Consider the following 139,786-nt stretch of genomic DNA (forward strand, 5'->3'; position numbering starts at 1 on the left):
CTGCTCCAACAGGCACGTTAGCTGTCAATTTGGTGGGTGAGTGTCTGCAGAAGGGAGAAACTGGGATTTCTTATCTGGCCAGGTTCACAGGTGATATCCAAAATGCTTAAGACTTACAGAGGGAGTTTTTATGACAGCTATTAGTAAGAACAATTTCCCAGTTCACTTCAAATTATTAGTCACCAATTGAGTCACAACCAGGGTCAGTAAAACAATAAGTTGTGCAGGATGCCCAGGGCTAGGGAGGATGGCTTACATGGTCTCTATTGTCCCAAACTCTTAGCAATAGCTGTTAAATACTGGTGCCAAAAATTATTTGTTTAATTGAGGTGGGAAAATTGTGCCATGATGTAAGATGAGAAACAGAAACTCCTCATGCCTTGCACGAGACGCTTGCACTGCTCTCTGTGCTCCCCCACTGCTGTCCCAGAGGTCACCAGTGTCACTGCTCAGAGCAGTCAGGCTCAGGCTGAGCTTTCAGAGGGCACATCACTGCTGGCCCTCAGTTCCTTACCAAGCCTGGGATCTGGCATGACAGCAGGAATGCAGCAGCATCCTTCAGCAGCTGCTTCTGATCCTGCACCTCCTCTTTGCTTGACTCAGGGAAACGAACACCTGGGGGAGGAAAAGAGAAAAAACATCAACCACAGCAACTCACAGAAACAAATCCTCTACATAAAGTGTATAGGAAGAGCAGGTAGAAAGTTAAAGTAATTCTGTCTCCCTGGAATTAAAGATGCTTCAAAAACTCATCTCAAACTCTACAACATGTTCTGATGGGAAGAGCAGTGGCTGCTGTGCTGTGGTAGCAGCTGGGCTGTCTGAGCTCAGCAGTATGACCATTCCCCTGCAGTGTGCCTGCCCACCGCCCTGATATTCACCCCCAGAAACACTCTGGAATCTTTATTTCCAAATAAAAAATATGCTCCTAGCCGTGGAAAGCCACTTTGCCCAATTGTGCATGTGAAAGGGCACAATTTTGCCTGCTTACCAAAATGTTACTAAAACAAACCCTGCCCTTCACTGAGGGCCCAACATCAGTTGTTCAACTGCAACTGTTTTTTGTGTAAACTACTACATTGGGATCAAATTTTATTTTTTTCCCTGCCTCTGCTTCTCTTCAAGTGGTCTAGCAGCTGGGATGCTGGAGAATCACAGGAAGATTCTTGGCAACAAGCTGCAGCCCTCCCCCGAGTGCAGTGGTGGGAGACACTCACTGCCTGCACTTGGCAGCTCCAGCACTGCAATCCATTACACTGCTCTCTCTCTTCTCTTTGTGCTTCACAGAGAGCCCTGCACCGTGCCCAGCGAGCCAAAAGCCAGCAATATTCTTGGCTACAGAACACAATTTTTGTCTGCAGCTGGCGGGACACAGTGTCCCTCTGAAGGAGGACTGAACCCAGCTCCGGGTACACATACCTGGTGAGAAAATATCTGGGTTAAACCGGATGTCAAACGACGTGTCACTAATGGAGCCCACAGCCTTGCAAGCATTCCGAATCACTTCTCTGCTTTTGGGATCCACTGGAGCAGGGAGAAAAACAGACTACAAATGAGTGTGGAGTTCAGAAATTACAAACCTAGCTATAAAGATAAGATTAAAAGTTTTGCTACTAGAAACACCAATGATGGTCCATTCTGCAGAAATCCATTATAAAAACAATCAATTGTAAGGTATTTGGAAAGGAGAATGGCTGCAAAGTCTGAACAAGAGCATGTAAAATAACCCAAAAAAACCCCATGGACCTCTCCACCTCCAAGCACAGACACTCAGAACTCCAAGCTCGGGTTCCCAAAGGTGCCCATCTGCTGCTTGCCTCCTGCCTGGCCCAGCACTCTCCTGCAGCCCCACAGGCCAGCCTGGCCAGGCTTTTTCTCTGGGGCAGAGCTGAGGGGCTGATGGGCTTGCTGGGTTCACTCACCCAGCCCCCTGGGGCCAGTCATCCATCAGGGTGCGAGCAGATCTAACAAAGAGTTCAGGCACTACTGACAGGCAGCCAGTGCTTGTCCTGTTTAACAATCATCAATCACCCCAACCACCCCCCGCCTGGCGCTGCTCCCACCAGTGACAGCCCACCAGCCAGGGCAGGAGGCCTGGGCTGAGCTGGTGCTGAGGATGAAATACCTGTTCCATCGTCAGACGCGATGGTCTCAGCGAGCTCCTTCACCTGATCGAGTCCCGTCACGTTATCGTCTATTTTGCCGTCCTCTGACTCAGACCTCTCGCTGTTTGCGGCACCGTTCTCTGGAGAGGCACCATTTTCCAGTGCACCTGAGCTCTCCTGCTTGTTGGCTTTCTGCTGCATCAGCTGCAGTGCAGCCAGCTTCATAAATAAGAGATACCTGCAGCAAAGGGAAAGAGAAATTCAGCTCAGCAGAAGAATCCCCGAGGATCACCACTGCTCTGCAGGGAAAAACCTCACCAAGTTAGCATTACAGACCACACAGTTTCCCTGTGGAAAGGCAGGGTATACACCCTCTTCCCATCAGCTTTCCAAAAATCTAAGGAATGCACATTATCAGAAGAAGCGCAAAACTGGCTTTTCGTTCCCCACCCGAATGGGAAGTGATCTCCTTGCTGTGTCCATAGGCAGCACTCGCAGCCAGCTCAGGAAGACTCACTGCCAGATGCACGGGACCAGTCACACACAAACCAGCAGCAGTTTGGCCAGGAGAGCTCAGCAGAGAGAGGTCCAGGCTCTGCCAGCCACAGAGCAGCAACAGTGCCCTACAGCCACAGTCCTGCAGGCTGCTGGTCTGGAGGCTGTCCTGGGACCAGCAGAGCTGGCCTGCGGGCACAGGGCAGAGCTGGGGCAGGCACTGGATGCGGAACCAGCCGCTCAGTGGACACGGCTCCTCTGCCAGCAGTGGGAGGGCTCATCTTCCCGGCAGGCAGAGCACAGGCTCTGGTCACCTGTGACAGCAGAGCACCCACAGCCCTTCCCATCAGGAGCAGGAGCGTCGACATCGCAGCAGCCCAGGGCTGCACCACGTGACTGCAACGTGTCCCACTCCCCAGGCTCCCACTGCCTCGCCAGCACGGAGCAACCCACACATCCCACCACAAACGTGCCTACAGCACTTCCCACGGGATTTTTTTCAGCCTCTAGGAGACAAAGGTAACATTCAGGACATCTGGAGAGCCTTACAAAAAGTATAAATCCTTCCCATTCCCTAGCAGTCAGGTGCACAGGATACCTGCAGGGAAAGCAGAACTACTGAATGTTTGGAGAGAGACCAAAAAAATAGATCTGGAGACTAAAACACAAACCCTGGTTCCCTGGACCCCTGTCCAAATCCCTACTGTTCTCACCTCTCGTTAATTAAGTTTCTAGAATTGCACTTGCACGGCCAAGCAATGGGGCAATTAGCTGCCCACTTCTGGGAGCTCTGCTGGGATGTTCCCGGGACAGTGCAGCATGGTCCTGACTTGGACCGTGACCAGTGGCAGGTGGAGGAAGGGGGAGCTCTGCTCACCTGTGTTCTACAAAGGCATCAACAAGCTCTTGCCGGAGACAGCAAAGCTTGTGTCTGTGCTGCTTGGGGAACCCCATTTTCTTACATTCCTCTGGCATCTCCTCCCCTTCAACAGGCAAGAAGTTTAGATCTGGAGGGAAAGTGCGGAGCAGGTCCAGGATGTAGTGACGCCCGTCGTTGCCAATAATGCCTTTGCACTCCACCGAGGAGCACAGCTCCACCTCCTCGTTCTTGTCGTTGAGAACTTTGTGCTTCTGGATCTTCAGCGGCCTGCTGGTCTTCTCCAGCAGCTCCAGGTACTTGGGGTGTGAGACAACTGTCTTGCCAAAGTCTATTGACCCATAGATGACACTCTGTTCCTGCTCCCGCTCCAAGATGCCCGGAATAATTGACTGAGCTGTCACCCTGTACCCTCTGTAATCCACCACGACAGTCCCCAGCGTGTACAGCCCTTCCACATCCACAGCATTGTAGGTCCGCACACCATTGAGGTCATTGGTAGGAGCCACGTAAGCAGCCACATCTCCTCCGAAGTCCTTGTAGTGGTCACGGACGTCAAAGCCCAGGCTGAAGAAAATGTTGTTCCAGATGAACATCTGCATCTTGGTCTCCTCGCTAGGGTTGATGGCCATGACATTGCCATCGATGACGGCCATAGCACCTCGTGTTGCTGCTGCAGTGAAGTCACTGTGAACCTGGAGGCAGGTAGAGAGAAAGATGGATCAGGATGGGCTCCCACCACCCTGCTCTCAAAGATCCTTGCAAATTTTTCCTTTGCTCCTCTGCTCCTGATAGCCTTCCAGCAGGCAGGCAGGTCCACTGGCTTTTACTTCTGAGCCTTGTTAGTGGCTTGGATACAAGCCCCAGGAGCCAGCACACAGGCAGGAGAGATGGGGATGTGTGAGGAGCTGTCTGCACATCTCAAAGTTACCTTGAAAATAGCTCGTTCTCTCAGCAGCCTCTCAGGCAGGTTCTTGCGTGGCAGCTCCCGTGTGGTCTGCAGCTCCTCGTTCCAGTCTCTGGTCTGAAAAAGGGAAGAAAAGCCTTTGGGGAAGCAATGCATTGTGTGGGAAGGGGCTGGCAAGGCAGCATTCTCGCTTCACGAGGCATTTTGGGAGAGAAAGGGGCAAGAATTCAGGCTGCAGTGGAGCTCAGAGGAAGTGAATTAGCAGCAGGAACGAACACACCTCCACAGTGCACTTTATTCAACAGCAGTCTAGGACAGACCTTTCATCGGCCCAGCTAATGCAGGGCAGTACCACTGAAGGAGCAGCACGTGCCACTGTCACCAGCACTGCGCTCACGCTGCAGGCACACACCTGCCACAGGCAGCCCTGCACCATTTTGTGATACAAAGCTGCAACTGGAGCATTTGGAATGGTCTCTCAGAGACACAAGAGCCGTTCCACGCCTGGCTGGCACGGAGGAGTGCTCTGCCTCTTGTGCAGTGACCCCCATCGGAGCAGGGACGGGCAATTTATAAACACCCAAGACGAAGCTGCTCCTCTCAGACCCTTCCATGCTCAAGGAGCTGCAGCCCGAGCAGCACAGCCCCTATAGTCAAGGGCCCTGTGAATAAGTTTCCCCTTGATGAGCAAGACCATTCCACAAATACCAGAGGTTACTTGTTGAAAGTTAACTGGTTCCCAGCACAGCTGGCAGCAAAACTCTTGCCAGCATTGTCAGGTAAAGCAAGACCAATACCTGCCCAGGTATGTGCTCCTCATAGCCCAGTCTAGAAGTGTAAGCGTCCTCGGCCCGGACACAGTCCATGGCGTGCTCTGCTTGTGGAGCCGTCCAGCTGTACACTTGGAAAGGAGTGGCTATCCTCTCAAAAGGGTGTCTCTGAACCCTAGTTTGGGAGGGAAAACAATTAGACATTTTTCAAAGAAAGATTTCTTTCTATTCTAAGAGAATTTTCCCTGTGCTTTCACACTAGTCCAAACGGGTCACGGTGTAACAGCAGCCCACAGTGGAAACTCAAGCGTTGCCGAAAGGCCTCTTGTGTAATCTGCCTGCTCTCAGCAGGGGCTGGGGGCTCATCTGTAGTTACTTCTGGCCCAAGAAGCAATACAGTATAATCATTTTTAAATGGCCAGATAGTGGCAGTGGTGGCTGGAGGCCACTGCTAATTTCAGCCCTCGTCTGGTGTCACTTTCATCTCCTTAATGAAGCAGGAGCAGAGCTCCCAGAGCCACACAATGTGCCTGTCAATCCACACCCTGCTGAGCTGAGGCAGTTCATTAAGTGACTCTGAAGAATGACAGGCTTTTGCACAGGACCCACTGTCCTGGAGCAGAACAAATGGTCCCCGCAGCAAGGACGGGAGAATCAAACAATGCCTTATTGTTGGTTTATTATTATAGGAGCTAGAGGAAATTAAGAGAAAATTAACATGCACAGGCATGTTTAAAATAACCATTCTCTTTCTACCATAAGCCTACACAAAGCCCTCGTGTGTTACTTTCACTGATATTTATGCTTCAGTCTCTTTTTTGGACCAGAGAAGAAGTACCTACTGATCAGGTTACCAGTGCTGCTGCAGCCCATGGCCATGCTCCACACTAACACTCTGCTGCCTGGGTAACTGGGCAGCCACCAAGCCTCCCACCTCCCACAGGGCACGTGGCCAACAGAGCCTTGGGGAGGAGACCCACACCTCAGGAGCTGGTCAACGCACCCCTGTGTCCATTGTATGAACACTGCAGTCACTCCAGGCTCGTTCTCCCACTGTGCAAATTGTCCTGTGTGTTCAGTTTCCCAGCAGGGACAGAGCACCTGAATTCCAGATAAGCCCCACAAGTGATATTCCCATGGCAACAGAATGCTGTCATACCCCCACCCTTTGCTTCAGGCAGAACTGAAATAGTAAATCAACATGCTGGAAGCAAGAGTCACTGGAGAGCTACAGCAGAGAGGAACATCCAGTGCACAGGGATGGGGACTCTGGGCTGAACACCACAGACAGGCCCATCAGCTCTGACAGCTCGTGTTTCAAGTGAGGGAAAGCAGCTACCTCAGGGTGCTGCCATGACATTCGGTCAGGTGCTCTGTGGTCCTTGCAGCTTACAGTCATGTGTCCCAACCACCCACCACTCCGTGAGCTCAGAGCAGCAGGCACTGCAAATCCTGCTGCACCAGTGGCATCCAGCTCCCCAGGACCAGCCACACAGCTGAGCCTCCCCAACTTCACACCAGACTGCTCAAGGAACTAGAGAGGAAAAAGCACTGCTACCGTTTCTTCTGCAGGGCAGAGAAGTTTTTTTTGAAGGTAGGGCTGATCTGGTTAAGTAGTTCCACCAAGGAATGACTGAGAAAGCTGGGGTTTGCAGGTTTGGGATTGAAGCTGTATGCAGTAGACCTGCAAGAAAAAAAAGAAACAGTCACAAGCCACTGTCATACCTGATAGTTCCCATACCCTGGAATGTGGAACATGACCAAGAGCTCTCCATACATGCACAGTATCAAAGGCTGCCCCATGTGCCCTTGCCTGCAAGAAGGAGACCACGGGGCACACACGGGTAGGTGGGCTGCAAGGGCCCTCTCCAGTCTCCCCAGATGAGACACAGCCAGTAACCCTGTACCTGGCCCTGATGGGTTATTTAATTTAGACTGTCTTCAGCCACCCTCAGGCTCAAGAGAGGCTTCTATTTTTATAGCTGGGAAGGACTGATTCCATAGAGCTTCTCAAACACACCAAAAGAGCCTTTGCTTAAGCAAGAACCCCCTCAGCACAGCCACTCCAACAGGCACAGCCACAACAGTCTCTCACAGTCATCATTAAAAAAATAATAATTTCTAGTCAAATTTGTGCCCAGCTCAGGGAGTTTTGACAGCCTGTGCTTTTGCTTTAGGGCAAAATGAGATAGTTGCAATGGTCGGGAAGGAATTTCCTCCCGACTCAAAATGCTCTAATTAGTTGATGACATTATGGGATGTTTAAACTTTCCCTAAAGCACCAGGCACTTAGCCACTGTGGAGAAGTGGTACCAGGCATAACTGAACAGCCCAATCCAGTACAGCAACTCCCACAAACCCATGTGAGCAGCAAATTAAAATAGGCTGCTTCCCGCCAAAGAAAAAAAAAAAAAAGAAGCAGCAACTGTTTGTTTGTGGGTTCTTTTCCAGCTGGCTGCTGCAGGGCAGGACAGGAAGAATCTCAGTTACTCACTGATTCAAGTAAAACCCCCGGGTGGACGCAGTGATGCTGACGTGCCGATCCTCCACCGTGATGACGTACAAATACATGAGGTCCCCGTGCATCTTGCGGTTACCGGGCGGAGGGTTCCAGCCACTCATTGTCAATACCTTTAGGCACTGCAAAGGCTACAGAAGAACACAACAGAAGCGACTCCTGTCAGCGGGAATTAATGTCTTTGAGTTCGAGTCATTCAATGTACAAGACAGATCCCTTTTACCTGCTTGATTCCAGAAGCGGAGCTTACAAACCCACCTGGGCTCCAGAGCACAGCCTTCCTGAGCCCTCTGCAGTCCACCAGTTTGCCTTTCACACCGCAAGACACGGGTGAAAACAGACACCCTGGGCCTCTGGGCTGCACAGGGCATGGATTTCTTGCTGTACTGGTTTTCAAATGGCAGCTTCTAAACTGGAATCCAAGTGGGAGGGGATGGGAAAGCTAAGGGCAATCTGTGGTGATCTGCAGATCCTGTCTCCAGGACTTTGCAGAGAATTCTACCTTCCCTGCCACCCCTCCCAGCAAGCCTGGCCCTTCCACACTGCACATTTGTCCAGACTCCATGTCCAAGGTGTCGCACACCAGCTCGTGGACTTTATTCTTTTAGCTAAGCAGTGCTATCCCAGCATTTGTTAAGCACGAAGCAGAGCAAATCCCAAAGTCCACTTCAGCTCAGCTTTCAATCCCTAACCACCAGTTTGCTGCGAGGAACGTGCCAACAGCTGTTTCAATGACACAGGAGAACTCTACCTTCCAGTCTCTGTTCTGGGGCTGAAGGGCACACAGGGGCCTCTCTTTGCTACCTGGCAGGATATGTTCAGGAGGGGTGCAGTCAATTTGTTCCATTTCAGTACCTTTCTTCTTCCGTTTTCCACTGTCTGGAATGGACAGAGACAGAAAGTCAGTTCTGGAAAGTGCAGCATTCCCTCCTCCAGTCATCATTCAAGGAGGGATGCAGAAGTGCTCCGAGTGTTCCTCTGCATCCCCAAATGACACGGGACAGGTGACTGTCACTCACTGTGTGTTTAACTAAGCAAGGAGTCAGGGAATGAAAGCCCAGACCACACCAGAGAAGCCTTTTTGCCCCATACCTCCCAGGTCTCCTTCAGTGAAGACACTCAGGAAGGACAGTGAGTTACAGTCCACACCATTGAAAGCATCTGATGGGTCAAGACTCTTCAGAAGGTCCCGAATGTGACGCACGTGTATCCTGGCTTCTCGCACTGTGTATGGCTCTGACGAGCAAAAAGTGAGGAAAAAAACTGGAATTACACATTTGCTTAATCCTTCGGCACACAGGTCTCAAAACGCAACCACGGGAAAGGGCTGCTGGGTGGCCAAAACCACTCCCTATAAAACCCCTCATTCATTCCCTCACAAGTCTGAAGGAACTTGCCTTCCACCACTTTCAGCAGCGAGCCCTCCTGCAGTCCTTCAATAGTTTTCAGCTCAGCAAAGTTATCGAGGACATTGCCGTCCAGCTGCAGGGAGAAGCAAGTCCGATGGCAAGTATCCTCCCGGTCCATCAAAACTTGGTGGATCTCTTGCACCATCTCTTGAGGAGAAACCTTAAGAAGGGAAGAACCCTGTTATTTTTTAACCTCACACATGCTCTTGCCAAACTTTGTCCCTCTACTGCAGAATCAAACAACTCTTGACCTGTCCAAGCTCAGAAAAGCAGACTCTACCTCCCTTCCAGAAGATCACTTCTGCCCCTGCTGGGAGGGCCCTGCCACCTCTGGCAGGGTCAGCCACCCCAGCTCCATCCCACAAGCACTAGACATGGGACAGAGGTGACAGAGGGCAGTGCAAAAATAGAAGGTGGTGTGGGAAACTGGGGGTTCTTCCCTTATCCCTTCACACTGTACATTTGTGGTGAGGTCTCGTATGATGCACGTGGCAAACATGCCCTTTCCTCCTCTCCATCGGCTGCGGTGCCCACGGGAGGTGTGGTGTGTCTGTGCCAGTGCCACACCTCCACACGGCTCTGGGATGCCACACACTGCTCAGGCTGGTGCACCGGGGCTGCTCTCCCACCTCCTTGCTTTGTTCCAGCACCCTAACACTGCTCACAAGCTCAGAAGACTCAGGGTAGTTTACATAAGTTGCTGTAAAAAAGGCAGCCTGCTATTATTAGCCTATTAAAACTAATAGCCAAGGGGATTTAAAGGAGAAAAAAAGCCAGGCTGAGACACAGCTACTTCCACAGGGGATGGGATTTCACTGCAACCTCTGCAGGTCTTGGGGAGATAAGACTTCCCACTTGGTTTAGATTCCAGATGCCTCTTCCCAAGAGATATTTCACTCAAATAGTTTTTGGTGAGGTATCAAGCTAAATGGGACTATCAGCCAGGCATGTCAGAGACCATCCTGATCTGGCAGCACGTGCCACTGTCCACATGACACAGGCAGAGCTCTCTGTGCAGAACAAAGGGGAGATTGCATTGTTCCCTTGGTCTTCAGGCCGGTGCTTGAGCTCCCTGAGCTGTGCTACCACCTGCCACTGCACCAAACCCAGGCTGGCCCAAAGCAGCATCATGCCAAAACTGCTGAGCAAGAAAGGGATTTTCCCTTCCTGAGAGCCAGGCCCAGAAATCATGTTTTCACAACCCTTCTTTAGAAAAGCCCAGAAGTAGGAAGGTCATTTTCCCTGTGCTCAGCTCCACATCCAAGCCCCTCTGCAATGGACAAGGAGCTCCACCTCAGCGACTTCTCCTCCCCTTGCTCCACACCTGGGATCCAGAACAAAACACCTCCCTGTCCTTGCAATGTCCAGGCAGGCCTGGGCCAGACAGCCTCTTGCTCACATCATCTCTTCCTTCCTTTTTCTCTCAAAGGCACTGGCCAGGCAGCCTCTCTCCTGCACCTTCCATTCTTTGCTGCCTTCTTTCCCACTTAGTCCCATCAGGTCAGGGAGCTGTGAGCAGACTGAAGGTACTGCCAGACTGTGGGGGCTACCAGGGGCCTTCCTGGGCACACTCCTCCGCCCCCTTCCCTGCCTGCCTGGCTGAAATGCTTCCCACTGCCTCATTCCCCTTCCCAGCTAGCAAGGGCAGGTACCTGCAGGGAAAAGGGCTCTATCCCTGGTGCACAGATCTTGACAGTAAATCCCGTGTCCTGGATGACGATGACCTCCTGGTCATTCCCATCTTCTCCCGGGTCAGCCTCCTCGTGGCCATTCTGCCTGGCATCCTTCTCGCCCTTGAGGCTGTCGTGCAGGCCGCTGCCATTCATCAGTGCCACACCAGATGGGTGCTCTGGATGAGAAGAGAGGGATTTAGACAAGGTCTGAGCTAAGGGACAGTCCTCTCTGAGTGGCTGCAGAGACTGGCTTGGACACCACCACTGTCCTCTGTCCAGCCTGAGCAAACCAGGGGTTAAAAGGCAGGAAGGGTTTTATTCTGCACTTGCTGTTTACTAGACATAGGTGTGCCAGGCCCTTCCCTCCCTTCCCCTCACAGCATAATTAACGTGCTGTCACTTGCCTGTGGGGTTTGCATCTTCCACAAACTGTGTGAAGAGAGGAGGGAAGGAGGGCAGGAAGGATGGGTCAGTGTACACCACACTGAGCTGTCTTAAGAAGCCTCTTAATTAAAAGAAATGGGTGTGTGGTGCTTTGCGGCCCGGAGGCAGCTGTAACCTGTGCACCAACATGTTAAACAGCTCCCCACAGCCCTGCTGGGACTCGGCAGGGAGAGGGAGGCAGGAGCTGCAGTGGCACCACTCCGCTGCACCTCACGTGGGAGCCTGGTTACTCCACCACCACACAAACAGCTCCCACACCCCTGCCCGCATCTGGCCACTCTCTGCATTGCCAGAATACTTCACAGAGATCCCATGGTGCCAGGGTGAGGCTTTGTCTAAGCAATTTTATTCAAGAAAAAGGTGACGACATTTAAAGTGCCCGCTTAGGTGGATGCATCACAGGGCTGGGGAGCTCTCTGCACCTACCTCACCGCTCTGCAATGGTTTGTTTTCCTTTCCAATAAGGTGGAGAGTGTCATAGAGCTGATAAGATCTAGGAGGCTGCCAGTCTCCTAGAGCTGCCTACACCCTGTGAACCAGGCTGGGGACCACACTGAAGAGGACCTAGGTGCTGCCAGGAGAAGCTGAAAGAGTGGAAAGAGCCACTGACAGCAACTTTGGGATAGGGCAGAGTGCCCCTGGTGCTCCAGAGCACCACACCTGCCCTCAGTGGAGGGGAGCAGGCATTGTGCCCTTCATGGTGTGTTCCCAGCAGGGCTGTCCTGGCACACTCAGCTGGACCCCCAAGGTCACACATGGCCGTTCCAGCTTGGTGCTCCCAGACACCCACTTGCAGGCAGCACAGATGGAGCAGGGGGAGGTCTTTTCCAGGCAGCAGAAACAGCCTTTCTGAAAGGCTGCACAGGGTCAGGGCAGCTCCAAGCCAGGCTAACGCCCCGAGGCTGCAGCCCCCCAGCCAGCTCCATCTGGCAGATCTCTCCTCCTCCTCCTCCTCACCTCCCAGCAAGGCACCCATCTCCAGGGGAGATGGCAGCTCAGCCTCCCTCACCTCAGACTGGCACTGTGGCTTGACACCCACAGGTGTCACAGACAGTTCTTCCCCATCAGCCCTAAGTGCTCCTGCAGCCCAGAGAAGTCATCCAGCCTTCACCATGACCCAGAACAGGAATGGAAATGCCACAGCTCCCTGTGCACCCCTGGAGCACAACACGAGGCTGCAGCAACAGGCCCTGCTGAAGTGTCCCCAGAGGGTCACACCCCCACTTCACACTGCAGAAAACCCTCAGAGACAACTGTCAGGGCTGAATAAGGACATGGTGAAAGGGCAAGAAATGCAACGAGAGCATATCCTTTCCAAAAGGCAGCAGGTAGCAGAGCTACCTCAGGCAGCCTCTGCTGCCTTCAGCAGCTTGGCAGCTGCTGCTCATGTTCCCTGTCACCATGCGTATGTCCCCAGCACAAGCTGCTCATTTCTTTGACAGATGAAGCCAAGGGGGAGCCAAACAAGAGGCCTGGCTCTGGCTCCAGCAAGCTGCAGTCATGCTAGAAAGGAGGAAGAAAAGCTCCACACACGAGTGCCTCAAGAGATGTGGTTTCAGAAAAACCACACTATGCCCAGAGGGCTGGGGAGAGCCCCTTGTCACACCCTACAGCCAGCACAGCCATGCTCCTGGACTGCCTCAACACGTGGGGACCTGGAGAGAGCACAGAAAAGCCATCACAGAAATGCTGCACCTGGGGCTACCAGTACTGCAGGGAGGGTGACCCGCCAGGCACCCGAGCCAGACTGGCCCAGCCCCTGCCCACCCAAGCAGGGCAGGACCACTGAACTTCTGCTCCTGCTGTGGCAGCCAGGAAGGGGAGGCAGAATGTGGCTAAGAGGAAGGCTGGCATTACAACCATGCATATGCTGGTGTGGAGCACAACAAATACCTTCAGTGGCAAAGCAAAGTGAGACAGAGAATTCTGCATGCAGCAAGAGAAGGTCACCAGCCAGGACCATGCTTGTGCTTTTCACTGTTCAGTGGTGTCAGATCCCCAAACTACCGAGTGTTTCAGAAATCAGAAGATTGTTTATTGACTACAGAAATACAAGATATTTGGCCTTTCCATCCCTATTTCCCTACTCAAGTGAAGACAGGGCCAGCACAGCTCTGCACTTTGTGACAAGAAACATGTATAGGCAACACCTTCACGTCTCCTTACGCCAGAGGATCCAGCTCCAGCCAGTACTGTCTTAAGTTTAGAAACAAAAGTTAAGCCTGGACTGAGAAAGACCTGCTGTGCAGCAGGTTAACCCTTGGATGTGAGCCAGCCAGGGCTTTCCAGTGGGGTCTGTTCACAGTGGGTATGTTTAAACAAAGCACAAGCTGGCCTGGAGGCCGTGCTGTCTCCTGGGTGCTGACTCACCACATGTGCTCCCCAAGGGAAGCAGAGCTGCACCCACCTGCCTTAAAGTGGGTCACTGCTTCCTCCCACCCGCTGCAGCACTGCCGTGGCACAGCCTCCGCAGCACCAGCGCCGAGAGGGAGGCAGATCTCGGGGCACTGGATTTCAGCCTACGTGAGATAGCAGGAGGAGCAACAGGGACACCTGAAAGACACCTGCAGAGACCTCTCTCCTGTTCCTCACTCACTTCGAGCCCCAAACTGGCCAGCAGCTGTTTGGCTGGAAGCGGAACCACCCGCTCCAGGGGCAAACCCAGCCGCTCCTCCCGCTCACCGCCCTGCTCGCTGCTGGAGACAGAGCAAGGAGACCCCCTCTCCAGATCACACTGGCCTCAAGACACAGGTCTGTGGTCTTGACTGTGACCTCTGATATCCTCTGTCATTCCAAGGGATGTGCCAGTGTCCCAGCAAGGACCCCCCTCCTCCTCTCGGCCCACAGTTTGTACCCACGGGCGCGGTGGAGGCTGCTGAGCTGTGGCTGGCGCTGGCTGGTGGCCAAGCCGTGACAGGATGTTCTCATTGCTGCGAGCACGAATGAGCCTCGCACACGGAGCGCCAGGACAGCAGCAGGAGGCAGGACAGCGGGCAGGAGGCACCGGGCACCACCTCACGGGGAATCGACCCGCGCTCGCCCGTCTGCGGTCACGCCTGGCAGACAGGATCAGACTGAGGATTAGGTTTCATCTCTGCACCTGGACAAGGAGTTCACACGCCAAGGTGACAGGCCCTGCTGTAATCCCGCCTCCTGTTTACAGCCAGGCTGCAGCTGTGGCGGGCACCTGGCAAACCCAAGCAGACAGGATCCTGGCCTGATGGAAGGTGCACACCTGAGCCTGAATATTGCTGGCTGCACACAGCCATTGACAGCACAGATCCTGGGAAGTGTTAGTTAATAACTAATTATTGTTCAAGCAAATCTTCTAAACCAAAGGTAGTCACTAATCCTTTTCTAAGATTATCAGATCAAAAAGTCAGTGACACTACACTTCTGTGAGCTAGCCTGGTCTGCACAGACTGCTCTGTTGGTGAGGAGTTTCCTTCCCTACATTTAGTAACCACAGAGATTGTCAGAGGCACAAACCCATAAATTAAACCCCTACCTTTTCCAGCACTGAGTTTTGGAATGCATTCCTTACCAGCTCCAGTGCCATTCTGAGGGGCCAAATTCTGCCTTCCCCTCCTCAAAGGTATTTCAAATTCCAAGCAACGTAACACAGTTTCTGCAGTTTCCCAAGAAGCTGCAGCCTCAACACCTGCCACCGGCATGCCAGTGGGCACAGGGAAACCCAAACCACAGACTAAGCTACCAGCTCAGGTCAATCACACTACACATCCCCTCATGCCAGTGGGTGCACCACAAGACAGCACTTGAGACCAAAATTCAGTCACTGCACAGGGCCCGAACAAAAAATAAAATGATAGGCAAAATTTGACCTTGAGACTTAAAAATCTGTTTCTCATATCCTAGAAGTCCTGGCAAGGACAAAAGCCTGAGTTACCACTTGGTGCCACACTGGACTCCAACTGTGCTGTGCCAGTTTGTGGAAAAGTGGGAAAGGAGGAGAGCCAGATGTGGCCAAGTGGGTGGCTGCTCCCCTCCCATGCTGCAACAACTGGTTGGAGCCTGCTGTCCCCACAGCACTGGAATGATGCACCAGGTGAAGGAGGAGAAGGAACATCCCCTCCTCAGCACAGCTGCAGAGCTGCTCCATCCCTGCAGGTCAGGCCACTCCTCTACCCACATGCACCTCAGGGGAGCCAAAGTCCCCTAGTGCTGGTCCCTTGTGGTCCCGCACTCCCATCTGTGCTGCTGCAGGCTGGGCCAGAGAGATCCACTCCCATCCTTCACAAGGACCATGTTTGCAGGCACAAACAAAAGAGGGATTTGCCTTATGAATTAAAAAGATAAGCAAAATGCTTTTATGTTTGCTTTGCTCACACGGACAAGGCACAGACAGGTCCCTCCATGGTACACACCCAGGTGGGATATCTCGCCACCTTCCTCCTCCACCTTCTGCTGTGAAGTTAAAATGTCACCTCTGCTTCCCTCCCCTCTTCTTTGTGCTACCCCATCTCAAAGGCACAGGCAGCCACCCACCCCCATTAGGGGCATATAGTGTTTTGGCTCCACACAGCATGACAGAGCCCCTGGGACAGAGCTGAGCACCTGGGAGAGGGAGCTTCTTTTTCTTCCTCTTCTTCTTCTGCTGGTTTGAGGGCAGAACCTGTCCCTGCGAGTCAGGATCACAGCTTGACCTGCCACCAGGGTAGGCAGTGAGCTCTGTCACTACAAAACCAGCACTTGTGTCCCAAGCCTCAGGTGACACCTTGCCAGGGGGTACAGGCAGCACAACTGTGCTTTGGGCCCGTGGAGTTTTCCCCACACTTGCTGGCAGAGCAGAGGACGCTGTCCCAGGGCTCCCCCGGGAGGGAGCAGGACCTCTGTGCTTCAGCCTGGAGTCCAGACCCGCCACGGCTGTGTCCGAACGCACGGCTGCTTGTCCCTCACTGTGGCTCTGGCCGGCGGGATGTGCTCCAGGGCCTGCATCCCCCCCCTCAGCTGCTGCCACGTGCTCCTCCCGGCGGCAGGATCTGTGGGCTAAGCCGCTGTCCTCAAGTTTCACAGAGCTCTGGCAGGCCCCGAGCGACTGAGCATGATCAACCAGCCCTGCCGGCCCGGCCCCAAGGTCGGCTGGAAGGACAGTCACCTCGGGGGATGCCTCTGCCCACTGGAGCAGGCCGGCAGTGCCAACACCGGGTCTCAAACCCCTCCTATCACAAACTGTCACCGTTCCTTCTTCGTCCTCGGTCTCGGATGGGTCTTGGATGTATTCAGTGCCCTTCTGCAGGTCTCCAGTCACTGCTTCACTGGGGATGATGTCTGGATATAGCCCAGCACACTGGGCAGCTTCTGGCATCTCTGGGCAGACAGCACAGCTTGTGGGAGACTTTGGCAAGAGAGGAGACCTCTCATCCGGCGAGTCAGAGCCCCGTGGCTGGAAGAGGAGATCGGTGACTTGCCTGCAGCAGTTTGCAAAAAGGCCGTTCCCCATGATCAGTGGCAGTGTGGCTCATGCAGCACCAGATCACAGCAGTCAGCTGTGTTTCACACGTACACTGAAGTCAAGTCCCCACAAGGCACACGTCCAGGTGCAGCCCGTGCCCTCTGCTGCCTTCTCACACAGTCAGCCGCTTCTCCAAAGAGGATTCCTACTTGGCCCCCGGGTAGCAGGATGCAGAGGACCAGCAGCCAACCCCGCACAGGATCCCACGTGCTTGTGGAATTGGATGTTGGACTCGCAGCGGTTCTCCCGAAGCGCTGCCCAGCGACCTTCATCCACGGGCACCGGCACGCCCTCGCCCCTCTCCCCGCCTGCCGCGCTCACACCACGATACCAGCAGGCCCGGAGCAGCTCCCGCGGCGGCGGCTCCCCTTTCCTTTCCTCTCCTTTCCGTTCCTCTCCTCTCCCCGCCGAGCTGCAGCACAGCTGGGCTCTGACAGGTTCTCCAGGCACTCCCAGGGGGATGCCGGCCCGATCAGCCTGGCCCGGAGAGGTTATAAATAGCCCGATCGAGTGCACACCAGTGCAGCATGGGATGAGTGCTTGTGCCCCGGCGCTGCCAAACCTGAGCGAGTGAGATGCATTGAATTACAAGGCGAGGGCAGTTACTATGGCACACCCGGGCCCAGCACAGCCATCCATACTAAGCAGGCGAGCACAAAGCAGCCAGGCAGTGAACCAGTAAGTAGTTTCCAGACAAGTTTTCTCTCCTCTCACCCTGCTCTGCCATATCAAACACAAACAAACCACAAAACCACACACACAACCCCCTAACACCTCTCCTCTCTCCATGGTACGTTAAGAAAATCACAGGAACTGAAGCAGGGATTATGGAGCTGGAGACTTCTCCAAGCACCAGGTGCCCTGGGGAGGCTGTGGCCAAGCAGGCCACCACACACTGCCAGTGAGGCCACGCTGCAAACGCCTGCTCCTCACCCTCCCTCCACAGCATCTGCCGGGCATCACAGCCCCTCTGCACACATCCTGTGCTGGCAGGCACGCTGCCCCACGCTCAGCTACGTGGCTCCCTTCAGTGGTCCAGGTTTCCTGCGACGTGCAAGAGCTGCAGCCTAAACCTTGGAGCTGCCTGGGAAAGCTTTCACAAGCACTGGACATGGCTACACGGACAGGAAGGGACACAACTCTGCACCAAGCAGAAGAAAAATACATGCCACACCTCTAGCACAAAAACATCAGAACTAGAACAAAGCCAGGAGCACAGGTCACGTGGTCCCTGCTCAAGGCCAACACAACACACACAGAGGCAGGGCAATCCCCTCTGCAACAGCGGCCCTGGGAAGGGCAGGAGCAGCCCCTCTGTGCCAGCCAGCCAGCTGCCAGGAGAAAGGGGCTGAAAAACACACCAGCAGCTCTCCACAAAAGACCCAGCCAGTTTCTGTTGTCCCTTTAAAAGGAAGAGGAATCAGAAGAGAAGTCTCTCCAATCCAACTTGTTTCAGCTCCTGTAAGCAGTAAGCAAGGAGCCCTCAGGACCTCCACAGCTGCTCCTTCAGTGCAGGAGCTGATGGGCCTTGGAGCCCCAGGACTGGGTACCCCTCATCCTCGTGAGCCAGCACCAACTTTCAGATCCCATCAGTATTGCTAACTCATGTTTTTCTGATAATTTTTGAAGGAGTTAAGATGTACTGACAGCTTCAACTCTTCTTCCTTACCGAGAGACCTTTGGGAAGAAAAATCTCCCCCCTGGAGAAGTACCTGGTCAGGTCCCACAAAGCTGGAGCCACATTTCTTTGACTCCAGCCAAAGCAAGCTCAAGAGCAGCATGATGTGTCAGCTTTAACATACGAAGGCTGGTGTCAGTACAGCAAATGCAAATTAAATTTTAGCTGAATAAGTAATTAAACTAAATAAATAGTTTAATGAATCCAAATAAATTGACTAAATGAACAGGCATTAGCTCCAGAGATGGCCCTAATGGAAATGTGACTGCAGGACATCCCATCAGGGGAGGTAGGAGACATGCAGAGGTGCCTCCATCTGCCTCCCCTGCGGAAACCACAGCTTCCCAGGAACTTCCAGCACTTTAGGTGCAACAAGGACTTCTTTTAATAAGAGCCCACAGTAAAACATTAGAGCTGCTCTGTTGCCATCATTAAACTCAAATTGGCTCTCCACATCTGGGAACTACATTTAAACCCATTTGTAAACTTTCCATCTGGCCAAAACTTTGGAAACTTAGCCCTGAAACTGGCTCTTTGGGTGACCCTGCAACAACAATGTGCAATTCAAACATCACAGAAATCAGGAGCAAAGACTAAGGCAAAGTGCAAAGATCAGCACCAACAAAAACATCAACTGTGTCAGGGAGAGCATGTTTCTCAAATTTCAAGAGAGCTGAAGGAAGGAATCGCACTTCAGACAGATACTGAGAAACAGCCGATAATTCTTCAAGTCTCTGTGCTTAACTCTGGCACATGCCTTAGTTTCAGAAAGCTACTGGGACAACAAGAGCCCAAGGCATGGAATGAACCTGCTGGTCTCTGTGTGCAGCGGGACCAGCAGAGCATCAGGCCTGCAGACAAAAGCAGCAGTGCTGGGAGGCAACAGCTACAGCTCCACAGTGTTGCAGGGAGGACTCCAGCTTCAGCCCATGCCACCACCAACAGCTATCACCACAGCCACAGCAGCTCTGGGTAAAACTACATGCAGCACGAGCCTGGAGGGGTCAACTCTGCCAGTCCTGAGAGTCCCACATAAACCTCAATATGGCCAAGAGCCCCCAGGACCCACAGAGGGGATGGCAGGGAGCTCTGGGTAGGGATTGCAGGGGAGATCTGACAGCTGTGCTGTTGTCCTCAGCAGCTCCCACTGCCCTCCTGTGCCCTGTGGCACAGCTGTGCCATGAGCCTGAAGCCTCCCACTCGGCCACCCTGTGCCGGCCACCCGTGGCTGCCCCGGGCCTGCCTGGGCCACACACGGCCCTGGGGACCAGCCAGCAGTGATCTCTTCAGCTGGAGAAAAGAGCCTGCACTTCTGTGAGCACACATCTACTTTCCCACCCAAAGAGGGAAGGTTTGTCCCCTGTGTAAGTGCCTCTATGCCAAACTGTCAGGAAAATGTCCTGGACTCAATAATCTTAGAGAGGCAGAATGCAACAGAAGGCTCCACAAGCAAAGGGGGATGTGTGAGCTCTGCTGCATCAACCAGGTGCTTGCAGGAGGTGAGAACCAGAGGCTAACCCTGGGACAGCCTTGCTACTACGGCAAAAATCTGACCTGCTGCCAAAAGTGACAGCCACTGCCACCACGGCAGGAGCCACATGTTGGTTTTCATCTCTGGCATGCTATCCCAGCACTGCCCCATGGACTGGCTTTGCTTCTCAAACGCAAATAAAAAAATGCATGAACTTGAGACCTGTAAAGCTTCGAGAAATAACAACTTTCCAGCACAACCAACGGAGCACGACGCAGGAAAGCAAAGCGGGTGCTGGGAAGCTGTGCCAGGAGAGGGTTGTGCTGCCAAGTTTAGTCATGTACAGACGACGAAGGCAAACACAGGACTCTGCAACACAGCGCTAGTTTTACTGTGCACGAGGCAGTTCCGTGTCTGCAGGTGGATTTATCTCAGTGCATGCTCCTGACCTACTTATTTCCACTTTTCAGCTGGGAAACCCAGAAGCAAGGCTGCTCAAGCAGTGTAGCAACCTTCTAGTAGGAACTCAGCTCTTATCCCACCGGCAGAACTGCCCTGAACATGATCCCCTCAGGTTCCCATCCCTCACCTCGCCGCACAGATGCTGTGTTACTGTGCTCCTTTCCTCTTCTTATCCTTGTAGTGGTGATCAGATTTCTCTTGCACAACTTTTCTCTGACTCTCCCCCCGAAGTCTGTTAGAGCTGCATATTAAAAAAACCCCGAGTGCCAGCAATTCAGCCCTTTCTGAAACACCAGTGAACCTCCAAGGTCGGGTGACAGACAGCGATAGCAGATCCCAAGATTAAGAATCAGCCTTCTGACCTTGTTGCTAATGCACAGCAACACTTGCTTCCACAGCAGTTTTCGATTAACACCTGCATTCTCTGCTGCTCTAACAGAAGAGGTGGGTGAAGGCATGGGTGGCTGGGACACTGAGAGATGGAGGGACTGAGCTAGAAAAAAACACATCTGGGCAAGGCAAGGTTGAAAGGCATTTTATGGTAGCACTGACAAACTTGCACATGCGAGACTTATTCTAAGGACAGTGAAAACCATAGGCACAAAAATAATCCAAGAAACACTGCAAACAGCAACTGTCTATGACCTCACACTAGCTTATAAGAAAGGTAATTTCACCCAAAACAGGCCCCAACTCCCTGACAAGACCTTCCCCTACTCCTCCCCAGATCCAAGAGGCACCTGAGCAATTGTGCAGTGCTGAAACACGTGGAAGATTTTTCCACCTTCCGTCCTCCCTCAGCAATCGATTGCACCCGAAGAGGCAGGGATTACACCACGTAACTTTTTAACCCAGTTGCTGGCACTGCAGGCGTGATGCCTGCTTCAAAATCTGGCACGTGGGGGAGAGGGGGAGGCTCTCAGCACTGAGCTCCCCACTCTTGAACTGCATCCAACTTGCTCCACCACCAAATGCCAGTGAACTTTGCTTTAGGTGACAAACTTCAAAAATCCACCTCCACACCATAAAATTGGGGGGGGGGGGGGGGCAGGGGAGGGGGGGGGGGGGGGGGGAGAGGGGAAGGGGGGGGGCAAAAGGGGGGGGACGGGGGGGGGGGGGGGGGGGGGGGGGGCAGGGGAAGGAAGTGGCAGGGAGGTCACTCAGGGGATTCATGTGCCTCAGGACGAAGGCCAGCCACAAGCCATGCTTGTATGCCATCTGCTTGTACTTTAGAGATCAGAGAAAAAAGCCAAGCCTGAGATCAGTGCTTAGGGTTGTAAGTTCTTGAAAATATAACACACCAAACCGAGCAAACCCAGGGCAGGGGGAAGCAGGGGCTGTGCCAGCCCTGCAGCTGGCACTGAGGACAGTCAGGACATGGGGCTGCACCTCGTCCCCAGCCTGAGCCACTCAGGCTCCGACACAAATCAAGAACAACCAGCAAATATCTAGTTAAAATCCGCAATTTCCAACTGTCGTCTTGAACAAGCCTCCTCCCAGAAAAATTCTTGCTTCTGAGTGCTTCTGAGCATTTCCTAACGTGTCAGTGGCTCCCGCATCCCGAATTTCCAGGAGGACCCAGCTCTCTCCTGCCCACCACCTCCGGGACACCCATGTCGGTGCGCGGGCAGCCCCACGCGGTCCCGGAGCAAACTCCGCGCCCGCAGCGCCCGGCGGTGCCCCCGGCCCGGGGGAACGGGGCCGCTCCCGGCCGGGCCCCCCCGCGGCCGCGCGGTGGAGCGGCCCCTTGAAGGTGACCTTCACCGGGCCCGGGGCTCCCGCTCCGCCGGGACGGGCCCGTCCGGGCCGGGGGCACCGCCCGCCCCCGGGGCTGCCCCGGGCCCCGGCCCGGCCCCGCCGCGCCACGGGCCGGCTCCGCGAACCGTGCGGCCCGGCCCCGCTGCGGCCTCGGGCCCCGGCAGCCAGCGCGGCCCCGGGGCTGCGCGGAGCCTCCCGAGACACGGCGGGGCCGCCGGGCCCGGCACGGCTTCCCCGCTAAACGGAGCCCCCCGGGCCGGGGGCTGGGGGCGCCCGGGCCGCTCCGCCGGGGTGTCCCCGGGCGGGACGAGCCGCCCGGGTCCGCAGAACCGCCCCGGGTCCCCAGCGCGATCCCGGCCCCCCGCGACCTCCCGGCGGGCCCCGGGAGCCCCGGCGCCGGAGAGGAGATAGTGGGTTCGCACCGCCGGCACGGCACCGCCGGCCCCGCGGGGCCGGCCCGCGCTCCCGCCGCGGGCCCCGGCCCGGGCCCTTACCGGGGCGCTGCTGCGTGTCCGCGGGCCGGCTGGCGCAGGGTGCCGCGTGCTGCTGGTCGGCGCCCTGCGCGGCCGGCACGGCGGCCGGCGGCATCTCGCCCGCTCGGATGACCATGGGCCCGCGAAGGACAGCGCCGTCCGCCCGCCCCACGTGGTGCGGCCCCGCCGCCGCTACGGCGCCCGCCACGGCCCAACCCCCGCGCCCGCAGCGCCTTAAAGGGGCCGCGCGCCCCGCGCCGGGACCGGCCCCGCACGGCTTCGGACAGACCCGCACGGGCCCCGCACAGACCCGCACAGCCCGCGCACGGCCCCGCCTCCTGGCTCCCGGCCAGGGAGGCCCCGCAGGCCTCCCCCAGTGAAGGTCACCGGCTGCCTGCGACCTTCCCGGAGGCCGCAAGGGCGCCGGGGGTCACGGGGGTGACACCGCGCCCGGCCGGGCCCGGGGAGCCGCGGGTGTCCCGGCCTCGTGTGCCCGCAGCTCGGGGCCGGCCCTGTCACTCCAGGCCCTGATAATGATCCCCCCCACTGACTTGCAGGCCCCCTGTAAGGACTGGGGGGCCACTCTAAGTTCTCCCCAGAGCTCTGAAGGGGCTCTAGGTGGTGAGGTAGGAGCCAGGCCTGGGACGGAGGCAGAGATGCTCATGGGTTGTGGCTGGAGGTCCTGGGTGCTGGGGCAGGACAGTACAAACCTCTGCAGATTTCAATCTCTTTATTAAGAAAAAGGCATATTACAACAATTCCTAAAGTACAGCTCCATACTCTAGTTTCTGATGTTAACACATTTTGAAAAGCACTTGGTTAAAAAGCAAAGTCAACATGAACATCATCCTGGCAAATAATGGTGACATGTAGCAAAATGAACATTCAAATAAAGCAGAGCAGTGTCAAACCTTTGGCATCTGTCCCTCCACGGCGCTCCCCAGCATGAGGCACAGGCGTTTATTGTTCTCACTGAGCTTTGCAAACTCAGCCAAGGACAATATTTTTGCTCCAACAAAACTGCAGCTGCTCTGGGACCAGGGGAGCAGGTACCATGGGTGCTGCCCTCCTCCTTCCTCTGCCAGAGCCCTCCCCATGGTCCCAGCACAGCTCTGGCCAGGAAGGGGTGATGTCCCCACACTGTGAGCGTTAGACCCTCTGCACAGACTGGGGTGACAGTGACTCTGAAACATACAGATAGTGCTCGTCCCCACAGGGCTGCAGAAGGAGTCTGCCGCTTCAGACATGCAAAGATTTTGGGTATTTCCATGGCCCAATGGTCTAAGTCCTGCAATAATTGTAATGACGGGAAAGGGGAGCTTTTTTTGGAAGTCACAAAATCAGGGAAATCTATCAGGAAGAGCCAGGAGGCATCATCACACCCTGTCCAGGGAGGACCAGGCACCACTTGGGTGTGGGTTGGGTGCACCTCTCACACACTGGCAGCTTCGTGCTCCTGTTCCTGCCCAAAGGGGCAAGGGGAGGGAGGGTGAGAGGAAGGGATTGGACGTGGTGGCAGTACCGAGTGTGCCCCTCCAGGTGCTTCTGTCCAGTGGCACCGTCCCTTCATGTGGCTGGGACAGCAGCATCCCTGCAGGGCAGGAGGAGAGGAGACAGAGGCAGAAACAGGGCCCTGGGGAGCAAAGGGCACCTCTGACAGCAAGGGGACACGGCGCTTTGATCTTTGTGCTTTTACAGGCCGCAGTGTCTGGCAGCTCCTCCGCGGCCGCTGTGCTCATCGATCCCAGGCTCCTCCTGCTCACCCAGCCTGGCACACTAGCACTCCTGATCTTATCCACAGCATGAGGCAATCCGTGGGCATAAGGGAGTTCTCTCTCCTCCTGTTGCATTCCCTGTAGGACTTGGCAGCCAGGCACTGACAGTGCAGGAGAGTGACAAGAACAGGCGTGCACTGAGGCAGCTGCGGCATCAGTACAGTGAGACTGGCTCGTCACGGCTGCTGGGACATGAGGGCTGCTGTTCTAGGAAAAAGGCAGGTCATGGGGCTTCACTGAGGCAGCAGGAGCCAGTTCACAAGGCTGCACACAAGGACTCAGAAAGGTTCACCTAAGCCCTGTAAATGGAAGTCCCTTGTCATGCTGCTGATTTACCTTCCCAGTGGGGAGAGCTTGAGGAGAACTTGGGAAGTGCTGGCCAGAGCTGCAGTGCTGCTGCTCCTCTGCCTTCTGGGAGCTCGTTTTAGGGAACTTGTGCATGGAGATGCACTGTGCAGAGCAGAGCACTCCCTGCACACCACCAGCTCCAGCCAGTTCATGCTGTGTCACTACCAGCTTTCCTGGGCACCCGGAGAGACCACCCCTCAGCCCCTCCAGAGCACCCATCAGCTGGGCCCTGAACCCAGCTTCACTTGCCATAAGGCGGTTCACAGAAAGCCTTGGGCTCTGCCTTGGGCAAAGCTTCCCCAAGCAGTGGGGCCTGGCCCCAGTGCAGACAGTCTCTGCACAGAGCTATGCAGCAGTGGGAAGGTTAGGAGGCTAGCGGGGATAGGAAGGATGCAGCCGGAAGCACTTAGATTAGTCCCAGCAAACACATTCAGAAAATATGGCTTTTTAGTTAACAGGGTCAAGAGAGAGAACTTCCTGACTAATCTGTACGGGGCTGAAATAAGTCCAGGGGAGTGCACACCCCTCGCCAGAACCACCTCTGCTGCAGCAAGTGTGGCGAGCACATCTCACCCACCCACCACTCACCCCGCACCTGCTGCAAGGTGCATTTGCAACATCACTTTCTCAGACAGCATTAGGAATAGGAATAATAATAATAATAATAATAATAATAATAATAATAATAATAATAATAATGAAAAGAGGTTAGCAAACCCAACACATCAAATCCATGAGCCTTGGCAGAGCTGCAGAATAAAAGGGGGAGCAGAGGAGAGGAGCCCGGCTGTTAGTCAGTAGACGGCTCTCAGCACGTGATGGTTTACACACAAGACGTTTAACAACCGAGCGTTATTGCTATGCTTCCATTTCCAGTCTAATCATTAAGCTTTACAAGTCAACATCAAACACTGCCTGTTCCATACAGAGCACGTAGGTGTTGGCGGTTGCACTCCTTGGTCTGTGCTCTCAGGTGTGTGGTGCAGGTCAAAGCTGTGCACACCCTTTAGATTCCCAAGGAGTCCAGAGCACAGACTAAATGCACCTACAGATGCCTGTTACAGCTTACAGGCTAAGGGCTCACTTACAATGTGAGTGGGGGGTGGGTCTGTTAGAGCCCCCAGCACAAGGAGGGGAGGGCAGGCCCTGCCTGTGCTCTGGCAGCTCCTGGGCTTGCAGTATCTCCAGCAGCCTTCTCAGCAAAAAATAGGAACAGTGTCTTTTTGATCTTTTTTTTTTTTTTCATGATCTCTTTGATCATTTTATATAAATACAAAGATTAAAATAATTTATCTCAACATCATTTCTATTACAATCATACAGTGTATTCCCTTCAAAACAAGTGCCTGTATGTGTGTGTGTATATATATATATATATATATAAGTGTATATATAGTATCTCTAGAGCTATCCTCTCCCCCAGAAAAGCAGCAGTGACTGAAGCAGGTACAGCACGCAAGAGCTGATCCTTCCTGCTCTGAGGCAAATGCATCCAGGGAAAAGCACAGGCCTCACCCTGACAACTCATTTCCAAGCACATTACGTTGGCATGAAGGGGGAACTGGGGTGCTCCCTCTCCATCCCCTTGGGAAACACTCCCCTTGCTGCAGGTGGCTCTGCCTGCCCGGCCATGGGCTCTGGGACTCTGGGCCTCCGGGCCTGCCCAGCTGCCCACCCACACTGGGAGCACTGGGAGGAGGAAGAGGCATTGGGGGACTGGGAATGGGATCAACTCCTTGAGCAAGCTGCTAATTAGTGGTGGAGAGGAAAGGATCCTGCAGCTCAGACAGGGCTGCTTCATTTACATACTAGGCACTATGGATGATGATTGTTAGGAAGGTATTTACATAGAAGAAGGATCATACCTCTCCCTCCCCTTTTCAATGCTCAGGTCAGTCATGAACTCCATGATCTCATCAAGGAGTTTGTAATAAAAATGCATCATATTGTGTCTATCGGGATTGTCTAGGAAGGACGGGAGAAGCAGCTGTGCACACCACAGCTGCAGGAACAGCTGAGCACGCAGGGACACGCATTGCCCTCTTTCACCTTAACAGAGAGACAAATCCTCAGCAGAACCTCTCAGAACCTGAGAGAAACAGCAATTTCCAGAGGCCAAGGGCACCTCATGGAAATGGCATCCCTGGAACCACGACGCTGCAGCCCTGGGGCTGCTCCTGCAATGCCTGACAAACCCCTCTCGCTGCCCCTGTGGGTGGGTGACAGCAGGGCCCCCAGCACAGCCGGCTCACCCCAGAGCTGGGGCATGGCAGAGCCTGCCTTAGATCACTGTGCAAAGGGAAACAGGTGGGAAGCATCCCACAGCCTTGCCAGGAGCCAGGCTCTGGGGTGTTCTCTCTTGTGCAACTGCAGGCAGCGCTCATAGCCCAGCAGGGTGTTACCAGTGCCCCCCTGCTGCCCTGCACCCCGCCAGCCCCAGGCAGGCAGCCTGGGCATGCAGTGCTCTGCCAGGGCCTGTGAGTGCCCTGGCCATCCTCTGTGCAGCCTCCTGCAGGGGTGACAGTCTGGGAGGGCCGGTGGCGGCTGGTGGGGGCTCTGTGCTCCTGAGGCAGCAGTTCCAGACATGTCAGGGGCTTCAAAAATTTCCTGCTAGAGCTTTTGTGCCCCAGAAGCTGCACACCTTGGCCGGCCTTCAGCCAGGGCAACTGCTGCCTGGGTCCTGCAAGGAGGGTCCAGCATGGCTTTGCTGCACTTCTTCCCAAACCCAGGGATGTGTTAGGGACCATGGGAGCAGCTGGGGAGTGCGGGGTCCAAGCCCTCAGGGGTGCCCTGGGGAAGCAAGAGGGGTCTTGCCTTCCAAAGCCTGACTATTCACATCACAGCCAAAGAAAATGTACAAAAGCTGCTAATTTCTGCCCTGCTAGTGCAGCTCACATGCTTCAGGGTTCATTTTTACCAAAGAGCTGGCCTGGGCACTGCTGCTGCAAATCTCATAAAAGCATTTTAATAGAGTATATAAATATTGAACTACAAAAATAGACAGCTCTGACTGTATGGGCACACTGTGGCTGAGCAGGGGCAGGCCAAGCCTCACTAGTCTATGATGGTGATGTCTTTGAAGAGGTTTCAAACCGAACTGGAAGGAAATGGGGTCTGATTGCCCCCTGCAGCTCCCTCCTGCCTGTGCCAGCCGTGGAGGCAGCGAGGGTCCCGGGGGAGGCTGCTGCCCACCACCCAGGCAGGGCACTGGCTGTGGGCAGGGGTCGGGTCCCGGCTGGATGTCACTGCCCCAGCACAGCCAGGCCAGCCAGGGCTGGCAGCCCACGTGCTGGGGTGAAACCTGCCCCTTGGATTGCCCTGAGCAGCACAGGCCCTGAGCAGCGAGACCTTTGCCCTGCCTGGCCACCGGAGCCCTCCCCTCCTAGGGGTGTTTCACAACACCCATGGAATGGATTGTAAAGCTGACAGTTTGGTTGGAGATCGGGCAAGGCTGCCCCAGCAGGGTGAAGGCAGCTGCCTATGGCTGCTCTGCTGGGAGGGATGGGAGGTGGTGAGGGAGGACTGGGGGGCTGCTCAGCCTTTGGTGGCAAACCCAGACCTGGCTGTTAGATGTGACTAAGAACCGAAATGCTGGTGCCGAGAGCCCTGTGCAGGGGGCACTGGGAACAGCCCTGCTCCAGCAGCACATGGAGCCCGGCTGTGGCAGGCAAGGAGCCACAGGGGACTGGTGGGACGGGTGCTTCCAGCTCTTGTGCAGCCACCTTGTCTGAGTCCTGTGTGTGAATGTAATGTGGGGGAAATCCATGTGGAGACATGGTTTGGAGACAGCCAAACTGCTGCACAGGAGAGTGAGGGATGGGACCTGGCCGGCACGGCAGCACTGTCCCTGTGGAAGGGGATCCTTCTGTCACCCACAGGATGGACTGTTGTTCAGCTTCCTGCATCCTGGAGAACCTTCCTGGTGATGTCCTGGGCCCTCTCCAAGCCAGCCCAGTGTCGGTGATGCCCAGGGTTGGAGGCCTGGCTGAGCTCATCCCACTGTGCCAAGCCACACGCTGCACAGCCCCTTGCTGCTACACACACACCTCCTGGCACCCCTGGCTAGAGAAAACACATCTGGTGCCCACTCTGAGGGCAGCAGCAGCAGGAAGATCTCCTCATTACAAAAATGCTTGCTTGCTTCTTTCTTTTTCTTTCTCTTTCTTTCTTTCTTTTCTTTCTTTCTTCTCTCTCTCTCTTTCTCTTTTTCTTTCTCTCTCTCCTTCTTTCCTTGGAAGCTCTGGACAGGTGCTGGACCATGTCCCCTCCACAGCCCAGGTGGTGGGTGCTCCCCTGTCCCGCAGCTCTGCCGGTGCCACCCTCAGCTCAGACCCTTCGGGCAGAGGAGTCCCGCCGGTGTCCTGTGGGTGGGAGGTGCATGCAGGGCGGCCGCTTTCTGCTGCCCCTTACCCCCCTAGGGGATGGGGGAAAAGAACCTTGGCCGGCGCCCGCCCCGGTGCTGCCAGGCTCAGGCCTTCCCGGCCGGTCGGGCCACGCTGTCCCCTATTCCTGGGCCTATTCCTGGGCCTATTCCTGGGCCCGGGGGGCACCGTGGGCACCGGCCCCCTGCCTCTTTCCGGGCTCGCCCTTGGCCGACCTGGCCCTGGCCGCCGGGTCCTGCGGGGGCTGCCGGGGCGGTCTCTGCCCCCGGGCGTTGCCGGCCGGGCCGCGGGGCTGGGCCGGGGGCTCGGGGGGCTCCGGGGACAGGCGCTGCGGGGCGCGGGGCCGCGACGTGTAGAGGAAGAGGGCCGGGTCGGGCATGGCATCGTGCTCCTCCGGCACCGGGTCCCTGGGGCGGCCGCCGTCCCCGGGCAGGCGCCGGGCGGGCGCTCTGTGGCCGCGGCGCCGGGGCCTGCCCTCGGCCGGGGGCTGCTCGGGGGGCGGCCGCCCGCCCGCCCGGGGGCCCGGCAGGCGCTGGGCCGTGGCGTGCAGCTGCAGGGACAGGTAGGCGGCCGCCTCCGTCTGCTTCTGCAGCTCCGTGTCGAGGATGGTGACGCGGTGGCTCCGACGCTTCAGCTCCTCCAGGAACCGGCGCTCCTTGCTGCGGAGGCTGGAGCGCAGCGCAGCCACCAGCGTCTCCTTGTGCTGCAGCTCCTTGCGCAGCTCCAGGTTGTCCTTCTCCTTCTCCTGCAGCTGGGCCTCCATCGCCCGGCACTTCTCCTCCAGCTCTCGGTCCAGGACATCTGCGAGTCAAAGCACAGAGAGGGGTCAGGAGAGGCAGCAGTGGCTCAGTGCACTGCTCCTGCTGGGTGCTCCCAACGTGGATGTGGCTACTGACCACTCCGTGGTACCAGCATGTCCCACCGGTGCCACTGAGGCTGTGCGGGTTCTTCTTGGAGCTGGGGCTCCAAAACTTCCCATGAGCTGCCCGAGCATGGGCTTGCTGCCAGCACAGGCGCAGGAACCCTGTCAGCCCTGAGCCACAGTGCCGCTGGCACAGTGCCACGTGTAACACCCAAATGTGGGGTGACAGCAAAGGCAGTTTCAGTGGAGGACGTCATTGCCGTGGAACCTGCCACCTTTACCTTTAAAACCAGAGTTTTAAAATTTCCCTAAGTAACTAGGTTTTCACCCTAAAAGTGACTTTGAGTGTGTGCAGAGGACATGGGGGAATACATGGACTGGGAGAGAAAAGGAAGTGGTTCAGGGAAACCATCAGCTCAACTTTGGCCTCAAGCCCTGGGACTCCACAGCCTGGTTAACAAGGATGGAGATGTTAATCCAAGATTACAGAGGAGCTGGGCTGTGCTCAGCAGAGAAGGAGCTGATATGCCAGGAGGGAAGACTGGGCTCTGGGCAACCCCATCCTGGCACAGGATGGCCAGGCAGCCAGGGGGATTTCCACCTGGGGTGGAAGGGCTGAGCTCAGCAGGCAGCAGGAGGGCTGGGCTGGGCTCCTGCCCCCAGCAGCCCCAGCCACCCACTCCGACACCCAGCCCTTGGCAGGGCGCTGGCTGGCACCCGCCCACGCTCCCTGGCCTGCCCAGGCCTGCTCCCGTCCTCTGCAATACTCTGCTTTTTACTATACAATTGGCAGTCCCTTACAGCCTCAGCTCCTCAGTGCTGCTGCAGAGGGAAAATGCTTTATAATGAGGTCCCAGGGAGGCAGTTGCAGGCAGTAATTATTCCATGAATGGCATTAGAAAAGCAATCATGGTACTGCCCCATAAATGTGGCAAAATGATTGTGCTCTTTGTCAGCTCTAAAAGGCTAAAGGATGGGCAGGGACCATGGGTGGGACTCGCTAGGTTGTGGCTGATGACACCCTGATGGCACCTGGTGGGCTGGGTGCCAGACCCTTCACCATCAGGGAGCCCACTGGTGCAGGGAGGGGCCCCTGGCTCCACAGGAGGGGCTGGGAGAGTAGAATCCCACTGGAGCCAGCCATGGCACTGTGTGAGGGTGCCAAGGGCAAGGACCCCAACAGCCCCAGCGAAAGCAGCCCCCATCCACCCTGGCACAGGCAGCCCTGGTGCTGAGGACACAGTGCAGGCTGGGGCTTAGTGCCAGGGACTGTGCCCAGGCAGCACCAGGGAGGAGTTTCAGCTTTGTCCCTGGGATGGAGGAGGGAGAGGAACCAGGCTGCTCACAGAGCATCCACTGCCAGCTGTGGGGTTCCTGGGTGACACCAGCATTTACTGGGCTACCAGCAGCCTGTGAACTGCATGCTGCCTTCCCAGCCCTGCCCTCAGCCCCTCTGTCCCCTCAGCCAAGGTCCATGTCCCCTCCCTGGGCAGCCCCAATGGGTCCCCTCTGGCCCAGGCTTTTCAGGTGGCCCCCACACAAGCTCCCCCTTACCTTGTGCCCAAAGCTGTGCTCTTACCTTGCTGGCGAGCCTCCAGCTCTTTCATTTCCAGGTCATGGGTGAGCTCTGGAAGAGAAATGGAACAGGACTGAGGAGGGGCATCCCACCCATGCTGCACTCCCTGTGTCTTCCTCTGCTCCCTGCGGGGCACTGGACATCACTGAGGCTGCAGCGCTGCCTCTGCCGGCCCATGTGGGAGCGTGGCCATCAGGCTGAGCTAAAAATAGACAATTCTGGCAATTTATGTTATTAAGCAGCCTGGTGGTCAAGGCAGCATCCTTGGGTCCTATCCCACAGCAGAGCGGGAGGCTCCATTCCTCTGGCAATGCCTTTCCTTTTTCTAAGAGAGCTGCTAAACCATTTTCAGTGCTTTAAATCAGGGCAAAGAGCAGAGCAATGGACTGAAAATAGATCAAAGTGTAAGTTGCCACCCAAAGCATTTCATAATTTACTGCTCCAGGCCGATCGCTGCCTCTGCGTGTGACGCAAGCGGGACTGCCTCATCCCAGCACAGTGTGCCTGCAGAAGGATGCTGCCCTGCTCCAGTGCAACGTGGAGCTTCCAAATCCCTTCCAAATTCCACCAGCTGCAGCCCCTTCCTGCCTGCTCAGCCCTGACATGCTGCCTGCTTTCTGCTTAGTCCTGGGCTACAATACCAGCTCACAAAGGGCAGCTCAGGGACCTTCTGGAGTTCACTTTACTCTGCACACTCTTGCAGACAATCCCTTTTGAATTAATTATCACAGCCCACCCAACCACCAACAGCCCTGAGCAGAGGAGGAGGGGGGCAGCAGCAGCATTCAGCTGTTTGAGGGCTTTTTTTCCCCCTGAAAATGAGTTCAAATGGTTAATCTTTGCCCTACATTTTTCTTTTAATCTGCTTTCATGTTGACTCTAATCCTCATCACTGCCATCCTCCTGAAATGGAACACTTGGCTCAGGCTGCTCTGCCTGTCTGTCTTGGAAAACAAATCTGTAGTGAGAAGGCAGAACTACCTGAGAACATAATGCAGTTTCTGGAAAGCATTCAGTGCTCCTGACTGCCCCAGTGGGAATCAATGGCCATTGTGCTATTTTTCTGAAGCTAAAATAATAAGTTTGGAATCTCAGATATATTCCAAATGAAAACCAAAGCAGTTGCCTATTTCCAAAGACACCGCCCTGCTGAGCAAGTGTAGGGATGACACACATAGAGCCCGGGGTCTAAGCTTCTGTGCTGGAGCCATGGGGGCTGGTAGGGACCTGCCCCAGTACTGTCCCACAACCCCCGAGGGGCAGATTAGAACGAGCTCTGTGGGAGGGAGAGCCCTTCCCACAGGGATGCCTTGGAGAGACCAAGGGAAGAGTGAAAAAGTCAGAAACAACAGTGCCAGAGCAGCAGACACAGCTCCACAGGGCCCCAGTGAGGAAGAACTGACTGACTGCCTCCACTCTTCTCCTGCAAACAGCCCCCCTAGATAATGGCACTCAAATGTCAGCAAAGTCACCTTAAAACTACCCAGGGGTTGCCCCATCACTCTTGGCAGAACAGGCACTGCAGAACCACACACCTCACCTGTAGGACAGGACCTCTCCAGTCAGACAGGGCTGTCCATGGGTCACACTGGGAAGGGGAGATCACTCATAACCAATTGTGCAGCTGGCTCATTTCATCCCCTGGGGACAGACCCCTCAGCCTGATTTAGGCAGGAAAACCCCACTGTCTTGCTTGTCTGGAGAGGCCATAGATGAAGCCATTGAAACAATGAAACAGAACAGCAAAAGCTCAGAAAGGGTGGGGAAAATAGCCAGTTTTATCAGTGCAGACATGTCTTTGTTTCCCAGGAATCCGTGAGGATGAGAGACTGGAAGACAAGGCGTAATTAACTACGGCTGAATTATTGATGAGAGCAGTGGCACAAGCTGGAATGAGTTTGAGTGGTGGCAGGAGGCCGGGCAGCTGTCACTCCTGTGGGGATGGCTAGAGGGGACAGTGACACTGCTGCAGTGGGGCCGTGGGTAGGGGGCCGGCAGCTGTGCACCCCACAGCCACGGCCAGGCAGAGCCCCGAGCCCCAGGCTGCAGTTTGGTGCTTGCCTTCCCTGCATCCTGCCCAGTGCCTGTGTGAGCACCCTGGGGTGCCAGCAGGAGCTTTCCTGCCCAAGGTGCTCTGTGAGCAGGCAGCTCCCACACACTGTGGCCATCCCAACGCTCACCTGAGCAGTGCTTCTGCAAGCGGAGGATCTCCAGGTGCAGGTCATGAAGCAGCTCCATCTGCTCCTTCTTTAGGAAAGCGATGTGCCGCTGCACGCTCTGGATCTGGTGCTCCAGGGACACTGTCTCCATCGTAACCAAATTCACGGTCCAGGCCTGTGGGGAGTGGAGACGGCTGGTGATGGAACGTGCAGCAGCACACAGGGCTTGTGAGCCCCAGAGCCCTTGTGAGGGCCAGAGCCTGTGGGTGCAGGGTGGTGCCTGCTCTCCTCTACCCTTTCCACAGGGATGTGGCTGTGGGTGAAGCAGCCCTGCTTAGCCAATCCCCAGGGAATGGCCCCAGCCCTCTCATCACCCCGTGCCTGCGGCCAGGTCCCGTCCTGCCTGCTCAGAGACTGCATGGGCAGAAAATGCTGTTGCATGGACCCTGGCATTGCAGCAGCCATTTCTGTTCTGAATTTGGCCCAGGGAATATTTTATCATGGAGCAGGATGCATCTGGGACAGGATTGCTCCCCATCATCCCCAGGTGGGAGTTGCACCAGAGATGAGTTTGGCTCTTACTTGACATGCCACACATTAGGCAGCAGCAACTGCAGCAAGGATCCAGCACATGAAAAATACAACATGCTCCGTCTAACCTGATCAGTGCTGTGTGGCGAGAGGAGTCATGTTGTCTTCCAGGAGAAGAAACGTCTTCCCTGGTAATTTGCCTGGCAGACAAGAGCTGCTGATGTCTGAGCTGGGCTGGGGGTCCAGCACCACGTGTCACCAATGGCTTCGGCAAAGCAGCTGCATGAGCCACCCACCTGTGCTGCTGCACAGAGAGATAAAAATAACCCCCCAAAGAACCCTTAATCCTGGGAAATAACATTTAGTGGTGTGTGGAATCTGTCCTTGCTCCCCACACCCAGCCCAGGAAGGAGGGAAGCTGCAGCAAAGTAAGGTAACCTGGCAGTGCTGGGTGAGTGGCTGGACTCGGAAGACCTGAGAAGTTTTTCCAACCTAAATGATTCTGTGGGGAGCTTGTGCCACAAGCCTGAGGGACAGTGTGCACCATCCTGTCACTGGGAAGCTGGTTCCATTCCCTCCTTCATCCACATCTGACTCCAGTTGTCTTTCTACAGAAACTCCTGAACCAAGTGAGCACTCGGCTCACAGTTCCAGCACACCCGGCATGGTGACATAGGGCATTTTGAGATCATTCCTGCAACCAAAATCAAATCAAACTGCATTTAAGCTCAATCCCACAGTAAGCAATCCTGGCAGTGACCCAAGGTCAAAGCTTTGTTCCTGCCAAAGGCTCTGTAGGTTTTCTCCGTGTTCCTGTATTTGATGAGTTGGGGGGTGTGGGGTGGTTGGAGGCAGCTGCAGCACCCAATTGGCAGGTATAGGAGTAAAAATGATCCAAATTGTGTTCTGCTGGGGTTGTCCCTGCCAGAGGGGTCAGACCCACCTGCACCAAGGGCTGGGGCTGGCCTGGCCCCTTGGAGGGCTGTATGTCCTGGTGCTGGGGCAAAAATTATGAGAGTTAACTGGCATCTGCAGGAGCCCAGGGCTGCAAACCACACCACGGATACACCCTCCTGCCAGCCCTGGCTGCGATGGGCTGGGCTCTGGAGCAGCTTCTTGGTGGGAGTTGTGGTACCTCATCTCGAGAAACATCAGAAAGTAGGTTGGCCGAAGCCCGGGGGACACATAGTGCTATTTTCAAGCACTTTGTTCTGTTTAGTTGAAATGTCTTCAGTAGAATTGGCTGCAAATTTTCCATTGAACTTTCCCTTCTCCCTCTAAGCAGGAAATTACTCTTTTTTTTAACCAATGAAAATGTTTTCCTTTAAAAATAAGTAGTTGATAAATATCAAGCTCTAAAGGAAGAAAAAAATTGTTTTTGAAGAAAACAAATTGAGATCTATTTATCATCTCTGACTTGGAAGTTGAAGAGTCCTCATAATTTACCTGTGTATGGGATCAAAAGAAGTCTGTCTCCAAAATTGCTGTGGGAAATCTTTAGTGGTTTGAATCAGCTTTGCCTGTCTGACATGACTTTCACTGTTGCTCTTGAGAAACAGCTCTCAGTCTGTGGCAGGAACATCTGGTGTCTCATGTTGAGGAGAGAGCACCTTGCTTTGTCTAGCCATGAACCTCCCACCAGCACTAAGGGAGGCAGGGGCGGGACACAGGGGCAGACAGGGCAAGACACAGAGACAGGCAGGGCAGGAGCTGCCTTCATTGGAAATGGGGACAGTGCTGGAAACAGTCATGCTGCTGCCCAAAAGCAGAGATGGGAAGAGCTCTCCTGAGGCTCTGGGGACCTGCTGTTCACCACTTGCAGCCCCCTGGGTGACAGGAGGACTGTGCTGTCCCCTCTGCAGCTCACACAGCTCTGCCTCACAGGTGTTGATGCAAGAGCCAGAGCTGTTAACGAAGCTGCAATCTCATCCTGAGGTTTTGGGAGCATCAGTGAGGCGTTGGAGTGTCCCTGACGTTAACAGGGCAGTGGATAAGCACTTGCCTCACCAAGGCAAGTTATCCCAAAGGGTTTCAGAATCAGACTCTCAACAGCTGGTACCTTCCCTCCATGGCTTCTGAAGTCAAGTGGGCATTGCAGCAGCATCCTGAGCCTTTGGTTTGATGCATGCCTTCAGTCATTTCACACAGCACGATCCTTGGGCAGTGTTGGGAGTTAATAAGGATTAGCTGCTGTTGGCTGATTTAGCGCTCACTGGGCCAGCGCAGCTCCCATCTAGTAATGCCAAAGCTCCCCATGCTGAGGGCTTCAGAGCACCCTCAGGGGTGATGACCATGAGTCTATGCAGTGAACCAAGGCAGGAACCTTCACCCTGTGCCACAGAGGTGAGACCCGAAGCACTAGTGACTAGAGCTGTCCCTCCCACCAGCTCCCCCCGCCCAGCTGGATGAGTTTGGCTCCCAAAAGGATTGTTGTACTGCAGCAGGTAGGGATGAGGTTGGATGCCCCTGCTCTGATCCCTGCCTTGCTGCTTACTTCTCTTTTCCAGACTAGTTCTAACTTGCCAAGGCAACTGGTGGTGGAAGCTCTCAAAGTGACCGTGTACTCTGTGGCTTTGAGGAGTTATATATGAGGTTACAACTCCAGAAAACAACATCATTCATAATAAAAGCCAAGGGTAAGTGATAGTCCTCTTTAACTTGAAGGATACTCTGTGCCCTTGTGCTTCTGAGAGTGGTACACGCATACACACAGAAGGAAAGGAGGCAGCAATCAGTTAAGAGGTGGGGTCTGCCCCTATTCAAAGTTGACACCTACAGCCTGAGCTGGCCCCTGCTCAGCTCTGGATGAACAGCTCTCTCCAGTTTTGGAGACTAGACATCCAGGGGGCTTTGATCCATCACTGAGAGCTTTCCAGTAACAGGGTTCCCCTGCTGACCATCTAAGACTGAGCACAGGACTGCTGAGCCAGTGCTGGGCTCAGCCCCCTGCATTCCCCACACGGGGTGACCATGGGGGCACAGTCTTGACTGCTGAGCCTTCCTATGGGCCTGCCCCTGCCTCTAAACCACATTTTCCCCCCACTCCTTATCCTTTCACCATGCAACCACAACCTTTGGGACAAGCACATTGGGAGTCCTGATCTAGCTGGTTGTTTCAAAGCACTGTTGGAAAACCTCAGCGAGATTTGCAATTTCATCCCAATTTATCAAATTCTTATTTCACAAACCAAAGTGAGTGAAGCAGCCTCTTGAAGTAGATACAATGACTAAATCAGTTGCAAGAGCTGATTTCCTTTGCCCAGGTTGATTTTCTTTGGTTGAGAATTTGCTTCCAGGGCAAAACTCTACCGAAGTCTGTTGATCAATGCAAATCAGAATCCCAAAACTTTGACCAAGAAAAACCCTCCATCTCGATGATGCATCTGAAAGGCAGATGCAGTGTTGCATGTCCATGTACCCCTGCACACACACCATCACAGCAAGGTCTGGCCTTTATCCGTCTGATCATTATTCCCCATAAATGGCAAAGTAGCTGGGAGTCAGAGGGCACAAATGAGGTTTGCAGGAACAGGTCGATAATTTGTCCTGCTGTGCTTGCCAGCAACCCCCTCTCCATCACATTAAAACATATACAGGAATAAACACGGATACATGTTAGAAATACGTAGTGCTTAGTATTTACAGCTCAAAGAATACAAAGAAAAACTTAGCAGCAATGCCATGAAGCCAGTGTATCTTTAATGTAGGGAAATCATTCCCTACATTAGACAGCAGGAAGCTCAGAAACTTGCAGAAGGTCACAGAGGCAGTGGCAATGCCAGGAATAGAAACCAGAGGTGAAATCCCGGCCTTGGAAAAGTCAGTGGGAAACCATCCCTGATCTCAGCAGAGGCAGAATTACACTCGGAGCGCTGTTTGCTATTCATTATCTGTCAGTATCTATTTACAGATAAAATCAATACAGACGTTGATTATAAATTATTGTGTTTTCTCTCAATTCTCTGAGCACAGCTGCCTGAGGAACAGCCCCAGCGAGGCTCGTCAGGGGGCTGCGGATGCTGAAGGCAAGGCCGTGCTTTCTCCTCCCGTCTCCGGGGGAATTCGCTATGGATCGAGCTCTGCGCCGGGAGCCGAACCGGGCCCGTCACCGCCGCTCGGGGCCAATCCTCCTCCCCGGGGCTCCCGCGGTCCGCCCGCCCGCCGCGGTCTGGCAGCGGCGCTGCCGGTGCCGGCGCTGAGCCCGCAGGGGCGGCAGAGCCCGGCGGGGCTCGGGGGGACAGCGGGGACAGCCCGCTGCCGGGGGAGCGACACCGCCGCCGGGGCGGGCACCGGGAGAAGCAACTTCTAGAACCGGCACGGCGGGGCTGCGGGAACTTCTGCGGGGCCGCCGCCGCAGCCCGGGGACCCCGCCGGCTCCGCAGCCCGGCCCCGCGCCCCCAGCCCGGCCCCGCGCCCCCGGCCCCGCGCCCGGTCCTTACCTGGGGGGAGCGGCGGGGCCCGGCGGGGCGCCCGCTGGGCGTCATGGGGCGCCGGGGCCGGGGCCGGGGCCGGGGCCGCGGCGGCTCCCGCGCTGCCCGCGCTGCCTGCGGCGGCCCCGCCTCGCCCGGCCCGGCCCCGCCGCCCGTAAACAGGCGGCAACGTGACCGGAACTGGGGAGCTCCGCCGGGGCGGGCGGCGGGGGGGACCGGGGAGAGACCCCCGCGCCGGGGACACTGCCCCGGACCCGGGCCGGGGGAGCCGCTGGAGGGGGAGCCGCATCGGGAACGGGGCGCCGCTCCCCGGGACCCTCGGGCCCCGCTCCCGCTTCTCAGGACCTTCGGTGGGGCTGGGTCCCGCTCCCCGGGACTCTCGGGACTCTGCTCTCCGGGACCTCTGGTGAGGCTGGGCTGCTCTCCCGGGGACCCTCCTGTCTCCACTCCCGCTCCCCGGGGACTCTTGTCCCCGCTCCCCGAGACCCGGCGGTCGCCGCTCCCCGCCGCTGTCCGCAGTGCTGAAGCCGCGCCGGGTCCCGCGGCCGCCGCCCGCCCAGCCCCGGGCGCGGGGACCCCCCGAGCAGCCCCAGGGGGGCAGAGCGGGGGGCTCGGGGTCTGCGGGGGAGGCAGCGGCGGTGTGTCCCTGGGGGGGCTGCGGTGTTACCGCCACTCGGGGGGATGTGAGTCAAATGTGGGCCGGTACCACCTGCAGCCAGGAAACCAGTGGGCTGAACCAGCAAAGCTGCGGTCATAGAGATAGCGCAAAAACGTTGTTTACTCATGTGGTAACTGATTCTTCACGCCTTTTGTTTGCAGTGCCCAGACCAGCTGGGGCTCCACATTCAAAGATGACTCAATCCTCTGCGCCTCTGCTCTGGCGGGGGAGCTGGGATGCGGTGGCCTGTTCCATCCGCACGGCAGTGACGGTGCAGGGAAATGGTAGCGTCCTCCCCGTCAGCTGACAGTCTGCTGATCCCCGTTCCCTTAAACCCAAATCTGCCACAGGGAGTGCAGTGTTCCTGCTCTGATGCTCAGCTGGGTTGTGCTGCCATCCTCACATTAAAACTACTTCAATTCTGCTTATACCAGCGCACAACCACCACACGGAGGAGTTGTAGGGCAGCCCACGGGGTATGGTCTGTGGTATGATTCTACTATCCCACATCCTTTCCTTCCCTTGGTGCTTCCAGGCTCTGAGTGAGTGCTGTGCTCCACAGAGTGACTGAGGGTGTGCCATGGCAGATAGACTGTGCCGTGCCTGCAGTGAAGCACATGCTCCAGGTCTGATATGGAGCACAGCAGTGTGGTCCAGCCTGGCCTGCTGTGTCTAGTAGCAGAGGAAGGCTGGCTTTGGTGTTAGGGCTCATTGAGAGATTGAGTTTAGTTTGCACAAAGAGAGAAATCATTAAATCAGGAGAAAAGATGAGCAGTGGGGTCTGAGGGTCTACACATGCACACACAAGCTGCTGATTTGTAATGAGTTATTCAGACAGATCTGCTTGCAGCTTCAGCCAGCACAACTGAGAGCTTTGGGGCTTCCCAGTGCTCACCCAGTCATGCCAACTCCTGTGTGGGTCTCCTCTCAACTTGTTTTCTTTGAAAAATGAGTTCTTCTTGCAACAACAAGTTGTTAAGAGGTGGCAGATGCCTGTGTGAAGAAGAGTGCAGCCTTTCTTGTTCAGAGAAGTGCTGTCTCATTAGGAGCCCCTCTCACCCATTTGTGACCATCAGGTCAATGCTTGCCCAGGTGTCACTTGTCCCTCTCAGGGCAGTGTGCCATGTTTAGGGGGTGTGGGTGTTTTTAATGTCACGTTGTGTCTTCCCCTAACTTGTGTGCTAACTTGAGTAGCAGTCAGCTACAGATGGGAGGAGGGGAGAGGGGATATCTGAGTGCATCATGTTTCACGAGGTTTGAACAATTTTCATTGATTTTCCACTGGATAAAACAGTCAAGGTCAGGCACACAGGGATGGAGAGCTGCTCTGTAAATGAGGTCATCGCTCCAGGATGCAGCCTGCCACGCCGGATGGCAGCAGAGCACCACGCATCCTCTGCACCCAGCATGGCACAGGATAATTCCATCACCAGTTCCACAGTGAACTGGTTTCACTGGCAGCTTTTCTGAGCAGGACGTGGCAGTCCCTTTGCTGATGCCTCCAGCCACCATGATGTCCTGCACTGCAGTTACGATGTGACCCTTCCCCACTCCTCCCTTGCTCCAAGAGAAGGGAGCTGCTTCTTGAACAGATCTGAAGTTGTTTGTGATAACATAATGAGGCAAAAACGGCAGGAATGCCATTTCAGGAGGAATTGCGGGGTCCCTGCTTTCAGCCCAGATGCGTGACTGAGGTCTGGAGGCTGTTGGGCAGAGCCAGTCAGCTCCCTGCCCATTGTACACCAGCTGGGAGACATCTCACTGCCATGTGCCTCAGTGAGGGCGCTGACAGCCCCTGCGCACGGTGACCCCGGCGTTCAGCAGTGTGGCAATGTGGGCAGCAGACATGAGGGGACCCACTGTGCACCTCGGCCCCGGGTTCTGCTGCAGCGACGTGGTTTGTCCCCTGGAGCGAGACTGGTGGAGACTGAGGGGATGCAGGATGAGAGGATGTGGGGATGCGGGATGTGGCATGCAGGGATGTGAGGATGCGGGGACGTGTGGATGGGGGGTGCGGGGTGCGGGTGGGGCTGCGGGCGGCAGCTCTGCCGAGAGGGGCTGGGCTCGGCCGTTGCTCCGAGCCGGCACTGACCTCTAGTGGTACCGGCACCGGCGGCGGCGGCACCGGCGCGGGCAGCGGTACCGACAGCGGTACCGACAGCGGTAAGGACAGCGGCAAGGACAGCGGTGCTGGCACCGGCACCAGCACGGGCAGTGCCCGTGCGGCCCTGTCGGTGTGGGTGGCACTGGAGCACGGTCCTGTCGGGCTGCAGCCCCGGTGCTGCCGGGGCTTCCTGCTGCGGCCGAGCTGACAGCCCGCAGCCGGTGCTGGGCAGGCGGGAGGGCGGCTGCGGGAGGGCCGGGGCGGGGGTCGCGGCCGCGCTGCCCTGCGGGGTGAGGTGTGCTGTGTACCCCGGGTAAGGTGTGCTGTGCACCCCGGGTGAGGTGTGCTGTGCACCGCGGCCTCGCTCTGCTTTCAGAGGCCTCTGAGTCTCACTCCGACACTGAGGTCTGATTGATCCCGTCTTAGCCGAGATACCTGTCCCGGGAGGGCAGGTGAGGACGGCAGGGATCCTACACGGCGCCGCAGTCAGTGGGCAGAGACCGCCCCGGGCAGCACCTGGGGCTGCTCCTGCTCACGCATCCCTCCTTCCTGGGCTGCTGGAGGAGCTGAGGGATGGAGCTTCTGCCTGCGAGTCTGGATGTGGCCAAGGTCCTGCACTGGGTGAGCACAGATCCCCTCGGCGGTGACTGGTTCCTGGACCAAACAGCTGATTCCCAACAGGAATCATCCTGTGTGCACTGGAGTTAAACCTGAATCCTGCACCCTTCTATGGACTATGGCTGACTATGGGAGTGCTTTGAGACCAGAGCTTCCCCCTCTCTACCCTGGAGTTAATTATTAGGGGGATTTTTGCATTTAATTTAAAAATGAGTTTAACTTCACCTCAAATACTATTTTTCAGCCTAATTGAAACATAGTGTGTGTGTCTTCTAATTGCTTTGAAGAACCTAATAAGCGGCTCCGTAAAATCTAAAGGCTAAAAGCTGGAGGGTTTTAATAAATTTAACATTAGCTTAACATCTCCACGGGGACTGTAAAATATCTACTCATAAGGATATTTGCTTGAGCTAAGCCATGCAATTTATCCCTGCAGGTTAGCATGTATGTGATATGCGAACACTCCAATTTTTTATTTTTCTCATTATTTTACAACTTTTTCCCGATTTTTCCAATATTTTAAAATAAAAGTTGTTTTTACTTTTAAATCTCTGAGGTCTGCAAAGATCTTTGTGCTGAAGCAGAGGTGGGTCAGCTCCTGGGCTCCAGAGGCAGGAGGGTGTTTCAACCTCCTCTCCTTCCTCCCCCCTGTCCCATCACTGCTCCCCTGCCCATGACCTCCTGAAGTGGGGTACAGGGGCTAGAGAGAGAAGCCAAGGCTGGGGTGAGGGTCAGTGAAGGGTCATCCATGGCTCTACCCTGCTGGGGGGCAGCGCAAGTGGTTGGAGTAGTGAGACCCCCTCAGTCATTCCCCCCTGCACACACATTCCTCTGTGTGTGCAAATGTGAGGCCCAGCACAGCTCTGGGGCTCTGCAGAGCAGGGCCTTGCCAAGCAGTGAGCCCTCTGCTGCCTGGTCACCAAATATGATATACCAGTGATTTCTTGGTTACCATTTCAGCTGACACACCCAGCTGAGGGCCGAGGTGCTGTGCCCCTGTAGCAGAGCAGCTGCCTGCTGCCCATGCAGTGCGTGGACGTGGTCTGTCTGGGCAGGCTGTTCTCTCCAGCCTGGAGCCTGTAACTCATGGGAGGTGAGAGCCCCTCCAGAGGGCAGGTCACTGCCCAGATTCGAAAGACCCCCATCTGATTCCTTTTCTGTGGCCCAGGCAAGGCGCAGCCTCTCCAGCTGGCACAGGGAAGCACCCTCTGCTGCCCAGCTGCGAGGAGGCACCAGTGCTCTTCAGATTCTTTTGGACTCAACAACAGCAGGACTCCAGAATTACCAATAATAGGTATTTATTTGAGTAATTAATGCCATTTGGTTTAAATGAAGTTGTTGGATTATGGATCCTGGGTTTGCTGAGCTGTGAATTAAGTTCTCAAAGACCAGAAAAGTGAGGATTTAGTGCCAGAAAACCACTTTTGAGAAACAGCTTTCAGTGTTATTTGAAGCTCCTTGAAGGAACATTGTGCTCCTGATTTACTTCTTGAGCCCCCCGCAGCACCCAGGGGCTCCCAAGGGGGAACCTCTGGCTCAGGGCTCCTTCTATGAGAGAATGGTTCTGCCCAGTGATTTGGGTGGGTACTCTCACGGTGAGCAAGAACTGTGACAGAACCAGGGGTGGGGTCCAGCCCCCAGATTGTGCAGGTGTGGCCCCCACTCACCCCTGCGCACTGGTTGTGAGAGGTGGAGTGAGTGGGGGGTTTGGGGAGGGCTGGGCTGGCAGGGGCTCGTTTCAGGGTTTCTTTACCCCGGTGGCTGTTCCCGAGGTCCTTTGGGATGCTCGGCGCAGACTTGCTCTAAGCATCTGAAAGGCTGGAAAACGAATGTTTCCCTGGAGCCCTGGATGGGATCCAGCTGGTCGGTGGGAGACTCCGGGGTCCGCAGAGGGGTACCGGGGGCGTTGTGTGCCCCTCCCGCCCCCGCAGCCCTCCCGGCCGTCCGTCGGGGCTGCCCCGGTGGGGGACATTGCATAACGCTTTACATAACCGGGCAGCGAGGGGCGGCCCCCCCGCACCTGCCCGGGGCCGAGGGGCCCCCCCGTCCCGGGTCCCCCCGGGCGCCGGAGGGGGCGGGAGCGCAGGAGCCGCCGCAGCCGCTCAGCCCCGGGGCCGGTGCTGAGGAGCCGCCGCCGGCTCCGAGCGGGGTCTGCAGGTCCCCCCCGCCCGGCGGGACCCCCGGGATGGCCTCTGGCAAAGCGGCAGGAGAGCGGCGGTGGGAGCTGGTGCGCTGGTGAGTGCGGCGGGGGGGCCCGGCACACTCGGAAGGGGGAGAGCGGGAGGGGCTCAGTTCGTGAGGGGGTTTGGGCTTTAGCGTGGGGGGCGCTCCCAGCCCACGCTACGGGAGAGGAGAGGAGCCCTCGCGGGGGAGCCCCGAGTGGGGTTGGAGGGACACGGGAGCTCGTACCGGATCGCGGGCGCTGCAAGGGGCGCCGCGTGGTCCCGGCTGTCGGGGGGTGTCCCGGTGCGGGGGTTCCCGGTGGGGCGGCTGCTCCAGCTGGGGGGGGACACGCTGGGGTGCAGGGAGAGGGCGGATGAGTGCGTGGAGGGGGATTGCTGGCATTTGGGTTCCTGTAGAAGCAGAAGAGTCGGATCCCAAAGACTTCCTGCACCCGGAAAAGTCCCTGCCCGCGCAGAAGGAAGCGTGGGAGCGGCAGCGTGCCGGGGATGCCGGGGTCCCCCCACCCGGGGGGAGTCCCCGGGACACGCGTGGGGTGCTGGGGCTGCTCTGAGCTCTGGCGTGCAGGGATGGGGCTGGGAACAGGGCGCTGGCCGTGCCCGGAGCAACCGGGACGGGCTGACATTGGGAACAAGCTTTCTCTGTGTTCTTTTATGTTGAATTGTGCAGTTTGTGACGTCCGAAGCTTGTGACTTTTGAGCAGGGCGCTGCGGCGATGCCAAGCTGTGGCTGGGTGACTCCGCGGGGACACTGATGGAAGCTCCGGGATGGGGCCCAGGCTGGTCCCAGCAGCTCCCGGGCGGGATCAGAGCCTGAGCCAGGCCGGGGCTGGGTACCGGAGCCCCAGCTGTGGGTGGGAGCCCCGCAATCCCGGGCGAGTAGCCAGAGTGGGAGTCACTGAAGCTTTTTTGTTTTTTCCTCTTCCCCGCCCCCCCCCCCTCTTGCAGACAAGGACACTTTTTTCTTTGCACACTTAGACACAAACTGTTACAGCAGCTGCTTGGGTTGGCTGTTCTGCATCTCCACTGCATCACCCCTCACTTCCCAAAGGACACCCTGGCTTCCCTGACTCTGCTCTGTGCAGGGTTATCGTATATCAGGGCTGCAGGGAGCACTGGGACTGCACCATGCTTGGTTGCTTTTACCAAGAAAATTGGCAGGTCACTCTGTGCTTGGCATGCTCAAGAAGCCCTTCCTTTAGCTGCAGCAGGAGGTCCAGGTTCCTGCACCCCCTGCTCCACAGGACCCTCTAGTGCTGGGCTGGGCAGGGTGGGTTCAGGCGGGTGGCAGAGCCCAGCAGCAGCAAGCGGCTCATCAGGGCTGCGTGGAGCTCATGGCACTGTGGTGCATCCCCTTTGCCCCATCAAAGCAACGTGGCCAGATCCTTGTAGTTAATGTTGGCAATGAACCTCCTGGAGCATCCACACACAGAGGAGAGGACATGAGCTTGCCCCAGCCCTGGCTGAGGTTCATGGGCTCTGCAGCTGTGTGTGTGTGAGTCCTCAGCCAGTACCATAGGTGCTTTAAATTATTAATGGCTTGCTGATGAAATTTCATGTTCAGAGGAGGGTGTGTGAAGTGCATCTGGCTGCTGGGATGGAGGCAGGCAGCAGGATTTTATTCTAAAAGATGAGAACAACTGTGGTTACCAGGCTTTTGCTCACTTGACAGAGAATCCGTACTTCTTTAATTGAATTCATAATCATCGATTCATCACTTGAATATTACTCAATAAGCATCAGTATCTGGCCTGACATTTGAAATGATGCTAGAAATGCATTATCTTGGCCTCAAAGCTAGTGATAGCCTAGGGACAGGGCTGGTGGTGGGGAGGAGGTGGGTGGGTACTGGGGGCAGGCTGTGCCCCAGGGTGACAGTGCTGTACCTCTGCCCCCCGGGCCTTTACAGAGGAGTATCCTATGGTGCTTTGGAAATGTTTGCTCTTTGCTTTTTTGCACGTGGCAATTATGTGTGCTCATAATTGACCTGGCCTGGCCCAGGGGTTCCATGTTGGTTGGGGGCTGTACAGGGGCTACAGCTGGCAGTGGCCCCACAGATGCCCATCTGGAGGGTGTAGGGACCCCCTCTCTGGGGGTCACCCTCAAGGAATGCCCTGTCCCAGCCATGGCCACGTGCCCGTGGGAGGGCTGGCTGATGGGCAGTGGGACACAGGGATGGTGCAGGGATGCAGGCAGAGAGTCTGTAATGTCATTTTCTGCTTCCACTGAAGAACGTGGTGGTGTTGGACTCGCAGCTCCGAGTGGCACTGCCGAGCCAGCCACTCCCTGTGTCCTGCCTCTCCCTCCCCGCAATCCAGCACTAATGAATATTTCAGTCTCTCTGGATGTTATTTTTAGGTACGTGCGAGAAGGCCGCTTTCGCATCGAGGAGAGGACACTGACGGCTTTCCAGTGGCTCTACTCACCCCACCAGCACCGCATCGTCAGCCGGGCAGACCTGAGCTCCCCCAGCAGGTAAGGTGGGCCAGTGGGTGCAGGGCTGGGGGAGCACGGGCACATCACCTGCCAGTGCCGCTTGCTCTGTCACAAGCCCTCGTGGTTTTGACATGGGCCACCTAAGCCCAGCCTGTCTGGGAGCCCTGGGACACCTGAACATCTTGAGCTTTGCTTTAAAATAAAGTTCCAGGTGCAGTAGCTGTACCAGGAGCTGCAAACACCGTGTATGTGCCATTAGGTTTAAAGCAGTGGAAGGGACTTACTGCCTGTCCACTCAAACTTTGCTTTTAAACTCCCCGTGCTTTTGGTCAAGCAAAAACCTGTTGAGGATTCACTTTATGCATGCAGCACACTTAATATTTACTTAAAAACCAGTTGGGAGCCAGGGCCCAGCCATTAGTGATCACTGGAAAATATACGTTCTGATATTCCGATTTTGTTCAGTGCTTAAATTCTCCCCTTGGGAGCTGCATCCCAGGCATATGCCGTGGCTCTCCCTGCTGATGCATATGCATCGCTGTCTGTTCCCATCCTGTGTTTGATGATAAAACACCATTAACATAAAAGCCTCATGGGCCTCCAGACACAGAGAGCGCCGCGTCTGTTCTCTGGCCTGCGAAGAGCTCTGGAACATGCTGAGTCCCTGGGTGGCTGCCGCACTAAAAGCTTTTCCCTCTCCATTTCAACAGCAGTTTTGCTCCAAGAGCCCTTAAAGCCCTGAAGTATTTATCTGCCCAGAATCACATGGACAAGAACAACAGTGGGAAGGTGGCTGCAGAGGGAGGGGGTGCCCAAAAGGCTCAGCTTTCCCAGGGTAGGAAGGGCTGTGGGTGCTCTTCCTGCAGGGCAAGGCGTCTCTGGGGGTGCAGAGACCCTGGAGCAGGGTGGAGAGGGAGGGAGGTGACGTCCACACCTGGAAGAGGCTTCTAGGAGTGTAAGGGCCTGCTGTTCTCGGCAGGAGCCATGGCATACATGCCTGCTGCTGCCAGCTGCTTCCCGTGACGGTAATTCCTCTGTCTGCCGCTGGAGAGGCTTTCTAGAAACTGAGATGACTGTGCTGGTTATTGATTTTAACTAATTTTTCCAAATTGCTGTCAGAGACTGGGTTAACCTCACCCCTGATGCACGTGTATCATTTGGCATGTGCAACTGAAATGCGTGTAACATCATTTATAATTAATGTTAAGTGCTGTTGGGGTTAATTTCACTAGATTAATTTGATTTCCCGAAGGGGTTAATTGTAGTGGATTCTTTTGATTTCCCAGAGAGATGGGAAGTTACCCGGAGCAGTCTGGAGAGTCTGTGGGACACCAGCGGCCAGTTATGAGCAGCATCTGTCTTATGGGGATAAAATGTTTACTCAGACTGGGGCCGTCGCCCAGGGCAGCCCAAAAGCAAACTCTGGCTCGGCAGGTCCCGAGTTTGCCAGGCTGTGCCAGGCTGTGCCTGGCTGTTTGCCAGGCTGTGCCAGCAGGCAGGACAGCGGCCGCGGGGCACTGCTGGCCCTGCTGGGGCACAGAGCTGTTGTGAGCCGAGCCGGGCCGCCTGCGCCAGCTTCTGCTCCTTGGGATGGGAGTGAGGAGGGACCCACGTCGAGGACGCGTTGCTTGCTGCCTTTGAGCCCCTGCAGACAGGGCAGGGCAGGGTGGCAGGAGTCGGCTCTGCCCCCGCAGCCTCAGTGCCCGCGCACGCTGCGGGATCCCGGGGCCGCGGCGGCGGGCGGGGAGCGCGCGCGGCTCCGCCTGGCACGGCCCGGCTCCGCACCGCCCCGCACCGCCCCGCAACTCTCCGCACCGCCCCGCCCGGCCCCGCCCCGCTCTGCACCGCCCTACCCGGCACCGCCCCGCACCGCCCCGCACCGCCCTGCGCGGGGCCGGCTCCGCCACCGCGGCGGGATCCGCAGGCGGGAGCGGCAGGGACGGTGCGGGGCTGCGGCTCCATCCTCCGCGGTACGTACGTGTTCGTGGCGGGGCACGCGGGAGCCCGGGGGTCTCGGCGGAGCGCGGGCAGACCCGCAGCGGAGCTGCCCCACGGCTCTCGGCTTCTCCGGCTGCGTTCGGAGCCGCGATGGCTGTGCGGGGGCTTGGGGTCGGGGACTGGGAGCGGGACCCAGAACCCGGGGGCTGTTCGGGGGCTTGGGGCCGGGGACTGGGAGCGGGACCCGTGTGTGGGGTGACGGCGAGGTGGCTACCGGCGCTGCCCTTAAATATTGACCGTTCAAGGAGGAGTCATCCACCGGTCCGTGCGGGGCTCTGCCCGCTGTCCCCGGGAACAGCACTGGTGGGGCTCGGTGGGGTGCGGGGGGTCGGTCCTGCCCCCCCCGGGCACCTCCTTGGCTGGGGAGCCCCAGGTGTTCACACAGAAAAGGGCCGTCTGAGCCTCTCTGCGCACCCCGCTCCAGTCTACTGGGATGACCCTTCCCGTCGCTGTCCCTGAGCAAGGCTGCAGCTCATCCCTGCCGGGGAAGCAGAGCAATGTCTGCTCACCAGGCTGAGCATTTCCCTTCAACCCGCTCATCCCCGAGGGCAGAGCACCGGTGTTCCTCGTGTGGAGCTCCACAGAGCCTGTGAGGGCTGTGTGAGATGTCGCCTGCATCCCTGGTGAATGCAGGGTGTGAGATGGATCCTGCCAGGTGCTGGTGTCTTCTGCACGCTCCAGGCTCTGCTGTTTTATTTAAGACTGCTTGTTGTTTTAGTAGCAGAAGGGATATAATATCTGTCCACACGGCACGACTTATTGAGGGTTGGAATCACGCCAAAGAGTCTAAATTCAGATCCAACATGCATCGTGATTGCAGGCAGCAGGCTCACGCTCGCACACACCACGTTTCGCAGATACTGCATTCTCCCTCTGTTGCTGGTTCCTCCCACAGGGGATGATAACCACAGCAACAAAACTGCCTTTTTCTTTGCTTGTTTGTTTTATCATTCTTCCCTCCCTTCACCCCTAAGCATATCTGTATGGTGGCAGAGTTCTGGGGGCTGCTTGAAGGGTCCCTGTCCTGCTGCTGCCTGTTGTGTACCTGGTCAGATGCTCTGCGTGTTGTTAGCGGCTGCTGTGGAAACAGGAACAGGACTTCAGCAGCAACAGGAGCAGAGACATTTTTTCCAGGAGCTAAAAACAGCTCATTCTCTCCAGACCTCTTTGCAACCTCATGGGGGTAGACGAATCCCTGCTTCAAGTTAACATCTGTCTCCAAGTTGGATGCCAAAACAGAAAGACTGTGTCTTGACTCTGATTTGAATCTAGCCTGGCTCTTGCAAAAACGACCCAAAATGGTGGAAAAAATATAGGTGATGTTGACAAGAGGTACCGGGATTTGGAAAAGCTCAAGTCCAAGCCCTGTGTGCCTTGTTTGCAACATTCAGAGGGAACCATGTGTTTGGCCTTGAACCCGAGCTGAGGTTTGACCCTGCACCAGCACAGCTTGGCCTCGGGCAGCCACAGCATCCCTGCCTGTTGCCAAGGCTGGGGTGCAGGGCAGGGGTGGCTGGAGGAGCAGCCCCTGGCAAAAGGTGTGAGGGGTACACAGCAGGTCAGTGAGCCCAGTGCCCTGCTGCTGCAGGCACCATAGCATCACAGAATGGTTTGGGTCGAAGGGACCTTAAAGAGCATCCAGTTCTAACCCCCCTGCCATGGACAGGGACATCTTCCACTAGATTTTGCTATCTCGTGTAATGTCTTCACAAACATGCTAAGCCTCAGTTAAGTTTTTGGGTTTTTTTTGTTCCTTTACTTCTGTTATTAGGAAACTGTTCCAGAGACTGTATTGAAGATTAGAAACCTAATTTCCAGTCAAAGCTTGTTCAGGACTCTCTCATTCCCATGCTTTCCTCCCGCCCCCATGTTTTTCCAGCCCTGATTTTTAGTTTAAGCAGTTCTTTTTCTGTCTCTCCATAATTTCTTCATTGGCTGCAGTCACCCTCCCCCACTCCATCCTGCCCCCGTATTTGTCGTGTGAATTGGGCCAAATGCTCCCTGGTTCCCGGTGCTGCTGCCAGTGCCAGCCTGCCACCGGGAATGCGGTGGTTGCCCAAAGCATCCTTCCTCCACTGGCCCCTGCGGCGCCCGGGCAAGCAGGCGATGAGCTCCCCCTGCAGTGGGGACCCTGGGCTGTGGTGTGGGATGCGCAGTGGATGTGCAGGTAGCCATGGTGACAGTGCCCAGGGACGTGGCAGCTGCTGGCCTGCCTGCAGCAGGGATGCCCCTGGCACAGCGAGGAGCGGAGGGAGCAGCGATGCCTGCCCTGTCTCTGGATCATCCTGAGCAAGGCACCCATATGGAGCCACAGAGCAACCTTCCTGCTGGATCCTGGGGAGGCACAGTGCATGTGGATGCAGGTCTCTGCTGCTCTCCTGAAGCATCCTCCCTTGGGCTCCACTTGCTTAGGGAGTGGATGGCTGGAAGAGGTGGGGAAAACAGGCACAGAAAATTTGTGTACTTGAACAGGCTTTTCCTAGGTAGAGCCTCTCCAGAGAATTTCATGCCCTCACTGGCAAGGGAGGGCTCTAAAATGGGTGGACTTGAGAAAACAAATGACTCTGTATGTTAAATTCACAATGGGCAGAGAAGAATTCAATGAGCCTGTATGATGAGTTTCTACATGTGGGGCTGTGATGAGGCACGATCTGTGTCCCTCTGCAGCAAAGAGCTGGGTCATGTGATGCCGAGAGAAACCAGCAGGGTTTTGGGGGGCACAGGCCAGTGCTGGGGTGTGGCTCAGCTGGCACCTGTTGCTTTCCTGGGTTCCCCTCCTCCGTGCTGTGGTGCCCAGTGTGTGGGGACCTCCTCTGTACTGGGTGCTCCCCAGGCTGCTGGGAATGCTGGTGGTGCCACAGCTGGGTGGGTGTACCCTCTGTACCACTGTCTGAGAAGTGGCGTTTTTCAGGTTGAGTGGTGGCTTCCTCCAGGATTTGTTTTTCAGCTGTTTCCATAGAACTGAGCAGGAGGGATCAGATCGCTTTGGACGTAGGGATGAAACCATGAGATGTCAGTGGTTCCTCAAGAATGTGGAAGAGGAGCTGGAGTGTGGTTTGCAGTGTGGGCTGTGCACAACCTTGGTCTCAGGAAGGTCTGTCTAGCAGCTGTCCTCGGCTTTCCTGTCCTTCAGCTGAAGCTCTCCTCTTGGGTGGCACACAGTGTCCCCTCCCAGGTGTGGTGGCTGACGGAGCCCTGTGATGGCCAGTGAGTGCTGCTAACCTCATGCTGTTGAGTGGCAAAGAGCCACCTCTGAGAGCAAGCTGGGGTTTGTGGGAAGCTGCATTTAAGACATTGAGTTACTCTTTTCACTTTAGCAGCACCATAAAGGGGAGAAAATAGCATTAAAAATATTCCATGGACTGAGTCAGAGTTAATTTGGACACTGTTCTCCTTTGCTCTGATGATGTGCACAATGTGTTCTTCCTGCCAGGACAAAATCTAATATTTCTGGGTGCCCACAACCTTCCTTAGAGTCATAATAGCAAGCTGGATGCCCTCAAAGTGCCGCAGGTGATATTAAAGCACTAATGATGAAATCAGTCTCTTAGCCCAGTAACAAAAAGGATTATGCTGCCCTTCCTGGGCACCATCCTGCTCTGAGGTGTTACCAGCAGTGTGGCAGCCCATACCCAGTGTTCCCAGTGGGCTGAGGCTGTTCACTGGGTTGGGTCGGAGTGATGGGATCCTGGTTCTAGCAGAGGTCCCTGAGAGATGTTAATTTAGACTGAGGTAGATGGTACTGAGGAGCTGTCCTCCCCCAGGGCTTTTGTTCCCTAATTTTGGCTGCTCGGTTATGATTTGGCTGTGCCTGCTCTGAAAGGGGGAAGGGTTGTTTTCCCTTTTGTTTTTGAGCCCAACTGTGTGAAATACCTCGGGGGGAAGAGGGGAAGTGAGAAAATGTCATTGCAGAGACTATTTCTGGATGCACTCCCATGCAGGCGAGGTGGTGCTGGGCAGGTGGTGCTGTGGTACCCAGGAGCAAGGGATGATGTGGTTCCTGGGAGCAAGGGAGACTGGTGGCCTCGGAGGAGCTGGGGTTGGGTTCTTGGTGTATTTTTAACCTTTGCCTGGTACAAATGTAGTTTATCACCTGTATCTGTGGTGGCTGACATGGCCCTGGGGGGCTGCCAGACACGTGGGGATGGGGAGCAGGCTTCCACCCTTCCCTGGGCACTGGTGTGGGGTGAGGTGGGTTTCCATGGGGGTTGCCCCACACTCTCTTGGGCAGCAGGAAAGGGAGATGTGTTCCTATGGCCATGCCAAGGTCCTGCCCTCCTGCGCTCCAAAATCCTGGGAGAGGTGTGTGATTACTCTGTAATTTAGCACAGATGAGACATGAGAAAGAGCTGTTGGAGTGATTCTGACCTGCTGACTGTGATGACCTCCTAGCAAAGGGGAGTTGGGCCCTGCCTTGCTGTGTGTGTCCCCGTCACCTTCCCTGCTTCCCTGTCACCTCCAGCAGCCACGAGTTCACACGGGGCTGAAGTGGCAGAACAAGATGTAGTAGCTGGTGCTGCAAGGGGAAAGGTCTAAATGGAGAGCTGGCTGTTTCTCTGTGACTCTCCAAGTTGTTCCCGATGTAGTGCCAGCTAAGGTCAGAGCTTCCCGCAGCTGCTGTCGCTCCCTGTCCCACACCTCTGTGTGCAGGGCTGCACTGAAGAGGATGTGTTGGGTGTTATTCCCTTGTGTGGCAGAGCCTGGCTGTGCAGGAAGCTCCCTGCTTTTATTTTCAGGCATTTTAATTGTGAGCAGCTCAGTAGAGCTGGGCAGAAATCAGCTGGGTTGAGTATAAGGAATATGAGACCTGGGGGAAGATGAAGCGAGAGAATAACGTCACACAGTGCTGTTGATGCAGAGCTTTGACAAGGATCATGCAGGCCAGGAGCAAACGTGCTCCAAGCAAATGTCCGCTCCAGATGCTTCATGGTACCTGAATTATGGCTGCAAAGCCTGCAGCCTGTTTGTTTGTTTGTTTTTTTTTTTTTTTTTTAATAATGTCCTTAAGAGCTCTAAAATGCAAAGAATTTCCATCCTTTCATCCCTTTAAGGCTGTGGGCAGAAAAGTAGGAGTTGAAATAGCTAGATTTCAATCCAAGTTTTTTCCCTGGAGTTGAGTGATTTCTCTCTCCAACTCCCTATACTGTCTCCTCCCCCCCCCACCCTTTCTTTCACACATCAGACAAAATGCAAATGTCTCTCAATTTACAGCTTTTGGGTGCTTGGATGAGAGCACTGGGCTACAGCTGCCTTAGTCCCCGTAGCCAGCACTGCCTGGAGTGTCGGGCTGAGGGGATGCTGTATGTCTGCATCAGACCTTGGTTTGGATCACCAGGGTGGGAGGTGAGTGTTCTGTAGCTGATCTGGTCAGACCTTGGCAGTCAGGGGCTGTCACTGGCCTTTGAGCTGCTGCAGCTTTGGGAGGTGAGCTCTGGGCTCCTGGATCCCGTGGGCACAGGGGATGATGTGTGGGTGAGCAGCTCCCCCCTCCTGGCTGCAGTGCCAGGCTACACTCCAGGGTCACTCTGTGGCCTCAGGAAAGCTCCCCCTGCCCCTTGATTGCCGAGGGGTGCTCAGGGTTCCCACCCTTCCTTTTCGACTGGTGGAGGGTGATCCCCCAGGGTAGCCCAGCCCTGAGTGGGTGCAGACGGGCACTCTTGGCTGGTTTGGGGAAGTGGAAGTTGTGGGGACTGGGCACCATGCCCACCCCTGGAGCTTGGCTCATCTCCCCACAGCTCTGCTGTGACCCGCAATGCCCAAAGCCTGGTGCAGGGAACAGCTTCTGTTTTCTTGGGATTTGAGATGGATGGGAGCTCATACCCAGCTAGAGGTCAGCATTTCCATGGGATTTCTGAAGCCTGGCTGTTAAAGGATGGAGGGGTTTGTGTGGTGGTCAGGCTGTAGATGCCAGTTGAGCTTTACAGAGCTGCTGGGGAAGCAGAGGAAGGAACATGTGTGCTGCAGGCAGCTGTGTGGGAGCTGGTGGGAGCTGGCTCGCTGGGCTCTAGGGCAGTGGGATCTGTTTGCCATGAGAGATGAGATGATGGGGTTTTTGCTTACTGAGGTTTGATGCCTTTAGTTGGATGTCCCTGGAGGGGCACTGGAGGGGCAGGTGGAGGTTCCCCTGCCAGGGAGCCAGCCTTGTGCCGTGACTGCAGCCCTACCATTTCAGGGACAGAGGAAGAGGCAGACCATGGTGCTGCCACCAGGACCCTCTGGATTGGGCCTTGGTGGCTGGGGCAGCCCAGGGCATGACGTTTGTGGGCCACACATGTCCACGGCTCAGCCCCGGTGCCCACACAGAAGCTCCTGCCATTAGGAGAAATACGATATTTGCAGTGAGGTTGCAAAAAGCCTGTGGCCACGGAAAGGAAAGGAAATGACTTTTTTGTGGTGTTGGTGTGTGCATGTGTGCATGCGCTGCTGTGCTGGGGGCGGCTGACCAGGAGGTGCCGGGGTCCCCCCGCCCCAGCACAGCTCCCTCACAGCAGGAAGTGCCGCTGTGGCTGTGCCCTGCAGGGCTGGCACACGAGTGCCACTGCCCCATAACCACTGCCCCCGTGGCCGCAGCACTGAGCCGCCACCATGTTCCAGAGGAAGCGCAGCGTCTCCTTCGGCGGCTACGGCTGGTGAGTGCCTTCCCTTTCCCTCCCCGCCTCACTTCTGGGAGCCATGTGAGGAGCTTTTCTTCCCTCTGAGGCTTCAAAGGAGGAAGCACCACGCGCTGCAGTACGTGGTGGCTCTGCCCTCATAGCAGAGCCTTTCCCACAACCCAGTGCCAACAGGAGTGTGTGGGTGTTGGGAAGGACCTTCTTCCCTCTGTGCCCGCGGGAAGCCCAGCACAGCTTCAACACAGCAAAGCCTCGTGAGGGCCAGACAGGGAGGAAACCTCCCTGGGAGCTCATGGTGGGCTCCTGTGGGCACGTCACCTGCAAGAGCTTCTATGCCCCTGCACCTTTCTCTTGCTGCTCTGTCTGTCCTCAGCAGAGCACCACGGCTCTCACCTGCACCCTGAGTTCAGTGGGCCTGTTTGCTCCTGTCCCTTCCCTCCAAGAGGTGTTGATCTGTAGGGAAATAGTTAAGAAAATGCACTGTTCTCCCTCTGCCCTCTCTCCAGGTCCCCTCTCCGAGGTGTTTTATGCCCATTCCAGGTCTGTGCTGTGTGACTGTGATCAAGCCCAGTCAGTGACACTGTAATGGTGTTGGGTGTTTGGGGCAGAGGGTTGCTCTGCCCCCTCTCTGTTCTGCAACAGCTGTAGGGACCAGGACTGGGCAATGGCAGCTCCAAGGCTTTGAGGGAAAATGTGGTGCTGTGGGCTTGGAGCTGCTTGAGACCCGCTGGGGGAAATGCTGAGTAACTGTGAGGGCTGTGGGGGGCAGCCAGCACACTGAGGCTTTGGGCAGAATCCCCTGGGACGGAGCACACGCCTCGCTGAAACCAAGTGAGCTGCCTTGGCTGGATTTTGGGTTTTTTACACACAAAGGGGAAGGGAGCACTTGGATAAACTTCTGTACAAATAAGTTTTGTGAAATGTGGGCTCATTTTGTGGTGGACAAATCGCAGCTCTTGGACAGCTCTGCCCCACAGTCTCTGTCGGGGGCAGTGGCTCTGGGGCTCTGAGTGCACTGGGGGCATCCTGGGAGCTTCCACTGCGGTGGAGCTGAGCCGTGAGCCCCCCTTGGCAGAGGTGTTCAGGGGCCAACTGGGCTTTGCTCTGTTGTTTTTCTGCTGTGCTTTGGCAGTTGCAGGAAAAAGACGACTGCAAGCTGGAGAACCACTCAGGAAAATGTGGTCTGCCGGCTGGTGGGGGGGGCCGTGTCGGCTGCGGAGGGGCTGCACTGGCTGTTGGTTGCTGTGCTGGCTGGGCTGTGCCACCATCACAGTCAGGGCTGGGGGAACAGGACATGGGCTTTCCTTTAGACACCAGTGTCGGTGTCTGCGTGGTGAGAGATACAGGCGGGGAGCGCGGGGGAGGAGCCCCATCCTCCATGTGCTGCGGGGGAGCTCCCGAGGGGTCGGTGCGCATCTCCCTGGGTCCCTGGGGAAGACGCTCCCGTGCGCGGCCAGGAGAACCTTTCCTTGGGCGTTTACGGGAAAAGAAGGGACCTGCTACAGCCCTGTCCCTGCACCTGCATCTTCTCACGGTCCCGGCCGACCCACCCTTCCTGTGGGGCCGCGTGTGAGGTGTCCGGGCACACCCAGCCGCCGCTCGCTGTGGCTGCACTTGCTATTTCCAACCTCTGCTGGGCTGGAAATTTTTTTTTTTTTTTTTTTTTTCTCTCTACCGGCTGCATCTGCTGCTGGCGAGGTCCTGGAGCAGCGTGCTTGTCTTGGGGGGCAGACGTGGTGCCCCCACATTGACTGAAGGGATGCACATGGCAAGCAAAGCCACTGTGAGTGCTGCCCTGGGACTGGTGCTGCCATGGGACTGGTGCTGCCCTGGGACTGGCGCTGCCCAGGGCTGTGGAGCCCCAGGGCTGTACCAGAGCACGGGCATGGGGTGCTTCACTTTGCCTCCTTGGCAGCAGGGCAGGGCAGACAAACTGCTCTCATAGTCATAGTGCCACTGCGGTTTCCCAAGCAGAGGAGTTTCTTTCCTGTGTGTTTCTTTTTTTTGTTGTTTTGACTTTTTTTTCTTTCTTCTCTCTCTGAGGCCAAATAACGACTGGTTTTCCTTCCCGTGGCTCCGGATGGAGCTACTCGTGCAGCCTCCACTCGGGCACAGGTCCCACAGGCGCTGCCCCAGGCACCCACTCCCCCTGGGCTCCTTTGCACCTACCACCAAGTCTGGGAAAAGCTCTGCCACCTAGCATTCAACCTGATTTAATGATCAACAAGATCTGGGCAGGCTTGTTAGGTATTAAGTGACAAAAGCAGGTGCCCTGGGTCTATTTTTAGGAGCAGCAGTGCTCTGGCTCTTCAGGGCAGAGCATGTTTGGGGAAGTGCCTGGAATGGAGCTCCTGTGGCCGTGGGGTTTTGTGAGTGCAATGATGGTGCAAGAGAGGGACCCTGGGAGGGGTGATGGTGCCTCTGCCCTGGTCCCTGTCAGGCTCAGCCTGTGGCACGGCGTGCTGGGGACCTGGGACCTGGCCCTGCCGTGTCACCCGCGGGTGCAGCCACCTCGTGACAGCAGAGCCCAGCTGGGGGTGGTGAAGGTAAAGCTGTGAGCAGAGGGGAAGCTGTATTGCTGTGGCTGTGCTGTGTCCTCTGTGATCACAGCACGAAACAAGAGGGGGTTGGGGGTGCTCTTTTTGCTGTTTGATCTTTTTTGAGATGTGGAACTGATTCCATGTGGCAGATAACAGAGCATTTGCAATGACTGCCAAAAGACATTGTTTTGCATTTTGAGACATTACTATGATTTGCATTAATTAATATTAATATGACTCTAACTATAATGATTCTGTGGAGATGGGCACTCATTAATGGTGCCAAGGAAATGAGTGAATGAACTGGGGCTCCTGATTCCATATGAGCCATCTGGGGCTGGGACCAATGTGGCTACTCTGTATTCTGTCTGCCCAGGGAGGGTGACGTTTGTGGGGTTTGGTGGGATCTTCCCAGCACGTCAGGGCTCTCACAGGTCTATCACGTGTACATGTTTTGTGGGAGCTGTACTTTGGAAATAGTCAGGACATGGGTGATGTCCTCCTTTGCTGCCCAGCTCACCCACCTCTGCCGTTGCAGGTGGGGAGGCAGCAGTTCTGCACTGGTCACCAACAGGAAAGAACTGGGGGGATTTTGTCTTGCTTGCTGCCAGGCTTCACTTTGGGTTAAATTTTGGCTGAATTTGTTTTCTGATGAAGTCCTTCTGTGGTGATTGTCATGTCAGCCAGAGCACTGGCACCTCTGAAGTAGATGCTGAGGTTGTGTTTGGCAGGAGACCCCAGTACCTGACCCCCCCGCTACACCTGCAACCCCTGTGCCCGCACTAATGCCCTGCTCTCCTCTCTCCCCAGGATCGACAAGACAATGCTGGCCAGCCTGAAGATCAAGTGAGTACCTGACTCTTCTCTCACGTGGTGATTTCCTGTGTGATGCACAGCGCTGGGAGCTGGCTCTGTGTGTGGAGGATGCTTTCCTGGGAGCTGGGTTCCAGCTGGTTCCATGGAGTCCCACCACGTCCACCCATTCCAGGGCATGTGTTTGCACATGTCCCATAGCCTGTTCTGAAAGTCTAAGGTGAATCAGGCACTGGGAGATTATAACAATACAGTGACACGATCACTGTAAGATCAGTGGGCTGAGATGTGCACTGGCCAACTCACAGGGCACCAACTCTGCCTTGGGGGTACTGGGGGTGGGAATCAGCAGGACAGGCTGGCACTGAGCTTCTGGGTGTAAATCCAGTGAAATCTGGAAGTTTCATATTTCATTTTTCAATCTCGCAGTCTGGAGAGGGGCTGGGTGTCAGTGGGAGAGTGAGTGCCTGCGATCCAGCTCCTCTCCCGTGCTGCTGGGGGGCTCTGGGCACTACTCTGGAGGGGGTGGAGGTGTTGCTTGGGCCCAGGAGAGTCTCTGGGCTGGCAGTGTTGCTTGGTGGGTCCATCTCGGATTTGCCACAGACTTGCTGGGCACTGGTGGTGTGGACTGTGGTGCTCTGGCAAGGCGGTTGCTGGGCCAGGTCCTGCGCTGTGATGGAGCAAGGCATGTGGAGTCACTGCCCCTGCTGGGAAATGTCACCAGCTGATGGGGAAAAGCAGGTGAGGAAGGTCTGGGAATGGTGGCACTGGTGCTCTGTGCTCCCCCAGCACTTGTGGCTGTCTGGAACCTGCTTCCTGTTCCCACCAGCTCTGTCCTCCCAGCTGCAAGTCTGGGGGCACCAATCCCTTCCCTCCCACTGTAGGGCATCCTTCCCTCTCCTGGATTCTGGATAAGCTCCCTGGGTTGGGGGTTCCCCATTGTGAGCACACAAGACTCCAGCACTATCAGCTTCACCCTGGGTTGATACAGAAATATTCTGCCCAAGTATCCCCTGGGCTCCGGGCAATTTGTAGGGTGACAGCTCATGTGGTTTCCCTTTATTATCATTACTTGTGCAAATTATTCATTAATGGGAAAGTATCTGGGAAGCCTGGGGGAGCTGCCTGAACGAGCTGGCAAATGCCCGTTGTAACTGGCACAGCAGAATGGTTGGTGCTCTGCTCACTGCTCGGGTTGTGCTGAACTAATGACAAGTTTAAATCAACATTTCCCGCTTTGGGGAGTGGAGGGAATTCTCTGCAGACTTTCCTTTTCCTGTGAAGCCGAGAAGGACTGAGCTGCTTCTTGTACTCTGACGTACACTGTGCCCTGATTTTTTTCCAGGGCTGGTGCAGCAGTTCTGCTGCAGAAACCCCGTGTACCCTCCTCTCCCCACTGTGCCAGGCAACTAGTGCTGCACTTGGAATGCTGTGGAAGTGCTGTGGGCATGCTGCCATGCAGGGCAGGGTGAGGGTCTGGCTCCACATTTCTCTCTCCCTCTGCCCCCTCCTGCCCTGGCCAGTGGAGACAGTTTCCTTGGATCTTCTGATGAACATCCACTGCTCATTGCAGCTAATGCTTCCCACAGCCCTGTAATGCTTCTGATCTGTGGGCAGATTGCTTCTTTAAGTGGTTTTGTCATTGTGGCCCAGCCATGCTTGTAAAAGCTTTTTAAAATTATAAAAATATAATAAACCCAAAGTTTTGATTTTCTAGCGCCCTCTTGTTATTGCTGCAGCCTCTGGCTGAGTGTCCTGGCTTAACCCACGGCACAGAGGCACCAAGCATGGGCAGTTTTCTTTCCCTGTATAAGTCATTAGCAAAAATCCGAGCACCTCAGGGAGCCTCATGCTGCTGCAAATATCAACACTGACTCACAGACACGTGGGGGGGCACCGGCGTGCAGTGGTGGATGTGGCTCCTCAGATCTGGTGTCTGGGGGGATGGAGCAGGGCAGCAGGAGGGCTGAGTGAAGCTCTGGGATGCAGGGCAGTCCCTGCCTGTCCTCTCTCAGGATAAACTCGTCCACACAGGGTCAGGATAAACTCACCCACGCAGGTGGCACTGGAGCATCAAAGCAGTTTTCCCTCTGACTGTCTCTCCTTTTTCTTCTTCAGTTTGGGTTTCATTAGTTCCTATGGTAACCATGAATATGTCTGAGGGACTGGAGAGCATGAGTAGACACTGCAGAGTGGGAGTGTTGGGGGACGTGGTGGGTGGGGAGCCCTGGCATCATGGGCAGGGCTTGGCTGACCCCTCTGGTCACAGGTGCTGAAGAGGTGCCAGTGCTGCACTTGGGCAGGGAAGGTGCTGCCGAAAACTCAAGCAGCCCTGGGTGTCTGCTGCCAAACAGCCACGCTCACTACTGGGCCTCTGAAGTGCCCAGGAAGCTCTGGTGGGTTTGGGTCTGGTTCTCCCCCCAGGAGCTGTGCCATGCCCATGCCTGATGGGCAGAGGAACCTGAGACCATGGGCACCAAGCCAGGAACTGGCGTGTCCTGTCCCACCACTTGGGTTTGAACATGCCCTGGCCATGGGCCAACCCTGGCTCTGGAATCCAGTGTCCTGGGGCAGAGGGAGCTGAGCCTCTGGCTGCTGTGGGGAGCCATGGGCTGCTCTGGGGAGCTGGGACATGCTTCCCCTCCCATGGATGGGGGCTCCCTCTGGGGGAGCCCCACAAAGCCCAAAGACAGCCTATGGGGGATGGAGAGTCAGGGAAAGGGCTTAGGGGTACCCTGCTTGCTGGTTTTGGGGGTACATGTCACCAGGGGTACCAGCAGGCACCGGTACTGCTGTGCTCAGGTGCTGGGGCTATTGAGAGCCACTGGGACCGGGGCCAGCCCCAGGGAGCTGCGGGATGGAGACTGAGGCACTTGGGCAGTAAATGGGATTTGGCACGTGCAGACTTTGGATTTTGGTTTAGACTAATTCCATTGTCATTTTGCTGTTACGTTTGTTTATTCCTTACACACTTTGTGAAAGCACTGGGGACACCCGAACCCCCTGGGCTGACAAAAGGGGCATCACATCCAGAAGCAACCCCCCAGCCTTGGATCGGTGATGGTGTTTTCTTGTGTCACATGAAATCTCTGCAGAGAGCTGGCAGCATCTCTGGGTTCTCAGGGTGCTCCTTGGGGAACGGCTCCATTGCAGACCTTGTCAAACATGGGGGGTTCAGGTCAGCTTGTGCTGCCAGGAAGGGAAGAGCTGAGCCAGATGGCAGCTCAGCCACTTCCTGAGCAGGAAGGTCACCCTGGAGGGAAACATCAGCCCTGCAAAGATCTTCGCATGTCAAATACCAGTCCTGGCCAGGTGAGCCAGCCAGGTGGGTTTGTTTGCCTCTCACAGCTGCCCTGTGCTAACCTCAGGCAGCCCAGCACGTGCAGGGGTTCCCAAGGAAGCAGTCAGGGACCCCTGGGCCCCCCTGGCCTTGGGAAATCCTTGTATTGGGGATGCTGGAGGTGGGAAGGTTCAATGGGGACAAACCCATGGGGATCTTCCTCTGATGAGGATGAACGTGTGGGGACCTTCCTCCTCATTTCTGGAACAAGCTGGCAGAGTGGTGTCCTGCCGGGGGTTCACCAGCCCTCTGCCTGCCGAGAGCTCTTCAGCCTCTGCACTCTGGTTGTTTGCTCGTTGGTGTTGGTGGGATGTACTGAGAAACCGTGGAGTATTTAATGAAAAAAAAAAATCAGTAAAAAAAAAATTCCCTCCTTCAGGCAAAGAGTCACCTCTTCCTTCAGCCTTATAAAGCAAAAATAGCACCGAAATAATCATGTCTCCGTGGAATGAAGGAGCCCTGTACAGCAATTACTGGGAGTCAGCGTGTGTGCAGTCAGAACTCACATGAAAGAGCATGTGATGCTCCTCTGCTGGTGGGATCAAGAGGATGAAGGTGGGAAGAGATGAAAGATTTACTTGACCTTCGTAAAATGAGCTGTGTCCAGGCTTGGGGCTCTTTAATATTTGATGGGCTGGAGCTGAGTTAATGGGAAGATGTGGGAATGATTTAGCTTCTTGGCGATGGCTGCTCTGAGTATTGCACTAATCTTGGAGGTTTGCACTTGGGTCCTGTGAGGACAAGGTCTGGCGAGCAGATTTGCATCTAAGTAAATTCCTTTGACTTATTAGCACTTTATAAATGGATAATTGCATGCAAATATATGTTTTGCAATTATACTTAGCTGGAGTAGCACATGCAAAGGAAACACTGTTAAAACTACTGCAGCACACAGGGAGGCAGGTGGGCTTCCCATCTCCTTTGCTTTGGAACTGCTTCTCTCCGGGGCTGCTGAGCCTGGAGCCAGCCCAGTGGAAACCCCAGCAGTGACCCCCACCTGCCAACATGCCCAGGGATGGTTATCCCAGCTCTGGAGCCTGGTGGGACCCCCTGGGCAGTGACTCCCTCCCCATTGTGTGCCTGGGGAGGGTTATCCCAGCTCTGGCACAGAAATGCCAGGGAAGGACTGAGCGTGTGGGGCTGGGGTGTGAGGGGTGCCCAGGGACTTGGAGCAAACTCTAAACCCTGTTAAACCAGTGCTGGGCTGGAGGGACAGAATGAAGTCAGGCTGTGTCTCTCAATGGGTCTGTGCTGGGTGGGTGTTAGTTGGGCACCCAGAGGAGTGCAGGGCTGTGGCAGCTTGGAGGTTCATGGCCAGGCATGGCATCCCAGGCAAAATGAGTCCTTGTGTTGGCAGTGGGTCTTGTGCTGGGTCCCTGCTAGGATGAAACCCCTCACAGTGCCAAGGAACTGCAGGCACGTGGCCAAGTGTGGCACATTCCTGCTGCTGCTGCAGGCGCTGTCTGCCACCGTCCCCACTGCTGCCTGAGCTGCCTGTTGGGACGGTGGCAGGGGCACAGTCCATCCTACCCAGGGCAGCCCCAGGACTGGTGGGGGATTTATAAAATCCAGCCAGTCCCAACGTCTCCTTGCTATCTCTGGTGAGCAGGCAGGAGCACTTCCCTCTTTCGTGGAAGGGCGATTATCATCCTGGCTGCCTGCAGACACCCAGCCCTGCGCCCATGCAGCATCCTCCCAGCACATCTCACAGTCTGCTTGGGACAGAGGAAACTTTCCCAGGAGGAGGAAGGTGCTGTCAGCTCTGAGGATTTGGAGCGTTTCAGCCATTCAACCTGGTAAGCCTTAGCTATATAAAATTTCAGGGTGGGGAAATGGATGCTGGCACAGCTCCACTGATGCTCCCCCTTGGTATTTGACTCCGTGCTTTCCTATTAGTGTCTCACTGTATATATTTGGTTTTATGGGAGGGCTTATTCCTGCAGAAAGCCCAGTTATGGAGTGGAAGGGGTGGGCTGGGATGTGGCGGTGCAAGTGCAGCTCCCCGGTGAGGTTGGAGGTGGCACAGCAGCGCGTTCTGTGTGCGCCGCCCCGGCCATATGTTAAAATGTTGTTGTTGCTGTTAGACAGCCTTCCCATATTTAAAGCTAGATTATCCACAATTACATCTGCCCAGAAGATTGAGCAGCCCCACGTGGGTCTATTTTTAGCTCTGTCTCAGAACTAATAAAATGCGATGGTTTATACATCTTTCCTCCTGCCGTATTTACAGCCTGTCAGGCTGGGAGCTGTTTGCAGACAGTTGGAGGGTGGCTGCTTCGGAGAACAACTGCCTTCTGAAGGCAAATATGGTTATGATGGGTGGAGGGAGCCGTGATAGCTGTGGTGATTGAGGTCCCACCTGCCTGCAGGTTCACTCCCCTGTGTCCGGGTGCAGGAGGATGGGCCTGTCTGCAGGAGTCACAAGCCTGACCCAGGCAGGGTTTGGAGAAGCTCTTGCCCTACTCAGCGTGCCCACTGGCTGCCCCCAGCCATGGCCATGTGCCTGCTCATGGGGAGCGATTTGGGCAGTGTGAGCAGCCTGGAGCAGGGCAGGCAGTGGCCATGCAGGCGCTCTGCCAAAGCCTGTGGTTTGTTCCTGATGATAATTTTGTTAATTGCTGTACTGCTGCTGCCGGCTGTCACTTCTCCTGTGACCTGGCCTCCTGCTGCCTCCGGTGCCGGTGAGCCCATGGTCTGGCAGAGATGGGCAGCCACTGGCACCCAGCAGCATTCCTATGCCATGGGAAGGTTTGGTGCTAGCAGGGCCCGTGGACCTGGGCTAGAAATGCCCCTCTCCATCTCTGCTCTTTTATTTCTGGTGAGGCTTGTGACGCTAGTTTTGCACTTGGTGAGCAAACACTGGCATTGGACCTATACAATATCCAAGGAACTCACATCTTCCAAAGCCTGTTGCAAAAACATGGCTCGTCTCAGGCTCCCACCCAGGAGAGACGTAGAGGTTTGACAGGTACTTGAATAGGTCAGAGCTACATTTTGAGTCTCTGTGGAGTCTAAAAGGTCAATCCTTTCAGGCACTGTCCTGTCTCATTCCTCTCAAATATTACTGATGTCACACCAGAGACCACAGCAGCTCCTTCTTCCTACAAGCAGTATGGTGTTAATCCTCTCCAGTCTGGAATGCAGAGTGCACTTCCCAAAATCCTGACATGCTGATCTGGGTCTCTTGTTCCTGATCATTGATGAGGTTGCACGGCATGAGGTGATTTGATGAGGAAGATGGTGGGTTTGCAGTTAAAAATGTCTTCATTTTCCATCTTTTTTTGATCTGGAGTAAGAGACAAGAAAAAAGATGTAGAGCAACAGAAACCCCTTTCTGGATGTGATTGACTTCAGCACGTTCCCTGTAGTATGGATGTGTCAGAGATAATACCCGTGTTTTAGCTCCACAAATTATATGTCTTTTAATGCTCTCACATCAAACAAGGTGTCTGAGGGAGGCGGATAATCGAGACAGTGTCATCTCCTGAGGGAGCTGCTGGGACCCCAGCGCTGCTGCTCCAGCTGCCACCCCCTGCAGCACCAGAGCGTGTTCCTGCGCACGCTGATGACCCCCCTGCTGCTCCCCACCACTGCTCCTCCCCCCTCGGGGTGACTGGAGAGAGAAGGTGGTTTTCCCTACACAGCATCCATCCACGGTGGGCCAAGGGGTGCCACTGTGGCAGTGGAGGCTCAGGAGAGGGAGCGATGGCGGAGCCACTGGGGAGGGGGATTAGAGAGGCCGAGGCGCCTGCTCTGCTCGGCTGGGCTCCTCTTCGTGTGATGGGATTAGTGCTTCTCCAGAGCAGGAGCAGCCCTCCGGACTGTGTGTCCAGCATTGCCACCAGGACCTGCCTTTGCAGCCACCAGCTCTCCTGCTTGCTCTGCTCACACGAGGACTCCCTGCAGCCCATCTGTGCTGCCACCCCTGTGCAGCACCGTCGTTCCCAGCAAAGCCAGGGCTCCTGGGGCCAGGTTAGCAAACCCCCAGCCTGGGTTTCAGCTGTGCAGGGTGGGACTGGTGCCACCGTGCTGCATCCCACGCTGTCTCTGAGTGCTTTGGGATGTTTATTCCAAGGCTCTCACAGGGCTGGGGCTGAGGGCTTTCTTCAACAGCAGGATTTGGAGACACGGGTCAGCATCGCCTGTAGCTGCCGGCCCCGCACCTTTCCCTGTGTCCCCTGCTCGTGGCTCATAAGAGCCCGTGCAGGGCAGAGGGCAGCTCTCCCTGGAATGCTGGTCTCAGTGAGCAGTGCCTGGAAGCCTGAGCCCCCTGCCCAAGCCCACTCCTCTCTTCCCTGCCTCTGCCTGGGGTCACCCCCCTCCTCTCACATCCCTCGCAGCATCCTTGGGAAGGGCATTGCTTGGCTGAGGTCAAAGTTTGTGCCTAATCCTGAGCTTCCTGGCAGGATTCCAGTGGTGATTGATTGGAATAATGGTTTCAGGGATGACCTTAGCTCTGCATGGGGAGCGGAGGAAGGACCAGGGGCTGAACAGGGTGCTGGTGGTGCTGGAAGCGTTGGGCATGTTAGTGGCTGTGCATCCCAAATCTGGCTTTATTAGTAATTTTAATGATGAAGGGTGACATTTAGTTCACTGATTTACTAGTAAAATTCAGAGGATCTGCTCATGCTGTAGAGACTAATTTCCTCTTCTGATTTGATCTAATTTAATTGGATGCTGAAATCTTGGAGCTCATCTCTTCGGGAAGCTTGAGTTCACAGGGAGAAATACCCCGAATTATCAGGAATACAATTTCCATGTAATCGTGCTGCTGTCATAGCCATGATTACCTTGTTCTTGTTATACCATCGGAAATTATACAGTTACCCCAGGGAGCTGCTGATGCTGCCCCCGTTGCAGTCATGCAGCTACACTGCTGGGCAGGGAGAGCCCAAAGCTGTCTTACTCAGGCTGTTGGAATTATGGGATAGTGTTTGGCTTGTAGCCAAATGGCACATGGTAGATGGGAGAGGTGTGTAGGAGACTCCTTGTACCCACAGCTTGTTTTGTTCCTTGATAAATGAGTCTTGGAAAACCACCCTCTATTCATGTGTTGATCGCATGGTCGGTGTTCCAGGCTCCTGTCTCTGATGCTCTTGGGTCACTGCACCTCGGTGGCTTTCCTGGAGAAGTTCTTGGCCTGGCTACAGCTCAGGCCTTACCCCCTTTGGAGCTGGTACCAAAGTGTTGTTGGTCTGGTTGAGTGTGTCCATCACATGCGGTGCTTGGCATCGCCTGCACACTCTGCAGCCATCAGCCATTTCATTGGGATGCTCCAAAGTCTGTGTGGCCTTGAACAGGGACACTGTGGGGTGTGCAGGGAGGTGCTGCTTCCAGCAGGAAGGGTGACAGGACCCAGCTGACCTCAGCTCCCTCCTGCAGTGAGAGTTCTTTCATTTTTATTCTTCCATTGTGGCTTTGACTGCTCTCTCTGCTCATTGCCTGTGAGGGCTGGAAATTGTGCTGGGGAGATGGGCCATTGTGGGCTCTGCTCAGCCCCAAGTCAGGCAGAAGGTTGATGCTTGTCTGTGCTTGTGAGAGGGATGGGCTCTGGACAGGGGCGAGCCTGTGGCCTGGGCTCCTGCTTGAGCTCAACAGGTAAATGTGTCCTTGCACTTCAACCCTGTCCTTCCATGTGGGAGCCACAGGGCTGGGGCACAGGGAGCTGCCAGCACGGGGGCACTGCGGTGTGGGGGAGCCTTGCCAACTGTGTGGGGTGGGGCTGGGAACCTGGGGCTGCACACATCAGTCTGATTGCTGGGAATTGTCACGGTGCTGGGGTGGCTGCTGCCGTGTCACGCCTGTCTCACTCTATTTCTAGGGAGATAAACTTGTGTTCTGTCTCTCATTGCCTGCATGGAGGAGCCAGCTCTGTGTTTGCCTGGGATTTCCTCCATGTCTTTCTAACTGAAGGCATAAAATAAATTTCTAATCAGATTACTTGGGACTGAATGTAACATAATCTAAAGCTCTATTTCTTGTGATACTTCTCTAAAACTGGATGCTCTCTTATCCTCTTCCTGCAGTGCTGATTGAAATGCTATAATCGCTTTCTCCCTCGTTTGCAAGCTCCCAAATCCATTTCTGCTATGCCAGGGAAATTGGGATGTGGCTGCTCCTTTGCAGAGAAATGGTTACTATTTTTGGGTTTTGGTCCATGTTGCATCGGCTCCTTTTGTTTCTCGCTGGCTCCCAGTTCCCGCTGGTGGTGCAGCTGCCCCATCCCAGCTCTCCCACCTGGGCAGTGCAGATGTCCACGCTCAGGTAGTGGTTAGTACCCAGGGGGACTCTGGGTGAGTGCCTGGGGTAGTGGGGAAGGGTCCCAGCCAGATCTCTGGGCTCCCGTGAGCCCCTGCAGGGGTGGGCTGGCCTGCCTCCAGCCCCGCTGTGGCAAATGCCTGGCATAGCTCATGTATTTCTGGTGCTGTCCCTCGTGAGTGAGGGAACCAGAAATATCTCCTGCACAGGGAGGCACAGAGGGTGACAGGGATGGATCCTGCACCATCTGACGAGACAGTGCTGTGGCTCTGGCTGAAGGACTCCTGAGTCACCAGAGCTGGGGTCAGCTGTGCCTGCAGCTCAGATGTGAACGATGGGGCTGGGTCCTTCACGGGTGGAAATGCCCTGTTGGTGGCTGAGGAAGGTCAGTGAGCTACTCACCCATGGGGAGTTTCATCTCACTGTAGCATCAAAACAAAAGCCAAAGTTATTACATAAACGTGTGGCTTCATAATAGTATTAATAGTGCCATTTGTTCATGGCAGATTCAGTACTCTCAGAGATGAAGGCTCAATCTTGTCCCAGTCTGGTGTTTTCAGATCATTCTTTCTTAGCAGAATGTCCAGAAGAAACTGTGGAGCTCTGCACAAGCGAGCTGGCCACCAGGTGATGTATCACTCACGGCCACCAGGTGATGTATCAATCATGGCACGGCGTTGTCCTGACCTGCCTGCGCTGCCTCCAGCCCCTCAGGCTTCCTAGTTTGCTGCCAAACTGTTTCTATGAAGAAAAAATGTCAGGGCATTTTTAGAGACGTATTTATTTCTTCATAAAACAGGGAGAGCTGCTTACCCTGGAGATCATTTAGTCACTGAAGGGGTGATACTGAATTTTTTAAAGGAAAGATGAAGACTTGGAGCCTCTTGCGTTCCGTCTGAGGAGATGTCCTTTGGCATGTCTGGAGGGCCTTCAGGAGTGCTGCTGCTAACAGGGCAGAGGTGGGGGCTTTCAGATGTGCCAGCCCTGACACCTTGTCTGCCTCCCCAGGCATCACTGTCATCCTGCCCTGCTCCATCCTGGAGCAGCCACCAGATAGCAGAACCTGAGAAATACAAGGCAGCTTCTGCAGGGCTCATCACAGCTGCAGGGGATGTCCTTGGGAGCAGGAGGTTCCCTTTCCTTTCACCTGTGTGCCCAGTGAATGAGTATCCAGCCCTCCTAGGAGAACCCATGGCCCCCCAGCCCTCCTCCAGCCCCTCACTGTTTATTATCTTGCCCTCAGCCTATAAATTACAGATCAGCTGCAATGAGTCCAGAACCAACTGCTTCCAGTGTGGGCTGGGCAGCATTGGGGTGGAGAGGGAACCTGGCTGAGTGTCTGCTCAAAGTGTTTCTCTATTTCCAAATAGGAGAGAATTGAACATCTTTAAAAATCAATACAAAGCCACTTCAGCATAAACCAAGAGGACATTAATACTTAACTTGCCTGGAAAAGGGGAGGAGAGATGTGGAAAATGTCTCCAGAGAGAGAGACTCAATGAAATTCGAATCTGCCTGTTTAATGTGAGAGGTAAAAGGTTTAAAATTAACCCCCCTCCCCCTCCATTAAGTGGAAGCTAATGAGGTGCTGGAGAATTGGTGTAATTTGGCAGGGAAATGGGACCTAATTTATTTTTCTTTCTCTTTTTTTTGTGCCTGAGAGAATTGACAGACTGATGGTTTCTGCTTGAAAGAAAGCAGCCAGATATTTTCTGCAGGAAGAGATCTGTTGATCCACCAAAAACTTTATTGAGACACTTGGCAGGGGAGTGAAGGGCTCTTCCCTGCTGTGGGGTGCAGGTAGCACCCAGGTTTAATCCTCTTACCCACTCACTTTCTCTCACCACCACTCACAGTTTGGCATCATTGAATGTTGTTCTGAGGAGGCAGAAATGCATTTTGGGGTGTTTGGAGAATGGGCTGGTTTTTTCCCTGTGGGGAAGTGGGAACCTCGACAATTGTCTGCTGGAAGTGCTGCTGCCTCAGCCTCCCCAGGGCTCTCGAGATCTGGTGAAATACAAAAATACTGATCTTGGGTTTATGTTTGGATCTTGACTCTCTGGAGAGCTCTACATGCACACTGTAGGTTGGGATGGGTGCTGTGGTGACACTGAACCACTGTCTGGTTCATCTGGGGTGAATTCATGTGGTGTGTTGACAAAAATAACATCACGTCCGTTTTTAGCTGACTTACAGTAGGATGCTGAAAGAGATTACGGTGATGATGGGGGTTGTGGTTGAATTTAAAGAATCCATCTGATTAGAGATTGTGCCGAAATATTTAGATAGAGATGGTCAGAACTGAGGTTATGTTGATCTCCTTAAGGATGGCAGGCAGGGGAAGGGAGTGATAGGCAGAAGGGTGACAGGCAGGAGAAGGCAGCAGGAGCGGCTGCTCCCTGCCAGATGTGGTCTGTGGCCTCTTGTGAGCTGTTTCTCCTGAGCAAACACATTAATTACAGGCTTTGCCAGGGGAGCCCCATGTGCTGTTAATGATTGACTGCTCCAGCTGGGGGTTTCCAGGCAGCTCCTGCTCCATGCCGGGCTGTTGCTCTGTGGGTGGGGAGCAGGGGGCCGTTCTCCCCATCTTTGCCTAAGAGCTGCTGCAGGTCCCACCTGAGTGGATGGTGGCTGTGGTCATCTGCAGCCTGTGCGTGGCCCCCACCAGACTCGTGTTTGTGGCAGGGTACCCCCAAAGCCCTGGCATGCCAGCTGTGACACTTTGTGGAGCAGCCGCCTCGGGGGCCCGGTGCCCTGCTGCCAGCAGGATTCTGCCCTCCCTGCTCTAAGGCCAGGCTGGTTAAACCCACCCAGGGGAATGCTTCCATGGGCTTGACCAAATGCAGGAGGATTGTTTCGACTATTCTGGGTGGCTGCAGGGATGTGGAGCACCAGTGGGCTTTGGGCAGGGACCAGTGTCCTGTCCTGGGCTGGGTGGGATGTTCTCATGTATGTTCCCACATGCTGGCAGCATGGATGGTGCTTTCATCTCTCAGACAAGGAGCTTGCTCAAAGTGCTGTAGTTTGTCCTGTGCCTAATTTCTGTGAAAATTAAACTGGCAGAGGAGGAAGGTGAGACAAGGGGGGCAGAGGGACCCAAGTGTTTTATCACCACAGCAACACAGGCTTCCAGGGAAAGGTTCTGAGGTGAGAAGTAGATCATTTACAGTTTACTTAATAAAAGAAATAACTCTCATTTCCTGGAGGGAGCTGTGTGCCAGCTCCTGGTGTGAGGGATAGGCTGGAGGACCTGTGCTGTCCCGCTGCTGTGGCCTGGGCTTAGTGGGGAGAGATGCTTGGCCCTGCAGGGTCAGGCTGGGATTAGGGTTAGGGTCAGGCTGGAACGGGCGTGGGGGGTCCCGCGGGGGTTTGCTGCAGTAAGGGACACATCTGGGGGCAGGAGAAAGTCCTCCTGCTGTGCAGGTTGAAGGGGCGGTGCTGGCACTTCATCCCTTAAGGAGCCCCGGCAGTGGGGGCCTCGTCAGCGGGGGCGTCCCCGGGGCTCCACCGCGGACAGTCGGTCCCCGGTCCCTTGACGGGAGCCCCCGTCGCCCCGCAGAGCCGGTCCGGGGGCCCGCGGGGACACACCCGCACGGCCGGGGGGGGAAGGGGGCCGAGCTGCCGCCATTCCGCACCGCTCCCCGCGGGGCCCCGTTACCGGCCCCGTTACCGGCCCCGCGCTCGTTACCGGCGGCGCGGGGAGCGCGCGGGGCGCGCGCGGGGCGGTGCGGGGCGGGGGCGGTCGCGGCCGTGGACGCGCCGCCGCCCCCGCCGGTGCCGGGCTCGGTCGGCGGCGGCAGCGGCGATGTCCCGGGCGGGAGACAGGACGCGGTCCCGGCGCGCGGGGGTGCGGGCGGCCGTGGTGCTGATCGGGCTCCTGCACCGCTCCCGGCAGAGCAGCGAGAGAAGGTGACACCGCGGGGAACCGGGGAGCGCTCGGTACCGGGGGCTGCGCGGGGGCTCGGGGCCGGCGGCGGCAGCGGGGATGGAGCTTCTGGGCGGTGTGTGCCGGCGGCGGGAGCGGGAGCTGGAAAACAGGCACCGGGATAACCGTGACCCGCTCACGGTGTGCGCTGTGAGCCGGCGGCGGTACCGGGAACCAGACAACGGGAACCGGGAGGGCAGTGACCCGCTCACGGTGTGCGCTGTGTGCCGGCAGCGGTACCGGGAGCCGGACACCGGGATAACCGTGACCCGCTCGGGACGCGTGTCCGTGCGTGTGTGCGGGGCTGCGTTCCAGCCTCCTCGAGCCGGTGAGCCCCGACACCCGCTGCTGCTGCTGCTGCAGACCCGGCAGGACCAGCGCGGTCCGCAGGGCTCCCGTGCGGGCAGAACTGTTGTAACTCGGCTCCGCAGCTTTGTCTGTTCCGAGAACAGCTGACAAATGGTTTCATCTTTCAGTGCCGAAGCCACGGGCTGTACTTCGTGTTCAACTTTGTGCCGTAGGAAATGGCCTGTTCGCAGTACTGTGCGAGCTGGCATCTGCTCCGTGGGCTCCGCTCCCCCCGCTTTGCACGGGAGTTGCTGTTGGCATCAGAGATTGACCCCGCGCTGATCTGTGCGGGCTGCCCCGGGCAGGGAGTTCTCCAGGACTCTGCTGCTCTGGCAACTTCGGTGTTAAACATAGCCAGAAATATATACCCAAACTTTGTAGTGTGTGTACCTCTGGTTTGGGGTGAAAGCGATGTGGGCACTCCTGCAGACTGAGGGGTTTTTTGTTTGTTTCTTTTTTCTTGGTTCAATTTGTGAGGTTATACCAGACCCATATGAATGAAGAATCGATTATTTGAATCTTTTTTGTAAAGTATCCTCCCACTCCCTAATCTATGAACATGAAAAATGAGAGTAAGGCAATGGGGAAGGAAGCTTTTTGTCCATTCCCAGTTATGGGTTGCAGGTCCGTACCCCATTTTTCAGTGCTTCTGCCGTAGGGACTTTGCCTTGGACAGCTGGTGCCCTTGAGAGCAGAGTTTCAGTGATGCCTTAATGACTGAACAGTGGCCTTCCCAGGGAGTTCACGTGTCACTGTTGTTGTTTTGGGATATTTTTCTCTTTTGCTGGGGTTTTAGGTAGATCATCAAAGCTGACCAGATGGAAAAAAACACCTGCAGGTCCTGACTGCCCTGAGTGAGCAGCAGTGATGGATTATCACCGAAGCTGAGCCATGGCTGGGATCCCTGTACCTCGTGCCCTCACAGGCTGGGACGTGCGGTGTGGGGACTGCACTGGGGCTCACTGGTGGGCTTGACCATTCCTGTCCTTGCTGTTGCCTCTTTGGGTTTTGTCTTGCTTAGCCCGGGCCCACCCCTGCCATAGTTCTGTCCGTGGACCATGGACTCTGGCTATGGACCAGCAAGTTTTGGACAGAGGGGCTGTCTGGTTTTGGGGGGCAGCCTGCAGTCTTTTCTCCCCCTTTCATGTGCTGTGTGTTTGGATTGTCAGAGTGCCGGGGAGGTGTGTGCTGCCAGAAAGGTCCAAATGCTCCTCTGGATGTTGTCCCCACTGAAACCTGTTGGCCATCCTGCGTTTGCCTTGAGGCCAGTGACTGCTTTACCAGTCACATCAAGAAAGACTTTCCCAGAGTTGTCTTTCCCCCAGGTACCAGGTTTCTATGAATGAACTGAGCATGACACTGGAGGGCTGAGAAAAAACCTCACTCTGAACTTGCACAGGAATCTGCCTCATGATGTGCAAGTCTGGTTTTTATTTTATTTTTTTTCCCAGCATCATGTTGTGCACAAACTGTCTCAGTGCAGTTCTTGCTGCGGGGTTTACTGAGTACAGCAAGAATCACACAGACATCTCAAGGGGAGAACAGGACCCTGAGGAGGTTTTTTCCTGTCTGCTGTGGACTGAGGAACCTCCATGGGAGTGATTGCAAGAATTCAAGCAGTGCTTTACGGTGATTGCTTCATCTTATGCAAGCTGCCAGGGCCATCAAAGTGACATAATCTGCAGGAAAAGGGAAGGACTGCTAGCGGCATCGTCAAAAGGGACTCAGTTCCTCCACCTGCTCCTATTTGCTTTTTTTTCCTCCTACATTTGGTCTTTGTTCTGCATTTGCAATTGAATTTTGCTTTCCATGAGCCATATGCAAGCCTGGCAGGATCAGTGGCAGCTGCAGAGTCCCTGGTGGCCCATGTCCCTTTCTTGTTAGCAACCCAGCAAAGTGCAGCTCAACACACCACCTTTGCCAGGCTCCCCTCACAGAGCTGGGTGGTGCTTACCTGCCCCTTCACCTGCAATCTGCCACCTATGGCTCCCCTGCTGAGGGGAGGGGAGCAGCAGGGAGCCCTGGGGGGTGGCTGCTGCTGTGGGCTCCTCCTGGCTCCTGTTCTGCTCTGGAAATCTGGAATTTGGACTGTATTTGTATCTAAAAGAATTTTCCTGAATGTCCTACGTGCAAGTGAGGTGATGCAATGGTGGCTGTCCTCTCGTGGAGTAAAGCTGGTGGGTGGGTGCCTCGGTGTGGGGCACCCCTCCATTCACAGTCTCCCCTTGCCCATTGGCACCAGTACCATGGTGCTCAGGGATGCAGGTTTCTGGGAGCTGTTCTCTGCAATTTGCAAATTATTGAATCAGCTCGGAAACGGCTGCCCGAGGCTCCTGGCTCGGGTTTGGCAGGAATAGGATCAGACGAGCCTTCTGGTCTGAAAACGTCTGCATGTGCCTTGGCTGATTTACTCAGATCTGCAGGAAATCTCCACTTTCTCTGCTTCTGCAAGGGAAAGCAGGCAGCACATTTTGTAAAAGATAAAAACTTGTTCCTACCATTACTTGCAGATCAAACCTTACTGTCCTGGCTTGGCCCAGTGAGAAGTCCTTGGCCAGTTGGAAAGATTCCAGTGGCTGTAGAGGTGCAGACAAAGCAGGAGTCAGCTTCTCACCATCCCCCCAAGCAGGATGGGCAACACATGGTGCAGCAGGGACCCCCACGGCCAGCAGAGGCAGCTGGGACCCCATAGCCAGTGTGGGCAGGGGACCCCCATGGCCAGCAGAGGCAGCTGGGACCCCACAGCCAGTGTGGGCAGGGAACCCCCATGGCCAGCAGAGGCAACTGGGACTCCCATGGCCAGTGCAGGCCACAAGGATCCACTGCCTGCACAAGGGCAGAATGCTCAGAACTGTTCAACAATGTTTGTTCTCTGTTCGGGGGTAATTAAAGCCAACCCCATTGGCAGTTAAATATCCCCTTGCTCTGAGCTGGCTGTGGTCCCGCTCGGGGATGGTGCACTGGGATGCTGTGTGTGTGCAGGTGCAGGCTGGCAGTTTGCAAATATGTAGTTCATTGCAAGAAATGTGGACCAGAAAATGCTGCACTTTTTTTTTTTTTGCTGACTCTGAGGTTTCTATATGAGAAGGTAACGCTGCAGGGCCATCCTGAGCCAGGACATAACAAGGTAAATCATTTTTTAGGGAAAATGCTCCATGGCAGGGGCTCTGCCCAGTGCTCTGGCAGCTCCTCAGCACTGGCTGCTTGGGCAGGAGCCCAGCTGTTGGGGGGCTCTGGAGCCTGGGTCTGGGGGGGTTCTGGAGCCTTGGGGCTGTCTGACTTTGGTGGAAGCCTGCAGCAGTGCGTGTCCTCTGCTGGCGTCCTCCCTGGGATGAGTGATGATGCAGCGAGATCTTGCTTGCTTGGCATCCCGGGATTGGGTGGAGAGCTGCTCAAAGTCAGGGCAAGGTGCTTTGTTCAGGCACTCGCTGCAGATTTCCAGGTGTAAGCCCTCATCAAGGTGCCCTTGTCTGTGTTGCAAAAAATCCACGGTTTTGGTTGGATGTTTTTTTGCAATTTGTGAGCAGATGCCAAGGGTTCCTGGCCACTGCTGCTCTGCCTGGGGTATCGGCAGGTGCTTGTGTCCTGGGGTCAGTCCCAGCCGTGTGGGGGATGGAGAGGAGCCCTCACAGAGGGAGGGTGAGCAGCCTGCTCCCCACTCCCACTGCCTGCTGTGGGCAGGGCTGAGCTCAGGTAGGGGGAGGATGGAAAACAATATGGAAGCATGGTCCCCTCTGAAAACTTAAGACTGGGAATGGAATATTAAATAAACTAAAAAGGAAACAGCTGGCAAGGTAATGCCCATCAAGGATAAAAAACGATGAGTCCAGAAATAGAGGCTGTTAATTTACAGGACAGTCATTGCTGACCTTCTCAAGGATGCAACATCTGACAGGCAGAACTTGTTGCTGCAGGAGTTTGGCACTTCCTTAGGCCAGGTTTGATGTGTGGAATTAAGCGTAGGCATAAGGGTAACCTGGGCTGCTCCTGCCTCATTTACACAGTGTGACAGAGGTAGAACCAACTGTTTGCTGTGGAGCACTTTGCCGTGTCAGGTAATACATTGACATCTCCCTTTCCCGTGTGTGATTTATATGAACGTACTGGGTCAGTTTAGAGCCCATCTGGGAAATCAGGTGGACAAAATGAGAAGGTGGGATGCATTAGGAGTTTTTCATTAGGATTTGGGCTGAGAGAGGGGGAGGGAAGTGTGCACTTGGAGTCAGGGTCTGACTGGGAACACTTTGGGGGTTCAGGCAGCCCCGGCTCTGTGCTCAACAGAACTTTTTAATCAGAATTTCAGTATGTCAGTGAGGTTTACCCAATTTAGGATATGAATTTAAAGGTACTTTTGGGATGTGATCAGGGACGCTCCAAAGAGAAAGACCTCACCTACCCTCACTCTGCTAGGAGCTTGCCAATGCCTATGCATTCGAAATGGGGTGAAAAATCCCCATTTACTCCCACTTTGGGAGGAGCCAGGGGAGCAGCCCTGGCCTGGTGGGCTCTGCCTCCCTGGGAGCTGGCAACAGCTGGGTCCTGGATGGGACCATGCCAGGATGGCAGAGCTGATCTCAGTCTCCGTTAGGAAACCCTGCAGTCAGCCCTGCATAACTGCATTAAGGTATTTCCTTAATTAGATTTACTAAGTATGCAGGATTCTAATTCTTTCTTTTCCTTCTCTCTTAATTTGCCTAATGAGAAAAACAAAGAAATAAAATTACTAAAGCGATGCCTGTGCTTCCTTCTGGAGACGGGTGTCCAGCAGGCTCTGGAGGCTGCTCTCACCCATCCTGTGCACTGGTGCCTGGCTGTGGCCATGGCCAGGGTGGGTGCAGGGGCACTAGGGGCAGGCAGAGCTGCCTGCTGGGCACCAGGTGCCCCCATGGGGAGCAAGCACAGTGCTGTGACCTTTGGTTGTGTTGTCAGTGCTGGTCTCCCGTGGTGCCAGGGAGAGGTGAGTGCAGGGTGAGCTGCACAGCATCCCCAGCCCCAGTCTTTGCTGGCAGGGGCACCTGTGACCTTTGCTGTGGTTTGGGCTCTGCAGAGACTTGTACTCTCAGTGCCAGTTGGGCACCGTGTCTCAGTGTGGGGCTGAGAGCCCCTGCTGGCGCTGGGGTCATTTCAAGGGGATCCTTGGGTTGTAGCCTGGTGCACAAAGACGAGCTGATCTTCCTCATGATTCATTTATCATTCTGTGAGGGTAATCTGTTTGGGAAATGGGCCACTAGCCCTTGACCTCGGTGCTGATGGCAGATTGAATCACTGGCGTCCGTGGCTGGACTTCAACATAACAGATTCCCAGTGTGGAGGCCACTTCCAAGTGGTGGTTGGGGATGGGCTTGTTTTGCTCTCCCAGAACTGTAGGAGCAGTTCCAGCAGTTTGGACCCAAAGAAGCAGCCAGCATGTGACAGAGGAACGTGTTGTTAAGTTGGGTGATTTTATAATACTTAGAATACGATGCTATGGCAACCCACTACAAATCCCAGATCAAATCAAATTATTTGTGCGCATCCCTATAACTTTAATCTTTGCAAAGTCGTATCCATTTTATGCCTTTGAGGCCGCTGTGCAGCTGAGTGCAATCAGGCAGAGCTCAGGGTTCAAAGCAAGGAGAGCAGAGGATGAGTGGCTTGCTCCAGATCAGGCTGTGCTTTAGTGTCCTAGAAAGTCAAAGAGCAAACAGGGAAAATCTGTCATCCTCGGCATTTTTCAGCAGTGGAGTCATGGTGAGATTGAGGAGAGCAGAGAGGGAAGGAGCTAGATAAACAGTATGGGTGGGCAGGAGAGAAATTCTGCTATTGCCCCACATTGCTTCAATTTATTTCTTGTGTGGAAAAATTGGAAGATGCCAAGAGCTTAAAAGAGGTGTAACAATGTAAATTTAACCTGCTCTGAGACAAAAAAAATGAAAGAAGATGTATTTTTGTTTAATATAATGTGAAACATCAGTCCTTGGTCTGGATTCACGTTTGGACACAGCCTGATGGGTGTTTCTCTCAGGTGCTCTGGCTGTGGCTGCACTGCTGGCACAGCCCAAGCGGTGCCCAGCCCCCAGTGCCCTGTGGCTCTGAGGGGCACAGTGTTGCTGGTCCCATTCTGCCTTCCCAGCATCCCCACTGCCTCTCTGCTTCATCCCCACTTTACCCCCTCAGCATCTCCCGCCTTCTCTGTGACGCAGGGCCCTGCCAAGGAGGGGCTGCAGCCACCTGAGCCTCCCCCATGACCGGCAGGTGATTGTCACCTGCTGTCACAGGTGCTGGGACCCGGGAGGAGAGGACAGTGTGAGTGGGAGGGCAGGGCCCAGGATGGTGGGGCTGGCAGTGAGGGCCAGTGTTTCCAGAGGTCAGGTGTGCACCCTCTGGCAGGAGCTACATGTTTTGGAGAGGGCCCCAGCGGGCACCAGTGCCTGCTGCTGTGCACGCTGCGCTGTGCGGAGCCATCCCAGGGCGGGCTGCCATGGGAACCAAACCTCGTTATGGCGAGATAAACAGTTGGACATTTTGGCCCGGTTTCTGCAGGACTAACCTGGCAGGGACGAGAGGAAACTAAATTAAATCTCAGATTTTCTGACTCCCCGAGGAGCATCTGGCAGTGCTGCTGTGTGATGGCGTGGCTGCCTGCCCGGGAACCGCCGGGTGAGAGGGGTGGGGATTTTGTTGAGTGGAGGGTTGAGGCCATGCCTTTCTGAGGTTTAGGGGGCTTTTATGCATGGCACGGGGTCTGCTCCCTGCTTCCCTGGGATCTCGCACCGTCACGATGCTTCTGCTGCCTCCAAATACAGTGCCTGTGCCAGGTGCCCTGTTGTCAAAGGGGCCCTTGGCTGGGTGCCTCCAAACCAGCCAGGGTGTCCCTGGGTGTCACTGAGCTGGGAGCCTTCTCTGCTGCCAGAAGGCTGCTAAGCCACAGGTCCTGCCCTGGTAGGGAAGGTGCTGGAGGGAGGGAAGCTGTGGGCATGGGCTGTCATAGGAACCCAGCCCTGCTGTCCCTGCACCACCAGCACCACACCAAGGGGCAGTGAGGGCTCACAGCTCGCCCTGGGCACGGGGCTTTTCTGGTTACTTTTATCACTTTCTAAGACCGTCTGTTGGGTTTTTTCTCAGATTCCAGATATTACTGTACAGGCAGCCACATGCCATGGCTTTGCCAAGGGAGATAACCCTTATCTCCTGCCTTGCATGCTGGCTTGGGCAGGGGAGAGCTGACACGCCTGTGTTTGGTTTTCCAGGAAGCAGGAGCTGCTGAACAGCACGGATGTGACCGTCCCAGAGCGGCCCCTGTCACCCCCCCTCACCGCCCCCCCGACCATGAAGGTGAGTGCAGGGGCACCGCGGTGCCGGGCGTGGGCGCGCGGTCCAGCCGAGGCGCCGGTTTTGGAAAGCCAGGCTGGTGAGGAACGGCACTTCCAACGCAGCAGCTGTACGGATTAGGGCTGTTCCCGCAGGAGCAGCAGTAGGTGGTTTCTGGAATTCAGCCGGCAGCCTGTTCCGACACCATCCATCCCTCCATCCACGGCGGCAGGGCCTGTGTGCCAGCGGCCCGTCCTGCGCCGCCGCTCACGTTATGCAATCGCGAGCAGTAATGACGAGCAGGGTGCTGAGTTCCAGTGCTGTTTTCCTTCCAGTAACCCTCCCCAAGCACTGTGGTGGGTGGCTCTGTGCCAGCACGAGGCAGACGGTGCATCCCTGGCCGGCACTGCTGCAGGGGCCAACCCACCGCTCCTTCCTGCCAGGGACCACTCGGCCACTGCTAAGCTGTGCCAGGCATAGGGAACTCCAGAGGTGCCAAACAGAAATAAAGCCATGTGTTTTCCAGGCTGGAAGTTGTCTGTGGGCCTCTGGGTTTGTTTGTGTGCCTCCTTGTTTGGAGGTTCCCAGTGCCCCTGCTACCACTTTGGTCCCGCTGCCATTGGTTTGAGGCAGGCAGAGGTTGGGACATATCTGCTGATATTTAAGAGATGGACCTCAAGGTGCCTGGGACAGGACATGTCAGGGATCAAGGAGCCATCAGCTTGATGAAGGGAAAGCTGAGGTGACTGTGGCTGTGGCTGGGAGGCAGAGACCTGGTTCTCAGGACTCAGTTGGGTTCTCCGGCGGCAGCCAGTGTGGAGGATGTGGGTGATCACTTGGCCCCGGCATAGCTGAGCCTGCCATGAGATGCTGCACAGCATGAGTGCATTGAGTTGAAGTCCTTGGTTCTCATCCTGCTCTGCCCTGCTCTTGGTAGACTCTAGGGTGCTTCCCAGAGATCTGTGCAAGGCTTAGTGTCACAGAGAGGGATGGGGGCAGGCATGGGTGTTGGGACAGGAGCAAGTCACTGGCAGCTGAGACTGCCTGTGCTTTGTCAGAGCCATGCAGGCATTCTGGCCAAAGAGGCTTGTTCTGCCTCCTCCCTGGTGCTGCTGGGATGGGAAGGCCCTGTTGGTGCTGGTGCCTATTCTGCAGCTCCTGAGCCAGCAGCTTGGGTTGTCCTGCACTGACTCTGAGAGGATTTACATCTAGGATTCATGCAGCTCCTTTAGAAGGGCTATGACTTTTTTGTGCATACAGATTTCCAGGCAGAGAGGGATTTTCTATCTCTTGCCCAGTGCCCGGTTTCTCCTGCCACTCTCCCAGGAGAGTGCCCACCTGAGGGGCACAGTGCATCTTGCCACAGGGCCATGAGTCCCTCCATGGGGCCGTGCATCCCCGTCGTGGGGCTTTGCATTGCATCCCAGCAGGCACCTGCCCGTCCTCTGCAAACCCTCACTGCTTCCTGCCCAACCTGTTCCGGGCACTTTGCCTCCCAGGGGAGCCACCCTTTGAAATAACAAGGCAGCCGTGCCGGTGTGCCTCTGGCTTGGGGAAACATTAACGAGGGGAGGTGTGGGGCCGGGCAGGGATGGCCGGGCTCGGCCGCTCTTGCCGGGTGCCCGTGAGGAAGCCTTGCCGCGGCAGCAGCCGTGGCTGCGCGGCCGATGCAGGCGGGGGCTGATGCCGAGAAGGTAATGGATATAATGGATTTCTTCCCGGGTTGCTGGTGAGTGCTGTGACGCGTGGAGGGGAGTGCTGGGGAGGAGGACTGGCACAGCTCTGCTCGCTGCCCTCCATCCATGGCAGCTCCTGCCCAGTGCAGGGTTATTCTGGGTGTAATTTTGTTTGTAAACCTCTGAAGCAGGTACTTACTGGTCACTGTCAGTGCCAGAAGTTGCCAGCTGCAACTTCTCCAAGTGCTCCTTGTTCGTAGGGGTATGCCACTAAACTCACGACCCAGGACAAAGTTTGTCATGTGAAGGTGGCAGGGCAGCGCTGCCCACTCTGGGCTGCCTTTGGTGTCATTGCAGACACCAGTGCAGGTTCAGTTTGCAGCAAAAGCCCAGCACAGTGAGTGCAGAGTCCCTTCTGCTGGCTGCACCCTCAGTGGGTGACGTGGCTTCTTGCCGGCGCCACAAAGGTGTCACTGTACACACACTGTAATTACCAAAATGTTTGTGGCCTGGTAAGGCTGGCTCTGAGTATGCACAATGCCATGAAGGGCACAGGCTGCTGCATGCTTTGTTCAGTCCGCGTGGGCATTTTCTGCAGGACTGTAGCAGGTGGATCTGGTGCCACAGTGGGCTCAGATCTTGTGTCCGGCTACCTGAAACTACCCAAATTGACTCAAAGAACATTTATACTTGGAGATAAAGGAAATCCAAACCAAGCTCAAATTAAGGAAAAGCCTTTTTAAAGAGTGTCCAGCTGTGGGCACAGAGCTGTCTGAGACAAGGCTCTTTTTAACTCCCGCAGGAGTGGTAGGTAAGGGTGGGCTTAGTCTAAAGCTGGAAACACGGCCAGGGCTGTGTCTGAGCCACGGCTGCCCCACCTGTGCTGGCAGCTGTAGGCTGCTTCTGCTGTGAATTTGACCTTTGCTCACTGCAATTATTAAAGGAAAATCTCTCTCAGGTTTTCCTTTGGCCTTTGATTTTCATTTCTTCATCTCCTCCCCTGTTTTTTTCTTCTTTTTTTGTGTGTGTTTTGAGAAATTCAGTCTATTCTATGAGCTCACTAAAAAATCACCCCCCAGGCCTTTCCCCTTTTTACCATGATCCCTTCTGCCCCAAATCCCACAGCCCTCTCCTGCAAACTGTTTCTGACAGCTGGTAGCATGGGAGCTGCTGATCCTGCTTTCTGCTCTCCACCCAGACTGGCAGTGTCTGCCATGGCCCAGCCTCTTATCAGCCGTGTGAGCCAGGATCACTGCACCTGGAGCAGGGCAGGAGGCCAGGAGTAAACATGGGTTAGAGGGGAGGAGAGGTGAGAGGAGAGATGGGGCTGCTGTGTCACACCTCCAGAAAAGCCACTTACTGGTTTACTGGGAGTGCCACAACATCTACAGCCATAGTTTGACTGGGTAATTTATTTGTGTGTACCTGAGAGCAGGCAAAGCTGGGCAAGGGATCAGGATTGTCCAGCTGAGGTTCAGCTGTGCTGAAGGGGTGCCCCTGGAGCAGCTTCTCATCGCTCTGGCTGCCACCAGGACCAGGGCCCCACTTGGAAGCACAGGTAGATCAGGGTGGGAAAGGGGTACTTCACCAAGGGAGAGCATGGCTGAGTGACTAGCATGGTCTCAGCACCTTTCGTGGAGAGGCAATGATGGGCTGTCCGAGCTCTGGTTGGGTTCTTGTCCCTGGGCCCCCTCACCCAAGGCTCGGGGCTGTGTGTGCGGTGGCTGCGGGTCCTCCCCCGGCACTGGCCAGGCAGGGCGGCCAGAGCCCTCGAGCCAGGCAGCAGAATGGGCTGACTGTGGGACTGGTGCTCTGCAGAGGGCACACACAGGGTTTCTAATTGGAGTCAGGCTCACTAATCTCTTTAGTTCGTTTGGCAAGTGGGGATTAACCCTGCACCGGCCAGCCCAGCACCACCGGCAGCAGCTTCGCTAACGCTGCTGTGATTAGGAAAAGAAATTACTCCAGACCACTGACCAAATCATGCACACAGCTGGAGAGTTGTGGGGGCTGAGGGCTGCTGGCGAAGGGAGCTGCAGCAGTGATGCTGATCTCTGAGTTGGGCTGGACAGAGCTCCAAGGGTCACAGCTGCCCACTCGTGCATGGGGAGCTTGACAAGTGCCACGGCCTCGCTCAGCCCCTCTTCCCAGGCTTCTCTGGAAATGGAATGTGGAGCAGGAGCCATTGGGTAGTCAGGGAGCTGCTAGCCCTCACTGATCCATGTGCTGCCCACAGTGGTGGTGGGGGCCACTTGGTGTGGGATGTTTGCAGGCCCCAACTCTGCTCAGCGGCAGGACTGGGTGGGGTATCTTGAGGGCACACTCCCTCAGTTATGGATAGAGTCTCCTCCCATTTCTGCTGAGGGCCAGAGTCAGGGTGGCCAGTCTGAGGTGGGGATTCAATGTCCCTGCTGTGATGTGGCTTGGGCTGGCTTGCCTTGTGTCCACTTTCATCAAAAAAGAGATTTCCTTCTTTTCTTTTCAGTCGGCAGAATTCTTCGAAATGCTGGAAAAAATGCAGGTGAGCAGCACTGTGCATGCCAGTAATAGCAGGATATTCTCCTCGGCAGAGCCCGTGAGGGCAGAGGCCCCACAGCACCTCCTACATTACCATGTTGGGAGGCTCATCCTGAGCACAGGCTCACTTGGGTCGGAGCTATCCCCATGTAGCAAAATACCCTCATGTTGGTGGGCCAACCGCCTGTGTTGCTGAAAACATCTTAATTATTTGATCCATTCATTTTGTTCCAAACAGGCACCAAAACTGGAAGAACAGAGGTCTGGAAGCCAGAAACACAAGGTTGGTTGATTTTTATTTCTTGTGGGGATCTCTTTGTGTGTCCCCCCACCCATCTCAGAGGTTTAATGTGATCATCAAAGACAGTTGCTCAAAGGGCTGGAAAGGATTTAGATGTTATCTGAAAATAAGACACTGATTGAATTGCAAAGATGGGAATTCAGTGCCTGTAAATCCCTAATCCAGCTTTATGTCCAGGCTGGTGCATTTCAGTGTCGAGCTGTGTAAAAGGGTTGGAAGTTGCACCAATGGTGGAACCCCCTTCAGACAGGACTCACCCTGCACTGCCACCTTCCTGTAGACCCTGAGCCTGGAGGGGCCCCCCTGGGCAGCACAGGGGCACCACTCCAGGGCTCACCCCCCTTGCTGTGGCCTCCCCTGACAGGAGCATCGCTCTCCATTAGCACCTCATGCAGGGCATGGGCTGGGAGGGACCAGGGCAGCGGGTGCTGGAGGTGCTCCCCAGGTTGTGTGTGCAAGGCTGGGGTGAGGAGATGGCTGGTGGGAAACACATGGTCATAGATGGTGTTTTGGTTCCTTTTTCCAGGAAGACTACATCCCGTACCCCAGCATTGATGAGGTGGGTGCACTGAACCCCCCTGAGCGCCTTCTGGGCTGGACTCGTTCCCCTGGTGCCAGGACTTGGGTCTGCTGCAGAAGGGGGCAGAACACAGGGCAATGAGCTCTGCACCCCACATCCACACCCCTGTCCTGCCTGACCCCTCGTGGCACATGTCTCTCCAGATCCTAGAGAAGGGCAGCCCATACCCATTGATCATCCTGCCCCAGTTTGGGGGGTACTGGATCGAAGACCCAGAAAACCTTGGCACACCCACCTCATCTGACAGCAGCATCTGCGAGGAGGAGGAGGAGAACCTCAGCCCCAGCACCTATGGCTACAAGCTGGAGTGCAAGGGAGAGGCCAGAGCCTACCGCAAGCATTTCCTGGGGAAGGTGGGTGCCCCCATCCCTCAGGGCTGAAAATGGCACACCCTTGCCCAAGAAAAAGTCTCCAGTTGTGAACAAAATGGGTAAATTTTGCACCTTCCTCCTTTGCAAGGAGTGAAGGCACCAGCGGGTTCCCAGCATGGCAGTGATGGCCACACACAGAGCCTTCACCCCTGGCCCCACAGCCACAGGGATCCCACAGGGATCCTGGGACACCAGGCTCTGAGCCTTCTGTCTGTGGGGACCCTGGGCTTGACCAGATGCACAGGCCCAGCATGGCAGCCCCTGCCCTCTTGCTCACAGTCCTGTAATCCTCTTTGGCCCTCTGAACACACCAAGAGCAGGGTGCTGAACTCCACTGGCAGAGGGATTACAGCCCTGGTCCTGGCAAGGGGGTGAGAGTGTGTGCCCTGAGGGACGGGAGGGTTGCAGAGTGGCAGGTGAGTGTCCGGGCAGTGTCCTTGCCATTGGTAAGCTGCTTCCCTGCCACTAACATGCTGTTTTCTATTTTTAGGATCATTTAAATTTCTACTGTACAGCCAGCAGCCTCGGAAATCTGATCCTTTCTGTTAAATGTGAGGAGACAGATGGCACAGAATATTTAAGGGTTATACTCAGGTATGGGAAAAAATGCCTTGTTTAAAAAATATTCTCTCTTTGGGAGTCCCCGGTTTCTACAGCAAATGCTTGAGCCAGACTGGCAGCAGTGTGGAGGGGGTCAGGGTGGGATGGGAAGCAGTGGCAGCATCCTTGTGTTTCTGCACTGGGGCTACCCAAACCTGATAATGAACATGAGACTTTGATCTGTTGCTAAACCCGCTGAACTGAGTGTAAACCTCTGCGGGTTTAATCCTGCCTGGGATAACACCAGTCACATCTCTCACCATCCCTCTGTAAGCTGACAGGACCCAGCATGTCTGAAGCATTTTGTCATTTCCCTCCAAACTATGAATATTTGAAGAGCTGCAGAGATGAGAAGACAAATTGAGCCTTTGCTCACTAACCAGGCCCAACAAATGCAGCACAACAGTGTTTCCCAACAGCCGGCACAGCTTTGCTGTAGACATTCCCTGACGTCTGTCTGCTCATTGTCCTTTCTTTGCTAGGTCTAAAGTGAAGACGTTGCATGAAAGGATCCCACTGGCAGGATTGAGCAAGCTTCCAAGTATCCCCCAGATTGCAAAGGTAAAATGCCCAGCTGGGCTGGGACACCTGCAGCAAAGCCTGTGCCACTGCGCCTCAGGCAGTGTTGGGATGTGTTGGGTAGCGTTGGGATGTGTGAGGATGTGTTGGACAGTGTTGGGTGGTGTTGGGATGTGTGAGGATGTGTTGGACAGCGTTGGGTGGTGTTGGGATGTGTGAGGATGTTTTGGACAGCGTTGGGTGGTGTTGGGATGCATGAGGATGTGTTGGGCGGTGTTGGGTGGTGTTGGGATGTGTGAGGATGTGTTGGACGGTGTTGGGTGGTGTTGGGATGTGTGAGGATGTATTGGACAGTGTTGGGTGGTGTTGGGATGTGTGAGGATGTGTTGGGCGGTGTTGGGTGGTGTTGGGATGTGTGAGGATGTGTTGGACAGTGCTGGGTGGTGTTGGGATGTGTGAGGATGTATTGGACAGCGTTGGGCAGCGTCGGGCAGCAATGCCTCGGCTCTCAGGTCAAGGAGCACTTGGGTGGTGCTATGTGCTGGCCCCACTGTTAGTTTCCTGCTGATCCCAGGCAGGTCACTGGTTGATATCTGGGAGAAGAGATGAGAAAGTGGCACCACCTTTGACCCACAGAGAGACCTGGGACTTGTCTTGCTGCATCCTCAGTTGGGTGCCAGCCAGGCCACGGGGCATCCCAGTGAGAGGATGTAAAGCAGGGAGCTCCTGTAATCAGATGCTGGATTTGGCTTCTTTGTAACACACTCATGGCCTTGCTGTGAAGTTTTGGCCAGGGACCCAGCACTGACTGCTCTTTCCTTTTGCCCACAGGCCTTCTGTGATGACGCCTCTGGGCTGAAGTTTAACCCGGTTCTCTACCCCAAGGTGAAGTAACCTGCCCAGCAGGGATGCTGAGAACCCCACCCAGGGCCACTGTGGAAAACTTTTGGCCTAATTATGTGGGAATTTGGCTTCTTTCCCCCTTCCACCCTCCTGGTGCTGCCCAGCCATTGTACCCTGTTGCAGCTCCAGTGGGCTCTCCCACCCCCACCACGAGGAGTGGTGTCACAGCCCGTGGGTTTGGTCTGTCAGCTTTTGAACTACCTGGTGAAACAATTGTTACTTTGCTTTCCTGCAGGCGTCCCAGATGATAGTGTCGTATGATGAACATGAGGTCAACAACACCTTCAAGTTTGGTGTGATCTATCAGAAGTTCAGGCAGGTGAGTTGCCCCCATGCCACTCTCGTGGAGCGCATCCCTGCACCCCAGAGAGCTGTGTTTCATGGGCACAGACTCAACCCTGTTGTTAATTCTGCCACATGCAGCACCTCTGTGTCCTCACTGACTGCGTTTCTTATTGCTCGGATGTTTTCCCTACTCATTAAAAAATGATGTGACTGAAAAATCTCAGTATGGAAAACAGCCCACAAGCTGCTGTAGGGAAAAGCGGATGTGAAAATGGATTTTAGCAGGCATGGTATTTTAATCAGATATATGTTTAGACAGCAAAACAGCTATGTTTGTCTAGAGGGATTGTGGGCTCTGAAGACAGGCACTTGCTGAAAACGCTGTCATTAGCGGGGGGACTCAGGATGGGGAGTGCAGAGGCAGTTCACCCTCAGAACTCACCAAGAATTATTCTGACAGGCACTCTGATTATGTTGCATTTTGGGTTTGATTGAGTGACTCATGCAAGGCCATAATTAGGGTCTCATTGTTTTGAAATACAGCATGTGGAGGGGGATTAGGGCTTGGATTTTCCAATGGAGGATTCACTTGTGTTTTGATATTTCCTGGACATTATCCTAAGGTCCTTGCTGTGGGTCAGAAGTAGCTCTCAGCAGCTTTACCCTGGAGTGTCCTGGGGGCCAAGCAGGCTGTGACAGCCCACAGACAGTGCTGGTGGCCAGTGGTTAGTGTGGGGGGGCCAGCTGGGGAGCAGAGGAGGGGAGCAGCCTGGAACAAGGTGGTCACACCCCAGGGACCCCGTGGATGGAGCAGGAGGTGGCAGGGGATGGACAGGCAGGGAGATGGGGGCTGTCAGCAGATGCACTCTGTGTTTTGCAGACCCAAGAGGAGGAGCTGTTTGGTAATAATGAAGAGAGCACTGCCTTCAAGAACTTCCTAAGTTTTCTGGGAGACACCATAACACTCCAGGACTTCAAAGGGTAAGTTAGATAAAAAGGATGATTTTACAAATACATTAACAAGAAACCATGTCATATGTAAAAATATCTACGTGTGAGAACAGAAGTCATCTCGCTCCTGAGCGGGATATGCAGAGCAGAAGCAAATATAGCTTTGGCTTGTTTTTCAAAGCTGGAGGAGTTTTCGAAAAAAAAAAAAAAAATTGGAGCTGCCAAGAGAGAAAAACTTATTTTCCTGCAGATTTGAGGTTGTGCTAAAATCTGGCTCTGCTCAGCCATAGATGGAAGGAGCTGTGTGTGGAAATGTGCCGTGCCCAGTGTCACAGCTCAGCTGTGGGTGCCTCCAGGGTGGTCACTGCAGCAGCCGTGGTGTGGGCAGAGACCCCCCACTGCTGGTGAGGGATGGTGAGACCACCAGTGCCACAGCTGGTGCCCACGGCTGTGGTCAGCCCTGGCTGACCAGCCCTGCTCTGTGTACACCCTGTATTTCAGGCTGGTGATGGCGATGCTTGGTTAGAACATGTGACATGGTTTGTTCCTTCTGTTTGCTTACTTCTAGATAAAGATGAATGAGCTAACCTGTTCCATCAGCCTGTCCCCTGACAGCCACTGGCACTCTCTGTGAGGCTTTCAATTAATATTTCTTCCTTTCTCTCTGCCTTTCCCTTCATCTCCAGTTTTCGAGGAGGCCTGGATGTCAGCCATGGGCAGACGGGAGCAGAGTCTGTGTACACGGTGTTCAGGGACAGGGAGATAATGTTTCATGTCTCTACAAAGCTGCCTTTTACCGAAGGAGACACACAACAAGTAAGAGAGATGAGTTTCCTTGCACAGAAGGGTCTGAGTGGGGATGCACTGACATTGGCCTGCCCAGTGCCCCAGCACCATGGCACCACAGAAGTGGTTGCTTGGCTTCCCAGCCCGGGGCTGGCATTTGCTTCCATGGGAGTGGAACCGCCTGGCATTACCGACCCAATGTTCTTCCTTCCTGCTTAGCTCCAGAGGAAGAGGCACATTGGCAATGACATTGTGGCAATTATCTTCCAAGAGGAGAACACGCCATTTGTCCCAGACATGATTGCCTCCAACTTCCTGCACGCCTACATCGTGGTGCAGGTGGAGAACCCTGAGGGAGATAACACAATGTACAAGGTGAGGGCAATCCCAATGTGGACATGCCTGTTCTTGCTTCAGCATCTTTTGACAAGGGCATGGAGTGACAGGACAAGGGGGAATGGCTTCCCACTGACAGAAGGCAGGGTTAGATTAGAGATTAGAAGGAAATTCTTCCCCGTGAGGGTGGTAAGGCCCTGGCACAGGTTGCCTAGAAAAGCTGTGGCTGCCCTATCCCTGGAATTGTTCAAGGCCAGGTTGGATGGGGCTTGGAGCAACCTGGGCTAGTGGAAAGTGTCTCTGCCCATGGCAGGGGGTGTGTGAATAGATGATCTTTAATATCCCTTCCAACCCAAACCATTCCATGAATCGATGATCTCAGACCAAATTCTGGAGGCAACTGCCCAGCACCTTCCCCATGCTCAGTGACACAACCAGAGTTAGGCCTGGCGGGCTCTCATAGCTTGTATTGAACACACATATGTATGCACACAGGTGTATTATGTATGCACACAGGTATATTATGTATGCACACAGGTATATTATGTATGCACACAGGTGTATTATGTATGCACACAGGTATATTATGTATGCACTGTTATGTGATGTGTGTATACAGACATCTGTGTATAAAATGCTGTGTGTATGACAGCTCCTGTAACAGCTCATTTGTTAAAGAGTTTTGATGCTCCTCAGTGTTTGAATGTGCCTTGGAACAGCTCACATCCATCTGACACATCACCTGGGTGTAGGCAGCATACAGATAACCCTGTTATCCTGCTGCACCCATGAGAATAATGTGTCTTTGGCTCTGCAGGTGTCAGTCACGGCCCGGGAAGATGTCCCTTCCTTTGGCCCAGCCCTGCCGAACCCGCCGGTGTTCCAGAAGGTAGGAGCTGAGGGAACCACGTTCCAAGCCATAAAGTAGATGTGTGTGTCCGAGATGTTTCCAAGTGTTTTCACCTTCTTGGGGAAAACATGACTTCTGGAATTGATCTGCATTGATCTTGGTTTCCAGTGAGGCCCTGGGATTTATGGTAGGGTGAGTGGCCGTGCACCAGTGCATGGCATCACCCATACGAGGCAGCAGTGGTGGCTCTGGTGCCAGGGCATCTGTGTGGGTGCAGGAGGGCACCCCAAGCCTGTCTGGGGTTTTTCACCAATGCTTCCACATCTAGAGGGGCTGTAGGGTGCTGTGAGCCCACGTTTTGGGTTGGTACAGCTCCAGGGATATGGGGAGTCTTACAACAGCAGGTGTTTTCCACCTTGGCTCTGTCCCTGCAGAGCCCTGAGTTCCGGGAGTTCCTGCTGACCAAGCTCATCAACGCCGAGAACGCCTGCTGCAAGTCTGACAAGTTTGCAAAGCTGGAGGTAATGCTGCCCGTGTGTCCCTGCCTGGCACCGTGCCAGGTGTGGGGAATTCCCCCATTCCTTCTCAAAGCCACCTGTCCCTGTTGAAATGGGTCGGCACTTCCAGGGACAAGTGACTGGAGTGTGATGGCCATGAGGCCTTGTGGGGCAGGCACTGCCCTCCAGGAGGGACAAGCCAGCTGAGCAGTGGGTCGGTGCCACTGCTGCTCCCTCAGGGCCCTGGCTGAGTCCCTTCTCATTCCCACAGGACCGCACACGGGCTGCCTTGTTGGACAACCTTCACGATGAGCTCCATGGGCACACGCAGACCATGTTGGGGCTGGGGCCTGAGGAGGACAAGCTGGAGAATGGGGGTCATGGAGGCTTTCTGGAGTCTTTCAAGGTAAAGCCCTGCCCTTGCCAAGAGCAAAGCTAAAATGCACCCAGGGCTGGCAAAGCACATGTTGGTGGGAGACGCAGATGAGCAGTGTTGGGGGACGGGAGGTGTCCCCTGAAGGTAGGGTGGTGGGAGGAGGTGGAGGCTCCTGCCACCACCACCCGCTCAGTCCACCAGCACCCGAGCTGGCCCCAATGGGAGCAGATGCAGGGTGGTGTGGTCCCATTGTTGTTGGTGAGTGTCCCCGTTGTAGTGATCTCTCCAGAGCCCGTGAGCATTTCCTCCTCCACCAGTGTGCTGTGGCATTTCTCATGTGTCCAGAGGGATGTCAGTCGAGGGCCAGCCCCCCATCACATGCTGTGCCTGCAGCCAGGCTCTGCTGTGGCAGGGCGTGTCCTGCTCCTGTCACCAGTTGCTGGATGCTGCTATGGGACAGCAAGCAGGAGAGATTCCTGAGGTGACTACCATGGCAAGCAAGGGGGAGGTGGTGGTCATTGTGCTTAAAACAGGAGATAGAATGAAAGGGGGGCGTGGAGAGGGGAAGGGGTGCTGGGTGTGCTGGAGGGACCGGGTGAGTGTGAGGTAGAGCAGATGGTGTGAGCTGGAGGAGAAGGAACAGAGGTAAAATGCTGTGGAGGAAACTCTGAGCAACCACTGGCAGTAGGGTCAGTGATTGGCTGGGCAGTGGGGACATCCCTCGAGATGGAGGGGCAGCACCTGAGTCTGGGGGAATGAGCCATTCCAGGTGTCTCTGGTGGGGCTGCCTTGTTGTGGGGACGGGGCTGACACAGAGTGGCCATCACTGTATGGGCAGGGGGGCTGTCCTGGCTGCCACTGTACTGGGACAGCTCCTGCAGTTACTTGGCAGGCACAGTGATATCTATGGCCCAGAGAAGTGGGCTCTGGTGGATGAGTCGCCTCATCCTGCACCTGGAGGATGGGGCCATGGAGGAGGAGTGTTCACCTCCCCAGCCCCTACTGCAGTGGAAGGAGGCTCAGGTGTGTCCTGTTTCAGTGTGAGCCATAGGGATGGAACTGCTGTGCAGTCAGTTGTACATCACAGCATCCACACCAGGGGCTCAGCACTGAGGTTAAACTGTCATGCTTGGGCACGCTTTGTGTGTGTGAGGAGACAGACCATGCTCTCTTGGCATTGCAGGGAGTGCTGGGGTGGGAGGTGAGCCCCGTGGTCTGTGCTGGGCTGCGCCTGCCTGGCCGCCTTGGGCCCGCGCTGCTGGGCTGCCTGCTGGCTTATGTCCTGCACCAAGCCTTGTTGGAGTGACCAGGGAGATACAGACGGTACATGAGGGCTGCAAGGGGTGAGACCTGGTCCTCATGATACCTTTTTGCCCAATGCTTCACACCCACAACCCAGCTGGCAGCCCCATCCCCCTGGCCAGAAGACCAGGGGCCCACTCTCAGAGGTGAGTGGAGCCCATTTCTGCTGGGCCACGAGCGAGCGAGAGGTGCCTTTGCCTCTGCTGCGGGGAGAGGACCTGCTCTGTGGGGAGGGGGTGCTGGAGTGCCCCACAGAGCTCCCTAGCTCAGGGCAGGAGCCTGCAGGGTGTGAGCACCCACAGGCACTGCTTGGCAGCAAAGCAACTGGTCACTTTTACCTACCAACACTGTCAAATTATGTATAAATTGCTGCTGACCCAAATAAATCTGTTCTGATGGACTCTGGCTTGGTGTTTGTTATTGGATGTGTAGGAGGGGCTGTTGGGACTGTGATCTCCAGCACTGAGGGCTCCGTGAGAGCTCAGGGCTGCAGCTCCCACTTACCCCAGTGTGGGTCTGCCTGCAGCTCTGTGACCCCAAGTGCCTGTGGATGCAGTGCTGGCACCTTCAGGGATCTGGCCCACAATGGCTCATTTCCTCTCTTTAGCATGAGCTGGGATTTGGGCTGGAGGAGCAGCAGCCATGGCACAGTGATGAGACAGCACAGGGAATAGCTGCAAAGGGAACAGGGAAAGGTGACTGCTGTGAAGAGTGAGGGAAGGGGGCTGCTTGATGGGGAGATGTGAAGATCAAAGGGAGCAGGGAGAGTCTGCAGCTGCTGTGGGGCCACTGCTGTGGAGCTCACCTCTGGTCTCTTCCAGAGGTGCATGGACCAAACCAGCAGCAGAGCTTCAGACTGAATGTATTCTCAAGCATTAGCTCACTGGAGAACAGAAGCACTTTTGTGTGGCTGCAAAACCTCCAGCTCAGGAGCTGTTTTGGGGCAGGCTGGAGAGGTCCCTCAGTGCAGGAGAGGTGCAGGCAGGGCTGGAGGCTCTGCAGGATCTGTCCTCTCCAAGTCCAGAGAGAATCATGGGAGGTGTGCACACAAACATGGCTTATGATTCGCTTGTGGTCCCCATTCCTGCCAAGGGGTCTGGGACATTGGTCAGGCACAGGGCAGGAAGCTGGATGTGGGGCTTGTGTCTGCTGCTCCTGGTCCCATAGCTGCAGTCCTTGGTATCACGGAGCAATGGGGGGAAAATCTGATGTTGTGGTGGCTGTGGGGCTCCCCAAGGGTGGCCCATGCTCAACTGCACCTGCCAGGGCTGCTGCTGTCACCAGTGGGGTTGTTGGGGTGTGCTGGTTCTCGGCGAGGCCCAGACAGGTTGCTCTCCCATGTACCTGGGGGAAACCTGGAGCTGAGGAGGGGTTCTGGGGCCAGCACCCCACAGGGTGGTGATGACTTGTTGTCCCCTGTCCCCTCTGCCACAGAGAGCCATCCGGGTGCGCAGCCACTCCATGGAGACGATGGTGGGCAGCCAGAAGAAGCACCACGGCAGTGGCATCCCGGGCAGCCTCAGCGGGGGCATCGCACACAACAGCGGCGAGGTGACCAAGACCACCTTCTCAGTGAGTGCAGCCACACATCCCTCTGTCCTGCTGTCCCTCTGTCCCACTGTCCCTCCTCTGTCCAGCCCAGCGCAGCCCAGTGGGGCACTGCACTGACAGTATGTCAGTCCCCTGCAGGGGCAGCAAGGGTAAAGGAGAGGAGAACACTTGAGTAGACCATGGGTTTGGGTGCCTTGTTCAAGTTGGGCTTGTTTTGTGGAAGAACCAAAGATGAGCTGTCTGAGATTTTCAGCCCCAAAGCACAAAGGAGATAGAAAAGAAGTTCTGATATTACACATTTTCTAGATGTGTAGGCTGGGAATTGCAGGCAACACAATTCTGTGCAGGCTGTTTAGTTTCTGAGCTCCCAGGAGGGAGCTGTGCTCTCCAACCCAGACTGTTCTCTGCTCTCAGCCCCCTGTACCAGCCACTGCTGCCAAGAACCAGTCCAGGAGCCCCATCAAGCGCCGGTCAGGGCTGTTCCCTCGCCTGCACACGACGTCGGAGAGCCAGGTGGAGAGCAGGACAAGGTGGTGAGTTTGTCATCGCTCTGTCACTAAGGTTAAAAGACCCTCTTGAGTGTTAAACTTGAGAAAAGCTGTTGGTGGGTGCTAGAAACCTATCCCAGAGTGCAGCCCCTCCTTTTCACAGAACCAGCAACAAGAGCTGCTTCTGCTATGTTTGAGAAATTGCGCCTTGGATCCCTTCCCTCTGTTTTAAATCAAAGTGATGGTACCCGTAGAGCATCTGTCACTCTCACAGTTTATATTTGGTGTTGGGGAATATAATTTGACCATCCTTTTTAAGTCTCTTGTATAACTCATAGAACCTGTCTCTTTGTGCCCTCAGTGACAGTGTTTCTGGAGCCCAGAAGACACCAGATTTGGGACATTCTTCCCAAGAGATGAAGTCTGAAACCTCGTCCAACCCTAGCTCCCCTGAAATATGCCCCAACAAAGACAGGTGAGCTGGGAGGAGTCCATCCTTCTCCTACGACAGACATCAGGGACTTTGTCAAACAAAATCATTGCCAGGTTTTACTATAAAAAAGTTTGATACTAAGGGGAGAAAAGATTCTTGTGATTCATGAACACAGCTCCCTTATGGTCTTTACAAAGAAGAGCCAGGAGCAGTATCTGACAGAGGCTGCCCAAATCCTCAGGGCACAGGAGCTGGGGAGGCTGCAGTACCTGTCCCTCTGTGCCAAGGGGAAGTCAGCTGCACCCTGGGCTTCCTGCTGGGCCACCCACTCACCACCTTATCCCACGCCTTTGGATGTGGTTATGTACAGAAGCAACCCGAAAGGTTCATCCCTACAGCAGCACTTTGCTCCAAGGGTGGCAGGAGGGTCTGTCCCGCTGTCCCAGCCCAAGGGACATCCTTCCCCAGTGACAGCCTCGCGCCCTTCCTTCCGTCCCGCCTCTCCCTAGGCCATTTATCAAGCTGAAAGAGAACGGGCGGTCGAACATCTCCCGTTCCTCCTCCAGCACCAGCAGCTTCAGCAGCACGGCGGGGGAGAGCGAGACCCTGGAGGAGTATGACAGCGTGGTAGGCACCAAACCCACCCCTGACACACTCCACGTGTCCCTTGGCTCCCTGCTGCCTTCTGACCCCTGGGTGGTCTCTGTGGGGGAGAAGTGTCCACTAGGCCCCCAGGTGCTTCCTCACCACTGGAGGGGCTTAATCCCATCCCTGGGTGTGGGGAGGAGGAGGGCTGGGATGCCTGGTGGGACATGAGGGTGTTATGGCTGCCCCAACCCTGGAAGTGTTCAAGGGCAGGGCTTGGAGCAGCCTGGTCTAGTGGAAGGTGTTCTTGCCTGTGGCAGGGAGGATGTGACTAGATGGTCTTTGAGGTCCCTTCCAACCCAAACCATTCTGTGATTCTGTGACAGCCCAGTGAACCCTGGGGTGCCCTGGGCACTGCTCATTGTGCCCGGGCTGGGAGGTTGCTCCATCAGGACAAGCTTTCCCACCAGCAGCTGGTGGCAGGCCTGCAATGGGCAGGGGTCCAGTGGGGCATCAGCAGGGTGTGGGGGGAAGAGCTGGCTGCAGGAAAAGCCATGTCCCATCTCTCTGAGCAGGGAAGCCAGCCCTCCACTGCATCGCCATTCAAGCAGGACGTGTTTGTCTATAGTGCTTCATCTGGCAGTGAGAGCCCCAGTGCAGGAGCCATGGCAACCCCTGTCATCATGAGCAGGAGCCCCACAGGTGGGTTGCAGGAGGGCTGGTGGGAGGCTTTGCCTCTGACTTCACCCCTGGAGCCCCTGGAAGCCCCCAGGTTCCTGTAGTGGTGGGTTGGAATGGGCTCCATGGCTCTGGGATGGAGGAGCCCCCTCCCAGCCTTGCCCAGGTGCCAGGGTGAAGCAGCAGCCACGCTCACCTTGGCAGGATGGGCATCCACAGGGTGCAAGACAGCTCCCATCCTGACAGGGCTGTTCTGGAGAGATGGCCCCATGTGCTCTAGTTCTGTATTTCCACGGGGAACTATTTCCCTCTCAATTAGAGCACAGAGGTGGCTCTTACTGCGGCTTTCCTCCCTCTGTCTCCCCTGACAGGCATGTGCAGTAGTCGTGGAAACCCACTGGCTCCAGGGGCCGAGCCACAACTCACAATTATTTAATCAACAAGCAGCTTCCCATGGTCTTGGCTCTGTTCCCCTCCTGCCAACCCGCTCACCAACTCCATCCATTTCAGTTGGACAATTTGCACGATGAGGTGCAATTCAACACCAGGAATGGCCCTTTGCCAGTGCATTCTGTGGTGATGGTGTGGTGAGCTGGGGGATGGCCACAGTCACCCCTCTCCTGCAGACACCCGTGGCTCTGATTCCTTGAGCCACAGAGGGCTTGCCACAAGGCACCACCATCCACATGGAAACACACATTGTCAGCTGAGGAGCTGTTTGTGGAACAAATGCAGCCCAACAGCTCCATAACTGGGAGCATTGTTGGCAAAGCGAGGCTGTGGAGCATGGGCAGGCTTTTCATGTCTCAGCACCCCACAGGTCCTCCTCCCTGTTTTCATTAGTAATTTTCTGAACTCTTAAACCAGCCCCTTTGAATGTTTAAAGTGTTTATTTTGTATTTTTCCTGCCAAGAACATGAAAATCCACCCATACATTAAAGGGATCAGTCATTCCTTGTAGCCTTTTCAGTGGCATTTCCAGGAGGAAGACTGAAATGTAATTAAGCCTCAATTTGTTCCACCACAAACATTTAATGTACAGCTTTTGCCAAACATCCAGCCAAGACAGACTAAACACTGGTAGCACTCCTGATAGTCTGTTGAAGTGCCTGGCGGGGTGAGTGCAGCCAGCACTACAGCAAATATTTTTGTTCACAGTTTATTATTTTCGTTCCTTGTTTTTTCCCTCCCTCCAGCAGATGTAAAGAACAGAAACTCTCCAAGGTCCAACCTGAAGTTTCGCTTTGACAAGCTGAGCCACGGCAGCTCCAACACGGTAGGTGCCAGGGCTCTTACTGGTGGGGTGATGCACGGGCACATCCTCCCTGCCTGGCATGGGGGGTCTGGGCCCTGGGGGAGGCTCTGGGGCCCATGAGGGATTGGAAGGGAGGGAAGGGATTTTGTGATTTCTTGCCCCTTCGTTTGCAACCCACCCCATGTTCTGTTCTTTCACATAGAGCCACTAGCAGGAGGAGGTAATGAACTTGTCACAGGTGAGTGTTGGTGTTGTGCTGTTGTGCAAAAAGGCTCGTCTCTGCAGGGAGGACGAGTTTTTCTGCACTGTCCTCTGGGCACTGGGGGTGGAAAGGCAGAGCAGGTCCATTCCAAAAACCCAAGGGGAATGGCAGATTCACAGGGTGGATTTCATGGGCAGAGGTGAAGGGAATGTGGTGGGAGTCACCCGGGCTCCTTCTCTGCTGTGAAATCAGGGGTGTCATTAGGAAGTCTCAAGTTGAGCAGAAGAGCCCATAGAATTTGAAATGAGAGGAATTTCCATTTCTGAAAGCATGAGTCTCAAAAAGCCAGGATTTTCACCCCATCACAGAGTTTCCTTCTTCCCCAGCCTGGGAGTGGCAGGTGGCCTGGTGCTTTGGGGATGGGCACTGCCCTGGCTTCAGCTCCCTCCCTGGGACAGGTGCTGCACAACCATCACCACAGGGGTGGGAATATTCTCCTTCCACAGTCTCTGACACTTTTATCCTTTTCTTCTTTGCAGAGAATTTTTGTTTCAACAAAGGGAAAACTCTTCAACACCCCATGGGACCCCACGTGCCCCAGCCGTGGGCAGTGAGGTGCCCACACCTGCCTCCTGCCTGCCTGCTGCGCCGGGAAGGAGCTCTCACCTTGCCACAGTCCTGCCCTGACAGGGACCAGCCACCTTCCCCCCGCTGTACCCCTGCCCAGCACACACCCTGTGCCCCCAGCTCTGCCTGTGGGAGGGGATGTGTCTTTAACTGTGCCACACACACGTGTGGCCAGGGCCGTGACCCCTCCAGGTGCTGTGCTGGGTCACCCTGTGGGCACCCACATGTGCTGTGGCTGGTGGGCACCGTCCACTCCCCCCTCCCTGGGCTGCCTGCCAGCTCCTCTTGGGCAGAGGGCCAGTAGGACAGACCCTCATGCAGTTCAGTTCCCTCCATGCTATATTTGCAGTTATCAGTGGGGAAGCAGGTTTTATATTTGGTTTTTTGAGGGGCAAAGTGAGTTAGTGGCCCCAGGACAGTTCCCTTTCTGCCATCATTTTCTGTCACTCCTCTCTGGGGCCAACAGGGTAAAACAGGGTAAAATGTCTCCCCAGCACAAGGTTTGCAGTGCCTCTCCAGCCACGCCCAGCTGTCTCCCCCCCAGTTCCTACCCACACCCCAAAACTCTTAGGGCAGAGGAATCCCCTTACTCCACACTTGCTCATTTCTTGCACAACAGGTGGGTGAGCAAACTGGCCCAGGGAGCGGAGCTGGGGGCCAATGCCACCTCATCCTCCCTTGGCAGGTTTGGCCTCCCTGCTTTGTCCCTGCCTGACACTGAGCACAGGCCTGGGAAAGGTGACCCAAAGCTAAAGCTGTGGTGTGTCTGAGTACTAGAACTGGAACCAGAGGGAATTTACCCAGTGGGCTCTGCTTTGCCCCATGGCTTGGATCACCAGGCAAGCAAATGCATAAAACTCCAGTGATTTGGGTGGCATTAGGCTGCTCCAGCCCTCGGAGAGTCTGTCCTGCTGCTTTTGAGTGAGCTCTTGTTATTCTGAAAGATGAGGACTATGGATTCTGCAAGGTGACTTTCCTGTAATGCCCTTTCCCAAAAAATACCTCTCTCAACAGGCCAAGAAATCCTTTTGCTCTTTTTATGGAACTTCTTCTGAAGTTTCCTGAAGCCTGTCCACGAATTTCACATTGCTCATAGATTTCCCTCACCCATTTTCTGGAAGACAGGCCATGATGCTGCAGAGATGCTCCCCTGCCCCCCTCAGCCTGTGACCTTTGGAAAACCCCAGGAAATCAAATTCTCAGTCTCAAGTGAACACAGTTCTGCGAATTTGTGATTCCTACTGAAAACAGGACTTTGAGTGCCAAAGTCACCTTCACACAGCCAGTGCTCCAAGAGCAACAAAGTACCTGCCAGCCTGTGTCAGGAGGCGGGTGCAGAATTGTGCTCCTGGAGCAGCCCAGGGCAGCTGCCATGGCTGGGGCTGCTCCTGTTCCCCTCTCTCTGGGGCAAGTGCTTGTAGGATCCAACCATCACCTCCCCTCCTCCCCATCACCTCCCCAGGCCAGAGACGAGCCAAGGCAAGCTGAACCGGCTCTGCTTACCCCGGCTCTGCAGGGAGATGCTCTCCAACAGCCTTACGATCCGGTTCACAGAGGTGCTCCCCTCGTGCTGGAATTGGTATGTGTGGAAAGGCTGTAGCTCTGATGGGAGATGAACCAGGTTAGAGAAGGAGAACATGTTGTGAAAAGGGAGGGAGCTGTTTCACTGGCACTAAGCTCTGTGTAGAACCAGTAAATCCCAGTAACCCCCGTGGGGATGCTCCCTCCTGCTCCCAGCCAGTTGCATTTCAATAGAGTTTAAAGCTTGAGTTTCCTTTGGAAGAGAAGTGTGTGGTGTGCTCAGCCCAGGCCATAGCTGTAGGTGCCTCTTTGCTGTTCAGCACTTGCTTGATGATGCTTTAGTAGCACTTTCAAACCCATCCCCAGTTCTCTTAGAAGCTTTGCTCTGGTTTCCTGAAGCCTCACAGTGAAACGCTGAGTGATGCAATGACTCCGAGGGTCTGCTCTGGGTTTGCTTTTTCCTCTGAGAAGTCGCTCGGTTCTGTAGACTTTGTCATTCCTGTGGGTGTTGATCTCTGTGAGATCTTTCAGCAGACGATTCAGTGGCTACTGTCAGCTGGTTTGTCATTCTTGGTTGCTTTGTTGTTGTGGTTTTTTTCACTTGAAACTGTGACTTTCCTTTCTGACCCAGACTGATTTGGGAATGGGACTGACAGGCAGGACAGTGTGAAGTCCTTAGGGAGAGGTGCAGTGTGTTGGACTTGTCTCTCCCATGGCAGCAGGGCCAGGAGCTGGGGTCTGGCATGAGGTTTGCCAGCAGCTCCTATGGGATCTGGGACATTTTCAGCAGCACACACTCCTCCCCCCTGCTGTAAAACCTGCTGTACATCCTTACCAGCAGCTGGGCTTTGGATGCTCTCGTCCTAGCCAGGCTTTGGCATGGTCCTGCCTGTGCTGGCTCATGCCTCCCAGCCTGGAATGTCCCAGACTGTCCTGTGGTTCTGGGGTCTGAGCAGTGGTTTATTACACCCCAGGGACTTTTGCACTTCCAGCAGTGGGTGAAGGTGTTCCTCTATATATTTTGCAAAATGTTTTGGGCTTATAAGTGACACATACACATCTATACTTATATAAAAGGGATTTTTTATATATATATATATATACATACATATATATATATGTATATAAAAGAAAGAGTCCTTAACTGACACTAGAATTACTGTGCAGTGCATTTTCCTTTCTGATCCCACTGTTTCCATGCACACAACTTCTGCCACACTTGGGAGTGACTTTGCAGAGGGAGCAGAAGGGGTTCAGAAGCACACTGGGAGATGATGGGAGAGTTCCCACTGTGTGGGGAGGTCTCCCTTGTCACAGGGTCTGCTCCCCTTCCCACTGGAGTTTCAGTCTCCCACTTGCTCCTGCTGCACCCGGGCTGCCACCTGGCTCAGACCAGCGCCTGGGCTCAGTGAGAGGCAGCAGCAGGTTAGGTGCAGGTCCACAGGTCCAGCACTGGTGCCACCAGCTCCAAGTCCTCATGCAGAGCAGGGGGGGACCCTCTCCCCTCCACCAGCATCACCTGCATCAGCCCTGGAGCTGGTGTGCAGCTAAGGGTTGGCAGCAAGCTGCCACTCTGGCTCGGCTTCCATTCAGGAGAGCACTTGGCATGCACTTGCATCCTCTTGAAACCTCACTGAGCCAATCACAGGGTGCACACCTAAGCACAACACAGAAGTGCTTTTTCCTGGGTGAAGTGGGGGAACCTAAGCACAAACTCAGTTTCTTTCCAGAGTTTTGAAGGTCTTGAGAATGGCGGGTGAAGGGGCCAAGATATGTCTCTGCCATGAATGGGCTGTACCGAGGGCTGGGATCTCTTGGCTGTGGGAGGTGCAGCTCCCAAAACCAAGGCAGAGCCCAGCACCTCTGCGGGTCCCACCTGCACTCTCACTGCTCTGCTGATGCTCCAGCCTCCCCCCGAGCTGGCTGGGGCTGTCCCAGTCCCCCAGCATGCTTTTGTCAATGAATGTAGCACTGCGGATGTCCTGCGGAGAGGAGTGCGGGATTTGTATGAGAGAATGTGGAGAGAGTTTATAGAGGGAAAATAAATCTTGAAGAAATGTATCTGATAAAGTTTATTTTTGATGTAGAGAGGTGGTGCTTTGTAGTTCCTGGTGACCTATGTCTGTTGTAAATAATGTATATTTAATTTATTGCTATGGTAGCAGATTGTATTTGTTATGTATAAAACTAAAGGTTCAAAAATGTATATTTTGTTGCTTAAATGTGTCTTTGCAAAATTCACAATAAATAACATATTTTGTGTCCATATGTGTACTCCATGTGTGTGTCCATATAGTGACAGCTTTAGAGGAACTCTTTGAGAGCATTCCTATGAAAAGCAGGTGAGGGCATGGAGCAGGGCTGAGCTGGGGCTGGTGGGAGCCTGGCAGAGCTCACGTGAAGTCAGACACTGAGGCACTGGAAGCAGAGGAGTATTGGAGCAAGGGAGATGTAAATAGGGACATCTGTGCCAGCGCTCCCCAGACTAAGACTGGAGCAGCAGAGGAGGAGCAGGGCTACTCTTTTGCAAACACGCGGCCATTTAACCAAGGCAACTGTTCTGTTTGAATTGAAATTGGTGCCCTATAAAGCTCCATATAAAATGGTCCCTGTCAGCAGCCAGCCCATGTGATGAAGAATATAAAGAGGCAGCAGTTCTGTCTGTCTAAGCCAAGAGCTTACCTCAGCCCATCAGGCTCCGGCAGCGCCGCTGTCTCCGGACATCCCCAGGGGGCTAACAAGGAAATTGGATTTTCTGTCTCCAGCTCCTCAGGCTCCTTTAAAATCTGCCTAATTTCCCAGATTTCTTCCTCCCAAGGCACTAAGAAAAGAGCTGTACTGTTTGGAGGTGGCATGTCTGGCACATCTTTGTGGACCTGCTTCTGCTGCACCCCATCCCCAGGGACATGCCTGCAGTCATGGGAGGGTTCTGCTGAGGGAGGGCTGATTACACTGCAAGGGCTCCACTCCTGTGTCTCAATCACTAAACCAAAGCAAATACAGCTTTACATGCTCCTGTCCGAGCATATCCTGTCAGTCTTACAAAAAATACAATCCCAAGGCCACACCATTCCCTTCTCCTCACACTGGGACTCTCTATCCCAGCCAAAGAAGCCACTGGCACAAAGCATGAGTGGGTTCCTTCATCATCTCATCATCTCATCTCATCTCTGTGTCCCTGGGGGTTCCTTCAGCCCCCCCCAGCCCTGCAGTCACTGCCCACAACTCTTACTGCAATAATAGATTTAATTGGACAGCATTTGGGTTGCCCAGAGAAGTAGTGGATGATCCATCCCTGGAAAGATTGGAGGGGGGCTCTAAGCAACCTGATCTGGTTGAAGATATCCCTGCCCATGGCAAGGGGTTGGAGTGGGTGACCTTTAAGGGGCTTTTCCAGCCCAAATTATTCTGCGATTCCATGATTTCCTTCCCATCACACTGACTGTTGCCTTGGAAATCATTGCAAATCTAAAAGCTTTGGGAAATGCACACAGGGGACTGACTACATGTGTCCTCAACCCCGGGAAGTGCTAAAGAGCATCCCAAGGCTCTGGAGGGCAAAAGGGAGTCAGCCAAGTGGCCCAATTAACCTGCTGTCAAGGGTTATAAGAGGCACCTGGGCCCCCAGTGAGGTTGGATAGGAGGAGTTTGGGAGGGGGGAACAGGGCTGGGACTGGTCTTTGCTTGGCTTTCAGGCTGGGTTTCCGTCACATTTTATCTGTCTAGGTGTAGCAAGGCTCTGTCACCCCAGTAAAGTGCTCCTGATGTGGTAAGTCATTCTTTTTTTTTTTTTTTTTCAGGGGATAGTGTAAAAGGCTGCTGTGGGAGAACCTGAGCAGCTGGGTGGGTACAGCACAGCAAGTACAGCCTGTCTGGTACAGCAGTTACGTGGTGCAGAGTTACCAACAGGTCCTCGAGTTCAGAGCAGGACCAACATCGAGAGGTTTAAAAGTTCAGCTTTAAAATTAAGTAGTGTGAAACAATGTTGACAGATAAACAAGCAGTTTAGACATATGATTTAAAGGATTTAACAGAAATCTCTTCTAGACCTGGCAGATGGGCAAGTTGGGAATTAACGATTGAGTATTCCAGCCAGAACTTGGAAAGTTTCCCAAAGAATCTGGAATCTAAAATTTGGTGGGAGGGAGAATCAAATTCTTCAGACAACTGGAAAACAACTCCAAGCAGGCTTCTCAGCCAGAATTGCTTCACTTGCTTTTATAGTTTAAACAAACCTTGTGTTGTGGAAACAACCACCTAAATCCAGGTTTTAGAGGATTTGGGGATAGTAATTGAGTTGTTTGCTTCTATAGAGGAGATGGACTAAATTGTTAAATAATGTGCTTGAGAGCACTCAGCTGCTGCAATGGTTACCCATTGGGTGAAACACAAACTCAAACTGCAGACCCTGATCCTGAGAGGTCCCAAAGCACTGTCTGGTCCTAGTTTGGGGGTTATTTTAGGATTTCTTCTAGCTTAGCTGGGGAACCTGCTTCAGCTCAGTACTAGAGGAGTTAAGACACTCATCATAATTTATTCTAGCAGTAGCTGCAATTATGATCTGCTGTGTACACAATTTTACAGCTCAGCCTTATTCCACATAATTTTGAACTTTAGATGCTCCAATCAGGATCCCAGTTCTCTTAGGTCTGTCTATAGCCAGACATTCATGATGAGTGGCACTTTAAAACTCTGCTGCTTTCCCTTTTATTACAAACTACAGAGGATCCAATCAAGCCTGAATCCAGGCTTAAGAGACAAATGTAAATAATTATTTTGGCATTTATCTACTAGAGGTTTATTCTTAGATTACTTACTGAATTAAGATAGTTTCTTTGCACATGCCACTGCCTACAGGCTCAAAGCAACTCTCCTACCTGGAAAGGATCTTTCTCTGGGCTTTACAAGACGTTACCAGTTTTTTTTGGAGTCTTTCACTCACTTGGTTCCATGTTCCACAGCCCCAAGAGCAGAGTCCCCCCACGGCTTCTGCCAGTGACCTGCAGCTGTGCACAGAGCCAGAGCTGAGCACACGGGGGCTGCTGCTCGGTGCTCACCTGCTTGGAGGCTGGGAATGACAGGAGGATGATTTTACTGCCTGAGCACCTTCTCTGCCTCCTGTAGGGATATGCTCACTCTGTCATAGACTGCTGGCCTGATCACAGAGGAGAGGCATTTGATCATTCAGTGACAGGAGCATCTGCAGACATGAAGACACCAACCCCAATTAAAAGTGGTTGGATGTTCTAAGGCTGTTCCATCTTCAGAGCTTATCAGATCTGGCGGGGCAGCGTGGAGCAGCTATTAGGGAAGCTGATAAGCCCTTGTCTGCCTCTTTAATGAAAGTCTGGAGGAACCAGATAATCATGCTGAATAGTGCTCAGTGGAAAACTTCCTGAATGTAATTTATCAAGTAATTTTCTAGGCAGTGTAGGAGAGTAGAATTAAGAATGAAATCACAGAATGGTTTGGGATGGGAGGGAAGTTTAAAGATCACCTACTCCACCCCCTGGGCATGGGAAGGGACACCTTCCACTACACAAGGGTGCTAAAAGCCTTATCCAAACTGGCCTTGAACACTTCCAGGGATGGGGCATTGGGTATCTCTGTGAAGTTACTGGTCCAGATCCAGCTCTGAAAATGGTTCTGTGCAGCTTAACCAATTATAGCACCCTATAAAATCAGATTCAGTCTTAATATTTAAATTCGTGATTAGCAACAAGAAAATCCAATGTAGGGGTTTTTTATGCCTGTGGACTCTTGATACAATATGACAAAACTATTCACAGCAGCTGTTTACCACAGGCACTTGTCTGTGTGGTTGGATGCAGCGGAGTCTCTGAGGATAAGGTGTGCATTCCCGGGGCCCCACAGCAGTCTGGGACTACAAATCCCTGGGAGAGCTTGAAATAACATAGAGAAGAATAACAGCACTCCCTGGTTGCATACTTTTGATATTTATAGCCAGACTTACGCTTCAGTTTTTTTTTTTTAATAATAATGGATGTTTATTTCTCTTGTCTGTTACATCCCATCTCAGAACCTGCATGAATTTATGGCAAACACAGAGTGAAGCTGATGTACTTTCTTTGTAAAATTAGCAGGTTTTGGCGCTTGTGGGTGTCTCAAGCTTACAATTCAGTGTGCTGTTGAGCTACTGAAAATGTAATTTCTTCAGTGTTTAATTTCAATAGAGACTGAGTTCCCACATGGGTGGGGAAGAATTTTACAGTTTCATTCCTTGGAGCTGCTGAACTCAGAGGTTTCCTCTTTTATACAGAAGGTGGCACTGGAAATGCAGGAATGAAGCATAATCCTCTGCTTCCCTTTACAAGTAGGCTTGTGTCTGGGTAACACCTTGTCAGAGGGTGTCTCACCTTCAGGAACAGGAGAGTTCCCCCTTTCTCAGTCACAAAGGTCCCATTCTGCCTCTTTATTTATCAGGTGACTAGCATTGACTTGGGAGGGAATTCCTGATGTGCAGGGTGTGCTCTGGGTCCCAGCCCAGCAGCGTTGTGGCTGCCAGGTCTGTGCAGTGCAGGGTTTGTCCAGCCTGTACCCACAGAGCTCTGAACGAGCCACAGATGCTGATGGAAGTTACTACAGAACGTACTGAAAATGTGTCTGAGCCCCACAGATGAAGTGGGGTCTGGGAATTGTCAGAATTGTTCAGGATTGGAGCTGACAAGCACCATCTCCTTTCCAGTTCCTCTTGGTGCTGGTGAGGAGCTGCTGGGGGGCTGCACTGGGATTAGTGCTGTGCTGGGTGCACTGGTAGCCCTGGCCAAGCGACCAAGGGGCATCTCCTCCTCACTGGGTGGATCCCTCGGTGAAGGTTCTTCTCAGAGCTGCCCCTCCAATGTGCAGGACCTGAGGGCAGCTCCCCACAGGCAGAGTGAGCTCCTTCAGCTGATCCGAGCTCTGTGGGCAGCAGGAGCCATGCAAACGGGAGGAAGGTGATGTGCCACAGACCCCGAGCCTCGGTGATGTGCTGGCTCTGCGGGAGCCACCGAGTGGCAGCGTTGCCTCAGCAGAGATGCACTGGCTCAGAAAATGAAATCTGAGCGTGCCATGGGACACAGATTCTGAAGGTAACCTAAAAATAAATAAATGTATGTAGCTGTAGGAGCTTAGCGTTTACATGCTTGACGAAAATGGGAAAATCTTTGTTTTGCAGTGTTGGAGGTGCTGCAGGACACCTCAAATTCATGCCCCAGAGCAGCCACTGCTCGGGGACAAGAGCAGCTGCTGTTGGGAGAAGTTCAGCTGCAAAAGGTGCATTTGTGTTCATCGTGTTATTATTGGTTTTGTTACAACTTTACCAAATGCAACAGTTGAAAAGAATTTTTGTCCTAATGAGAAGAAATTAATTAGGCTTGCTAGAAGTTCTTCCTGTGTTACCTCATGTCCTGTCTCAGGCAGAGCTGACCATGGCCTTGGCTGATGGGATACAGAGGGAAGGTCACTGAATAGTTTTGAACTTCAGTAATGCCAAGTACAGGTTTGGCCAAGGCTTGTGAGCTGGCTGAACAGCTGCCAGTTCCCTGTCTTACAACCAGTGCCACAGTCTTTAATTCCCAGGGTGTTTCTGGCTGTTTTGTGTGTTCAATAGGAGAGGAAAGTTTGGAAAGGAAAACTAATGGATCTGTCTCTGTGCATGCCTAATCCTGAGACTTACAAGAAAAACCTCTGTGAAGTGCTGTAGGACTGTGTTGTACCCACTGATCATCTCCCCTTGAATTCCTCCCCACAGTGCACGTTCTGCCTCCGCTTCCAATTTCCATTAAGTTCTTTCTGGGAAAGGTCCCCACACCTCCTGGGCTGCTACAGAAACTTCTTCCTTTACCCTCAACCCCACTTCCCTTCTGTTACCTGAAGTCAGAAGCTGGCTGTGATCTAGAGGGTAGAAATGGCCCCTTTGGGACACTCCAGTCGTGCCTCTTAGTGTCCAACAGGGACTGTGCTGCTCTGCTTTGCTCTGCTTCTCTGTCTGGATTTTGGGTGCAGAAGTAGGAACTGGGCCGTATCTGCTGTGCTCTGTTATCCCTCTGTTTGCTTTGCTTGAAGCCTTCCTGGAGGAATTATTTATTAAACGAATTAAATGTGTTGGGAATAACACACAATTGTTCATAATTGTTGTGTAAACTCAATGGTGTTTCACTGGCACCAGTGGGGATTTCTACCACATCACTCACACAGTGCTGTGGCTGAAGAGAGTGCTCTGGGAGGTGGTTCTGCTGCTGAAGACAGGACCATGTTCATTGACAAGCAGAATTAATTTGTTGGGTTCTGTTTGCATGGATTTTGCAGGAGTAAAATCCCACTTGTTTTCCATTTCTGCACCATAAGAAGGGTATTGATTTTTCTTCACTTCTGATTGTTCACTTTACCGGATTGCTTTTAAATAGTCAACAGAGATCATTTGTTTTCCTCCCCCAACATATTTTACAAGGTGCCCTCCCTGTTTTATTTGTGTATTTTGGGGGGGTTTCCACAGTTACACATCACACTGATCACCTTCTGCAAACTGCAGCCCAAGCAGGAAGGGGGAAACTCTTTTTCCCACGGGGTTTTTCCTTCTTCCTGCCTTCCTCCTTCTCTTCAGCACCTGCATTTCACCTTCCTGACTTGGAAGTTGGGGCTGAGGCTCAGAAAACCTCTGAGCCAAAGATCAGAGCAGGCCAAAGAAATAACATGGCCATGGATAAATCAGTAGAGTTGCAAGAGGTGCTGGTTAGTGACAGGGCACTGAGAGTCACTGGTGTTTGTCATTGTAGGAGTGTGAATAAGGGGTGATGAGCTCGTCAGGGGAGTGGGAAGCATCCTTCCAACCCAACAGACAAAAGAAATGAGGGAATCTCTGGTCACCTCTTCAATGCAGAACTGCCCCAGCACAACACATATCAGCCCCTCTTTAAGGTGCAGAACGTGTCCCAACCCCAGACCCGTCTGTGGCACAGAAGGAAGGGCTGTCTGAGGGCTGTGGAACAGGAGCAGACACCCAGTCTGATTTTGGTTTGAAGTTTAGTGTTAGAGGAAACCCCAGCTGGCCTTCAGCAAAGGAAGGGTGTGCAGCTCAGTGGCAGTGCTGGTTTGAATGGACTCACATGTTGTACAGGTACTTTAGTTTATTTTTCTTTTTGCCCTCAGGGAGTGGAAAAGTGTAATTTCTTATGTTTGCAGATAATGATATTAGAGCCCAAGCCTCCTAAAACACGCAAGCTTTTCCTGTATGGAATTTATGTGTATCTCAGGAGAAGCTGCACATATGGCACAAAGCTTTTGCCCAGAAAGGTTAGAAACATCTAATCTGTTCAGCAAGACCATGACTGAGCTAGAAATAGTTCTGATGCCTGGGGCAAGAGATGGTGGGGAGTAGATATGGACTTAATTCAAGACTGAATAAACTTTTGTTAGGTTTGTCTGGACACTTACTTTATTTCTCTTTTGTGTTGAGCGTAGAACAGCAAATGTGATGGAAAAGGATATTTATTTCTTATAGCTCTTTATGCTGGAAAAATAATGGGGCCTAATAGTGCTCATGTTAAATGTTATTAACATTGATTAAAGTATCATTCCTACTATCAATCAGCACTATACACAGTAAGGATATGCTGTGGGGGAACAGTGCCTTTCTCGTTGCTGCTCTGGGTGAGGAAAACCTGCGTGGCCGTGGGTATTGGAGCTCCTGCAGTGAGGGCTGCAGCACTCACATCCCTCACACCCGCAAACCTGCAGCACAGATGAAAATCAACAGCAGCATTTCATTGGTCTGTTTATGCCTTAGGTATAGCTCTAGGCTAAAAGGTATTTTGAAATGGGATTTACATGTGAAATCCTTGGCTTCCAGGGCATTTACAATGGGCATGAGAGGCAGAACAAAACACCAGAGAGCTTGTCACAAATTTGGAGTTAGGAGTGTGCTAATGAAGGTTCACAAAATGGCAGTGGGAGGGTCTGTCAGCTACTTGGGCATTTGTAGACTTGTATGAACTAAAATATTTCTTCTGGGGGCTTTAACATGTTCCCCAGAGAAAGAGACAGCAGCTTGGAGACTGTTCCTCCTTTTTGTTGTTATCAGGTCTCTTCCTGTCAATCTAAATGAAGCATCTAGTCCTGTTTCACAGCACATCTTCACTTGGGCATGTGGAGGGAGTCTGGAATGGCCCCACACACTCCACATGTTATTGCTTTGGTTTTAGGCCATTTGCCAGTGGACAGATTCAATTTAGTTCAACAACATGATACTAGAAAGCACTTATATAAAATTAATGGCTAATGCAGCATTTCTCAAGAAGAAAGAGTGCGACTGTACCATGTTTTATCCTGGCAATACTCACCTGGTGCTGCTGCCCACCTGCCCTCAGGGAACACGAGCTGCTGCCACCCCAGAGCCACAGGAAAGGATCCACCTCGGGCGTGCTCTCCTCCCCCAGGTGCAGCTCTCCCCCAGAGGGGCCCTCTTTAATTTCACCTCCATTTAGGCACTTGAGTTTCTGTGAACCTGAAAGAGTCAGGAATAATGGCATAGAGATCAGACACAGCAGCAGTAACCATGCTGTGCTGGAGCCTGGCACCAAGGGCTGATATGACCCTTTGGTATACCCTTAGCCCAGGTCCAGGGGTCTGGCTCTGGATGTTCAGCTGTATTTTTGTCACCAGATGTTGAGTTTGGGGGCAGTGATGAGGTTGCAGTCTGAGGCTGCATCTGGTCTCACAAATGCAGCTGTGGTTTCTCAGCAGCTCGAGGTCCAGGCTCTGCCTCAGCTGGGGGTGTGACAAACGTGGCCTGACTGGTACCCAGAGCAGCCAAGGAGTTGGGGCAACTCTTACCTGTGGAGCTGCAAGATGAGTAAAGGTTTTTGGGAGGCGGGAGAGGAGACCTTTGCCCAGCAAGGAAGTAGTGTTTGCCTTCAGCCTGGTGAGAGCCTGTCTGCTGGGGGTGGCTTGGAACTCCTGAGGGCTCTGAGCAAGTTGTCCTGTCTCCTTGCTCTTTCCCTGAGCTGTGTTACCTCTCCAGGCTGGGGTCCCTTTGGGAGCAAGAACTGTCTGCCCCTATTTGCTTGTACAGTACCTAAAGAAATGGGGTCATGGTTTCAGGGAAGCCTTCAGGCATCATGAAAACAGTATTAATAATGAGAATTAATCATTCACTTATCACTTCACTCTTGATGAATAATTTCCAATAGTCATGTACAATTTGCTGCTTCAGTGAATAGTCTGGTAGTAAACAGAGCTGGTAGAATAAAGTCACAGGAGTGAAAACCCCATGTAAAAGGAGTGAGAAAATGGTCAAGACTAATTAAAAAAAATTTCAAGAAATGTTTGTGCATAATCATTTGCCCAGATCTAGCGATGGCTTGGACAGACACATGGAAGGCAGATAGGTACAAGGGTCCAAAGCTGTTTGTGACAAAGGCAGATTCCAGCAGCAAGGAGCTGTGTCTGGCCATGATGTTGTTATGGGAAACTGCTGAAATGTCATCTGTTCCCATGTGCAAATCTCTTTCAGAAGCAGATTCCACTTTAATTACACTGTTGTATTTTAGCACAGTGCTTGTGGTGCCTGCTCACGTTACCCCTCACTGACGTACAGTGATGATGCATATGTTAAATCTCATGATGCTGAGAGAATTAACACTTCAGAAGTGTTCATCTCCCCCATTATTGATGCTCTGTCAGTAGCAGTGTGGTGATATTCTCTACAGAAAAACTAATGGCACTGATAAAAATCACTGAGTTTCTCTTCTCATCTAAATCTCCAGATAAGAAGTAGCATTTTTGTTTGCAAGCAGCACTGGCTGGTGACACAAACCCTTACCCGTTTTCCTTTTGAATTACAGGATATTTGGTTGGTTTTTTGTTGGTTTTTTTTTCTGGACAAGTTTCTGAAGCATGACTTGGCAGATGCTATTTCTTGTGCTTTGCTCTCTTACATCTATTTCCACAGAAGTACTAAAGCATTTAACTTCCATTTACACACTCATAAGTGTGTGACTAAAGTCCTGTTGGTAGGATGAACTGCTAGAGCTCTCCTGTGCACTGAAAGATGTGCATTTTCAAAGATAAAACAGAGTCTAACATCCTAAAGCTATAAGGAATTCAGATATCTCATGTTTTGGACAGCTGGTTTGAAAGTAAAAATCCAGGCAGGGATTTACTCATTTTCTCATGAAGCCACCTGAACCAAATCATGTCTGTGTGAGATGCTTTCAGTGAAGGACACAGAGGTTTGCCAGTGCTAATCAAAGCAGTGCAGATTTGGGAGTGCCCCGCTGGCAGCCGTGGCCGAGCAGCCGGGCAAGTGTCCTGAGCTGGCTCTGGCTCTGGCTCTGGAGCTGCTCCCCACTGGCACTGGAGAGGGACAGAGCTATGGGAGCAGAGCATCCCCCTCTGGCATCACACCTTCCTCTGCAAGGCCACCAGCCTGGCCCCCTGAGAAGGTCAGGGCAGGAGCCACAGTGTGTCACAGGCGCTTGGGAACTTCCCTCTCCCCTGTGCTGGCACCAGCTGATGCTCTGAGATTCACAACTGAGCCAAACCTTCAGGTCCTGGAGCCTCCCCATCCTGCAGCCTTAGTGCTGCCCACTGCTGAGTAAACGCTAAACCTCCATCTCTTAGGCATGTCCTGAGACTTAATTAATGCTTCTGAAAGTACTTTAAAGCCCTTGGATGGTAAGCAGGCTAAAATATTGCCAGTCCTTGGGGAGCCTTCCCCTTCAGGGAGGAATCGAGGTGTTTTATTTAATGAGCAGTGCTGTCTGAGGACTGTCCTGACTGATTATTTCTGAGGCAAAGCAGAAACACATTCACATGATGGTGCTGAATTTTAAATAGACTCCAGTTTATTGTGGAAATACAGCACTAGAGCAAGTGCTCCTTCTTGCACCCCTGCATCCAGGCTGGCCTGGGACTCTCCCTCCAGGAACTGCTCTACAGGGGCAAGAAAGGAACCCATGGAAACCACAGCACTGTGAACAGGTTGGGGAGGTCCTACCAGTTTTCCCTCTGAGAAAAGTTTATGTAGCCAGGTAATTCACCTTCAGTCAGGAATCTGTCTTGCTCACCTTTTCTGCATCTCTCAGTTGGACACCACTGGACATCATCTCTCTTTACACCCTGGGAGTGCTGGGGCAGCTCAGTGATGCTGATAAACAACTTCATGATAACGCAGATTATGCAAATGTGCCAGTTTTTCTATAATTTCCTGTGCTACCCATGGGAGCAAGTATTTTCTGGTGTGTGAGCAGGCTGCCTTTTTAAAAAATGCTTTACAGGAGAAGAACTGTCTTTAGAGGTTCACTTGCCTGGTACCTGAACTGGTGACTGAACACAACATGCACCATATGAAGCCAAATAACCCTCCAGGAATTCTTTCTGTTAAAATAATTGCTAGGGCAGAGGAATATTGCAAACAGCTGGGGTTCATCCCATAAACATATTCTCCCTCCTTTTGGAGCCTCAGCCTCCAACTGATGCCAGAGCCTGTCAGCTGCAGGAGCAGTGGAACATATTTCCTTTGCAGAAATGAAACGATTACTGTTGAATAAATCTGTTGTGCACAGCCCTGAACTCCCCAGCGCTCGCTGCATATGCAAAAGGGAACAGTGACAGTGTTTCACCCTGGAACGAGCCGGAGCGACAGTTCCTGCGCCGAGCACGCTGCTGTGGAGCTGCCGTGTGTCAGCAGCCTGGCAACGCCGAGGGGGAGGGAAAAATCCCCCGAAACCAGTCCAGCACTGAACGGTATCATCCTGCCATGCAGTGCCCTTGCCCTGGCGGGGCAGCAGCTGCCCCATGTCACAGGGATGAGAGCAGGCTCCCTGCAAGCCCACACGCTCCTTTTGGCAGCAGTAAGGGGCTGAGCTGGGGAGGACAGGGGCTGGGGGACCCTGGAACTGGAGCCTCGGGGTCCCTGGGCTGGGGCACTGGGCATTTCTGGTTTGCAAAAACCCAGATGGGGGACGAGTCCCTGACTGCACCGTCCCTCTGAGGTGTCTGCCTGGCGTGGGGGGGAGATGAGATGGACCAGAGCAAACCCTACTGCAGCTGTGAGGGGACACGAGGGAAAAATCGTGCAGGTCATTGTGACCCATGTGTGCCCCAGTTTCATGGGCTAAACCCTCTGACAGTCCTATTTATTTCTATAAGTCATGTCTGAGTGAAGATGAGCAATGGACATGGTCACCACTGACCTGGATGTACTGGCAAACTGTCACCAGCCCTTTCTGTCACGGTGGTATTTCTCCCACTTGGCATGTGGGAATGGTTCTGCAGGGAGCAGGAGCGGTGCTCACCCAGCCCCATGACTGCTTGTCGGGCTGCTCAAACAGCCTCCACCATATTTGCAAAATATTGTTAATCAAGAGACACAGTTCAAGGCATTTGACTGGCACATCCAGTTAAGTGGTAGCAAACACGCTGTAAAACCACTGTTCTGAGGCCACCTTCCTAATGAATGCAAAGTGGGAGCAATCAATCAGGGCCGGAGCGCAGCCAGCACTGGCACCGCCTCTGCAAACGCAAATTGAATGAACAATAACGAGTGTTATCTAATTAGTCCACACAGCTGCAGTGTTACAGCCCTGCATAGGACACACCTTGTTAAATTTCATGGTATGTATCAGAGTGTCTGGGATAAAATGATGGTGATTCGACATATGCACGCCACAGACAGGTAGATTCCCAGTGATAAACACATTATCCTCAGCAGGTGAGCTCTGGACTGACTAGTGCAAGGATCTCCTTGAAAATCAGCAAGTTAATGTGCAAATAGCCAGCAGAGCACAGGGCCTTGATGTGTGAGTGCTTTGGCTGGGATTATCTACAGCCTGGGACCAGGGAGCTCGCCCTTGCAGGGTCGGTCCTTGGCGAAGTTCCTCTCACAGCCACTGCTCCAGGAGCTGTTACTCAGTTTGGAGGGTCTTGAGGGAGGACAGGGAAGAACCGTCTGGTGTGATGTTGCAGAAACTGCTGACTGGGTGACATCCATGGCTGGTTTTTTGGAGCTGGCAGTTTTAAGCTGGGGGCCTCAGTCCTCTGCCAGCCATGGAGCTCTGTCCTTGCAAACAAATCTCAGAAGCAAACACATCTCCTTCACTCCAGATTGAGGGTGGAAGTGCTGGTCATGCTGTCCCCAAACACACACCTCAGCAGCAACATCTGGCTCCTGGTATGACTGTGCAGATTCCTTTTGCATCATCCAGTGTTCTTGCTGTTTGAAGCACTTGGCATGAAGTGATGCTGGGAAGCTCATGATAAATGATTTAGGACTGGCAGTTGAAAACATTCTCTGAAGCCACCCTCAATTCTCTCAAGCAGTGTTTGAGCTGGATGCACACGCTGAGCATTGCAGGGCTGGGGAGCTTCTGAGTCACTTGTGACAGTTCATGGTGACTTGGCTACTTGAAGCAGTTGGAGTGGTAAAAATCCCACGGGAGAAGGTACATCCCAGCAAACAGTTCAGCCTGGCTCCACAGACCATATTGAGACCTAAAAGCCCTACCCAGGCCCAAAGCTGGGTGGCTGGAGATCTGTCTTGGGACAGTCCTGCCTAATGTCACCCAGCAGTGGGCAGAGGAACTCCAGAGAGTGCTCCCTGACTGAGCATGTCCCACAGCACACACTCCTGAGGAGCTGCTCCGCCTTAAAATCAACTCTGCATTTGTCTGCCTTCCACTTTACCTCCAGGAGGACTAGGAACCCATTTGGCAACGGGTCTTAGCACCAACAGGTAGAACATCTGGGGCCAAATTCATCCCCAAGACAAATTCATGTCAGGAATTTAGCAAAAGAAATATTTCAGGCAATTTTTGCTCCTTTGTTGTTTTCATGTTCAGCAATATCCGCTCTTCCTGTAAGATCTCTGATGACACTGCAGGGGATGGTGGGATGGTGTTTAAATATTGATGTTTTAGCAGCTTATGGTTTTAATACAATTTAAATTATGCACATTTTTATTGGGCTCGTAGGTTCATCAGCAATTAGTCTCTCCCAGCTACACAAGAGGGTGTTCAGCAGCTCTGTATTGATTTCTGCCTCACCCTTAGAGTTTTAGTGACTGGCTGCATTTTAGTGCCTTGGCAAGGTAAACAAATCCACAGGCCCTTATCCGAGCACCGCTGGTTAGTGACCATAAATGTGTAATCAACAACTCAGTATCCCTGGAATTAGATCTTCTTAACAATCATTAGTTTCATCCCTCGCCGCTCTAATAAACCTCTTGGTAGCAGGCCAGAGCCAATTATACTTGTGCTTGGAAAATTATAAAACAAGGAGAAAAGCTGTGTGTTGCCTCAAATAAGTGAAAATTTTAACTGACCCAAAACTGCAACACGTGTAGGACTCATCTGTTGTTTATCTGAGCTTGAGCTGTGAGTATTGGAGACAATATTAGGGGACTCTATATTTATTTTGCACGTTATGGATTCTTCCACCTGATGCAAAGCTGGCATTGGTGCACACACCCTGCTGCCTCTTCTACATTCCTCACGTGGGCTGTGTGGACTGGAATCACCTGCCCAGCATGACCCAAGGTCACAGTGAGAGCTGCAGTGAATCAATGCTGAGTGAGATGTGTTTTGGTGATGGATCACTGGCTGATGATGCACTGCAATGCTCAGCAGGAGAGCAGCTGTCACAATATAGTGACCAAACTGCTTACATCACTTGAAGTGACAGGGAGCTGCAGGCACCTGCCACCAAAGCTCAGCCTGGGGGTCCAGGAGCTGGCTTTTCATTTCCCCTTCTCTTCTGCAGCGCTGGGCAGCTCATGGAGCACCTCTGAGGATCAGCTCTCTGCTCTGGCCCATCCTTACCTGTTGGGACAAGCCCTGGGGAGGAGCAGGGAGCCCTGGACTGCTCCTTCTGGTCCAGCTGAGTTCCCAGTGCAGTGCCCTGCCTGCTGGACAATGGGAGGGTTTCCCTCCACCTGAAGCTTTTGCTCTCTAAAAATGCAGGAAGTGGGATCATGCCTGATCCAATGGATAAGGACTCTGCTCATTCAGTGGGACTTTTTCAAGGTGTAGTGAGAAGAGAATGGGTACCTGCACCAAGTGCAGTGGTTGTGTGGGCTCTTGCTAAAGAAAATAATTAATAACAGATCCTTCTCCAGGTGGTTCTCATGCCATCCTGAACAAGAAATATTTTTTTGAGAGGTGATAAGTTTCTAGGATGTGACATCAGCTTTACAGTCAAGCCACTGGCATTAGGAGAGAAGAATGGGAATGTAAATCATAAAAATAACAAATGGGAGGCAGATATGATAAAATGGAAGCACAGGCAAATTCTAAAACCATTCAAACTGCTCACACAGATAAAGACAGGAAACAAAATCACATCTGAAATCACAAGGACTGGGTGTATGTTGGAGAAAAAAAATGTTTGACTTTGCTATTTATTAGTGCTGTTGGTGGTGGAGGTGTTCAAGTTCGGGGTCCTGGAAGAGAAGCAGGGATTTCTGATGGAGGGAACTTGGGCTGTGGCTCCTTCATTGGTTGGTGAGGAGCATTTTTACTGTGGAGGCTTAAAGATGGTGTTTTTTTCTCAACCCACACTGCAACTGTTAATGTTCATCTTGTGCCAGGCAATTACTTTATTGCAGTAATAAAATAAATTCTAAATAATTGAAGAAACGCGAAGGGAAAAATACCACTCAAAAATATAAAGGGCAGGTCAATACAAAATGGAAACACAAAATGATGCTGGGATCTGCTGGGGCTTTACTGGGGGTGTGACAAGACACTGCAGGGACAGGGCTGAGGTAGCACAGTGACAAGGGTCAGAGCCTGGTGGCACCAGGGACAGCCCCTGGGAAGGGGTGGGCAACATGAAGGGTCTGGTAAAATGATTTTAAAACACCCAAATGAAAGACTTGGTAGATTGGAGCATCCAAAATCATCCAGCCAGTGCCCTGTCTCCAGCAGACACTGGACTGATCCTGCCTACAAATCAGTTTTGGATTCTAGTAATTAGCAGATTAGAGACTTCCTGAGCCACGAGTTGTGTTGGGACCAAGGGGCTTAATAGCCACAGATAGGTTCCTCCTCTGAATTAATTGCAGCTCTTTTTGAACCCATTTATCCTCCTGGCTGTCACACATCTCAGTGTTTAATTACACAGTGCCCGAGGATTTAATGGTGCCCCTTCCTGTTGCACTGAGCATAAGGAACAGACAGACACAGTGTCACCTTCTTCACACCATTTATCCAAAATCTCACTGTGGGTTTCCACAGCATCTGACACTTACTAAAGCCTTGTTTTCTGAGGGCACAGGGCTGAGAGTCTGATTTCCTTTTCTTAATGATTTTTTAATTTTTTCTTCTTTTATATGCCCAAAGAAGAGGGATGAGATCTGAGTATGTTCTGAAATCTCTGTTTAGAAGGTAAACAGAGACCCTCTTTGTTCTCAAAGATTGGCTTTATTACTCTAAATTTCCTTACTCTGCCTGATACAAGGCTCACTTCAGGATCATGTGATTTGGAATATGCTCTGAAACACTCGGATCACGACAGTGAAGTGGGTGCTGGAGCCAGGCAGTGTCTCACTCTACAGTGGGTGTGATTGGAAATGCTGCTTCAAACAGAAATGGGAGAAACTATGACAACCGGGTGGGGGAAAAAAGGGAGGAGGAAGAAGGTCAGAGGACTGAACCTTTCAAGCTGCCCATGATCTCTTATTGATGTATGGATAGTCTTATTTATAACAGCATCAGGTCAGAATTAGGCTGATGCTGGCAATTTGATGAGTCCTTGTCCTACAGAGCAAATGAGTGATTTAAGTTTTCCGTGACCTTTTGTCTACAGTGGTCTGCATTTCCCTCTGGAAAATCTAAGCAAGAGAAACCATCGGCCTCTTTGCAGCATCAGGGGGTTGAATTTGTTTGTTGGTTGGTTTGGGGCTTTTCTTGGTTAGGATTACAAGACATACTTTGTCAGAAATCCACGGTTTTCTGTGGCTCTTAAAACATTCTGGTGTATTTTACATTTGAACAGAAATGAGGCCTCCTTGAAACAAATTCATTCAGGTTGGCTTTGCACATTGATGATTAAAGAACGTGGTTCAATTTTTTTGTCTCATTCTGAGCAACGTCTCATTAGATTTGCGTTTTATTGCTTTTCATATCCATCATGATTTGTGTCAGCAGAATGGTTATATAGATGGACAGCTTATAATCAGCTTTAAGTGAGGAAACAGAATGCAGGAATGGTTACTAAAAAAAGGGGAAGGTAATTAGCGCTGGGTGCCAGAATATAAATGAAGCTTGACATTTCCATTTTGTTAATCCAAATAACCCTTGTCTTAATGTTACAGAGTGCAGGAGGGGATTCTGGGCCTCTGTCCACGTCTCTGCATCCTCCTCGATGCTGCATGTCCTGGCATGGCAATGCCCAGTGATGCCCAGTGATGCCCAGTGATGCCTGGTGTTGCCCAGCAGTGCCAGGGTGGTTTCAGCTGCTGGAGTGGCGGAACCTGAGAATTATGTGGAGCTGCTGCAGAGCTGCCAGACCTGAGCTTTCCCCACGGGGAAAGCTGCTGCTCACTTGGGAATTCAAACAATTGTCTTTTCAGTGCACTTTGCTGTCCCCCCATTGGTTCTCTCATCAAATGTGAGATGTCTGCAAAGCAATTGGGCTTTATTTGATGTATAAAGTGGGAGTGGGAGGGAGGGTCAGGGAGGACGAATTAAAATGAATTGGGAATCCTAAAGTGAGGAGAAAAGAGGACTGCAGGGAGCCATGATAACTCTTTACAAATACTTAGAGGGACATAATGAAGAGGACAGGGACCAATTACTCTCATTAGTCAGTGTGAGCTGAACAAGAAGTAATGCTGTGTGCTGTGGAAGGGAAACTCAGATCGTGCTGGAAAAGTTCTAGTGATAACAGCACAGAAGGAGCTGCCAGGGAAGGTGTTTCCTGGCCTTGAGTGAGGAACCTGGTAGAGTTCAGACACCTGACAAATGCAAGCATCTGGCCAGACTCCAGGTAATTCACCAGTACATTAATTTTTCGCCGTTTTCATGTCTACCTGACCTATATCCCTATTCAACTATGGACATTTTTCCTGTTCTCATATCAACACTTAATATTTGAGGTGACACATTAGGTACCTACCAGTTTGTTGCTCCTTCTGATCATACTTTTCTCATGGAAATGGAAGGTAAAAGAAGAAAAACCTGGGAGTAACTTGAGTGAAAATCATGTGGAGTGTATTAGCATTTGGTGAGCTGGGCACAAAAACCACTCAGGAAATTAAAAGCAGGATGATATTTTGAGATGATAAAACATTAAAATATGAATCTTGCATTTGAGTCACATCCAGCCTCGATTTTTTGCTTTTCAAGTTGCAGCTTAGGAAATGCTGAGCCCATGCCAGTGGCAAGTGCAGGCTCTGGGCTACTGCAAAATGGAGAAGGAATTAAATGGTGTTAGAGTTGGGCCTCTTGGTGATGAAATGAAATGAGAAATGCAGAAAGAGGACAAAGGAAAGAGAAGGTGGCCATGGAGTTCAAACAAAAGGGCACAAGAGCTTCCTTACACAATGTGTTAATTAAGGCAATGCAGTGATTTTTCAGGCCAGCTCAAAGCTCACTCAAAGGTTGGCCAGAAAGGTGGGGCAAGGTCTATGCCCTGGAGGCCTTCAACACAGTGGGGTTGCGTGTAAAATAGTGCCCTGCTCTTGGATACAGCCTCAGTTGGTAAAGTTATAAACCTTTTGCCCTGTTTGTTTTGGTGTTATTATTTTCTTATGGCCTGTTGGAAATACATGTAAAGAGGGCAAAAAAGCAGCACCAAGAGCTCCCCCATGCCTGAGCCCCAGCTCCCCTCTCTCAGGAAGGAATAATCCAGTCCCAAATACACAAAGCAAGAGCCAATGGGTGTCCCCACAGTAAGGGGTGCCTGTGGTCCCTTTTCTGCAGAGGCTGATCCTTCCTTGCCAGGGCACTGTCCCCCTTCTGTTTTCTGTCATTCAGCACCTGAGCAGAATGATCCTCTGGGCAGGTGATGATTCCATCACTGGATTTCTCTCATTCCCTTTCATGGCTGTAATTGGAGGTGCATCTGTCATCACATCCATTCAGGGGAAAGAGATGATGAAAAGGGAAGAGGCAGGAAAACACCATTTAAGAAATAAATGCAAAGTTATGACGCCTCTGTCTGCCCGAGAAAGAGAGATTTTTATGCAGCTTTTGGCATTTACAAATCCTTTGTGAAAAGGTCACGCTGTACTTGGAATCTTATTAATACAGAAGAATGGCCCAGAAAATGTCATGTCTTTTTACCCTGATATTTACCCAGAAAGGAGTGACTCAGCACCCAGAGCTCTCTGGCAGGATGGCATTAATGAGGGGGAGCCCACAGCTGTGCTGGGGGTTGAGTGTGTTTGGGGTGAGGGGGTGACCCCAGCGAGCAGAGGGTCTGTGTGTGTGTGTGCACCAGAGTGAAGGTACAGTCTGCACCTCCACTGACTGGGAGAGGTAGCCAGAAGATATATATGCATAGATGTATCTATATATGTGGGTACAAATATTCTAGGAATGTACACACATTTTATATAGTTATGGGGATAGTTTTATGGGTACAATTAGCCTGAGTCCCCAGCAGCACACGCTGCGTTCTTCCAACTCCTCCTCATTATCAGGCAAATCTCATAATTGTATTTGGAAGCCAAACTCATGCTTTTTAAACGCTTGGGACAAGCAATGCCAAGGAGCAAATATTATGGGAAAGGCACTGATTCCTCAGTGATTTGCCTTCTTTTATTTTCAGTGACCCCCCAGCTGCCCTTTGCCCAAGCAAAGCTGTGGGGCTTCCACAGCAATAGGATCTTGCTAATTGTACCAGAGTCATTTTGCTGCACAAAGCATCTTATTTCATTGCAATGTGAGAGGCACTGTAATGAATGTCTGCCCCGGGAAATGAAAGTCATCAATTGCTACAGCCAACACATTTCAGAATGAGTAAAGGAAAAAAAAGTGTAGATAAGGGCTTTTAAGTCACAGGGTGGTAAATATGCACATAATTCATTGAGCAGTTTTAAAAGATGAACAAAAGTAATTTCTTCATCAGCTATGGAAACAAAACCTTGGCTGTGTGGAGTGCAGGCTTCTACCCTCTGCTGAAAACTGTTACAGGAAAACACAAAAACCATTTCCAGCAGAAATCCTGGCCCTGCTAAACCATGGGACTCTGATCCTGACCAGCGCCAGCCACCCCCTGCTCCCAGCTCCAGACTTGCCTTAAATATCAAGGAAATCATCCCCCAGGAGGGAATGCTGCCCCTTGCTCTTCTGTGAGGTTTAATTAATGTTTGCAAAACACCAACAAGATGTAAACACACTCCAGAAGTGCAAAGCAGAGCACTGCTGTCACTGTGCCCTGCTGGGCGTGGGGATGGAGTTTGGGCAAATAAAGGCTGTGCACAGCAAGAAAGACCTGGAAAATCTCTAAGAAAAAGTTTGTCCCTCATCTGCAGTTTAACTTTATATTTCAATCTTTAATCTACTGGGTTTAGTTACATTTGTATTCGCCTCCTGCAAGGGAATTTTCTTTCAGTTTGCCTTAGTGGTGACTCATTTTACCTTTAATATGTTTTGGCAGGACTGAGGTATTTATTTTAGCAGAGCAGTGAAAACAGTTTTGAGGGTTAGCAATGGCTGTGATTCCTGCCATGTCACCACGTGTTTAATGCCACAGTTTGGGTTGACCCAACAGAGCTCTGAGCACACACAATCAATCACCATCACACCTCACACCGTACACAATTTCTTAACTTTTTAATAACTTGTACAGTGAAATATTTTGCCAGTTCTGACATGCTGCAGGCTCATGCTGAATGGAGCTAGCCTGTTCAGCATTCTCTAACCTATTACAGTGTCTTCATTTTACTCTTCTCTTCACAGGAGTACTCTGGACCCTGGACATGCAAGAGCTCAGAGTGGGGTTTATAACACTGAACAGTGGTGAAACACCATCTCTGACTCGGAAAGCTCCCAGTAGTCACTGCTTCTTTCATTTTTATTTCCTATGGGATTTAAAATTCCTGCTGTCCTGTCTCGTCCTGTGATCCAAACATTGATTTCCTATTAGGACACAGATCTAGTCTGAAAGCTCATGAAAGGACACATATTCTTGCTCATGCATTGCTGCTCACTCATAAGCAGTCACAGGCAGAAGGGCTTGGTGCTGTCCTCCACAGCCAGCATCATGTCAGTGAAAGGTTTTATGGGAATGCAATTGCATTCCAGGCTAAAATAGCACCAGACTGGGTTTTTAGAGGCATGTCCAAAACCTGTTTGGAATTGAAGTTGGGTTTGTAGTGCAGCTACAAGTGGATTGTTTGATAAACATGAATTGCAGCAAATGCCCTTAAGTCAACTCTATAAAGAGTGAGTTTTATAAATGTGCTTCATAAATAGCAATATTTTCTAATTTCATAGCACAACAAGAACAAATCACCAGCTTCTTTCCAAGATAGATTTGTTCCCTGTAGATAATACATTGATCCTGCAGATTTCCATCTATTTTCAGTCCTTCCAAAGAGCACTCATTACCATTCAGTAACCATGTGCATGGTTTTTATTAAAATAACATTCAGTGACCTTATTTATGTCATGTAGCCTGGTGTTTGTTCAGAGAAATCTGGCAGAGTGAGCATGGGGCCACACAGCATCACTGCCACCACGTGCTGCTGGGAGACTCTGAGGGGACACTGCCCTGACCCACGTCCCCAGCAACCAGTGCCCATCCTTGCCCAGCCCCAGGGACTGGTGTGCCCAGGAGAGGGAGAGACAGGACGTTTCACACTGTCCCCCAAGCAGTTGCTCAGCTGCAGCTGACAGGGGAACCCCAACTGCTGCCCAGCACCACCCGCTGCCAGAGCAGCCCCCACACCCGCTCTGCCCACAGAGCTGCAAATCATCTCAGGGGGTGAGGTTTGCTGGATGCTTCGCAGGGAAGTATCAACATCCATCCTCTGCCAGGGAACAGCAGTCTCTGGCACTGCAGCTGGCCACCCTATGTGCTGGGCTGTGGCAGACCTCAGGGTGACATGGAATTTTACTATGAAGCACAAGGCACTGTGCAAAGCTTCCTTGCCTCCACGTGCTGTAAAGCCAGGACTGACCTCAGCAGTGCCAGCAGCTCAGCTCAGCAACACCCCTCTGCCCTGGCTCCCAGAATGAGAAAAAGACAACAGTGACATTTAATTTACCCCCTTCTCCCTTTCTGCCCCAGCCCACCTCAGGCATGTCTCACCATTACCCTCCTGCTGCTCGGGGCTCTGCTGCACACTGGGGACCTGCTGTCACTCACCACTGTGCCTAAAACCACAAAGGAAAATTTAAAGACAACAAGCAAACCCATGTCTTCTGAATCTGACTCCAGAGCCCCAACTGAAGGTCACCCACACCTCTGTGTGGGAGCTATTAGTGTTGATATTTGTATAGTCCTTCACGAGCATTATAACGATGAATGGTGACAGCTCATGCATATGTGTCTGTGTACACACACACACACTAGACCCCCTTACATCAGAACACTATGCCAAAGAAATTATGTTTCACATCATTTCTAGTGTCATCTTTGATTAATTTGCGTTTCTTTTCTCATTATGGCTCATCCCTTATTTCAAAGGTGTCCTTCAAACCAGGACACAGGGAGAGGACCTAGAAGTGAGAGACAGCAAAGAATAATCTGAAGGCAAAGCCCAGGAAAGCCATTCCCACAGCCACACCTCTGGCTTAGCACTCCCATCCCACATCGCCCCTTCCCTTTGTCTCAGGAGAATTTGCTTTCCCAGAACTGATTCACTGTGTCCCAATGCCCATCCTCTTCCTCTCATCAAGCAAGGAACAAAGAAATGCCTAAATCTGGGAGAATAACTGTGGGTCATTTGACAGCTACACGGAGCCACAATATGCAGAAATACAAACATGCATGTGCCATTTATCCACTTTCTCTGCCCCCTACCTTGATGTGACGTGTCTGGGCCACTCTGTGTTAAAGGTGCAGTGAGTCCCTCATTGCCCCCAGCTCAGGCATCAGAACCAAAGTGGCCCTGGACCAGCTGCAGGACACAGCCCTGTGCTGTGATCCCTCGCTCTTGCCCCACAGATGTGACTGCTCTGCCAGGACACCGAGGACACCTCTGCCATCACAGCCCAGCTGGGGACAATATTGTTGTTAAAATAGCCTGAGAACACCATAACCAGAACTCATCTGGGGAGGTATTTAATCTCAAGATGTGATGATGATGTCAGCACCGTTTAAACACATCCTTCAGCTATAGGTCAGCCCTTTCTGTGCATCTCATTTTGAGATCTCTATACCCCATTTGTGCACCCTTGGAACATTGTCACAAGACCCTTTGGACTCCTGTCTTCCCCTGAAATCCTCCCCAAAGCCATGTCACTGATTGGGTGCTCAGAAAATATGCACTCACCTTTCTGCTGACATGTGATTGTACAACACAGACACAGTTTGTTCTTTGCCTAATACAAAGTTAAACACTCTGAAGCTCACTGAGTGATATGTTTTGTCCCATGAAAGATTTGCTTCAGAAATACAAAGACAGAAAAATACTCATCTTTCATTATTATATCAGTTTTTAATCAGCTGGGAAACGCTGCTTCTTCCCTCAAATGAGCAGACTAAGTGTTCTACCTCTGCCTCCCCCAAGATCTCTCCTTTTTCCCATGGAATGTTTCCATTTTAATTAGATTCCTTTATTACCACTCTCTTTTCTAGCATATCTTTTATTGCTATTAAACTTTTTTCCCTCTACCCATCTATTTTCTTCAATTGCCAAGAGCCACAATGAGTGTCCATGTGCAAGTGCTAGGGGAAGAGGAAGAAAGAGATAAAAGACGAATAAAAAGAGAGAAAAGGTGGAAAAAATCATCGAATAAGAGCAACTGCTTGAAGGACCAGCAAAACTGCTGACAAGGCACTTCCATGAAAACAGAAAGTTTTCCCATTTTGCTGGGACAGGGGTTATGCCCACAGTCCCTTCTCTGCCCTGGCTACATCCCAAGTGTAACAGGGAGTCAAGTCCCTGCTGTGCCTTACAGCCACTGCTCTGCCTTAACGACTTCATACAGAGAACAAACCAAGCAGAAACAAGTAATTTCTGGTTTCTAAGCCACTCTCTGCTCACTGACAGCTCCAGCCCGTGATGCTGAGGAGGGGACACGGTGAGCACTGTGGGGCTGCCGGCCCCACATCCCAGTGATGTGCTGTGGGAGATGTGGATTTGTGTCTTCCACTGGTGCATGTCAATGCTTACACTTGCATTCCAATTCCAATGAAAAATTTATGAGTGTTAAACTTCTGTATGTCATAATTAAACACAAACAATCATTTCCAAATAACTGTTTACCATGCTGCATATTCAATCGTGCAATTAATCTCAGTGACTCTTTCTCCTTGCAAATGAGTGGAGGCAGGACCATGCTGTGGAAGATGAAGAGCCAGTCTGACATTTCAGGAGAGTGGTTACCTGTGGAATAAATAGATTGAAGCCCTGTCATTCTCAAATAGATGCCACCTCCTCCTGCTAACTATTTGTTCAGAGGAAGGCTCCCAGGGAGATGGATGGGACAGGTGCTGTTCAAACATTAATCTCAATGCAGAGAGAGAGGGAAGTGGCTGCTTGCAGAGCTCTTCCAAGGGACCCAAGACCTGCAGGGAATGCGTGTGAGTTGGTCCCAGCGCCACCACCAGTGACAGTCTCAAGCCAGGACCTGCTCTATGAGTAGACAGGGATCGACCCACTAAAAGGGACCCCCCACTCATGACCAGCTCTAACAACAAGGGGGCAAGGGGTGTGTAGGGAAAACTCCTGTGAGAACTGGCAGCAGAAAGAGGCCCTGGCATAAGGATGAAGTCATGCAAATGGCCCCATCCCTGAGTGTTCCCATCCTCACCAGTTCAGGTGGGCTCTGCTGGCAGAGCCCAGGGTGGCCAGTGAGGACCTAGGGGTGCTGTGGGAGCCCAGGAGTTGGTTCATGCTGAGCAAGTGGCACTGTAAGCCGTGTGTCATTGGCATTCAGCAGCAGCCTGTTTCCTTTCTGGCATAAAACCTGAAGTACTGACCTGCCAGTAGGTGTAGATTGGTGGTGGCTTCACAGGGAACTGCATTTGTCCTGGAAACAGGGTGAATAAAAGACCTGATGGAGTTCAGCAATACAATACAAATAACAGTGTCCCTTTGCATTACCAACAACACACACTACACGCCCTGGATCCCTGTTCTCCTGAGGACTCCACTAGGAAGCTCTTTGTAAATAGGATGTCCCAGTGAATGTCCTCTCCCAAGCAGACATTAATCACCCTTTGTGAATGCACAGTCCTGGGGAGGAAGGACTGCACTGAGTGGGAGAAGACAGTGCTCCCAATGTCAGCTCTGAGGTGACTGTCCACAAGCCCACGTGTTTCTCCATGGCTGTAGCCGAGATTGTAGCACCCTCTGCTGCCTTGTCCATGGAGATACCACCTGTGGCAGGTACCACACGTGCAGGAGAGCTGGTGTGGTCTGCCCTGGCAGCACGGCCATCCCCGGGGCTGCAGACAGAGGCCATGACCTCTCTGCATGGCCCCTGAGCTCTGAAGCCTCTGTGAGTGCCTGTGAAGGAGTCTGGAGGGTACTTGACAGCTCAAGAGACACCTAATTGGCTGTGAAGGATTTCTCCTCTAGATTGCAGGTTTATATTGTCCCCAGGTTGATGCTAGTGACTGGAAGCTATTTCCACCCAGCAACCTTGTGAAGTTGAATGTTTGCCCAGACTGGTCCTGTGAGCTCCCAACCCCTGCTCATGCAGAGAAGGACATGACTGGAAGCCCATGAGCCCTGCTCTGTCCCACTGCCAGCAGGGCCAGGTGTGCCCCATGCAGCAGGTGACTGGGGGATGCTCCCAGTGTGACTGTGTGTGCTTGGCTCTTGCCACAGCCAGAAGATTTCAGCTCTGCAGGCTGTCAGCTCACCGGCTTCTGCAAACACTGGTTTCCTAATTAAATTAAATTATTTAGCAGTATTTAATTTCACATATGTAAATTTTTGTGCTAGCATGATCAGTGCCATATTCGCAGCTGTTTATTTTTAGGGTGTTAACCCAAACTCTGTTGTAAACATGTTTTCACAGGTCAAAAGCAAAACAGAAAAAGCACCAGAAATATTTGTATCACGATGATTTCCAGTTCTACAGTAAATGCAATAAGGGAAAGAGTGGCTTGAGAGCAGGAGAGGCTGTGAGGACTCTGCTGCTTAGAGGACCCTTGTCATCCCACAGGGAGTCGGTCCCCTCGTGGCCACCACATCCAGCAGCAAACCCCACCCAGGGGTTTAACTGACTGCAGAACACTTTGCCTTCCCTTTTGGCTGGGCAACAGCTTGTACATGGGGTGGAAAGTTTCAGGGAAGAAAAAGGCTCTGAGAGGCACAGGAACCCTTGCTTTGCACAGCATAGATTCTAAGTGTTCTCACTGGGGCCTCAAAACTGTGTCAAACAAATGCAACTTGGTCTCTTTCCCTGTCTTCAGTCCCTAACAAAGTTGTTTTCATTATCGAGGAAACCCCTGGAGAAGTGTTAGCATCCTAAGTAAGCCTTGTAAGTGGAACAGAATTAGGGAAGCAAGCAGACAACACAGTAGAGAAAATAGATCTCATTTTCTATCTATCAGGTTCCATTAGTCTCACAGGCAGGTCTCTATCACAGCCACGGCCCGTCCACGGTCAGAGTGCACCCAACAGATGGAAACAGGAACGTGTCTGCTGAGGAGCCTGTTACTGGATTTAACTCTCAATCACCAGCTGAGCAAGGGATAATGCAATTCATCAGGCACCAGTCTCAGGGACATTCCAACCAAATCCTGTAAGCAAACTGGGGGCAAAGGTCTCTGCAACGATCACCTGGTGCACAAACAGCTCATGGGACATACCTCTGATGCAGATCCAGGGGAGATCAAACTGCTGCTGGAAAGGTTCCTCCTGCCCTGCTTCCCCACATGCTCATGCATTTTCCAGGATCTGCAGCACACCGTGGGCAATCCACTCAAACACCACAGTGTGGCCTCACCCAGCCCTGGGGCCGTGGGACGAGGGCTCCACCACCCCAACTCCACATCAGATGTCACCAACTCTGAGGAACAGGAACGGAGAAGGCACTGGGGGCTGCCCTCACAACACCCCTTACAGCTATGGGGGAAGGACCATTAGGGAGTGAGGGGAAGAAAATTTACCCACTAATTGCTAACAAGCCCTGTCTTTCCTTGCTGGTACACAAACAAGGGAGTTCAGCTCTCCAGCTGAATTAATGCCACTTGTGAAAACTAACCTGGGAGGTTGGATGTTTCTTCCAGGGTAAGGAGATGTTCCAATTACCAGTAAATTGCCAGCACTCAGAATGATGCTGCATATTAATTCAAAGCATGTGAATGTTCACTGAATTACCCAGAACAGTAAACAGCTCTTTGTGAGGTGTGTAAATAATCCCAGGGTAACCAGAAAACTGGGAAAAGAGATTTTAAAAACTAATTTGCCTGGGCAGAGAAAAAATTTTTAAGGAAATAAGTAGCAAAACAGGTTATCAATGAAACAATAAATTTGATTGTTATTAGCCCAGTGATGTATTCATGATTGGAAGGAGCAGTCCCAGGCCACCTGTACCACCTGCACCACACTGAGACTTTCCTGGGATGGGAAAACATGGGTAGCCCCATCCCTGTCTCACTGCCCCAGGCTCCCCATGGCCGGAGAGACATGGAGCAAACATGTGGGAAGGAAGAAGAGGCTTCACAGGTTGCTGTACTTTCTACCTGAAGACCAGGGTCCAGTGTCCCTCCAGCTCAGCATCCATTGCAGTCACCACTAATGAATGAAGATTTAATAAATGCCTGTGGCTTTGGGGGTTTTTCAACCCTTTTTTTTTTTCCCCCCAATTCAGCTCCCTCATCACTGAGCTAATGCACTAATGGACACTTACCATTACCTAACTTCTGACCTAATGGGCACAGTAAATAAGTAAAAGGCTCATAAAATCAAATTTACTGAGCATCATTCCGTTTGCTGTCCATTAACTGAAACTATTTATTAGGTTAAACAGATCCAGGGTATGGAGCTATATTCATCTTGCACTAATGCTGTTACACAGATATTTCAGGATCCCAGGTGCTCCAGCAATTGCAGGGAAGTGCTGGGAGGCCAAGCTCTTGCTCCTGGCAGGATTTTCTGGAGCAGGGTGGGTGCCCCAGCCCTGTGAGCTGCGTGAGGTTTTCTTTCAGGCATGAGGGAGCTCCAGTCAACTGCCTGCTGCAACATCCCCAGGAAGGGAAAAGGGCTGGGAACCTTAATGACAGTGTCTGGTTTACAAATACCCAAATCAGAGACAGATTAGATGAACTTTGAAAACTTTCATATATATATGTATACGTGCGTGCATGTGTGTGTGAGAGAATTTTTTTTAAGGGATTTCACTTGATAAGCTACTTTTTTCTTTTCTAAACTCCCAGGGCGCCAGTAAAGCCACCATTACAATCATGGGGACCAGTAAAGCTTCAAAAAATAGCATTTGCACTGTGGATTTAAACCATTAGAACCACAGTAAGCCTTGAAGATAACTCTGAAATGCATTTTTGATTTCTCAAAAATTTCTTGAGAATCATTAAAAGAAATGAAAACTCTGTGCCCCGGACAGACACAGGCTGGGAAAGCACTGCAAGGGATGGAAAAATATTGGCAATACTTAGGAAAAGATACAAGGAGTGTCCCCAGAGCAGTGGCTCACCCAGCAGGAGGGGCAGGCAGAGCTTTCACGTTTCCATTTCCATGATGCTCTCACCGTCCCAGATGCCACCTGGCCAAGGGTGAGCTGGCAGTGCTGGGGCAGAGCCCTGCCCTGCACTTTTTGGGGACTGCAGGTCCTTGCTGAGGGACCCTCAGCACTGCTGTGCCATGGACAGGGGGTGCTGCCACCCCAAAACACAAGGAAAGGCTTGCTTGAAATGGGCATTTGGTCCCCAGAAGTCCCAGTCCCTCCTGGTTCTTTTTTCCTACCAACCATCCATTTGACTATTTTCTAAAGCAAAACAGCAGCTTCATTGCATCCAAGTAATGACATTTCAGGCTTAAAAGCCATGCTGTACCCACAGTTCACAATGAATCAAACAGCCTCTAATGTCTCCTGACCTACTTTTTAGATCCTTCATCATATCTGCTTAAGATAAAACCCTTGCTGAGGATTAGAGCATTCATGGCATATGTCCAAAGGTCAGGAAAGGCCATACTGGGATGACAAACTAAGAAAACTGCTCCTGGCAGTTTCAATGTTGTATTTTACTTCCAGGACAGGCAAAAGCTTATTAAAACTGTGAATTATCACACTGCTGGGAAGAACTGGAGCCTCCGATTGCAGAGCAGTGTCTGCTGAGTAGAAACCAGCCTCTTAGTGTAACTTTCTTCCTGCAAGGTGAGAACAAGGCATCAATGGAAATTAGGATCTGGGTTTGCCCTTAAATCACTTAATTTACTTCAATATTTATGCTGTAAATGAGAATTAAGTAGGAAAGGATTTGAAGCTATTAAATAATTTAATGCCAGGTTTTCCAGCATTCAGCTGTAGGTTAATTTGGTTTCCAGCACAGGTAACACTTTGCAGTCGAGTACCAAATGCATTTGGAACACTTCTGAAGTGCTCCCACCCGGCAGCAGAGCCACCTTGGTTCTGGAGGCCACAGTGGTATCAGCCCTACCCAGGAACCAGATCCTGGAGAAGCAGCAGGGATGCAGAGGTTGTCCTCACCTGTGAGACTCTCCATTCAACACGTGGGAACGAATTCTGAAGGGAATCTTCACCTTATTTATGACTGCCTCTCTGTGCCCTAAGTGTGGCCAGGGACAAACTGAAACTAAGCCTGGTGTCCCACTGCAGTGAGGACTGGGTCCCCTGTCCCCTTGTGCCATGGGGTGTCCCGGGGTGACGCCCCAGCCCTGGCAGAGCCCGGCTGTGCCAGCCCAGCACACGGGCCCCGACAGCTGCCTGGAGCTCTGTGTGGATTCCAGGCACATCCCTGCTGCAGCTGGTTCCTGGGGTTAATGACAGTGGAGTGAGGAGCAGGAGTACCGTGTGAGTAGGTTTGCAGTTAATTTAGCAGATGATGTCAGCTGTCCAGGCACAGGCTATTCCCATTCCCCCTCATTAACCTCGGCTCTGACAGACTGTGCCGCACCCTGGGTCCCATCCATCAATCCCTGTCACTCCCAGCAACGCTGCTTCCTTTCCACTGATGGAGACAGAGGAGAACTTCCATTGTTTCTGCTGCTTCCCAGTCACTCCTGACACAGGGCTCAGGAACGAGGCAGAGTCAGGCTTCGAGGAGCCCCCAGTGCTGCTGGAAAGGGGGATTCAGACGTTGGTGCTTGGCCCTTTGAGCTGGGTCAGCATCTGAACCAATGCCCTGCCAGTGGGCACCAGGTGCTTGGGTGGGCCCCTTGCAGATGAGCTGAAAAACCACCATCCCAAATCCTCAGGGTCTGCGAGAATTTGACTACTGTGTTTAATTACTTTTGTCAGAGATGGGAAACTCTCCTGGTGTTCTACTTAAAACCTTGCCTCCTTCTCCCATGCTGAATCTCTGCTCCAGCAGGGACAGGACTTTCAGTCTGAAGCCCCTGTACTGTCAGTGGAAGATGACATGAGCTGTGTGATGTGTGACAAATGGCTTTGATTTTTCAGAGGAAGTTTCATTATTTCAATTTTCCTATGTTCTTGAAATGAAGAATTCCCATCCAAGAAGTCGTCTGGAAGAGCAAAAATTTCTCTTATTTCAAAGGGTCTATTTGAACAAAATATAGTTTTACTTGAGCCTGACTTGTGGAAAATGTCAGAAAACTGAAACATTCAATTCTGAAAACACAAACAGGGACTCCTCCTCCAGGATCCTGGAACCAGGCTGGAATGCTGCAGCCTCCCCAAAGTGGTTTTTTCCTTCCAAGTTCTCCCCAGAATACATGTTGTGTTGGAACTCCGTGGTCTCAAACACCTGCAGTTACAACGATGCCACGGTTAAGGACTGTGTTCTGTGGGAAGCCAGCCCATCCAGATCTGGGCAAATCATCCCTTATTACTTATTTATGAGAGTTAATTTCGTGTGCTGGCATCTCACATGCCATATGGAGGAGAGGCTGCCCGAGCCAAGCTGCAGGCAGCTCTCAGCCGCCTTTTTTTCTGTTGTTTTAAATACTGATGCTCACAACTGAAGGGAGGTTAATCACTGCTTTTACTGAGAAAAATTACTTGAGAAATCCCAAATCCTCACCTTTCAAACAGGCAGGTTTATGCCACAGAGAGCTGGTGTGCCCCAGCCAGAACACAGACTGCCTGGTGCCCCAAGATTCACAAACAGGTCGGCTCTGTAGGTACAGTTACAGATAATCAGATGCTGGGTATGTGCAGCCACATCTATTAATTTTCATAAACACCAGTTTCTCCTGGTATTTGCTCATCTGATGGTGATTGACAGAGGAATGGTCTGAAGTGCTTCGCCATCAAAGCCCGTGTGCTGCACACCAGGCAGCTCAGTCCCTGCTACTGTGTTCTGTGCCACCATTATCACTGAGAAACCTTTCCTCACCAATATTTTCTGTTAAATTTGAAGTGTCTGTCCCTTTTGGGGAGCTTTTTGTAAGAGTATCAAGGCCCAGGTTTGACCAGAAACTCTTACTGTGTAAACAAAACTAGAACTGTGCATGTCAGTGATTTGCATCTCTTCACACACCCTAAAAGCTGATCCCTGACATCCATTCAGACAAAAATATACATCCAAAAATATACAGCTATTCTCAGTATTCCTCATTTTCAGATGAGGTATGTCTCCAAAGATAGCGCTGAGATGAATTCACAGCAAGGTTGTGGCACTTCTGGTATTTGCTGTAGGAGAATGACATTTAGGATAATAAAAACGGAAGATGTGTGGAGCAGTAATGATGGCAATCACATTTTGCCACGGACAAAGAGATTATATAAGGCAGTGAAAGCTGAAATGGTGAGATGGCAGGAAGGGGATGGCCAGGGAGCTGAGGAGCAGCAGTGCCAAGGTGGGCTCGGGGAGCAGCTTCTGTCTGAGGTGGAACGAGCAAGAGAACTGCCCTGGCTGTCTGGCACTGATGGGGACCTGGGGGGATCCCTGAGCATGTCCCCCAGGGTCTGAGCAGGTGAGCACAATAATCACAGCTGCCTGGTTCCCTCTGTGCATCCTTCCTCATCACAGAATCAATTCCCCCTCATTTTCACCACATCTTATAAAATGTACTTTCTCCCAGAGATTTCCGCTCTACACAAACCTGTTTGTTTCCCTCATCTATGAGACATCTTTGACTTATCTGTGAAGTGCTACAAACACTGTAATATAAAACTGTTCTCATTTCAGTCTGAAATTAAAATTTAGTAGAAGATGCACAAAGCAGAATAAACTTTCAATTAAAATCTAAACACTGTACTAAGAAAGAAAACTGGAGGGAGCTTCTAGGCTTCTTTGCATTAAAAATGCCTGAGATTTAATTTCACTGTGACATCTCCTTGGAATTGCACTGCTAATTGATCAGATTTTGTCTGTCTGTTATTTAAACTTTCAATAAAACTTAGATTAATGGGAGGTGTAATCCTCCTGGGCAGAACAAATATTCCCATTGTTCGTGTCAGGTATGGAATAGCAATGCTCCTACTAACAGCTTCTGCATTCAACCTGGGAAAAGAAGTTAATCATAAAAGTGTGGTGATTCCTTAATTGCTTGAATGAAATTTTCTCTGTGTGCCATTCCCTTCTCCTGTGCTTCCCCACCCCCACTCTCCACAACTGCTGCTGCAGAGCTTTAAAACCACCCAGGCACCTTCAGGACTGAATTGCCTTGTTCATCATGCAAACGAGACCCCGGCTTGCTCTGCCAGTGGTCTCCCAGAAGGATGGGAGCATCTTCCAAGAAAAAAAAGCAAGCAACAGCTTTATAGAATCCAAGAATCAACAAGGTTGGAAAGACTGCCCAGACCATTGAGTCCAACCATTCACCCAGCACTGCCAAGGCCATCACTAAACCCTGTCCCCAGGTGCCACATCTGCATGTCTTTTAAATCCATCCAGGAATGGGGACTCCACCACTGCCATGGGCAGCCTGTTCCAGGGCTGGACACCCTTTCCCTCATGAAATTTTCCCCTATATCCAGTCTAAACCTCCCCTGGAACAACTTGAGGCTATTTGCTCTTGTCCCTTGTGACCTCCTAGAGAGGAAGCCCACTGCAGTAAAAATTAGCCCCCATCTCTGGCCCCACAGAGAAAGAAGCCTGAGCCAGCAGGCAGGACTATCCCACTCTCTTGGGATGCCCAAGGAATTGCTGGGCATCCCTCCAGCTTCGGGACTGGCTGAGAGGGCCCCCAAGATCCACCTCAGGCTGTGTGGACATTACTAGTGAAGAGCCTTTTGGTTACACACCCAACACTCACCAGAATCCAACTTCCACAGGCATCTGCAGGAGCTGCAGCACTAAACAAGCCCTTCATTAGCACAGGGGACCTTGACCTCCAGCTTTTGAGGATCTGGTGATTTTCCTACACAGTGCACATGCTGACATGACATATTTTTGGATGCTTCTGGAGGTAAAACCATTTCTCTATTTCAAGCTGAGTTTGAATAGATTATATAAAGCCTCTCCAAGATGCAGAATGCTTTCCAAATTGCTTATTTTAGTTTTCTATCTCTCAGTAAGGACTAAAATCTCTTGCATTTTTAGAGGAAGAGATCAACAGTTTAAAGTGCCATCCGTGGGCTGAAGCAGTGCTTGCTCCAGAAAACTGGGATCACTCTTGGATGAAGGACATGCTACATAGACATAATAACACAAATGCTGTTCACAGATACTAATATTAACATACCACAAAAAATTAGAGCCCGTTTTTTACCATTCTCTTCCACCGTGAGAGCAGTGTATCTGTGCCAAATTGTAACTACACACAAGAGGAGGGAATCATGCTGGATTTTTTCCTGATTTCTGCTTTTTCAGCGAATTTGCTCTCTGCCAGGCTAAGACCTTTTGTACCACACTGAATAAAAATCAGAGAGGGGCAGAACAAGAGGGAGGAAGAATTCAGGAGGCAACACCTAGTTTGTATTCCTGTAATGGTCCTGTTTGTTGTGTAGTGCTAAATTAACTCACATTAATTCATTGTGAAAACAAGCCTTAGAGAATAGCAAGGAATTTACAGTTTCTCCTGAATTAATATTGCATGGTAGCACTTTATTTTAAGAATAATTAACGATAACTCAACAGTGGAAAAAAAAGTCTTTTGATGCCTCTGAAGCATGTCAGCAGGAGATGGCTATGGTTGTACCTGCTGGGAGTCCTGCTTAAAATACAGCCAATATTTTCATAGCTGTGATTCATCTTCTCATCCTCTTAGGCCTGTGCTGTATTTATTGCACTTACACTTTGGGGGAAGAAAAAGGAAAAATCTGGTGTACTTGAAATAGGAATGAAAGAGTCAATTCCAAGCCTCTGCTCACACTGAGCCTGGTGTCACTGGGACATTGCAGGGGACAAACACCAGCAAGAGGGACACTGACCTGCAAGGCAGATTGCAGGTCCCTGGACATCCTTCTGATGTGACAAAGGTGGCAGCCCTCGGACCCTGGGAACTTGAGCCCCGGCCACAGGCTGCAGCTCTGCTCCCTGCAGGGGTTTGACATCCCCCAGCTGAAACAGCCCCATCACCTCTGCCAGGCTGAGAGATGGCTGTGGGGGAGGCTTGGCAAGAATCTGCATAAATGATGGATCCAGGTGAGCAGCACACACCATCCTCATTAAAGTATCAGTGTGGCTGGAAATGAAAAAGATTCATGTCTGCTGCAGGAGGCTTTCAGGGATCAATATGTTCCAACATATGTTTTAATACTTCCTCAGTTCTCACATGTGTCTCATGGGATTTCTTTATTTATCTTTTTTTCCCAAGGTTATGAAGCCAACTGTTTTTGTATGTGCTCTGAGGCAGAGACCTGCTTTTCATAATAAATCTCTTTCCTAGAAGGGGAAAAGCATGAAGCTATGCCTCTTATCCAAACAGAGCATGATGAGATTACGCTGTGCACAAAGCCCTGGCTGCTCCTGCTGTGTGCTGCTGGAGAGCTCAGCACACCTGTGGGGAGATTATTCTTCCACGAAGGGACTAACCACAACTTCTGCTTGTCGGTGCTTCTGGAACATTTTCTCCTCCCTTTATCTCTCCTTTTCCCAGAGGATGCTGTGCTTTGATGTCTCTGTAATACAAATCATACTGACACTGAGAGGTGAGTGGGCTGTACAGATCCATCCTGGGAGTAGGAAAAGCTGTCCTCTGCAGCGCTGGTGAAGGAGGGAGTGCAGCCCATGGAACAGGATTTGATAAGAAAGAAAGGGAAAAGGGAAGAGGGTGTGTTGGAATATGTGGGAGATGCAGAGCAGCCCTGGTTGTGCTGGCCCAGGAGCACAGACAAGTTTGCAGCTGCTCTGTAACTTGGCTTCTGAGGCTCATGTGCTTGGTAACTAACCTGGCTCCTCATCAAACTAATTAATTGAGAGAGCCCAAGGGGCCACTTGAAGCCAGTTCATGTCAGGACACCGTGAACAGCCCCTCTCACTCACTGCAGAACACAGGACTTGGTTCTCAAAAATCCAGCTCAGCTGAGAGCTGGTGGGTGTGCTCAGAGCTGTGCCAGGAGTAGCACAGCTGAGACTCTCCCCCCTCCCACCGTGGGGCTGTGATGGTCCTGGGCCCCCACCATGGGGCTGTGATGGTCCCAGCTCCCCCCAGCCTTGCCATGGAGCTGTCACCTGCACCACCCAGTGCTGGCTGTACCCAGAGGCACAGTGGCCACTGCTCCAGCCCAGGGTCACCGAGGTCAAACAAACCCTCTAACCTGGACACTTTGTCCTTCTCCTTTGTTCTGGGGAGATGCAATCATCTGTTCCTGCAGCGATTGGGTGGTGCACAAACCATGTGTCGACACCTCCCACACTTCCAGGGGCTTCAGTCCACCTGTGGAGTCCATCACTGCGGGGTGGGAAGGGAAGACAGGACGTTTTCACACCCTGGTCTCATCAGCTGCATGTGCAGGTGTTGCTCTTTTCTCCAGGCACTTCTTCCCCCTCTCATAGCAAAACCATAGGACAGGGAGGGAGCACTGCTGGGTTCAAACCTGGGATGAAACCTGTTATACAAGAAATCATTGTATTCCAAAAATCATATCCCAGGGGCTAAATAATAGGATAGAAACAACAATTGCATGAAATCCAAAACCAACACAAGAAAGAAAGTCTGTGCAATTGCAGTACCCTACCCAAGAGAGCCCACACCACTTCTGCATTAAGCTTGGAAATGCTATTTATTTGCATTCACACCACCACTTAACTACCTTCAGTTAGCATTACAAGTCTGTCATTTTCTAAGTATATAGAAAATAGTAAATACAAGCATAGTAAATACAAGCCTCTGACAGCACAGAAAGGTACAGAAGCCAAAGGGCAGGAGAAAGCACACGCTACTCTGGTCCCATCTCACATGCCAGAAGGAGAGATTTGGAAGCACCTTTGCTGTGCTCGCCACAGAACATCCCTGCACTGCCACCCTTGATACCTGAGCCACAGAACATCCCTGCACTGCCACCCTTGATACCTGTGCTCACCCAGGGCACCGTGCTGTGCTGGGGTTGAACTTGCATCTCCCAGCTACCCTGCAACAGACTGCACAATTATCATTTGTAACCTAAAATTCCCACTGAAGTTTTCCTCACAGAAATGTTTCTGTGCTCTCTGCCCTCTCTGCAGTCAGTGCTTTCATCGTGTCCCAGACCAGGTCACACCTCACTGCTGGATGATGGATCTGGGAAGGATGGTGAGCTGGTTTGGGTCAAACAGGGAGTTTGGGAAGCTCAGCTGCTGGGCTGACTGGTTTGATTTCAATCCAACAGCAGAAAGTGCTTGTGAGAACTGAAACATCCAGCAGGTGCTGAAACCTTATTCCCAAAGTGTGAGATTTGCAGCTTGAGACAATTACAGGCTGTGGGGGCCAGTTTGGCCAGAGCTTTTCCTGGGCACAGCTTCTGCCCAGGCTGGGGAGGGTCTGTGCAGCTCCCCAGTCTGACCCTGGTTGCTCTGTCACAGGAGCACTAACGAATCATCACCAATTCCTCTTTTTCATCCTGAAGAAGGGGTCTGTCCTGGGCTTTGCCTTTCTCTCATTAACACAGCAAGTGTTAACCGAATCTGATGTGATGACACAATTTCACAGCTTGTGGGCCCTGGGAACAGGGACTTCTTTTTGGCCATACAGCCTGAGAGACCATTCAAAAATAATTAAAAGATGGAACCTTTTATGTGGTTTATGATGCTTTGATCAAGGTTTTTAATTAACCTATCTTGCTTTAAGCTACTGTAAGTTCATTTCACCCTCATCAACAATATCATAATGGGATTGATTATAATGCAGCAGAGTGTGAGCCATGTGGCCACAGGGCCCCAGCTGCAGAGCCCCTTTAGCCCCTCGGCCTCCTGACAAGTCCCCATGGGGACGTGGGACTGCTCTGAGGGTGGTGAGGTGGCCGGGGAGCAGGTGGCAGTGGCAGGCAGGGCAGGATGCACCAGATCCTGGCCAGGCACAGCCAGAGAGCCAAGCAGTGCATCCATCCCCACTCCTGCCAGTGGCAAGGCCAGGGTGTTCATCAGCCAGTCAACTGGGAAGCAGCAATGAGGGCATGGCCAGGACACGTCTCAGTGCTGCTGCCATCGGGAAGGGACATGTCAGGCTGAAATTAGTCAAGCCAGTCCCTACAGTCAGAAGGGCACTGGTCCTTCAGAAGGGTGATTTGCTCCATCAGTCTGTGCA

The 139,786-nt window shown here is 53.1% G+C and overlaps 3 protein-coding genes across 15 annotated transcripts in view; 1 reads left to right on the forward strand and 2 right to left on the reverse strand.

Moving 5' to 3' along the window:
- Positions 1-22,649, reverse strand: part of CLUH (clustered mitochondria homolog) — a 34,517-nt gene extending 11,868 nt beyond the window's left edge. The window contains exons 1-13 of one of the 3 annotated variants that reach the window (XM_017822692.1): positions 15,774-16,873; positions 10,734-10,930; positions 9,070-9,241; positions 8,765-8,908; positions 8,424-8,551; positions 7,649-7,803; positions 6,713-6,838; positions 5,182-5,329; positions 4,409-4,501; positions 3,478-4,172; positions 2,126-2,343; positions 1,420-1,524; positions 515-615 (exon numbers count right to left, since the gene is read on the reverse strand). In XM_017822692.1, coding sequence (XP_017678181.1) covers positions 515-615; positions 1,420-1,524; positions 2,126-2,343; positions 3,478-4,172; positions 4,409-4,501; positions 5,182-5,329; positions 6,713-6,838; positions 7,649-7,803; positions 8,424-8,551; positions 8,765-8,908; positions 9,070-9,241; positions 10,734-10,930; positions 15,774-16,659 — 3,168 coding nt within the window. In that variant the 5' untranslated portion in view covers positions 16,660-16,873. Of the gene's footprint in view, positions 1-514; positions 616-1,419; positions 1,525-2,125; positions 2,344-3,477; positions 4,173-4,408; positions 4,502-5,181; positions 5,330-6,712; positions 6,839-7,648; positions 7,804-8,423; positions 8,552-8,764; positions 8,909-9,069; positions 9,242-10,733; positions 10,931-14,056; positions 14,134-15,773; positions 16,874-22,534 lie in introns of those variants that run through there. The other 2 variants (XM_017822693.1, XM_017822694.1) reach the window with 2 other exon arrangements.
- Positions 22,650-29,163: 6,514 nt separating this feature from the next.
- On the reverse strand, positions 29,164-38,630 carry LOC108501061 (coiled-coil domain-containing protein 92). Its single transcript, XM_017822594.1, has 4 exons — positions 38,586-38,630; positions 33,637-33,790; positions 31,460-31,507; positions 29,164-29,819 (listed from the first exon to the last, which is right to left on the reverse strand). Exons 1-4 carry the CDS (start codon positions 38,628-38,630, stop codon positions 29,164-29,166), a joined length of 903 nt encoding a protein of 300 aa, XP_017678083.1.
- Positions 38,631-41,383: 2,753 nt separating this feature from the next.
- On the forward strand, positions 41,384-102,151 carry RAP1GAP2 (RAP1 GTPase activating protein 2). Of its 11 annotated transcripts, none has more exons than XM_017822754.1 (26): positions 41,384-41,397; positions 46,495-46,611; positions 58,532-58,567; positions 79,635-79,719; positions 83,857-83,892; positions 84,127-84,171; positions 84,716-84,748; positions 84,913-85,122; positions 85,631-85,734; positions 86,223-86,301; positions 87,091-87,144; positions 87,398-87,481; positions 88,328-88,428; positions 89,085-89,214; positions 89,404-89,559; positions 90,338-90,409; positions 90,805-90,891; positions 91,139-91,273; positions 93,980-94,117; positions 94,511-94,629; positions 94,946-95,059; positions 95,527-95,644; positions 96,178-96,304; positions 97,477-97,556; positions 97,738-97,773; positions 98,277-102,151. In XM_017822754.1, the coding sequence occupies exons 3-25, from the start codon at positions 58,545-58,547 to the stop codon at positions 97,744-97,746; spliced, it is 2,139 nt and encodes a 712-aa protein (XP_017678243.1). In that variant the 5' UTR covers positions 41,384-41,397; positions 46,495-46,611; positions 58,532-58,544; the 3' UTR covers positions 97,747-97,773; positions 98,277-102,151. The 11 variants fall into 11 exon arrangements, with proteins under 11 accessions (XP_017678243.1, XP_017678238.1, XP_017678235.1 ...); XM_017822749.1 differs by lacking the exon at positions 41,384-41,397 and adding an exon at positions 44,091-44,191; XM_017822746.1 differs by lacking the exon at positions 41,384-41,397 and having other exon boundaries at positions 46,355-46,611; positions 94,511-94,626.
- Positions 102,152-139,786: the final 37,635 nt, after the last annotated feature.

This window comes from Lepidothrix coronata, unplaced genomic scaffold (genome assembly GCF_001604755.1).
Source record: "Lepidothrix coronata isolate B3197 unplaced genomic scaffold, Lepidothrix_coronata-1.0 Scaffold99, whole genome shotgun sequence".
Classification (NCBI taxonomy): Eukaryota; Metazoa; Chordata; class Aves; order Passeriformes; family Pipridae; genus Lepidothrix; species Lepidothrix coronata.

Excerpts from the sequence above, each read along its gene's own strand:
- LOC108501061 (XM_017822594.1), bottom strand. The coding sequence starts at position 38,630 with ATGACGCCCAGCGGGCGCCCCGCCGGGCCCCGCCGCTCCCCCCAG. Across the intron at positions 33,791-38,585 it reads GGCCCCGCCGCTCCCCCCAG|GCCTGGACCGTGAATTTGGT; the intron begins GTAAGGACCGGG and ends CACTCCCCACAG. Across the intron at positions 29,820-31,459 it reads GCTGGAGGCTCGCCAGCAAG|ATGTCCTGGACCGAGAGCTG; the intron begins GTAAGAGCACAG and ends TTTGACTCGCAG.
- RAP1GAP2 (XM_017822749.1), top strand. The coding sequence starts at position 44,142 with ATGGCCTCTGGCAAAGCGGCAGGAGAGCGGCGGTGGGAGCTGGTGCGC. Across the intron at positions 84,749-84,912 it reads CGTACCCCAGCATTGATGAG|ATCCTAGAGAAGGGCAGCCC; the intron begins GTGGGTGCACTG and ends ATGTCTCTCCAG. Across the intron at positions 91,274-93,979 it reads GCTTTCTGGAGTCTTTCAAG|AGAGCCATCCGGGTGCGCAG; the intron begins GTAAAGCCCTGC and ends CCTCTGCCACAG.